The 123,861-nt window shown below is 44.0% G+C and overlaps 5 protein-coding genes across 8 annotated transcripts; 4 read left to right on the top strand and 1 right to left on the bottom strand.

Moving 5' to 3' along the window:
- Positions 1-21,580: 21,580 nt before the first annotated feature.
- LOC133438607 (NACHT, LRR and PYD domains-containing protein 3-like) lies at positions 21,581-54,349 on the top strand. Its single transcript, XM_061717396.1, has 13 exons — positions 21,581-21,675; positions 27,355-27,487; positions 27,570-27,707; positions 27,834-27,950; positions 29,500-29,578; positions 30,823-31,033; positions 31,427-33,206; positions 33,428-33,601; positions 34,196-34,369; positions 46,057-46,230; positions 46,425-46,598; positions 50,208-50,254; positions 52,206-54,349. The coding sequence occupies exons 2-13, from the start codon at positions 27,399-27,401 to the stop codon at positions 52,730-52,732; spliced, it is 3,684 nt and encodes a 1,227-aa protein (XP_061573380.1). The 5' UTR covers positions 21,581-21,675; positions 27,355-27,398; the 3' UTR covers positions 52,733-54,349.
- A 7,626-nt stretch (positions 54,350-61,975) lies between these two features.
- Positions 61,976-68,935, top strand: LOC133441133 (tetraspanin-13-like). Its single transcript, XM_061718526.1, has 6 exons — positions 61,976-62,104; positions 66,976-67,143; positions 67,226-67,306; positions 67,996-68,109; positions 68,219-68,332; positions 68,419-68,935. The coding sequence occupies exons 1-6, from the start codon at positions 62,042-62,044 to the stop codon at positions 68,491-68,493; spliced, it is 615 nt and encodes a 204-aa protein (XP_061574510.1). The 5' UTR covers positions 61,976-62,041; the 3' UTR covers positions 68,494-68,935.
- A 1,508-nt stretch (positions 68,936-70,443) lies between these two features.
- Positions 70,444-99,351, bottom strand: bag6 (BCL2 associated athanogene 6). Of its 4 annotated transcripts, none has more exons than XM_061717389.1 (25): positions 99,224-99,351; positions 95,392-95,480; positions 95,201-95,318; positions 93,755-93,969; positions 90,623-90,694; positions 90,422-90,544; positions 90,115-90,353; positions 88,575-88,707; positions 86,880-87,080; positions 86,132-86,354; positions 85,357-85,407; positions 83,094-83,446; positions 81,122-81,194; positions 80,696-81,039; positions 79,520-79,799; positions 79,259-79,428; positions 78,406-78,459; positions 78,199-78,307; positions 77,140-77,264; positions 76,117-76,251; positions 75,845-75,901; positions 75,528-75,752; positions 74,265-74,372; positions 74,028-74,174; positions 70,444-71,835 (listed from the first exon to the last, which is right to left on the bottom strand). In XM_061717389.1, the coding sequence occupies exons 2-25, from the start codon at positions 95,470-95,472 to the stop codon at positions 71,743-71,745; spliced, it is 3,729 nt and encodes a 1,242-aa protein (XP_061573373.1). In that variant the 5' UTR covers positions 95,473-95,480; positions 99,224-99,351; the 3' UTR covers positions 70,444-71,742. The 4 variants fall into 4 exon arrangements, with proteins under 4 accessions (XP_061573373.1, XP_061573374.1, XP_061573375.1 ...); XM_061717390.1 differs by having other exon boundaries at positions 80,696-81,036; XM_061717391.1 differs by having other exon boundaries at positions 90,623-90,682.
- Positions 99,352-99,918: 567 nt separating this feature from the next.
- Positions 99,919-102,598, top strand: glrx3 (glutaredoxin 3). The gene is made up of 2 exons (XM_061718525.1): positions 99,919-100,115; positions 101,372-102,598. Exons 1-2 carry the CDS (start codon positions 99,952-99,954, stop codon positions 102,189-102,191), a joined length of 984 nt encoding a protein of 327 aa, XP_061574509.1. The 5' UTR covers positions 99,919-99,951; the 3' UTR covers positions 102,192-102,598.
- Positions 102,599-105,016: 2,418 nt separating this feature from the next.
- Positions 105,017-114,686, top strand: apom (apolipoprotein M). Its single transcript, XM_061718524.1, has 6 exons — positions 105,017-105,412; positions 107,105-107,244; positions 110,791-110,861; positions 113,231-113,365; positions 114,454-114,552; positions 114,642-114,686. Exons 1-6 carry the CDS (start codon positions 105,206-105,208, stop codon positions 114,653-114,655), a joined length of 666 nt encoding a protein of 221 aa, XP_061574508.1. The 5' UTR covers positions 105,017-105,205; the 3' UTR covers positions 114,656-114,686.
- The last annotated feature ends 9,175 nt before the right edge of the window (positions 114,687-123,861 follow it).

The raw sequence follows: 123,861 nt of genomic DNA, 5'->3' as shown, positions 1-123,861 counted from the left end.
TAGAAGAACTGGACAAACCCTCCATGATGTCACTCTTAGGTTTTCTGAAGAGGGATTTTAAAGCCTCGTCTTCCTCATACTGCGCCGCTCCACGTTGTAAACGTGAGGAACAAACAGGTCTGGAAGCTGCTGCAACACCAACGAGATCAGGATCACTGGCCTTTGTGAACTGAGAGCTACTTCAAGGATCCTGAACAACTAGAAAGGCTACTTGCTCGATTTAACTTTTTGAAATTGATATTTGATATTCACTCATTAAAAGTGCTGGCTCAACATTTTCTCACAATAATTATCAAATTTATTTATCATGCTAGGAAACATATTTCAGCATGAAACATTTTTTATTCTTTTTTTATCCCAATGTTTTTCCTTTTTCCATTTTATCACCCAGTGCTCCTACCTAAATCAGTCTTGGGCATTGCCATCCTCTACCAACCCTGGGAGGCCCTGCACTGAGCTCAGGTCTCCTCCTTAACCTGAGGAGTGAGCAGGCCGCTTCTTTTCACCAGACAGGGTGGGGCTTCTCTGGCCGGACGTAGCGTGTGGAAGGATCACGTAATTCCGGCCAGATCCTCCCCACCCCATCTGGCGCCCCGGTTGGCCAAAGGGCTCACATTAGCTACCCAAGGGAACACGGGGAGAACATGCAAAGTTATGGGGGAACTCAACACGCATTCAGCGCCCACAGCGTCCCCGGCGGGAATCGAACCCAGGACCTTCTTGCTGTGAGACGGCTGCACTACCACCGTGCCCCATGCATTTGTTATTTTTAATCCATTTAATTTGTTCCAATTTTCAAATGATCACTTCTGTAACATTTTAGTTGCAAATCATGAACATCTTCAAATAAAGTCCCATTTATAGGAAACTCAACCACCAGGCTTCGGCCTGGGCGATAAATCGGAAATTTACACATACCCACATTCACTGGGATGACCAATGTCAATTTTCTCATGTCAGTATATTCTGTGTTTCAACCCAGTCTCACATAAAAACGTACCCTGCCTACGTTGGTCCAAAGTGCAAAAACGTAGAGGGGTTACAATAATAGCCCTTGAATTGTATAACTGTTACATTTTTCTCACTATTCGTTTTGCGTCCAAGTCACGTGACTTTCAAGATTCTGGCCGTGACACCAAAAACATGGCAGACATGTCTAATTTTTTAGTGAAACAAATCAATATTTTTAGTTAGTTTCTGCATAAAAATGCATTTTGATTGCATTTCTAGCGAGAAATATATATTTTACTTTCATAATATTCACTCAGTGAATGTACATAATCATTCGCTTGCTCGTTGTTGCAAAGTTGTTTCAGATATCGCCAGAATAATGTGAAACTGCAACGTTTGAATAGATATATTCAATTGATATATGTTTTTTAAAACGTTTTTATACGTTAGGGTTAACCAAACCAATGTGACTACAAATATGGCGCTGATTAGCAAAAAGCTGTATAGCATGACTATAGGGAAATGTAGTTCTTAGCAAATATTTTTTTTTCCACAGAAATGGAGGTTGTTAATACTAAAATTAGAGTGCACATAGTAGTTTATAATTGTTAAATGTGTGTGTTAGATTTGCAGCTTCTCCATCCATAGCAGGCATGTCGCCGCCTGCCTCGTCAGCCATAAGAAGAACCACAGGAAGGAAACGGTCTCAAAATGTTCTGTTTATTTAAACTTCTTCATAACACTAGGAAAAAACATCAGTAACCATGGCATGTCGTGAAAAAGGGAAAGTGAAGATAAAAGACCCCGCCGCTCCTCTACATCCTTCCCGTAAAGCAAAGTGAATTAACGTAAAGTGTTGCAACATATAAAAAGAATCACGAGAGTAATAACATCCCCAGGAGGCTGGCCGTATTGCTTACAATATAATCTCATACAAAAACAAACCATGTAATATGGGAGCAAATCAGAAATGCATGAGATCATACAATTTAAAATGACATCCACTGCCAATCCAGGAAGCAGGAAAACACGGAGGCACACGTCAAGCACTGGAAATCTGCAACAAAAACCACAAACAAAACACAAAACCAACGAAACCAATACGGAGCCGACCAAAACACAAGCAGCAATCAACCCAAATCACAGTCTGAGCTAAGCTAACGCTAACTAACCCCAAAAACTACAGAGTGAGCATGCAGGTGAACAAGCCAGTATGTATGTCTATGTGTGTGTGTGTGTGTGCGTGTATGTATATGATCATGCGTGTGTGTGTGTGTGTGTGTGTGTGTGAGTATGCGTGCGTGTGTGTGTACATGTCTTTGTGGCTATGTGTGTGTGTGTGTGTATGTGTGTGTGTGTATGTATATGTTTGTGTGGCTGTGTATGTGTGTCTATGTGTATGTATACGTGTGTGACTGAGTGGCTATATATGTGTGAGTGTGTGTGTGTGTATGAGCGTGTATATGTATGTGTGGCTAAATGTAACTGTGTGTGTGTATGTATATGTGTGGCTATGTGTGTGTGTGTGTGTATGTGTGCATGCATGAATGTATGAATATGTATACGTGTACGTGAGTGTGTATATGTCTATGTGGCTATGTGTATATAGGTGGGTATGTGTGTGTGTGTGTGTGTGTGTGTGTGTGTGTATATGTGTGTGTGTGTGTGTGTGTGTGTGTGTGTGTGTGTGTGTGTGTGTGTGTGTGTGTGTGTGTGTGTGTGTGTGTGTGTGTGTGTGTGTGTGTGTGTGTGTATGTGTGTGTAATAAACCAAACAAAGCTCCACCTGAAGTGTATCTATAGTGGGGGAGGGGGGGGGAGCAACCCCGCCACCCGCGAGACCAGGGGCCGACCAGGAAGAACCCGGAACACAGGCCACCAGCAACCCCACAGAGGGGAAAGGTCGGAAGGAGGCAACCCACCGCCAGCGAATGAGTGCATGTGATTAATGTCATAAAAACAGGGAGGGGGAGGACAAGGTATCAATTTGACACCGACCCCCCCCTCCCGAACTAAATGTCCTTGTCAAATGTATTTAATAAGTGTTGAATGTGCAGTGTCTACAGTGCTGTTGAAACCGTGAGGCGGGGAGTGCCGGGCCACGCGGGACAATGCCTCCCACGACCCGGACCCCCCGCCCCTTCTCCTATGTGCGTATGCATCATGTAAGGGGGGGAAGGAGGGGGAGCAGAGGCCGAAGCCAGGAGGCAGGACCAGCAGAGCCGGCCCTGAAAAGACGCACACGCTCCCCCACCGGCCATCCAGTTGACGGGGGCCGGCCCTCCGAGCCGGGCCAGGGCCCCACCGTACCTCCACGGGCGCCCCCGGCGCCGCCGGAGCCCCCAGACGGAGGGGGAACCGGTCCAACATCCCCCCATTCATACTGACAACATAAGACATAGACACCTGGGAATGGTGCCACCCCGCCGCCGCGCCTGCCCGCGCAGGGGAGGCCCGATTCCCGGACCCGGCAACACCCCCCCCCCGGGGCCACCCCAGCGGACACCCCAAAGGTCACGGGGTCCCCACAGACGCAGGGGCATGCGGCCCCCGCCCAGCAACGGAGCACCAAGGCAGCAATGCCCCCCCAGCGCAGACAGCCACCCCCCACCCAGGCAGGGCCGGGCCCTCCGAGCGGGACCCCCACGGTCCAGCCCTCCCCGGGAGACCCGGAGATGCCCTAGCCACAGCCCCCCGCCCGAGCCCCCCCAGCCACCCCCCCCACTGCCATGAGGTAACCCCCCCATAGGCCCCCAGGGCCCCCACCGGCTAGGGACAGGGCCCCACGGCCCCAAGGGGCCACCAGCGGCCCGCGCCCCAGACCCCCCAAGCCGAACCCCAACCCCAAGGGCTACGAGATCACCACCCCCCGCCCCCACTAGGTAATGAAGCCTATAATTGGGGACCAGAGAGAATGCAATTCAGCCGAATGTTGTTCAGTGGAGGCAGACATTATCTCACTACTAATATGGTCTGATAAAAGATTCCTAAAGTGGTTAATACATAAATTGGACTTTTGTTTCCAATTCACTAGAATGGTTTTCTTTGCGATACATAAGGCAGTGAGAACCTGGTGTGTCCAGTTAGATTCCATTTGAATATCTCCCAAGTGACCTAATATACATATCGTGGGGTACACTGGGATTCTGTAGTTGATCCATGTGGATAAATCCTCACAAATCGCCGTCCAGAACCTCCGTACCGGTGTACAAAACCATAGTGCATGCAGGTGGACCACCTGCTGGACACGGGGAAGCGGCTGGTCATTTCCGGGCCGCTTCCCCCGCCGCGCTACGGGGACGTCACCACCAGTCGCCTCCGCCAGCTGCACCGGTGGCTGAAGGGATACTGCTTGGACCAAGGTATCCCATATGTGGACAATTTTATGGCTTTTTTAAACAGACCCCACCTTTTTAAACATGACGGCCTCCACCCAAACCAGGTGGGGTCACGGCTTTTATCAGTAAACATTGACTTGACAGTCCAGCACCACCTCATGACTCACCGCTAACACACAGACACATAGGAGCACATCTCACTCACCCCCACCCACCTCATACACCAACACCACACACACCTGTACAGCACCACCACCACCCCTGTCACCAGAATCCCTGGACACCCACACTATAAAAACCATCATTTCATACAGAAAAACAAAGCACAGGAATGTTTTTAGATCCAGCTATGTTGTTAATGTTCCATTAAAGCACCATGATGAGCGCGCCTTCGGCACAGACATCAAGATTGCTGTGCTGAACATGCGCTCTCTTTTAAACAAATCTTTTATTATAAATGACTTGATTTTAGACAGGAAACTGGACTGTATTCTCCTTACAGAGACATGGCTTGGCACAGATGCACCTGTTGTTCTCACTGAGGCCTCCCCACCAGATTTTAACTTTCTATTTTCCACCAGGGGGGACAAGAGAGGGGGCGGAACTGCATCAATAATAAAAATCACTATGTCATCCAATGCAGTTCCTTTTAACAGCTACACATCATTTGAATATCATGCTTTTGTTTTTAGCAACCCCCCAATTCTTTGCATAACAGTCTACAGACCCCCCCAGTATTCCACCTGTTTTATCAGCCAATTCTCTGAACTTTTATCAATTATTCACACCTCCTACAACAGGATCTTAATAACTGGTGATTTTAATCTGCACTTAGACGACATCTCAGACCCAGTATCCAGAGAATTTTTAAACCTTTTAAACTGTCTAGATTTTAAGCAACCCCATGGAGAACTGAGGAAATAAAGAAACTAAAAAGAAACTGCAGGAGTGCCGAAAGAAGATGGAGGAAATCAAAATTAACAGTTCATCATAACATTTTTTGCCAACACCTTAAGTATTACAATAACAGTATTAAAAAAGCAAGAACCGCCCATTTCAAAAACCTAATTTTAAACAACAAAAACAATTCCAAATTCCTATTTTCTACAATAGATTTTCTAACAAATGGAAACCTGAACAGATCCCATAAAACAGCAACAGACCATTACTGTGAGGATTTTGCAGACCACTTCAGGGGTAAAATTGATGACATTAGATCCAGTCTTTTATCTCAACAGATTTTAACTCTTAGCACACCTGGGGCCTGTACTACGAAGCGGGATTTGGGGTTAGCGAGGTAACTTCAGGTTTAACCCTGGGTTTTCAGGACTACGACCGTGGTTCACTTCTTACCGGGGTACATCGCCATGGTAACTTATGCTGAACAGCTAACCTGCTCCGGAGCAGGTTATGTTCGAGATACAGATCGCCGGGTATAAAAGCACCGCCCACTGACCAATCAGCTCTCTTGGAAAATGGCATGCCCTTTCGAAGAGAATCCAGTGGAGCTCGGTGCGCGGATCGTGAGAGGATCCCTCCGAAGAGAACGCGTATTCAGGGACCGCCAAAACCCCTTTGCTTTCCCTGATGAGTACCTGTATGAACGATCCAGAAAAAAAGGAAAAAAAGAGGTGGAGGAGAAAATAAAAAATAAATCAATCAATGAATAAATAAAACAAATCATCACCCAAAATCCGATGTACAATCAATCCAAAACTAATACCAATTAAATAAATAAATCAAGAAGAAATCAAAAAGAAGATGCATTTGTAAGGGGATAGCAAAAAAGGGATTTTCAATTTCGTCCCTCGAACATTCTGAGAAGTCACTTTAAAATACTAAATACCCCCCTCCTGAAAAAATAAAAAATAAAATAAAATAAATAAATAAACCCAATTCTTTGGTACAGCATCAGCACAAGTTATCGGTCAACAACAATAGTTATAGAACCAATATATACAGGACTGTCTCAGAAAATTAGAATATTGTGATTTTCTGTAATGCAAACACAAAAACAAAAAAATGTCATACATTCTGGATTCATTACAAATCAACTGAAATATTGCAAGCCTTTTATTATTTTAATATTGCTGATCATGGTTTACAGTTTAAGATTAAGATTCCCAGAATATTCAAATATATGTTTATATCCCTATGAATTTACGCATTTATACAGTCAGCGATCTTTTGCCAGCTGTCTTTCCTGCATTTTGCAGCTGCAACTGTGTTGCTTTTTGCCTGTATTATATGCCTATACTCATCATATTTCCGTAAAATTATTGTTTGCTCTTCGCTACTGAAATAAGCGGCTCTGACAGCGGACTTCTCCATGCTTGCAATTGGTCATGCGCTGAAAACACTGCCCATTTTATGTGCACGCGCTCATATCCAGATTGGGGAAACCTGGGTTGATATACCGAGTTGATAACCACCGTCGTGTGACCGCTTAGCGTGATTGCAATTGTCCGGGTTAGTGAATCTGGATAAGGAAAAGATATCCTGGGTATGTTGAACTTGCTTCGTAGTACAGGGCCCTGGATCAGTGCTTTTATCTGAGGAAACACTGGAGAGTTTTGCCTTGGTTGATGCGGGGACACTTTGTAGAGTTTTCTCCAAGGTAAAGCCCACAACCTGCCTTTTAGACCCCATTCCCACACCGTTTTTTAAAACACTCTGAATTCTTTGAGGAACAGCTTTTGTATTTGGTCAACTGTTCTCTTCAGACGGGTGTCTTCCCTGCCGCCTTTAAAACGGCGGTGGTGAAGCCCCTTCTGAAGAAGAGTGGGTTGGACCCCAATGTTTTAAATAACTACCGGCCTGTATCCAACTTACCGTTTTTAAGTAAAATTTTAGAAAAACTTGCTTTTAATCAAGTGAATGAATTTTTAAACTCAACACACATTTTAGAGGCTCATCAGTCCAGTTTTAGGATGAACCACAGTACAGAGACAGCACTTTTAAAGATTTTAAATGACATCAGGTGCAATTTAGATAACCAAAAACTCATCTGGATCTAACCGCCGCCTTCGATACAGTAGACCATCACATTTTATTAAACAGACTGAAGCACTTGGTCGGCCTCTCTGGTACTGTTCTTAAATGGTTCACGTCCTACCTCACTGATCGTAGTTTCTTCGTAAGTATGGATACATGTTCCTCAGGAATCTATAAGATAAGGTGTGGGGTTCCCCAAGGGTCAATTTTAGGTCCAACTCTTTTTAATCTGTACATGCTGCCCGTTGGGGACGTCATCAGGAGACACGGCATCAGCTTCCATAGTTACGCTGACGATACGCAACTGTACATTGCCGTGTCTCCTGATGACACTGGGCCAATTGATGCCCTTTTTAACTGTATTTTAGACATCAAGTCATGGATGGCAGCAAACTTCCTACAGCTCAACCAGGGCAAAACAGAGGTTTTACTCATCTGTCCCAAAGGCCAGAGAGAGAAACTTTTACCAAAGTTACAGGATTTTAAACCCTCAAAATCAGTTAAAAATCTGGGCGTGATTTTTGACTCTGAGCTTTTATTCCTCATATTAAAAACATAACAAAGATCGGTTTTTACCATCTTAAGAACATAGCCAGAGTCCGTCCGTTTCTCTCTCAGGCTAGTACGGAGGTGCTAATGCATGCTTTTATCTCATGTCGTTTAGATTATTGTAATGCCCTGGGGCCTCATCTATAAAGCTTGCTTGCGCAGAAAAAGCGCCTGAAAGTTGCGGAAGCCACCTTCTACGCAAATCCTCGGATCTAAAAAGAAAAAACTAACCGAAAAATCTGCTTATCTTTACGGCAACTAGGACCCTCCCGTAAGAATTTACTTAAGACACGGGGAACTGGCGACGCAGGCTGTGAGGTGGTGAAATGAAGCCAGATTCATATCATACTCTTAATAATGTCATCACATATCACAACAGGCTTAAAATAATAAAATAATAAAATATAATAAAATAGCGCTGATCGTGTCCTCTGTGTGTGAAGCTGTCAGTCAGGACTCTGGTGCTGCTGGAGCTGCAGCCTCTTCTTCACCCGCTTTAGGACAGAACAAATGAGGGGCTGCGTTTAGGGAGCCCCACGGAGCCCCTAAAGGGACTCAGATTTTTTTTCATATATATGAGTTTTGCGCGCGTGAAACCTTTAGGTGCTGCTTGTATATGGTGCCTAAATTAGGGCCCGCGTTAAAACGACGCAGAGCCTACGGCGTAGGGTACGCGGCGACGCGCACCTACGCCGTAGGCTCTGCGTTGGTGACGCGGAACCATAAATCAGCCCTGAGCAGCTCTGAGGGGAGACGGGAGAGGAGGAGGGGGAGCGGGGGGTGAAGCGGGGCTGCGGGGCCGTTTTCGTATCGCTTTCATACAGTGTCTTGATAATTTGCAATTTAAGGCTGAGCCTACCGTTAGTTTTTAAACTTTAAAAAGTAAGGGGAAAAAAAACATGATTTTGAAAAGACGGGGGGACGTGTGTCCCCGTTTAGCGCAGCAACGGCGTGCTGCCACTCACTCGCTTTATTTTATTGTATACTATTTATATACTTATTCTAACTTTTACTGTGACCACCAAATAATGTGGTTTTCCTGTCCTCCACATCATCTAAACAACATCTCTGTCTCCGTGAAAGTCAGTGTCACGGTGGCTGCTACTTCATTCATTCTGACGCACAAACAGGCTGCAGGAAGCCACTGCGCATGCTCAGTAGGCTCATCCATATGCATTTATGGGCGTGTACAGGGCGGGGATTCAGCTACGCAGCCTTCCAGCTGGACTGTGATTCATAAAGGAACGTTGCGTGCAAATCTGCGTGCACATGGTTTTATTGATCCGGATTTTTTTTTGCGCCCGGCATTTTCGGCTTTTGAGCGTACGTGCACTTTTAGTATGACTCCTACGCAGTCCATTTTAAATGAGGCCCCTGCTCTCTGGTCTTCCTAAAAAGAGTATTAAGAACCTACAATTATTACAGAATTCAGCCGCACGCGTGCTGACGAGTACCAGAGGGCGGGAGCACAATACACCTGTTTTAAAATCGCTGCATTGGCTCCCCGTGCGCTTCAGGATCGATTTTAAGGTTCTTTTACTGGTTTTTAAGTGTCTTAACGGTCTTGGGCCTTCTTATTTGTCTGCACTACTTTTACCCTATCGACCCTCACGGACCCTGAGGTCCTCCGGTGCTGGCCTTTTAACCATACCAAAAGTTAGAACCAGGACACACGGGGAGGCGGCATTCAGTTTTTATGGTCCCCGATTGTGGAACAGCCTCCCGGAGAACCTCAGGGCTGCAGAGACTGTTGATGTTTTTAAAAAGAGGCTCAAGACCCATCTCTTTAATCAGGCTTTTAACTGACTCATTTAACTCTTTTAAATTTCTTATGCTCACCCTTATTTTTATTGTATCTTACTGCTCTGTTTTATATTTAGTTTATCCTTTTTTATCATATTTTATTTTTGTTTAATCTCATGTTTTATCTAAATATTTTAGTCGTTATTTATGGTCTATTTTATACATTCTACTGTCTTATTCTTTTAGTTTTTAATGTCTTGCTTTCTAGACATACTTTTAGGATTTTATGTTATGTTATACTCTTTTAAACTCCTTTAGTGTATTTTATCCTGCTTTCTTGTAGCTTTTAGCTCCAGTGTTTCCTCATGGGGAGCTTCCATGCTGGGAGTGACTCTGGCCTGCAGGGGGTCGTCCTGGGGGTGGTTCTGGCCTGGATGGTTGTGGAGCTCTGCACCACGGCTTCACCGCTGTGGTGTGGACTCCTCTATCCGTCCGGGCCAGGATGGTGTCTGTGGCCCCCCCCCCCCCCTTGTAGCTGCGGGCTATGAGACCTCCTGGCGTGGACGGCTCCCTGTTACCGTTTCCTCACCTGGATCCTCTGTGCTCAGCCATGTCTGCACCATGTGTCTGTGTGTGTGTCTGTGTGTACAACCTAAGTCAATTGTAGTGTGCTTGTGTCTGCGGGGAGGGGGGCGGGGGGGGGGGGGGGGGGAGGGGGGGGGGGGCATTAATAAGTTTTATGTTTATTTGTTTTATGTTAAGCACTTTGTGTTGCATTATTTGTATGAGAAGTGCTATATAAATAAAGTTTGATTTGATTTGATTTGATATAATTATCAACTGTATTCTCTATTATCCATGCCATTTAACAGTTGTGTTAAATACATGCTTTCCTGGGTAGTGGTTGCTAGAGCAATATACCCAGCTTCACAAGTTGAAAGAGCCACTGTAGGTTGTTTCTTTGACTTCCAGGAAATTGCTGGGCCTTCTTTTGTCAGGTTGAAACAGTATCCTGTAGTGCAACGTCTATCCTCCACAGAAGATGCCCCACTCAGTCCCTGTAGGCTATCAGGTTTAAATCCTCATAATTTTTCCGGAAACACAGTTTGTAATCATTTGTACCTTTTAGGTATCTCAAAACATGTTTGGCAGCCACTAAGTTCTCTGCTTTCGGCTTTGCCAGTGTTTGTGACAGTTTGCTAACTATCCAACTGATGTCTGATCTGGTACAAGTCATGGCATAGATCAGGCTGCCTACAATCTCACGATACTCTTTAGGATTTACCAACTCATTTTTGTCACTCTCATTTGTCTCCAATTTTAGCTCGCATAGTGTATATCTGGGTTTACACTCCGACATTCCAAACCTTTCAAGCATTTTTAGGATATACCTTTTCCGGCTCATTTTGATTTCGTCACCCTCTCGAAATCGTTCAAATTGTATGCACAAGAAGTATGTTATTTTCCCCAGATCTTTCATATTGAATCTGGATTTCATAGTGTCTTTGAATCTGTTGAGTAAATCATTATTGCTGGCTGCAATTATAAGATCATCTACCCAGATGATGACAAGGATCACATCATTCTCTATCTGTTTTCTGTATACACAGTGGTCAGATAGATTTCTCACAAAGCTGTCTTGTTCTAAGTGATCATTTAGAAGTTTGTACCAGTTTCTCCCAGATTGTTTCAGGCCATACAGGGATTTCTTTAACTTGTACACCAACTTCTCTCCGGTCTCTGATATCATTTCAAAACCCTCTGGTTGCTCCAAGAAAATTTCCTCATCTATAGGAGCGTGTAAATATGCTGTGGGGTATATTGGTGGGGGGTGGGGGGGTGACATCCACTGCCAATCCAGGAAGCAGGAACACACAGAGGCACACGTCAAGCACTGGAAATCTGCAACAAAAACCACAAACAGAACACAAAACCAACGAAACCAATACGGAGCCGACCATACATGTCTTTGTGGCTATGTGTGTGTGTGTGTGTGTATGTGTGTGTGTGTATGTGTATGTTTGTGTGGCTGTGTATGTGTGTGTATGTGCAACAACGGAAAATTTAAATGACCCTAAAACATTTTGGAAGGTGATTAAATCCATTTCAGCAGATGAGAATCATAGTGACCTCCCATCCAGCATTGTTTACAATGACATCACTATATCTGATAGGGCTTCCATGCTTGACTGCTTTAATAAGCATTTTATTGCCTCTGGCTCTCTGTTCTCTCATTCTTCTCCCCAAATTGACTCACCAGCCGCAGATTCAGTGCCTTCTGCTATAGGTGCTGGTCACATACCTGCTGGTCATTCTTTTTGTTTTACATTGTTCACAGTGGAAGAAGTCCATAGAGCTCTCCTTTCTTTGGATATTACGAAATCCGCAGGCCCAGATGGGTTAGAACCTCGTTTTTTAAAGTTAGCTGCTGATTTCATTGCTAAACCTATCCAATGTATTTTCAACCTTACCATCACTAACAATTGCATTCCTGCGATTTGGAAGGTTGCTCATGTTCTTCCTCTTTTAAAAGGAGGGGATCCTACTTGTTTGAATAACTACCGGCCAATTTCTAAGTTGTGCATTCTGTCAAAGGTCCTTGAAAGGTTGATAAATGATCAGTTGAAGGACTTTCTCCAAAAAAACAATATTCTCTCCCCATATCAATCTGGTTTCAGGAAGCAACACAGTACCATCACAGCCTCCTTAAAAGTCACAAACGACCTAATAGAGTCACTAGACAACAACAAATTCTGCACAGCCCTCTTTGTTGACCTCTCCAAGGCCTTTGACACTGTGGATCATTCCATCCTGAAACAAAGATTGTTGAATATTGGTCTGTCAAAACAAGCAGTTGGTTGGTTTGGTAACTATCTGTCAGACAGATTGCAATGCATACATTTTAATGGTAGTTCTTCTACAATGTTAAATGTCTCTTCTGGTGTGCCCCAGGGCTCTGTTTTGGGTCCAATTTTGTTTACTGTTTATGGGGATGTACTTGGCAGAAATGTCCCTGATGCTAATTTCCATTTCTATGCTGACGATACTGTCATTTACTGTTTTGGTTCCACCCTTGCTGAGGCTCTTGGCTACCTACAGACTGCTTTTAACTCTGTGGAACGTCAGCTTGTAGAACTGAAACTTGTTTTAAATGTTTCCAAAACCAAATGCATGATCTTTTCAAATGGCAGGAAGATACCTGAGCCCCCTCCCAGTGTATTCTCCCTACAAGGAAATGTGATTGATTTTGTGCCTTGCTACAAGTATCTGGGTGTTTTAATTGATGATCGGATTTCTTTTAAATCTCATATAGAGAACCTGATCAAGAAATTAAAGCTTAAGCTGGGTTTCTTTTATCGCCACAGAACATCCTTTACATTTGCTGCCAGGAAGAAGTTGGTTGGTGCCACCTTTCTTCCCCTACTGGATTATGGCGACCTTCTTTATATGCATGCCCCTGCCAAATGTCTGCAATCTCTGGACTCTGTGTATCACGGTGCCCTGAGGTTTGTCATAGGTTGTAAAGCCCTTACTCACCATTGTACCTTATATCGCAGAGTTGAGTGGCCCTCATTGACTGCACATCGTCTCTCACACTGGCACATTCTTGTATATAAAGCCATTTTAGGTGTACTTCCCCAATATTTGTGTGGTTATATTTCAAGAACCCAGAGCGCTTACTCCCTACGTTCCAACGATTGTTATCTGTTGAGTGTCCCCAGGGTTCGCACTGAACTTGGCAAGCACTCGTTTATGTACTTTGCACCTTTTGCCTGGAATTCATTGCAGAGCACCCTGAAGTTGAGGGATCTTGTTTCTTTGGGATCATTCAAGAATGTTATGAGTGACATAGAGTCGGCCTCATACCGTTCTTGTTCTTGTTCATGAAAGCCCCATTATCTAGCTCTACTGATTTGATCAGATTATATTCGGTTTATTTTATTGTTGTTCGACTTGGTGTTTTAGGTAATTCTGTACTGTCTGTTTTAACTGTTGAAACTCAATGTTTTAAAGCTGCTGTCTTGGCCAGGCTTCCCTTGCAAAAGAGACCATTGTGTCTCAATGGGACCGACCTGGTAAAATAAAGGCTAAATAAATAAATAAATAAAAATGTGTATGTATACGTGTGTGACTGAGTGGCTATATATGTGTGAGTGTGTGTGTGTGTGTGTGTGTGTGTATGTGTACATGAATGAATGTATGAATATGTATACGTGTACGTGAATGTGTATATGTCTATGTGGCTATGTGTATGTATGTGGATATGTGTGTGTGTGTGTGTGTGTGTGTGTGTGTGTGTGTGTGTGTGTGTGTGTGTGTGTGTGTGTGTGTGTGTGTGTGTGTGTGTGTGTGTGTGTGTGTGTGTGTATGTGTGTATGTGTGTGTAATAAACCAAACAAAGCTCCACCTGAAGTGTATCTATAGTGGGGGAGGGGGGGAGCAACCCCGCCACCCGTGAGACCAAAGGCCGACAAGGAAGCCAGGCCACCAGCAACCCCACAGAGGGGATGGGATCCAGTTTCTTATGATCATGCTTGTATGCATAACACTCAGATCCAAACAACCACATGTTGGCAAGATCTGGCTTTCTTCCTGTCAACATGAAGTATGGGGTATTTTTAATCCTGTCATTGTAACACCATAGGCACAGATTCAGAATGGCTCAAAAAAAAGGTCACGTGACACTGGGGGACTCTGTAAGGCGGGGGTCAGAGACCCTGCAGAATTTCATGGTATTTTGTCTCCCCTGTGCTGGCAGGGTGAGGGGAGACCACTTTATATATGTTAAAACAAGAAAAAACGTGTTTTTCATAATAGGTCCCCTTTAATATTGTCTGGAAGATACTGTTGACTGACCTTGAATACGAATGTTTCTTCCTCTTCGGGGTCCTGTTGTCTTTCTGCAGTAGACAGAAACACCCACTACCCCTACTTTTCAGCAATCAATCAAAGCTGCCCGTCGAGTCAACGATGGCTGCCTGCGAAACGTCCATGTTCCCAATGTCTTTTTATTTCTTACAGGCACGCTCTCGACTTAGCATGCCAATGCGGCTTGTACATCTTCGGTCACAGTGACGACACTTGAATGCTCCTAGGATCCCGTCAGCAGTGGCCTCCCTTTGCGCATGACGACGTGCACGTTTAAGTGCGTTGTTTTGCTGCTTCAGATCGTCCCACTTTTTAAGGTCAGCATTTGTGGTGTTTTTCCAGCTGGAACTGTAGAATTAAAAAAAATCCTGTTATAAGACCTTTGTCCAATTTTTCTAAGTTTCTAAACCTTTGGTCCAAGATTTAAGAAAAAAAAAAAACACAAGTCGAAGTTTTGGCTGATATTCGTCCAAAAATACTGTGAAGGTCTTTATTGCAAAAAGTACAATTCACAACAGTTCACAGGAGAGCCGCACGGTCCCGGGTCCAAGGAAGCTCTAAAATCTCTCTCTCTCTCTTTCTTTCCTTATATACCTAGTCTGAGATAAGGTAAGACATTATCTGTACTTTCTAGGCACCGATTTCATACATTTGCCAGAAATCTCTTTGAAGTCATGATCTTCCTTTATCATTTTAATGAGCTCTGCCCCCCGGGGGCCCCTTCAGACAGCTTCCATATTCTTCCCAGTTTGCCTCTCACCCTTCGCCACGGCCTCTCAAGGCCGGGTGCCCCTCCCCTCTCCTGTCCTCTACTGACAACATCAACCCCAGTCCAAATGCGCTACTTAGTTTACGTGATGAACAGTTGACTACCCTCTGGGTTTTCCCGCTCTTGTACATTTTGCCCGTGATGGCCTTGAAGTCATGTACATGCACTTTTGCTCCTCCTCTGGCCCCCCCTCTTCAATGCCATCCCGCTCTCCAGGTGCCAAGGGCTCCCCCTCCCTCACCCGTGCGTGTAAGGCCGGTGTTTTTCCACTTTCCCAGCACAGTCACATCATTATGAACCATCATTTCTTCATGTTTGACTTTAGTCTAAATGATTATAAAATATTCAAATGATTATATAAAAATAACCTCAACAGAACGATCCAAAGCCTCGAGTTGCCATGTGTCTGGTGAGATGTCACATTGCTTAAGAGTGCTCTTTAGCGTATCTTTCCATCGTAGGAGTGGGCGACCGACAGATCTTTTTCCTTTAGCAAGCTCTCCAAAGAGTACTTGTTTCGGGAGTCGGTTTTCAGGCATACGAGCAATGTGCCCTGCCCACCTTAGTTATATCTTGGAGAGAATGATCTCAATATCCATGGTATTGGCTCGAGACAGAACTTCATCGTTAGTCACTCTCTTATGGTATGAGATGCGAAGGATTGCTCGTAGATGGCGTTGTTGGAGGCAGCGGAGACGTGTGATATGACGACGGTATAGTGTCCATGTTTCGGAATCATAAAGAAGGGCTGACAACACAACAGCATTATATACAGAAATTTTTGTGTCGACTTTGACGTCATGCGATGACCACAGGCTTTTCTATAGCCTGCCGAATGATGCACTCGCACAATGAATACGGTTTTCAAGCTCCTTGTCTATGGTGCAGTCACTTGATACAATAATTCCAAGGTATTTGAAGTTTTCTACCGTTGCGAGAGGAGTGTTGTTGATAATGATTGGTAATGTCGATGGTGAGTTGGAGAGATGCATGACCTCTGTTTTTGCTGTGTTGATGATAACACCGAAAGATCTTGTGGCAGCCGAGAAGCAGTCCATCATACGTTGGAGAGATTCTTCTGAATTGGCAACGAAAGCGCAGTCATCAGCGTATTGGAACTCTCTCATGAGTATCTGCAGGCATTTGGTGCTGGATTGGAGGCGACGAAGGTTGTACAGTGAGCCATCCATCCTGAAGCGGAGGTAAATGCCATCCTCAGGTGTTTCTAAAAAGGCATTTGTGAAGAGAGCTGCTGCAAAAAGTGAGAAACGTGTGGGAGCAAGTATGCATCCCTGTTTTACACCATTATTATACTGTATGTCTCGAGTTAAGACACCATCCACCGTGATCTTAACACACATGTTGGTAAGTAGAAGCTTTAAAATGTTGACAAATTTCTGGGGACATCCCATCTTTCCGACGATTACCCACAGTGCTTCACTACCACTAAATTCTGCGCATTCCCGTGAGGGTAGTGCTGTCCCAATTCCTCTTTTCACCTAGAGGGAGTGGGGAAAACAAGGCCTAGTGGATATGAATCTGTGTCTACAGAGCGAGGGTTTTCAGATGCTGACTTCGCGACCAAGGGCCAGAAAATATTTCCCAGAATGCTTTACGTCATCATTTGCAGACTGAATAAAAAAAAAATCATGGCGGACATTTCTTATTTTTTAGTATAAAAGAGAATAGAATATTTTGAGTTAGTTTCTGCATAAAAATGCGTTTTGATTATATTTCTAGCGAGAAATATATATTTACTTTCATAATATTCACTCAGCGGATGTACATAATCACTCGTTTGCCCGTTGTTCACGAAGATCTCGCCAGAATAAAGGCTGATTTATGGTTCCATGTTACACCAACGCAGAGCCTACGACGTAGGTTACGCGGCGACGCGCACCATACGCCGTCCCCTACGCCGTCCCCTACGCCGTACCCTACGCCGTACCCTACGCCGTACCCTACGCCGTAGGCTCTGCGTCGACTTAACGCAGAACCATAAATCAGCTCCTGAGCCGGCAGGCTGGTTTCATCCCGAAAAACGTCGGAGCAAATTTCTTAACAGGCGTGATTTGGATAAACTGAGCCCAAGTTGGGGATCTTAACGGTTACATTTACGCCTGAAAAAATATTAAAACTTAATAAAGTGGCATATTAACAGCGCTACAGCGGAAATTAAAACAGCTTCTAGCCTGCTTCCTCTTGGCTTCCTGATATGGTGTGACGTTTGTGCAAACGTAACTACGCAGTCGCTTACGTACCCGAACGTAAACCACGCAGTAAACCACTTAGCAAGTGGTGTCCCAATCCCTAGGGAAGATTACAAGGGCCCTAAAGTTTGTGGCTTCATTTTTAGGGCTAGTGGTAGTGAGTGAGGGCTAGTGCGGTTTCGTGAGGCTGATTGTGCAGCTTTGCCCGCCCCCTAGTGACAGCGGGGGTCCTGTGCATCTGTTCAGTCTCCCACCAAATGTCGCTGTGGAGCACCATGCACGTTTACTCCGGCTCTGACAGGACAGCCACAGTCAGCCTCTGATGCCTGCAGCTTCCCCATCACCAAGTGAGGAGCAGCGTCCAGACTAAAGCACAGTTTTTAATCCGTGAGTGGTCAGATTCATTAATAAATGCAGCCCACAACAGTTAAAGCCCCCCTGAGCCCAACAAAGGACGCCTCTAGTGGGAGAAAGGAGAGGTTATTAACTATTCTGCTTCTTCTGTCGTTGATCATTGCAGGTCACTGTAACATATCACACATATCTCCTGGAGACATCAGTAAGAGACCTGACTGCATTTTTAAGAGGTCTCTGTGCGTTCTCCAGACCACTTCAAGCTCTTGTAGAGAAAATCCTTTTCGGGACCTCCACATGATTCTAAGTTTTTCCTACCCCACATAGACTAAGTTTTTCCTTCATCCGCGGACTTGAAGAAAACACTGGAGTCAAAGTTTCAGCTGGTGTTCCGTCCAAATACTGTGCAGGTCTTTATTGCAAGAATTACAATCAGTACCACACACAGGAGAGCCGGCATGGTCCCGGTACCAACTCTAAAACTTTGCATCAAATCATCCGTCTTATATACTTTTGAAGGATCTGGGGGCCACACCCCTGTATCCAACAATATCCCTATAACCTTCTCCTCATGTCAGTTCCACAAGTGGTACATACATAAATCATTCAACTTCTTACCTCACTATCCACCCTCCCCAGCGTCTTTTTTACCACTACAGGTGTCGTCTCCCAAGTCTCGTGTCATTGCCTAAAATCTGGAGATCGTTTTGGCCCTCATAGGGAGGATTCCCCGAGAGATACTCGTTTTCTACTAATCTTGGTGTAAATTGTTCAAACAAGGGCAGTCTCTAGACACCTGGTGTGATGTATGACGCCCCTTGTACCCAAGAAAAGGGAGATAATTTTGCACATACACAGAGTGGGGCCTATTTGCAAGAGGCCCAAGCATGTGTTTCCTTCCAATCTGAGCAAATACAAGCAGATACTTCATAACACACACATTCCTTTTCATGGAGTTGCAGTGATTCTTCCCGGACACCAACGTTTTTAAAGACAACAACCATGATTATACAAAACTGTAACTCTCTTTCTACTACAAGATGGGGAGGAAAGACACACACACACCCCCACACACAGAGAGAGACAGAGACGGCAAGAGACACAGAGAGAGAGAGGGACACAGACCCCTCTCCTTCTCAGCCACATGCCGGAGTGATATAGACACACACACTGTAATTTTTTCTTCCTCCTTTAGCTTAAAGTTCATATAGCAATCATTTTGAAGTAGAAGGTTCCCAGTGTTAGATTTCAACCAAATGATTATACATACATAAAAACAATTCCTCTACACTCTCTTCCTGCTCGGTACTGCAAGAAGTTTCCTTCTCACTTGCAACTCTTGTAAAGCATGTTTACAACATTTCACAGATGAGGTTCATGCAGCGATGACGATAATCACAAAACTGCCCGTATCAATCTCATCCTCATCTACTCAATGGAACAAAAACAAGATGTGGTTTTGTCTGGAATCGGACCAGGGATGCTTTATGTGTGAGACAAACGTGATAACCACTGTGCTACAGAAACTGCAGAAAGTCCTTGATTATAAACAGGGCTGCGCATAAGTGGGCCGCCAGAGCGCATGCGCCGTCAAAATCCACAGTGCGCTGTCAATCTTGTGCTGCGAAGCGCTTTTGCGTACCAACAGCTGGGGCTCATATTATTGGTTGTGGCCAGACCAGAATACTAATATTAAAACATCTATTGGGAGAGCTTTTCCCCAGAACTGCCACTCAATGTTGGTACTGGCCAATCACAGCGCGTCCTTACTCCCCCTCCATGCTCGTTGCGGCGGTGAGTTGGGCAGGAAGAGATGGAAGGATCTATCATCACAAGCAGCTTTACTGAACAAACCCCGACACGTCTCGTCAAAATGTCCAAGAAGCAAGCGCCATTAAGTAATTATTTTGGCGTTCCACCACCACCAACTACAAAAAGACGCCAAACTGAACCACTACCCGAATCGAACAGAAAACGTGTGTTCGCCGAGAAGTGGCTGCATGATGTTACGCGGCGACGTGTACCGTATGTTCGCGTTCCCGCGTATACTACCCCGTAAGCTCTGCGTTGGTGCAACGCGGAACCATAAATCAGCCAGTGTCCATCACTGCGTGCAGCCGTTTCGTGCACCAGCAAGACGCTGCTTTCTGATTATGAGCTCAAAGTTTATGAAAACCCCAAATAAAAAATAAATTAGAGAATATTTTATGAAATCAATAAACAATTCCATCATCAAAATTAGAACAAACAACAATATATTAGTTTCACCTTTTAAGTTGAATTATTGAAATAGATTTTACACCATATTCTCGTTGAATTATTGAAATAAATTAACTTTTATACCATATTCTAGTTGAATTATTGAAATAAATTAACTTTTACACCATATTCTAGTTGAATTATTGAAATAAATTAACTTTTACACCATATTCTAGTTGAATTATTGAAATAAATTAACTTTTACACCATATTCTAGTTGAATTATTGAAATAAATTAACTTTGTAAAGGACCATATTGAGCCATTCATCTTTATAAGTGAATAAATATCGTTTTGCCTATAACTTATTCTTGCATCCCTCTTTTATCGATCCGGCGAGACGGGTCACCGCGTTTTTGGAGCCCCAAGTCACATATCCAGGGGCACCTCTGAGCACCAGACCAAAATAATTATGTGCAGCCCTGATTATAAACCACTTAGAAACCACTGAGAACTCATCAGAGGTCTGTTGAGGAATGTTTGTTCTGACAGGGATGCTGCAGAACCTTCTCTTTGTAGTGATCCATGGATACAGATCCAAACACAGTGATGATCAGCTGATGATAAGTTTTCTTCATCAATCAAACTGTGAGGTGTTTTTATTTCCTGGACTAAAGCTGTTGTCTCCAGCATTAAAGTCAGTTTGGTTCCTGGAAGAAGTAGTTCTTTGGTACTTGTGTAACTACTGAAAATGGCGTATCTTCGTCCAGAAGTCTTCCTAACTGAACTTCCAATAGTATCAATGTTGACACAGAAACTCCCCAGAGGTTCATGCAGACGGGGGTCAGAAACAACAGGCTGATTAACTGAAACATTTTTACTGAGAAACGTAAAAGAAGTTTCTTCTCCCAGGTCATAAGACTTCTTAATCAAGACACACCCAGCACTCTGCACTCTGAACAATGTCAATAATCACACCTCATATCACATTTATTACTTGTTTGCACTGGATACAGCATGTTTAAATCTCCTTATATTTGCACATTGAACCTTTGTCTCTGCAGAACAACCGCAACACGTTTACAGTAACAAGATTTTCAAGTTTCTGAAGTTTTGATAGTCATCACTGGTGGCCATCCTACCACAGGTAAGCTTTCTGGTGGGATCTGTGGGATCTAACCCTAACCCCTGATTCTTTACTGGAGTCAACGACTCAGAGATATTCAAGAACGACAAGTAAGGGATGTCTTCATGATGGAAGCAGGTGTCACGCCCTCGATGAATAACTCCACTGGTGGCATTTCTGATGACATCACACACACTTTGTCTCAACAGCTGACCGCTGGATGGACATTGTCGGTAGAAACACACAGGAGCCCTGTAAATCTTGGGACTTATCCTGTGGTGAACCAAACAATGTTGACCCAAAATAAATTAATACACCTAAAACATCTCAGTTCATTATTCAATAATTTAGTTGGAATTTATTAATAACCTTCAATATAAATTGTCACCTTCATTTTTTAAATTCAGACAGATTATTTATTAGACTCTTCCTCCCCCTCCCCCCATTCCTCCTCCTCCTCCTCCTCCACAGGTGCAGCTCTGACTCATTCCAGGATCAGTTCAGCTGCGTCTCAGTGGGTTTTGTTCAGACTGCAGAATCTTCATCTTCAACTCTTTGGACTGTTTGAAGAAACTGTAAGTTCGAAATTGGCTTAAGGAACTTTCTTGTTTGTTTCTGCTGCATCATGGTTGGAGAAGGTATTCACTGCAAACTTTGATCATTCTTGTGTCTGAAGACAAATCTACATTATTGTTAGTTGACAATATTTTTATTGGATTTATTTTTTATCTGTTTTAGCTGTTTTGCAAAATGTGATTTATGATTAAAAAGATTAATACCTTTTGTAAGATTCGTTTGGTTTTATATTTTTTTCTAACCAGTGACTAGTCACAAAGCCGAATACTGCATTTCTATTGGCTGCTGTATGGAGAATAAATATACAGTAACTCAGTGAAAGTTTACAAGTCACTGGACCTTTGAACAACACAGCCTTTTGACTATCATACTTTATTTACAAAAGTTAAGGATTTAGTTCTGTATTTTGTATGCTTTTTCAGTTTTTGGAGTAAACATACAAAATAAGAACTTTGCTTTAAGACCTTTCCTTTCCATCATCGGTGTGCTGTGTGCAAAAAACTTTATGGTCCAAAGCTCGTGAGGCAGCCAGCTGCTGCACTCACAGTTCAGAAACACAGTGATGAACCACTGATAATTAGTTTTCTTTATCAATCAAACTGTGAGGTGTTTTTATTTCCTGGACTGAAGCTGTTGTCTCCAGCAATAAAGTCAGTTTGGTTCCTGGAAGAAGTAATAATAATAATAATAATAGATTTTATTTATATAGCGCTTTTCTGGGCACTCAAAGACGCTTTACATTTAAAACAAAACACATAATACAAATTACAATTACACAGGACAGTACAAAAGGACACAACATGAGACAGGACATTAATCACACATTAAAAGCAGTTCTGTAAAGGTGAGTTTTGAGATGGGATTTGAATGCTGGGAGGTCTGTACAGTCACGGATGTTTTTGGGGAGGGAGTTCCAGAGGGTGGGAGCAGCGATGGAGAAGGCCCTGTCGCCCCAGGTCCGGTGCTTGGTTCTGACTGGAAGGGACAGGAGGTTGGCGTCAGAGGAGCGGAGGCTGCGGGAGGGAGCGTAGCGGTGGAGCAGGTCGGTGAGGTAGCAGGGGGCCTGGTTGTGGAGGGCTTTGTGGGTGAGGAGAAGGAGTTTGAAGTGGATCCGTTGAGGGATGGGGAGCCAGTGGAGCTTCTGGAGGACTGGGGTGATGTGGTCTCTGGAGCGGGTGTGGGTGAGCAGGCGGGCGGCAGAGTTTTGAATATATTGGAGTTTATTGAGGACCTTGGAAGTTGAACCGTAGAGGATGCTATTGCAGTAGTCGAGTCTTGAGGTGATGAAGGCGTGGATCAAGGTTTCAGCGGTAGAGAAGGAGAGTGATGGACGGAGACGGGCAATATTTTTCAGGTGGAAGAAAGCAGTCCTTGTGATGTGGTTGACATGGTGTTGGAAGGAGAGGTTATTGTCCAGGATAACTCCAAGGTTGCGGATGTGAGTGGAGGGAGACAGAATGGAGTTGTCCATGGTGAGGGTGAAGTTGTGAGCGGTTTTGGTGAGGGATTTTGGGCCGATGATGAGCATGTCCGATTTGTTGTAGTTGAGTTGGAGGAAGTTCGAGTGCATCCATGACTTGATTTCGGCGAGGCAGTTGGTCAGGGTAGAGTGGGTAGCAGAGGTGAGGGATTTGGTGGAGATGTACAGTTGGACGTCGTCGGCGTAGCAGTGGAAGTGGAGGCGGTGGCGGCGGATGATGTTGCCAAGGGGGAGCATGTAGAGGATGAAGAGTAGAGGACCAAGCACCGAACCCTGGGGGACGCCTTGTGACAGAGGGGCAGTGGAGGAGGAGCAGTTGTTGATGCTGATGAATTGATGTCTGTTGGTGAGATAGGATTTTAACCAGGAGAGGGCGGATCCGGTGATGTAGAGAGATGATTCCAGGCGGGAGAGGAGGATGGTGTGGCTGATGGTGTCGAAGGCTGCTGTGAGGTCCAGGAGAAGGAGAATGCTGAGGTTGCCGGAGTCGGAGGAGAGAAGGAGGTCATTGGTGACTTTGATGAGGGCTGTTTCTGTGCTGTGACGTGAGCGGAAACCAGATTGAAATGTTTCAAACAGATCATTGGAGGTGAGGTGGGTCTTGAGCTGAGTGGCGACGGCGCGTTCCAGAATTTTTGACAGGAAAGGGAGGTTGGAAATGGGCCGGAAGTTGTTCATGGTGTCAGGGTTGAGTCCAGGTTTTTTGAGGATGGGGGTGACAGCTGCCAGTTTGAGGGTGTCCGGGACTGATCCAGAGCTGAAGGAGGAGTTGATGATGTTGATGATGAGTGGGGAAATGGCTGGGAGACAGTTTTTTATAAATGTGGATGGGATGGGGTCCAGAGCACAGGAAGATGTTTTCATGCCCATCATGACAGTGGAAAGAGACGCTGAAGACATGGGAGAGAAGTGAGACAGGGGCTGAGTGGTGGAGGGGGGGGAAACAGGTGGGGAGGTGGAGGAGGTGGTCAGGTTACTGTAGATGGTCTGGATTTTGGATTGAAAAAATGAGAGGAAGTCGTTGCACTTAGAGACTGTGAAGGAGTTGGAGATGTTGTCACTGGGTTTGAGAAGTTTGTTGATTGTGGAGAAGAGAGCCTTTGGGTTGGAGGAGTCGGAATGGATGATGTTGGAGAAGTAGGTGGAGCGAGCTGAGTTGAGGGCATCCTTGTATTGGTGGAGATGATCAGTGTAGGCGAGTTGGTGAACAGTTAATCCAGATTTCTTGCAGAGTCGCTCGAGTTGACGTTTGCGGGATTTCAGTTTGCGGAGTTCAGGGGTGTACCAGGGTGCTGAGCGTGCGAAAGAGACTGTTTTGGTTTTGATGGGAGCCAGTTGATCAAGACAGGAGGAGAGTGTATGATTGTAGTAATCCACGAGGTCCGAGGGGTTGTCGGGTGACGGGGGAGGGGAGGCGGACATCTGAGTGGCGAGAGAGGCTGAGAGGGCAGAGGGGGAGATGGATCTGATGTTGCGGAAGGATATTTTGCGTGCTTCTTTGGGAGTGGGGATGGGGATGTTGATGTCCATGATGATTGCCAGGTGATCAGACACGTGGAGGTTGAGGCTGGAGAGCTGATTTATTGTGAGGCCAGTGGAGCAGACGAGATCGAGGGTGTGGCCGCGGGCGTGAGTGGGGAAGTCGACGTGTTGAGTGAAGTTGAGGCAGTGTAGCAGGTCCAGGAATTCAGCAGCAGGTTTACAGTTAGGATCGTTGATGTGGAAGTTGAAATCACCCAGGAGGAGAACAGAGGGAGAGATGGAGCAGAGCTGGGTCAGAAAATCCGAGAGATCCGAGAGAAAGGAGGGGGGGTTTGGTTTGGGGGGGCGATAAATGACGGCGGTGACAAGAGGAGTGGGGCCAGGTAGTTTGAAGGCAGTGTGTTCGAATGAAGGAATGACAGGAATGGGGATGGAGGTTGCTTTAATGTCCTTTCTGTATATTGCTGCAACACCGCCCCCCCGCCCCTCAGCACGAGCTTGTTCCATGTAGGTGAAGTTGGGGGGAGTGGCCGGATTTAGTGAGAAATAGTCCAGGGGTTTGTGCCAGGTTTCTGTTAGACAGAGGAAATCCAGATTATTGTCCGTTATAAATTCATTCAGCAGCAGGCTTTTGTTGTTGAGTGAGCGGGTGTTGAACAGAGCCAGTTTCAGGTGGTGTTGCTTGGTGATTGGCTGAGAGGACTGAGGAAGTGGACGGAGATTGGACAGATTCTGTTTGTTGTGATGACGTAACGAAGTTGCAGGACGGCAGGAGGACCACAAGGAAGGAATGGAGTTTGGCGACGTGAAGTTGTAGGAAAACATGCGTCCTGAGCGGCTGTGTGGAGGATGGTTTTGCCAGAGTGGACCAGGTGTCGGGCGCGGGTGGTGGGCCGCGGCGGAGTGGAGCGGCGGCATGGTCCCGGTCGAGAGCGGTAGCTGGAAGCTAACGAGAGCTAGCGTCGAGGAGCCGAGGGTCCGGGTGTAGAGGAGCGACGAGAACCCCAGGAATATCCACAGGATTAGCCACAGCATGCTACATCCAGCAGGTAAGCTTGTTGAGGTGGAGATGGTGGTGGCTGAGGACGGAAAACAGCGGTGACCAGTAACGAGTAATGGCAGAGTAGCGAGCAGCTAGCTAGTTGCTTTAGCCGGTGGTTCAGAGCAAAACTTACTCGCGAGGGCTCCAAGAGGAGCCCGCAGCGGAGAGAAGACAGTTGCGGTGTACACGGGAGAAGTAAAAGTTGTATCAAAACTTACCGGCAGAGGCCCAAATACTGGGCCTGCTGCGTTGGAAATGCTTCGGTAAGTTTGACGTGAGCGGGTGCCAGGGATACACAGACCACGGTTCTGCTGCGGTGTCAGGAGGACCAGGTAGTTCTTTGGTACTTTTGTAACTACTGAAGATGGCATATCTTCGTCCAGAAGTCTTCCTGACTGAACTTCCAATTGTATCAATGTTGACACAGAAGCTCCCCAGAGGTTCATGCAGACGGGGGTCAGAAACAACAGGCTGATTAACTGAAACATTTTTACTGAGAGACGTAAAATAAGTTTATTTTCCCAGGTCATAAGACTTCTTAATCAAGACACGCCCAGCACTCTGGGCTCTGAACTCTGTGTCAGGGAGTGGTTGTTTGCACCTGATACAGCATGTTTATATATCCTTATATTGGCACATTGCCAAGGCAACGCAAGGCAAGTTTATTTATATAGCACAATTCAACACAAGGTAATTCAAAGTGCTTTACATCAACATTAAAAGCGGCAAGACATAATTAGACAGTAAATAACAAATAAAATAAAATAAAATTGTGAGAAAAGAAGGTAAATAATAAAAAGCACAAGTTGTTGAAAACCGAGGGCAGTAGAGTTAGTACCGCAGGTACACATCTCATTCGCCCTTTTGCGAAAGCATTTAATTTAAGAGTACGCTTAAATACCAAATAAATGAAATAAAATGATAAGAAAAGAGGTAAAATAATAAAAAGCACAAGTTGTTAAAAATAAGGGCAGTAGAGTACAGCAGGTAAGTTTAATTTAAGAGTACGCTTGAGTAAACAGTAATGTTTTTAGCCCTGATTTAAAGGAGCTGACAGTTGGAGCAGACCTCAGGTTTACAGGAAATTTGTTCCACCGGTGAGGAGCAGAATAACTGAACGCTGCCTCACCTTGCTTGGTTCTGGTTCTTGGGACAAACAACAAACCAGATCCAGATGAACCTCAGGGGTCTGGGAGCTTCATAGGGAACTAACAGATCAAACATGTATTTTGGTCCAAGACCATTCAGTGCTTTGTAGACCAGAAGTAAGATTTTAAACTCTATCCTTTGACTAACTGGAAGCCAGTGTAGTGATTTCATGACCGGTGTAATGTGGTCCAGTTTCCTGGTGTTTGTAAGGACTCTGGCGGCAGCGTTCTGGATCAGCTGCAGCTGCCTGATTGATTTCTTGTTAAGGCCTGTAAAGATGCCATTGCAATAATCCAACCTACTGAAAATGAATGCATTAATACGTTTTTCCATGTCTTGTTTAGACAGAATCCCCTTCATTGTAGCAATGTTTTTCAGGTGATAATAGGCAGATTTAGTGATAAACTTTAGATGGCTGTTGAAGTGCCAAGTGACCTCTACTGCGCAGTAGAAGCGGAGAGGAATAAACCAGAGTAGGATCAGCTGATCTGTGTGCAGCACCAGTGATGTGTGTTTCCTTTGCAGATGAAGGTGTGTGTGTGAGCTGATGTGGACGTGAATTCAGCAGAATGGATCAGTATGAGGACGGAGAGGAGGGAGTCCCTCCCTCTAAAACCTCTCTGTGTGGGGAACATGAGAGTCGGGGCAAAGCTCAGAGGTGAGATGAGCATCTCTAACTGTCCGTGACTCTTCTGCATGTCAGAGATCAAGACTCACATCACCAAACAAAATTATTACAGGAATCAACCTGGACCCAATCCCGGACCTGGACCTGGACCTGAATCCGGACCTGGACCCAGCTGTGTTTCCTTTCAGAGCGACCGGTCAAATAGCAGGTTAATTAACTTTAAAAGAGGCCGACGTTCCGCTGTAAAGAGGTGAGTGTATCCAAACGCTGCCAATGATTTATGTTTAATACTTTTATAAATAGACTAAATATTTATAGAAAATTTCTTTTTCATACAAATAGAATATGAAAATGTTTAACTTTTGTCTTCTATCAGGGTCCATCAGGAAAGAGACTCTCTTGAACATGAACCCAGCTGTGTATCCTTGAAGAGCGACCGGTCAAAGCGAAGGTTTATTGACACTAAAGGAGACCAACAGTCTTCTTCAGAGAGGTGAGATGTATTTAAATGCACTAAATGTATTTAAATCCAGGAAATCTTCAAAAAATGTTTGCGGAAAGGGACGGAAAGTATAACCTCAGAGGGAAGGGGAAATTTAAACAACCAAGTGCTCGTACCACGCTAAAAACAATGTGTATTTCAGTCTATGGAGTAAAAATGTGGAATAGTTTACCAGACGAAATAAAAGATAGTAAAAGTGTTGTCCAGTTGAAAAAAAAGTTTAAATGGTGCACTTTTGAAAAGTATAAAATGTTATTTATGTTATTTATATTATGTTGTTTATTACTTTATTTTTTTCTTGTTCAGTTAATAGTAGTTTGGATTATTTGGGTACATAATCCTTGTGTTTATGGCTACATGTGCATGCATGGGTATGTATGTGGGTGTGTATTCGGGTATATCTGTAGGGTGTGTATGTATGTATGCATGTATGTATGTATGCATGCAAGAAGGTATGCATGTGCAGATATATTTATATAATTATGTTTACAATCATAGTAGTGTATTCTTGTGTAATTTTGGTAAAGTTTTGGATATATAGCCTATGTTAATATACTTTGTAATTTTGGTAAAGTTCTGGATATATATGTTAATATACATTGTTGTAGTACTATAAAGTACTGTATTACTAGAATATGTTTTGTTTGTTTGTCAAATTTTGAATAGTAAACAAGGGTTTGGCGCCTAAAAGCTATGCTTCTGCCAAACCCTTTTCGTTCAGCCATAGTTTAATTTATTTTTTCTGTTTTGTTTATGTTTGTTCTTTTTTTATGATGTTGCTGCTGAACGAAATAAACAATCATTCATTCATTCATTCATTCATTCAAATCTGTCCTCATGTTAGGAAATCTACACATGTCTCTTCCTGAGTAAATCCATGTAGTCCTGGACCTCTGTGGTCCTCCATCACCTGATGGTGATATGAGCTTCCTTCTCATAGATCAGGGGTCACCAACCCTGGTCCTCGAGGGCCGGTGTCCTGCATGTTTTAGATGTTTCCCTGCTTTAACACACCTGATTCTAATTAATCATCGTCATCAGCTTGTCATCCAGGGCTGCACAGTTCTGCTAATGACACAGTCACTTGTATCATGGTGCAATGAAGCAGGGAAACATCTAAAACCTGCAGGGACACCGGCCCTCGAGGACCAGGGTTGGTGACCCCTGTCATAGATCTTCATCTCCTGTCATGAGCTTTTTCCTCTGGTTGACACATCTGGAGGTCTTACCTTCCAGAGGACTGATCCTGATGATGATCCAGAGTTCATCAGCTGGTTCATGTTTCCATCAGTTGCCCGTCTTCTTGATCTCGTAACTTTTCTTGGAGCAGAACTGGATCTTGTGAATATGTGAATGAGCAGAGTTCTCACTGAGGTCATGTGTACGTTCTCGGTGAATCAGCCGGACTAGTAAACATTCACCACCACCAGTCCTCTGATGGACTGTCCTCATCCAAACAGGACTTCATGGACCTTCAGATTGTGTTTTTCTCTATGAGGACAGACATGATGTGAGCTAATTATTCCTGCTTCCTCCACAGAGTGGACCAGCAGAGCTCAGAGCCTCCCAGCGGTCCGTCTGTCCAGCAGCATCAGACACAGCTGGACTCCATATTTCTGGTCTGTACATGAACAACAACTGCTTCTCCACCTGTTTTGTTGATGTTTGTCTCTATGCAGGGGCCTGTACTACGAAGCGGGATTTGGGGTTAGCGAGGTAACTTCAGGTTTAACCCTGGGTTTTCAGGACTACGACGGTGGTTCACTTCTTACCGGGGTACATCGCCATGGTAACTTATGCTGAACAGCTAACCTGCTCCGGAGCAGGTTATGTTCGAGATACAGATCGCCGGGTATAAAAGCACCGCCCACTGACCAATCAGCTCTCTTGGAAAATGGCATGCCCTTTCGAAGAGAATCCAGTGGAGCTCGGTGCGCGGATCGTGAGAGGATCCCTCCGATCTTCTTCTTCTGTTTGTTGCAAGTAATGTCAATGCTATTTCATTGTGCTTTTGTATACTGATATCATCCTAAAACAGAGAGTGATAGAAACACTAAAGCCTTGTACTTGTTGTACTTCTAAGATATGAAAGTGAGCCTACTTACCGCTTTGAATTATGTTTTTATATTTATTTTTTATTTGCTCCCATGTGCGTTTCACTCCGCTGGGGTTGCAGCTGAAGGAATGAGGCTACAATTGTCATACACGCCATACGAATACATCTAAGCAACACATGCATTTAACAGAATAGACAACTGTAATTATAGTCAGATCTACTTATGCCCTAATGATGGGGCAGTGATGTTTATATCCCTATGAACTTACGCATTTATACAGTCAGCGATCTTTTGCCAGCTGTCTTTCCTGCATTTTGCAGCTGCAACTGTGTTGCTTTTTGCCTGTATTATATGCCTATACTCATCATATTTCCGTAAAATTATTGTTTGCTCTTCGCTACTGAAATAAGCGGCTCTGACAGCGGACTTCTCCATGCTTGCGATTGGTCATGCGCTGAAAACACCGCCCCTTTTATGTGCACGCGCTCATATCCAGATTGGAGAAACCTGGGTTGATATACCGAGTTGATAACCACCGTTGTGTGACCGCTTAGCGTGATTGCAATTGTCCGGGTTAGTGAATCTGGATAAGGAAAAGATATCCTGGGTATGTTGAACTTGCTTCGTAGTACAGGCCCCTGGTCTCTGGAGACCAGTGGACTGTCAGTCTGTCCAACATGGGTCTAATGTTTGTCTCTATGCTGGTCTCTGGAGACCAGTGGACTGTCAGTCTGTCCAACATGGGTCTGACGTTTGTCTCAGTGGTTTCAGTCTAATTATGTCCTTCAAGTGGTCTTCTGTTCCAGCTGCTGGAGGACAACATTGTCATGTTTGTGAAGAACGAGCTGAAGAAGATCCAGAGGGGTCTGAGTCCAGATTACCCAGAATCCCTAGAGCATCTGTTGCTTGGTGAGAATGAAGAGCAGAAGAGGAGCAACAGAGAGGCGTTTGTGAAGATCACAGTGAACTTCCTCAGGAGAATGAAGCAGGAGGAGCTGGCTGAGCGTCTGCAGAGCAGTAAGAGGATTTCTCTGAACATTTAAGCTGCTGGATAAATGACCCAGAATGTCTCAGGAAATGAACAACATTCACAGATCAGCCACAACATTCAACCCCACGTGGTACCACCAAAATTACAAAACAACCCACAAAGCCACGACCCATAAGGACTGTACTGCTAACATCCTGGTACTAGAAACTCCAGGACCCCAAATGTTCTTGTTACGTCCTGAATGTTCAGAGGTGTTTTGGTGGTAAAAGTGATTCTAGTCAATATTGGAGAGCTCATCGTAACATTAAAGTTGATCAGTGTTGGTTCACATCCTGATTCTTTAGGAGAATTAAGTTGAATTTTATGAAACGGTAATTGGTTTCTTTTTTTCCACTTTTGTTATGGTTCTTTTGCTGCAGTTTGTAACAAGCGACTGAAGTCGAAGCTGAAGAAGAAGTCCCAGTGTTTGTTTGAGGGGATTGTTAAAGCAGGAAACCCCACCCTTCTGAAGCAGATCTACACAGAGCTCTACATCACAGAGGGAGGGACTGGAGACGTCAACCATGAACATGAAGTCAGACAGATTGAAGCAGCATCCAGGAAACCACACAGAAAAGAAACAACCATCAGACAGGAAGACATCTTTAAACTCCCACCTGGAAGAGGTGAACCAGTCAGAACAGTGATGACGAAGGGAGTGGCTGGCATCGGGAAAACAGTCCTAACACAGAAGTTCACTCTGGACTGGGCTGAAGGCAGAACCAACCAGGACATCCAGTTACTTTTTCCATTCACCTTCAGAGAGCTGAATGTGCAGAGAGAGGAGAAGTTCAGCTTGGTGGAACTTGTTCATCACTTCTTCACTGAAACCAGAGCAATCTGCAGCTTTGAAGAGTTCCAGGTCGTGTTCATCTTTGATGGTCTGGATGAGAGTCGACTTCCTCTGGACTTCCACAACAATGAGGTCGTGACTGATCTTACAGAATCCACCACAGTGGATGTGCTGCTGACAAACCTCATCAGGGGGAACCTGCTTCCTTCTGCTCGTCTCTGGATCACCACACGACCCGCAGCAGCCAATCAGATCCCTCCTGACTGTGTCTCCATGGTGACAGAGATCAGAGGGTTCACTAACCCACAGAAGGAAGAATACTTCAGGAAGAGATTCAGAGATGAGAAGCAGACCAGCAGGATCATCTCCCACATCAAGACATCACGAAGCCTCCACATCATGTGCCACATCCCAGTCTTCTGCTGGATCACTGCTACGGTCCTGGAGAAAGTCCTGGAGAAAGTTCTGGAAACCAGAGAGGGAGGGGAGCTGCCCAAGACCCTGACTGAGATGTACATCCACTTCTTGGTGGTCCAGGCCAAAGTGAAGAGGGTCAAGTATGACGGAGGAGCTGAGACGGATCCACACTGGAGTCCAGAGAACAGGAAGATGATCAAGTCTCTGGGAAAACTGTCTTTTGAGCAGCTGCAGAAAGGAAACCTGATATTCTATGAACCAGACCTGAGAGAGTGTGGCATTGATGTCAGAGAGGCTTCAGTGTACTCAGGAGTGTTCACACAGATCTTTAGAGAGGAGAGGAGCCTGTACCAGGACAAGGTCTTCTGCTTCATCCATCTGAGTGTTCAGGAGTTTCTGGCGGCTCTTCATGTCCATCGGACCTTCATCAAGTTTGGAGTCAACCTGCTGGTGGAACAGAGAAACACCCCCTGGTGGTTTAAAACAAGAGAAGAGACTGACCTCCATCAGAGTGCTGTGGACAAGGCCTTACAGAGTCCAAACGGACACCTGGACTTGTTCCTCCGCTTCCTCCTGGGTCTTTCACTGGAGACCAATCAGACTCTCCTACGAGGTCTGTTGGAACCAAGACAAAGACGTTCACAGAACAATCAGGAAACAGTTGAATACATCAAGAAGAAGATCAGTGAGGATCTGTCTGCAGAGAAAAGCATCAACCTGTTCCACTGTCTGAATGAACTGAACGATGGTTCTCTGGTGGATCAAGTCCAACAGTACCTGAGGTCAGGACGTCTCTCCACAGATAAACTGTCTCCTGCTCAGTGGTCGGCTCTGGTCTTCATCTTACTGTCGTCAGAAGATCTGGAGGTGTTTGACCTGAAGAAATACTCAGCTTCAGAGAAGGTTCTACGGACGCTGCTGCCGGTGGTCAAAGCCTCCAAGAAAGTTGTGTAAGGACGAACACGGACACATCTGTTTTAATTACAATCACATGTTGTGTTCATGGAGGAAACCAGTTAAATTCACTGTTCAACTAAGCGATCACTATGATCAATACTTATTGATTATTAGTTGAAATAATCAGCATCAATATTATATTGTTTATTTCTTTGTTAAATGGCATAATCCACTTTTAAATAACCTTATCATTTCTCTTTAATCTCCTCTGCAGGTTGAGTGGTTGTAACCTCTCAGAGGACATCTGTGCAGATCTGTCCTCAGTTCTCAGCTCTCCGTCCTCCAGTCTGACAGAACTGGACCTGAGTAACAACCCCCTGCAGGATTCAGGACTGAAGGAGCTGTGTCCTGGACTGGAGAGTCCACACTGTCACCTGGAGTCTCTCAGGTCAGAATGAACCAAGTGTTCAACTGTTGACCTTTAGAACTGTTTGTTTGGTTGTTGTTATATTAGATCTCCGTTAGCAGATTATCTGGGGTCTCATCAGAATCATCAGCTGAATTACAACATTATCATTAATTAAAATACATAAACATAATGCTCACATCAGATAACAGACGCTAGGACACCTGCTCAAAGTACAAAAATAACAACATTATAATCAGCACAATGGCATTATGAGTTTACATTCCCTCTTTTTAAACCCAGGAATTACATTTTCTCATCACACTCTCAAACAAGATATTAAGAAAAAACTAATCAATAGCTCACTTCTCAACGGTGCATTTTATTCTTCCTGGGTAAACAGAAATTACTTGAGCTTCTTCTTAAAGCATACCATATTATTATCTCCAATCCAAACGTCTGGTAATTAATTCCTCGCCGCCGTCGCTCTGGGACTCATTGTCTTCTGTTTTAAGTTACTTCTACATGGAGGCAACAGAAAACCACCTGCCGAGTTTGAGTTGTCTTGTTCATGAAGTGTTAAACAAATAAACTTTCCTAGATAACATCAAGATCTCTCTTTAATGTCCTCTCCAGGTTGAGTTGTTGTAACCTCTCAGAGGACATCTGTGCAGATCTGTCCTCAGTTCTCAGCTCTCAGTCCTCCAGTCTGACAGAACTGGACCTGAGTAACAACCCCCTGCAGGATTCAGGACTGAAGGAGCTGTGTCCTGGACTGGAGAGTCCACACTGTCACCTGGAGTCTCTCAGGTCAGAATCCACCAAGTGTTCAACTGTTGACCTTTAGAACAGTTTGTTTGGTTGTTTTCTTTGATCCCCGTTAGCTGCTGACCTTTCACAGCAGTTTCTCTGGGGTCTCATCAGAATCATCAGCTGAATTACAACATTATCATTAGTTAAAATACATAAAACAATATGCTCACAACTCAGAGTCAACAGAGATTTGACACCTACTCAAAGTAAAAAAAAAACAAACATTATAATCAGCACAATGGCATTATGACTCTACATTTCCTCTTTTGAAAGTCAGGATTTATATTTTCTCATCACACTCTCAAACAAGATATTAAGAAAAATCAAATCCATAGCTCAATTTAAAAAGAATAAAAAAATATTTTCCATCTTTCAACAATGCAACAACTTTCTGGACAATGGGAGGTAGAACAAATAATCATGTGCTGTTCACATTTTAGTTGGTATGGGTATGCGGGCTCGGTGTGAAAAAAAGGGCATCCCTAGGGCATCCCTAATAAAATGCATTGATCACATTAAAAAGTGGATGTGCCACGATTTCATTCAGTTAATTGAAGAGAAAAACAGAAATAATTGTGTTTGGAACCAAGAAAATAAGATTAAACGTCAGCACTCAGCTTCAAGTAGTGAAGCTAAAAACAAATAGCCAACCCAGAAATCAAGGAGTGGTTGTGGACTCATACCTGAACAGCCACATTAAGAAAGTAGAAAAGTCAGCCTGTTTCCTTTAAAGAACATGTGGAGGAGAGTGGACCATACAACTCCAGTTCTTAGAGCTTTACACTGGTTTGCTGTCTGTCCCAAAACAGATGTTAAAATCCTGCTGCTGGTTTATGAATCTCTGAATGATTTCGGATCAAAATACATCTCTGATCTCCTGGTCCATGATGAACCAACCAGAACCCTCAGGTCGTCAGGGAGACGCCTACCTTCTATACCCAGAGTTAAAACAAAACACGATGTCAGCGTTCAGCTTTTGCTCCTCACCTGTGGAACAAACTCCCAGAATGCATCAGGGATGCTGAAACTCTCAATTGCCTTAAAGGGGACCTATTATGGCATTTAATGTATATTTTAAACAGGCCTTGAATGTCTTAAAAACAATCTAAAGCTTGTTTTTTCTACATAAAACAGAAATTCAGCCTGTGGGCCATGTCTCTAGTTTTACCGCTCCTAACCTTCTTTTTCTATGAGTGATCCTGAGGGGAGGGGAGGCTATGATAATGAGGCTCTGTGCTGATTGGCTGCTTGAATGACGTGTAGCAGGGGAGGGAACAAAACCTCGCTCCGGCCAGAGCAGCCGGCTGCGTACACAAAGCGTGTCCCATGCCAGGGAGTTTCTGCGACAAAATAAATTCCATAGCTTTATTTTTTTTTTGTTTAACGGTTTCAGTGTGGACAGAGAGCGTCCGATGTCACGCAGATCGACGCGATAGTCGGACGCTCGCATTCAGTTACACGGTGGAAACAGATCTTAAAGCCTGATTTATGGTTCTGCGTTAAATCGACGCGTACCCTACGCCGTAGGCTCTGCGTTGGTGTAACGCGGAACCATAAATCAGCCTTTAGTCACTCACCTCGTCTTTACACTAATTCACACAGGAAGATTTCTAATCAGGTACACCACAGTTCTTTATTCCAATTCCTCAAGACAAATGAATCATGTTAACTGTAAAGAAATCACAACACTGAATTTTCACAAATGACAACTTTATTGTTAAAAAATAAAACATACATTGTATATAAATAACATGTATGCACTATTGCTGGCTCAAGGAAGGACCATGCATTTCTTCTGAAGGTGTCGTTGAACAGCTTCAGGTGCTTGGAAGATCTGAAACCATAAACAGAAAAAAATGTATTACGGTAACCGTCGGGGCTCCTCACCGGTCCGGGGCTCCGGGGCTCCGGAGCTAAGCTTAGCCCATGCATACTCATAGACAAATATAAATAACATAAAAAAATAACGTCACTTACCGCTGACTCGTGTGCAGTTGCCGGGTCCGTACTGTGGGCACTGATGAGGGAAAATGTCGATGCAAAACCTCATTTTAGCTGAATTACAACATTATCATTAATGAAAATATATAAAACATACATGCCCACAACTCAGAGACAACAGACACTAGGACACCTCCTAAAAGTAAAAAACAACATTATAATCAGCACAATGGCATTTTGACTCAACATTGACTCTTTTGAAAGTCAGGATTTACATTTTCTCATCACACTCTCAAACACAATATTAAGAAAAATCAAATCAATAGCTAAATTTAAAAAGAATAAAAAAATATTTTCCATTTTTCAACAACACAACAACTTTCTGGAGAGTGTGAGATGGAACAAATAATCATGTGCTGTTCACATTTTAACACCCCCCACGCTCCACCCCCATTTAGCAAAACTACACACACAAACACAAAAGAAATAGAGGAAAAGGAAACAGTGTCAACACAATAAACAGATTAAAGCCCCAGATATACTTGCTGTTGGTGCTTGCGTTCGTGTCCGTTTGCGTCCGTTGGCGTGCACCACCAACTGCAACGTCACTCCATGGTACGTGAGGAGAGCGCATCGTACCGGCGGTAACCGATGGGGGACAGTAAGCAGAGCAGCAGTTGGAAAAGTGATTAAATATTTAGTAGTAGAGGTAGTAGCAGCAGTAGTAGCAGTGGCGGATTTGAACAACAAACAAGTTGACATGTCAATATTGGATGAAGAGGAGATTATAACATTGCTTTGGTTGCGATCTGGGCAAAGGAAACAGCGGCAGCGACCTCCGCATCGTTACTTGTGGCAGTTATCTGACTGGGACCAGCACCACACGCGGCCACAGCGAGAAGTGCAGGTCGCGTTCAGTGTCTTTTTGAGAACGTGCACGTCTACGTGTCAAATGAAAGCAGGATATGCGTGCCGGCCATGAGGCGTACACGTTCTGACCTGCAAGTATATCTGGGGCTTAATAGCTCAAGTCTTAACAGTCCATTTTATTCTCCTGAGTAAACAAAAATAACTTGAACTTCTTCTTAAAGCTTATCATATTATCTAAAGCCCAAACATCTGGTAATTTACTCCACACCACCATCGCTCTGTGATTCATTGTCTTCTGTTTTAAGTTACTTCGACATGGAGGCAACGGAAAACCACCTGCTGATGTCCGCCTCGACCAATTATTGTGTGTGTGAACAAAATGATAATCTTCTGTAGAGTGTTTCTGGTGTTTAAGTCATAACTACTTTATTGATTAACGTCATCGATGAATATTGCATCCTACATTCTCCACTTAACCAGGATGGATGGGGTTTCATTATATTTATCCACTCGTCTGATAAAAGCACTGAATGACTCAGCTATCTGCTTTGTTCTTTGACCTGCAGTCTGGCCAGGTTATGTTTGGTTGTACTGGACCAAATCATGGAGCAATAATCTACATTTGACAAGACCGATGCATGTATCACCTGTTTAATCAAATCATTAGGCAAAAACAATATTTGGTCAACTTGTCTATTCCAGGACATTTCACTCTCTACAACATCCCCCAATACCTTCACTTCTGTTACTTGCTCTATCACTAGTTCACCCATAGTTAACCATAGCACAGGGTTTTCTCTTAATAAATGTTTTGAACCTAAAACAGTCCACTTTCTCTTCACCTTATTCAGAACTCATTTGTTTCTTATCGTCCATTTTTATGTTAATTTTAATTCCACCCTTTAAATCTCAGTTAATCCAGCAGGCTCATTTGCCGATGTAAAACTGTCTAGTCATCAGCATACATTGCAATGGTGGCATAATTTAGAATAAACAGTAAATTATTGATGAATATTGAAAATAAAAGTGGTCCCAAAGAACTCCCTTGGAGAACTCCACGGCTCTCAGCTTGGAATCGCTACCATTAAAGTAAACAGTGCTTTTCCTATCAGAGAAAAAACTCTTACCACATGCTATAGCAGTTGATTCAAAACCATAGCAGCTTAACTTATTCAATAACACATTATGGTCAAGAACATCAAATACTGCCCTCATATCCAACAGTTTAGTACCAACATTTTTTTGTCATCCATTTCAAGCAATCAATCATCAGTCATTTGAACAAGTGTCGTAGCTGTGGAGTGGCCTTTCTTGTTGATATCCTGAATTTAACTCATTTTTCCAAAACCTGTACAACGTTCTGACACGAAAAGTTTTGATGTGTTCCAGTCAGGTTTCCGGCCACATCACAGCACTGAGACAGCTCTAGTAAAGGTCTTAATGATATCCACTCCAATAATGGCAACATTTCAGTCTTAATCTTACTGGATCTCAGTGCTGCATTCAACACAATCAACAAGAACATCTTGATAGACCGGTTGATGGTCATTACACTGGTTTCCTGTCTGTCCCATAATAGATGTTAAAATCCTGCTGCTGGTTTATAAATCTCTGAATGATTTCGTTCAGCTTTTGCTCCTCACCTGTGAAACAAACTCCGAGAATGCATCAGGTATGCTGAAACTCTCTATAGCCTTAAGTCAAGTTGAAAACCTTTTTATTGACTTATGTCTATCTGTCTTAAATTACTGCTCTTAATTTCTTACGTTTTTAATTCATTTTTTAAAATGTTTTTATTTTAAGCACTTTGAGTTGTCTTGTACATGAAATGTTATATACATCCATCCATCCAGGGGGGAGACCGAGGCGTTCCCAGGCCAGCCGAGAGACATAGTCTCTCCAGCGTGTCATGGGTCCTCCCCGGGGTCTCCTCCCGGAGGGACATGCCTGGAACACCTCCCTAGGGAGGCGTCCAGGATGCATCCGGTACAAATGCCCTGTCACGTCTGGTGTGTGATTGGGACCCAAACGCAGGAGAGCAGGAGGGAGGAGTTGCAAAAACCAAGGATTTATTCCAGAAAACCAAAAACAAAGCGTTGCTTGGCAGGATCAAAAGAAACGGGGATCAAAAAACTTGGGCAGGAAAAACGTGGCAGGAAACATGGAGGACAAAACAGTACGGACCGACAGGGAACAAGGGATTGACAAGACCAGATATACACAGGAGATAACGAGACACGACGAGACACAGGTGCAGACAATCAGGGCAGATGGGACACAGACGGGGCAAAACAGAAACTGAAAGGCTGGGGGGAATGTTAAACCCTGACAGAACCCCCCCTCAAGGGACAGATCCCAGATGTCCCCTCATGGACATATCACCCAGGGCGGGTGGAGGGGGCCTGGTCTGAGGCGCTGGCTGCGGGGGTACCCGGGTCTGGGGCGCTGGCTGCGGGGGTACCCGGGTCCGAGGCGCTGGCTGCGGGGGTACCCGGGTCCGAGGCGCTGGCTGCGGGGGTACCCGGGTCCGGGGCGCTGGCTGCGGGGGTACCCGGGTCCGTGGCGCTGGCTGCAGGGGAACCCGGGTCCGTGGCGCTGGCTGCGGGGGGTCCGGGACCATCACCGGAGCAGGGGCTGATGCGTCCGGGACCACCAACGACGACGCGCCCAAGACCACCGCCGGAACAGCGGCTAGCTAGGGCTGGCGTCGACGCCGTCGCTCCAGAGCCTGGATGCTCCGGGGCCCACCCCGAGCCAGGCGTGTTCCCCAGAAGGGGGACTCCTCTTCCTCGAACCACCTCATATTTTTCTCCTCCACCTCCTGGCGGAGAAACTTCCAGAGGGAAATCCACTCTCCCGCTGGGTCCATTTTTGGTCGGCCCGTTCTGTCACGTCTGGTGTGTGATGTGGACCCAAATGCAGGAGAGCAGGAGGCAGGAGTTGCAAAAACCCAGGATTTATTCCAGAAAACCAAAAACAAAGTGCTGCTTGGCAGGATCAAAAGAAACTAAACAGGGATCAAAAAACTTGGGCACGAAAAAAACGTGGCAGGAAACATGAAGGATAAAACAGTACGGACCGACAGGGAACAAGGGCATGACAAGACCAGATATACACAGGGGATAACGAGACACGACGAGACACAGGTCCAGACAATCAGGGCAGATGGGACACAGGCGGGGCAAAACAGAAACTGAAAGGCTGGGGGGAATGTCAAACCCTGACATGCCCAAGCCACCTCAGCTGACTCCTCTCAATGTGAAGGAACAGCGGCTCGACTCCGAGCTCCTCCCGGGTGACCGAACTCCTCACCCTATCTCTAAGGGAGCGTCCAGCCACCCTGCGGAGGAAACTCATCTCGGCCGCTTGTATCCGCGATCTTGTCCTTTCGGTCACTACCCAAAGTTCATGACCATAGGTGAGGGTAGGGGCGTAGATTGACCGGTAAATCGAGAGCTTCGCCTTTCGACTCAGCTCCCTCTTCACCACGACGGTCCGGTACATCGACCGCATAACTGCGGACGCTGCACCGATCCGTCTGTCAATCTCACGCTCCATTGTTCCCTCACTCGTGAACAAGATCCCGAGATACTTGAACTCCTCCACCTGAGGCAGGACTTCTCCACCCACCCGGAGAAGGCATGCCACCCTTTCCCGGTGGAGAACCATGGCCTCGGTCTTGGAGGTGCTGATTCTCATCCCTGCCGCGTCGCACTCAGCCTCAAACCGCCCCAGCACGTGCTGAAGGTCCCGGTCCAATGAAGCCAACAGGACAACGTCATCCGCAAAAAGCAGAGACGAAATCCTGTGGTTCCCAAACCGGATCCCCTCCGGCCCCTTGCTGCGCCTAGAAATCCTGTCCATAAAAATTATGAACAGGACCGGTGACAAAGGGCAGCCCTGCCGGAGTCCAACATGCACCGGGAACAAGTCTGATCTACTGCCGGCAATGCGAACCAGACTCCTGCTCCGATCATACAGAGACCGGACAGCCCTTAATAGAGGGTCCCGGACTCCATACTCACTGAGCGCCCCCCACAGAATGGCACGAGGGACACGGTCAAATGCCTTCTCCAGATCCACAAAACACATGTATACTGGTTGGGCAAATTCCCATGAACCCTCGAGCACCCTGCGGAGGGTATAGAGCTGGTCCAGTGTTCCGCGCCCGGGATGAAAACCGCATTGTTCCTCCTGAATCCGCGGTTCAACTAACGGCCGTATTCTCCTCCAGTACCCTGGCGTAGACTTTCCCGGGGAGGCTGAGAAGTGTGATCACCCTATAGTTGGAGCACACTCTCCTGTCCCCCTTTTTAAATAGAGGGAGCACCAAACCGGTTTGCCACTCCAGCGGTACTGTCCCCTTCCTCCATGCAATGTCGCAGAGGCGTGTCAACCAAGACAGCCCTACGACATCCAGAGACTTGAGGTACTCCGAGCGAATGTCATCCACCCCCGGTGCCCTGCCACTGAGGAGCTTATGAACCACCCGGCTTGGGTGATGGATGAGCACGCCCCAGAGTCCCCACTCTCTGCTTCCTCAGTGGAAGGCATGTCAGTCGGGTTGAGGAGATCCTCGAAGTATTCCTTCCACCGTCCGACGATGTCCCCAGTCGAGGTCAACAGCTCCCCACCCACACAATAAACAGTGCCGGCAGAGTACTGCTTCCCCCTTCTGAGGTGCCAAACGGTCCGCCAGAATTTCCTCGAGGCCGACCGAAAGTCTTCCTCCATGGCCTCACCGAACTCCTCCCAGACCAGGGTTTTTGCCTCCAGGACTGCCCGAGCCGCAGCTCGCTTGGCCTGCAGTACCCATCTACTGCGTCAGGAGTCCCACAGGCTAACATAGCCCGGTAGGACTCCTTCTTCAGTCTGACGGCATCCTGTACTTCCGGTGTCCACCACCGGGTTCTACGATTGCCGCCACGACAGGCACCAGAGACCTTGCGACCACAACTTCGAGCCGCCGCGTCGAAAATGGAGGCAGAGAACATGGTCCACTCGGACTTGATGTCCCCCGCCTCCCCGGGATCTGAGAGAAGTTCTCTCGGAAGTGAGAGTTGAAGATGTCCCTGACAGAGGGCTCAGCCAGACGTTCCCAACAGACCCTCACAATCCGTTTGGGTCTGCCCGGTCTGTCCAGCCTCTTCCTCTGTCAGCGCATCCAACTCACCACCAGGTGGTGATCAGTTGACAGCGCAGCCCCTCTCTTCACCCGAGTGTCCAAGACATGCGGCCGAAGGTCAGATGAAACGACAACAAAGTCGATCATTGACCTCCGGCCTAAGGTGTCCTGGTGCCACGTGCACTGATGGACACCCTTAGGTTTGAACATGGTGTTCGATATGAAAAAAACCGTGCCTAGCACAGAAGTCCAACAACAAAACACCGCTCGGGTTCTGATTGGGGAGGCTGTTCCTCCCAATCACGCCTCTCCAGGTATCACTGTCATTGCCCACGTGAGTGTTGAAGTTCCCCAGTAGAACAATGGAATCCCCAGTTGGAGCACTATCCAGTACTCCTCCCAGGGACTCCAAGAAGGCCGGGTACTCCGCACTGCTGTTTGGCCCGTAGGCACAAACAACAGTGCCTTTCCCCGACCCGAAGACGCAGGGAAACTATGGGGGTATTATTGTTCCAATATTATTTGTGTGTGTGTATCTCAATCTGTGTGTGTGTAATCAAACATTTGTGTGTGCGTAAAAAGATTTGTGTGTCTGTATTCACATTTGTGTGTGCGTAAAAAGATTTGTGTGTCTGTATTCACATTTATGTGTGTAAAAAGATTTGTGTGTCTGTATTCACATTTATGTGTGCGTAAAAAAAATGCGTACTGAGATCTGTAAATGTCTGTCTACAGTTACAACTCAGGCGGGAGCTCTCGATTGGCTGTCTTTGTACACGTGGATTTTGACACACTTCTGCCGTGGCAAATCTGTAAATGCGATCTGTGTGTAAAACGATTTGTCCGTCAAATCACGTTTCCTTTGCCCTGAGTTCGGACTCACAGGCTCACGCCAGGCTACAGTAGCAATACAGCCTTCACACCACTAGTTGGCGCGTAGCACTCAGTCAGTACGTTTACATGCAAAACACTAATATGGGAAAATACTAATAAGGGAGTACGGCGGGAAAGAGGGGTAAAATACGGTAGTTTCCCAGCCAAAACGGGAGACTTGACAGGTATGGGCACAGCACCAGAGTTTAAAAAAACTGCTGTCAGAGAACCTCAAAAAGAGTGTTTTCTTTAAACATTGATGAAGTCACCAGCCAGAGCAGGACAAAATGATGTAAGTACTTGTTCACTTTTTTGATAATGATACGGCCAAAGTAACAACTCAACATCTGGCAAGCAGAAAAGTTAATCTTGCCGATGTTTTAGCACTTATGCTGGAACTAGAAGATGTCCTGCAGTCTTATGAGCTTGAGTGGAAACAAGTCACAAGTTTACATGACCATTAGTGTTTTGAGTGTACATTTATTATGAAGAGATACAAAAAAAAATACAAGATGATATACAAATCTTAAACAAAATATCTTTAAATGTGCAAATCGTAAAAAAGGTTTAGAAATTATGGGAGGTACCAAAAAAAGCTGAACTAAAACAAAATATCTTTAAATGTGCAAATCGTAAAAAAAGCTTTACAAATTATGGAGCTGAACTAAAACAATATCTAAACATTTACCAATTTTAGGTTTACAAAATGTCTAGAGGTTGCGGTATGTGGATGACCCTGGGTGGGCATCTGGTTGTGGGGTGGAGTTCATGGGATGTGGGATGTGGGTGCTCCGAACATGTTATTTGTGCCCTCCATAAGTGTGGTCAGCACCCGCTCCTGTCGCTCATCACTCTCTCGAAGCTGATCTTGCCAAAAATCCCTCATCTCACCCATCATCGCCTCTATGCCCCTGCCGCCTCCGACGAGGTCTCTGGGCACTTGTCTCAGAAGACAGAATTGGTGTAAAACCTATTACCAGTCCTTATGTGGGTATATGTCTAAACATAAAGAAGCATTGGTTGTTGCAGCCAGCATATTTTGCAGAACTTACCTGGTAACTCAGAGTTCCTCTGCAGCGGGGAACTGCTCCTTGAGGTCTCAGCAGATCTTTCAACCAGACAAGTCTCAGCGAAGCCATGCTGTGTTGAATCATTATGGCCCCCCATCTCTGTTGCTGCTTCTGCAGAGGGTTACAAAAATGAAAAATTATTTATATCTTATTCATTTTATGTCAGACATAAGGATTTATTTTGTCTAGTTGTCAGAATAATCACATTATTGGTTCCATATTATGTTCTTTGCAAATATAATCATGACTACTTTCATTAAACTGTGTTTTAGGTACTTTGTTTTATAAACAGTCACACCGGGTTCATTTTGACCCTGGAAAACAGCTGTGATTGGTTTTAAATCAGAATTCTGATTAAACCTGATCAGTGTGTTATAATATAAATGCATTTTCGTTAAACTCAGACAATAACCCCCCCAATAAGTACTGTAAATCGTTATTCATATTCGTTCGGAGCATGCAAGCCCATATGGTGTGTGCCCAGGCAACAAGTTTTAGCAACTAAGATAGCAACTCACCTTGGTCAAATGCCTCGAAACCGACATCCACCCCGTGTTGTCCGGCTTGGGACAAAGGTCGACTCCCTAGCAGGTTATCCAAAATCTCCAATTATGGACAACTGACCGTATCATGTGCACTTCTAGAGTTGTTCTGTTTGGCGCCAATGTACGCCTTCCGTATATTCTTCGGCTTTATTTTTATCTGCTCCGGTGTCCCGGGGTCCGTTTCACAAAGCAGGTTTAGTGAAAACTCTGAGTCTGTTAACCCTGAAATGAGGGAAACTCTGAGTTTTCCGTTTCACAAAGGGAGGTAACTCAAACCAGAGAGAGAGGGGTAACTCTAGCCTGTTTCACAAAGGGAGGTAACTTAAGCTCTCGGTCAGTTACCGTAGTAACAGACTCTCTGAACCTAACCGGCAGAAGTGTGTCAAAATCCACGTGTACTGAGTTGTAACTGTAGACAGACATTTACAGATCTCAGTACGCATTTTTTTACGCACACATAAATGTGAATACAGACACGCAAATCTTTTTACACACACATAAATGTGAAAACAGACACACAAATCTTTTTACGCACACACAAATGTGAATACAGACACACAAATATTTTTACGCACACACAAATAATATTGGAACAATAATACCCCCATAGGAAGCGACCCTCTCGTTCACCGGGGTGAAATCCAACACATGGCGACTGAGCTGGGGGGCTATAAACAAGCCCACACCAGCTCGCCGCCTCTCACCCTGGGCAACTCCAGAGTAATGGAGGGTCCACCCCCTTTCAAGGAGCTGGGTTCCAGAGCCCAAGCTATGTGTGGAGGTGAGCCCGACTATCTCTAGTCGGTATCTCTCAACCTCACGCACAAGCACCGGCTCCTATCATGGACCTTCCTGCGGGTGGTGGGCCTACGGGAAGGCGGGCCCATGTCGCCATTTCGGGCGGAGCCCGGCCGGGTTCCACGGGCAAAGACCCGGCCACCAGGTGCTCGCCTTCGAGCCCCAACCCCAGGCCTGGCTCCAGGGAGGGGCCCCGGTGACGCCGATCTGGGTGACGTTACGGTCCTTGCTGTCTTCCTCTTCATGATAGGCTTGTGAACCGCTCTTAGTCTGGCCCGTCACCTAGGACCTGTTTGCCATGGGAGACCCTACCAGGGGCGTAATGCCCCCGACAACATAGCTCCTAGGATCACTAGGGCAACACAAACCCCTCCACCACAGTAAGGTGGCGGTTCAAGGAGGGGATGTTATATACAAGTTTTCCTAAATAACTTCATCATTTCTCTTTTATCTCCTCTCCAGGTTAAGTGTCTGTAACCTCTCAGAGGACATCTGTGCAGATCTGTCCTCAGTTCTCAGCTCTCAGTCCTCCAGTCTGACAGAACTGGACCTGAGTAACAACCACCTGCAGGATTCAGGACTGAAGAAGCTGTGTCCTGGACTGGAGAATCCACACTGTCACCTGGAGTCTCTCAGGTCAGAATCCACCAAGTGTTCAACTGTTGACCGTTAGAACTGTGGTTGATATTGAAGATTGTTGATGTGTTTCTGCTGATCCTCTGACTTTTCCTTCAGCGCCATCATCAGGTGGACACGAGGACAGAGTCAGCTGTAGTCTCAGAGCAGTTCTCTCAGAGTCTCTGCATGTGTGTTGTGTTATGTGTCTGCAGGCTTTCAGGCTGTCTGATCTCAGAGGAAGGCTGTGCTTCTCTGGTCTCAGCTCTGAGCTCCAACCCCTCCCATCTGAGAGAGCTGGACCTGAGCTACAACCATCCAGGAGAGTCAGCAGTGAAGCTTTTGTCTGCTGGACTGAAGGATCCCTGCTGGAGACTGGACACTCTCAGGTATGAAGACAGAAGGACATCAGTGGGCTGGACTCTTCATTGTGATGTTGTGGACATCATCTTTGTGGCTCTCTGGATTTGCACATATGTCCTCTGAGAGGAAATCTTGTCAAAGCTTTTAAGGAGCTAGAATGGGAACATTGGTATTTTGAGGGTGATATAAATTCAAGTGCTGACTCCATCTCTAATAAAATCAAGGAGGTTATGTCCTTCTCCAGAAAAGGGAGCTGCAGGACAAATAAATCCAACTGCCTTCCTTGGTTCACTCAAGTATGTCACGCATTGCAAAAAGTTAGAGACCGGATGTTAAAAAAAACATTAAAAAAAACGGTCTAACTGTTGATTGTCAAAACTTCACTTCTGCACGGAATAAAGTAACATCAGCCCTACGGAAAGTTAAAGCATTTTTTTTTAACATAATCGAGAATGCTAAAGGAAATTCAAAAATTTGGTCGGCAGACAAAACATAATACTAAAGGAATGGAGCTAAATATAAACAACCAGTTAGTGAGAGATCCTGTCACCCTGGCTGAAGAATTTAACTTGTTTTTTTATTAAGTTTATTCAAGAAATATCAGGTCTGTTCACTGCTCCTGATTGTGTTTTTTACCCTGTCAATCATGAACAGCAAGTTTTTAACATAACTGGGGTCTATGAAATAGAAGTTTTGAAAATTATTAGCGCTCCAGTGCCAAGGATGAGTATGGCCTTGACACAGATTTCTTAATATGCCACAAGGAGTCTCTTGTCTGTCCCATCACTCAGCTAATAAATATGTCTATCAAATATTCTGTTGTCCCATGTAACTGGAAGGTGAGTGTAGTAAACCCAATTTTCAAATCCGGAAGTACATCTGAGCTTAATAACTATAGACCAATCAGTGTTCTTCCAGTAATTTCCAAAGTTATTGAAAAATGGGTAGCGAAACAGTTAATAAATCACCTTAATAGTGGACCTACAGCATTGCATCCTATGCAGTTCGGTTTCTGGGCTCATCATCATCTGGACCTCAAGAGGGCCTTTGACACCGTTGACCACCTTACAAAACTGTCCAAATTCAATGTCTCTGCTCAGGCGATCCGATCCTATCTCACAGATCGAAAACAGTGTGTTGTGATTAACGGCGCCAAATCCACTTACCTAAACTGTCCAGTAGGGGTCCCCCAAGGATCAGTCCTTGTTCCCCTTTTATTTTCTGTGTATATTAATGAATTTTTGATTGCTGTAAAAATGTCCATACCCAGCTTTACGCGGCTTACGCGGATGGGCCCAACATCACAGAGGCTGCCCAGATTCTTACCTCGGTAATAATGAATGTTCAGGACTGGCTGGAAAACTCAGGCCTTTTCCCTAAATGTTAAAAAAAGTGTCTGCATGTTTTTCGCCAAACAGCCACCTAAAACTGTCTGTTCTGGCATGAGAGGAGAGGAGCTTGCTCTGGTAAATGAGTTCAGGTATCTTGGAGTCGTCCTTGACTCAACTCTCTCATTTAAGAAACACATCAAAAAGGTGACAAAGTCGGTCAAATATAATCTAGCTAATTTTAGACGAATAAGGAATTCACTATCCACTACTGCAGCTCTCATGTTTTTACACTGTATGATTTTCTCACAGGGCAGCACGGTGGCTTAGTGGTTAGCACTGTTGCCTCACAGCAAGAAGGTCCCCGGTCCCCGGTTCGACTCCCAGGCCTTTCTGTGTGGAGTTTCTCCCCGTGCATGTTCTCCCCGTGCTTGCGTGGGTTCTCTCCGGGTACTCCGGCTTCCTCCCACAGTCCAAAAAAATGCATATTAGGTTAATTAGTGATTCTAAATTGCCCGTAGGTGTGAGTGTGAGTGTGCATGTGTGGCCCTGCGATGTGGCCCTGCGATGGACTGGTGACCTGTCCAGGCTGTAACCCCTGCCTCTCCACTGAAATGAGCTGGGATAGGCTCCAGCAGACCCCCGTAACCCTTCAAAGGATAAAGCGGGTATAGACAATGGATGGATGGATTTTCTCACATATTTATTACTGTTTTACAAGCTGGGCGCTGGCATGTTCTACAGCACTTAAACCGATAGAGTCACACACTTAAAGACATTGGATAAAAAAATATACTCCTATCACATCTCTCTTATCCTTAAAAAGTATGATTTTTTTAAGTTTCTATAGTTATAGAGTTTTCAAATTTGCTTGTTTTATCCAAAACAAGCAAATTGGTCTAGCTCCGCCACCTCTGAGGGAATTCATTAAAAAAAGGACTGTCAAAGGCATGAACACCAGGGCCTGCGACAGAGGAGATGTTGAGATTCCCTGCAGACGCACTGCGTTCGGCAGGAATGTTCTGTCCATCTTGGGGGGGGCTATTGGAATAGTCTTCCTACCACTATCAGAGACAGCCCTACTTTACCCTCTTTTAAAGCAAAACTTAAAATCTGGCTGAAGGAAAACCAGAGGTGTGAACATTAATTGGGCTATTAGAATAAATTCGATATTGAAACTGTAATTGATAACTGTATTTCTAATGTAAGGGGTTTTTTTTGGGGGGGGAGGGGTGTTGCTGGTGATAAACAAGTCCTGTCGTGACCCGTTACTGTATCATTTCATACATTTAGTATGTATGCAAATGTACAATGGTCCATACATAATAACAAATATGTACGCTATAATGCCAACTTGTGCAATGACATTAGCACACACATGTCAGTGTGTGCCAGGAAAGTGCAATAGGGCAATGTGCAATATGCATCAGCAATTTACAAACTAGCACTTAAGCACCTAGCACTTTAACTTTATGGTCACTTAATTACTGGTTTATCAATGGTAACATGTTTTATTGCTTAATGATTTTTATCTAGCTCAGTCGTGTTTTTTAATGTTGTGTTTTGTTGATATGGATGTCATATCTCGTCTCGTATGTCTGCTGGTGTCCGATTCTGTGTCTGGCATTAATTTGCCGCGGGGACGAATGGTGGAAATTAGCCTCTGGCTACAACCATGCATATTTACACATGTGTTTATTAATATGTACAGTCCCTGTTCAACATATAAAGTAAATTGAAATGAATTGAATTGGATGCTAGTCCTCTTAGAGGAAGGTGTACATTACAAAAGAGATGTGACCCTTTAATCTGCATTTACATGTTTTTTACACCCCTCTTTCCATCCTGTTCCTTACAGCTGTTGGCCTTTTGTTACAAACCATAGGCTATAATGTCAGAATTTTTTCTATGACACTTTGAGCAGAGATCTTTGAGCAGATGGAGCTGCTGCAGCTCATCTGGTGCTGCAGCAGAGCTGATAGATGCAGTTCACAACTCTGAGCCGTTCTTGACCCAGTAAACAGCAGTGTGGTTTTGAGGCCCATCACAGCACAATAAGAGCTGCACGTTCACTCATCCATGACATGGTCTCCTCCTGCTCCTGATTCAGCAAAGATGAAATCAGATTAAAAGAATGTGTTCAAACTGTGCTGGAACGTGACGACCACAGGACAGGACTTCAGGGATTCTGCATTCAAGTGAATCTGTCCAAGTGTTGGACTGTTCCTTCATCAGTGTGTGAGAGCCATGTAATGTCCATGTTTGTTGAAAGAGACTGTGCTGGTCTGACCCCCCTCCTCCTTTCAGGTTGGAGCATACTGGACAACGATGGATGACACCAGTTCTGTGGAAGTGTAAGTGTGTTTTTATTTCATTCACATTCAACCATCTTCACACTGTCACATCACACATTCGTGACTCCATCAATGATCAATGACAGACAGGGGCGGAGCAGGGGTCCCAGCCCAGGGGGGGCGAAGCATTCTAGATGGGTGGGTAGCACATTGAACGATCCAAAATGCAAAAACTTTAATTTTTAAACTTTTTCAAATCCGAACTATTTCCGAACCATCAGCCGGTTCTTCATCGCTGCAAACCTTTCAAACACTTTGCTCTTATCAACGGCGAATTTCCTCTCGATTGAGAGCAAGGTGAGGTTTTATAGTCTGCCCTCATCCATGCTGCCTCATCCTTAAAAAGTCTCAAATTCAATTTTTGCTAAATTAAGGCATTTAAATGTCTTAATTTTTCTTAAATCTCAATCCAAGGATCTTCATTTTATTCATTACAGAGTTTATTTCATCGTTTTGAGGAGAATCTCCTGCGGATGTTCTAAATCTGTGTTGCCAGGTTGGGCAGGTTTCAGCCCAATTGGGCTGAAAAATATATATTTGGGCTGCTTTTCCTGGTTTTTACTAAATATTTAGGAGAACTTATTAACAAAAAAGTTTCCATTATGGCAGAGAAAAGTATAAACTTACACAATAAACTCACTGATAATATATTTGCTTTAATCTACTCAATTTTATTGTAGTTTTTTTTTGGAGCCTGAACCTTTTTTGGGCTATTTAGTAATGTGAAGATGAAATGTATTACGCAGTTAATAATTTATGGTTTTAACAGAGATTGTAAGATTCGGGCTGGTTTTTCATTATTTCGGTGGGTTTTATGTATTTGGGCTGGAACCTGTCAGATCTGGCAACCTCGACCTCAGCACAGGATTTCTTATGGCGCTTTTCCACTAGTACCTACTCAGCCTGACTCGCCTCGGGACGGCTCGTCATGCCTCGTCCCGGCTCCACCCGCTTTGGCCTCATTTGTTTTTCCACAGCCAGGTGAGAAGTGGGCGGGTTGGGGTGAATCTGCTGTGACGTACTCGATTGCACAACCCCTTTGTTCGTGTCGGCGCAGATGAGAAAATCAGCTGGAGCCGCGAGCGGCTGAGAGTAAAACAGAGCGCCTATGGATCTGATCGTTCCTTATCACCCGTCTGCTTCCCTTTTTTAATTCTCTCGTCAGCCACCAGGTTTATGAACATCTGCACCTCAGAGTTGGATCACCAAACAGACGTTTTCGCTCTATAATAAAATCGCCGCGAGCCGCCAGTCGTTCTCGCGCTTCCTGATTCAAACCGTCATCGGTGGCGTGGAGGGTGGTGATGTCAGATAAAGTGCTGGCTCAGCACGCTTAGAACCTCGGCAGAAAAGATACAGAAAAAGTATCTGCTTGGCACGGCTCCACCCGCCTCGGCCCGTAGTGGAAAAGCGCAAGACGGGGGCGTGGCGAGTAGAAGCGCGCTGAGTAGGTACTAGTGGAAAAGGGCCATTAATGACTCGTCTTTTTGGTCACAATCACTTTGCTCTCTTCAATGGCGAAGCCCCTCTCGATTGAGAGCAAGGTGAGGTTTGATAGTCTGGCCTCATCAATGCAGCCCGGAGAGAGTTTTTAATCAACTTCAGCTGCTGAAACTCAGCATGACTTTCCTGCTTTAAGGCTCTGATGCGACAACTGGCTAAAAGTAAAGACAACATGCGCGCGCACGAACCCGTGCAGGCAGACACACACGGGGAGAAGGGACTATTTCTTTTATTTTAGTTTTTTTTAAAACTTTATCCTTATGAACGCAAGTGTTATACAGTCCAACTTTCCTTATTTTATTCAGCACACTTTTTTTTTTTCCTCTTCGGCGTGGGCCCCCACACAGCAGTGAGCCCGGTGCGGCCACCCCCTCTGCCCCCCCGCCTGCTTCGCTAGTGATGACAGATCAATAATAACTGCAGCTGGGTTGTTTGTTCTCTCCTTCAGATTCGTGTCAACTCACCATCGACACAAACACAGTCAACAACAACATCAAACTGTCTGACAACAACAGGAAGATGACACGTGTGGAAGAAGATCAGTCATATCCCGATCATCCAGACAGGTTTGATTTCTGGTGTCAGCTGCTGTGTAGAGAAGTTCTGACGGGTCGCTGTTACTGGGAGGTCCAGTGGAGAGGAGATTTTTCTGTATCAGTGAGTTACAGAAGAATCAGAAGGAAAGGAGACTCTAAAGACTGTAGGTTTGGATGGAACGATCAGTCCTGGAGTCTGTCCTGTTCTGATGGTGGTCGGTACTCTGTCTCGCACAATAACACAGTAACATATTCCTCCTCCTCTTCCTCAGTCTCTGAGAGAGTAGCAGTGTATGTGGATGTTCCTGCTGGAAATCTGTCCTTCTACAGCGTCTCCTCTGACAGACTGATCCACCTCCACACCTTCAACACCACATTCACTGAACCTCTCTATCCTGGGTTCAGGTTCTGGTCTGGTTCTTTAGTGTCTCTGTGCTGAGTTCAGTCTCAACAGTCTCCTCCTGTCAGAGAAATTGTCTCTGTTGGACAGATAGATGTATCATTCTTAAAATATCACAAGGACTCATTCGTAACACCCTTAACTACCATCATAAATAAATCCATAATCAAAGGGTCCTTCCCTAACCCATGGAAGTTCTCTATCATCACACCAGTCTTTAAATCATGAAATCCTGCAACAATTAGTAATTATAGACCGATAAGTATACTTCCTGCAGTATCCAAGGTCATAGAAAAACTTGTAGCGGAGCAAATTATTGGACATCTTAACAACAGTCCATACACCCTTAACAGGATGCAATTTGGCTTTAGAAAACACCACTCTACTGAGACGGCTGTCTGTTTCTTCCTGGAAAACATAAAATCAAAGCTGGATACAGGTGGTGTTATTGGTACTGTTTTTATTGATCTTAGAAAAGCTTTTGACACCATTAATCACCAGATACTGTTAACTAAACTGTCTTACTTTAACCTCTCCCTAAATACATTGAACTGGATTAAATCCTACATCTCATCAAGAACACGGTGTGTTAGGACAAAGAACATGAAGTCAACGTCACGAAACAACAACCTTGGGGTACCACAAGGGTCGGTCCTAGGTCTGCTGCCTTTTAGTTTATTTATAAATGATCTGCCAAGCTGCTGTCCTTCTAATATCACCTGTCAAATGTATGCTGATGATACTGTTCTGTATGCTGCAAGAGAACTGACAGATGCTATGTCAAATGGCTTGAGAAATTGCAAATGCACTTAAATGTATCTAAGACTGTATGCATGTACTTCTCAAAAAGGGCAAACACTGATATTAATTCCAACATATATGTGCAAGGTAAAAAGAAATGGGGTGGTGCAAAACATTAAATACCTATGAATCACTCTTGACCTTCAACTCCTTTTCGAACACCAGATAAAAAAGACTGTGAACAGAATCAAGTTTAACTTGTCCAACTTCAGGTTTATTAGGAACAACCTAACTCCTGAGCAGTGGCAGCTTGTCAATAGGGGGCGCTAGGGCGCCCATTAAAATTACAGGGGGAAAAAAAAATGTATATATAGACAGTGTAGCTGTCTTAATAAGCCAGACATGGGAATTTGTTCTATTTTTATTTTATTGGGTTTCTAAAAATAATCTAATATGTACCATGTGTGTTTCTTTTGAGCAACATTGTATCTGTGTGTCTGTATGTCCTTCAGTACTTCAGTACTGCTGTAGGGACAGGCAGAGCCAGGCCTCCTCCTAATTGGTGCAGGGTAAATTGAGTGCACCTGATGAGCCTAGCTCATTCTGAACTGAGCTTCAGTGGTGATAGCAGCTCTTTCTGTGTTGAGCAAGAGTTGCCGTAAAATAAATAAAACAACTTAACTATCCTAAAAACGTGGTAGAAGGCTTACACGGTACGTTGTTGTCTTTGTTTGTATACATTTATTTAATTTCATCGTTTGTTTAAAAATGTAAAAATTTCCTTCAACGTGTTAAAAATATATTTGTTTATGTTTGCAGTTTTTCACGTTGTCTGTTGGAAAATAAAACACCTTCAGATGTCAGTGGAGCGTTGTCTATATCTACCATTTTAAGAAGCTTTAGGAGCAGTTACAGACAGTACACATAAATTATGTAATAAAAAGTAATTATCACATCTGTGCACTCATAAAATGTGTCTGACTTAATTTACTGACTTAATTTAATTTAATTTACCATACTGGGTTTATTCAGAGTTGTTTTTTGTGCGGACCGAAATACATAGGTCTCAATGGCGAGGGGTGCCGGCCAAATGAGTGTGTATTGCATGTTCTTAAACTTTTCTTCCATGTGACTTCATGCTGGTCTCTAATTGGTTACTCAAAGACTCTCCTCAGCTCTCTGCGCCCGTGGCCAGTCAGTGTGTTTTCTGTCATTCTTCATCCAATCTGATTGATTCATGAGCTGTCAATCAAAGTTATTACTTATATGTCAATGATATGAAGTCAGCCTGTGACTGTGATCTATTTCTGTTTGCTGACGATGCAGCTCTTCTGACGTCTCATCAGGATAAATCAGAAGTAGAAAAAACACTTAGCTGTGAGCTCAGTAAGATCAGTACCTGGTTGGTTGACAATCGTTTATCCCTCCACCTAGGTAAAACCGAGTCCATCCTATTTGGGTCAAGCATTAGATTAGCGAGGGTTGATGGACTCAAGGTGGTGGTGGGCGATACGGAGGTGACGGATAAGAAGGAGGTTACCTACCTGGGCTGTATCCTGGACAATAAGTTGACAGGAGAGAGTATGGCCAAGAGGGTTATATCAAAAGTAAACCAGAGAGTCAGATTCCTTGCCAGGACATCATCTTTCTTAGATAGGACAGCCCTAGAGATCTTGGCAGGGGCCTTGGTTCAGTGCCTCTTTGATTATGCTTGCATATCGTGGTTCTAATCTCTAGCACTTCAAAACATCTGAAGCATAGCCTACAGACAGCACAAAATAAATTAGTCAGGGTAGTCCTCCAACTACACCCCAGAACTCACCTCACTCAGTTTCATTTTGAAAGCCTCAAGTGGCTGAGAGTGGAGGAAAGAGTGCTACAAATTAAACTCTCTATGGTACACAGAATATTACACAAGCCGGTGCCAAAATATCTAATTAACTATTTTACCAGGGTCAATAGTATTCATGGACATGCTACCAGGGGAAGCTCCACCAATGTGGTGCCGGCCAAGTTCAGGACAAACGGGGGTCAAAGTTCATTTTTGTACACCGGTGCCTTGGCCTGGAATAGCCTACCTGAAGATCTGAAATCCACTAGCTCCTCTGCTTCCTTTAAAACTTTTGTGAGGAGCTGGATTATCAGGGGTAGAAGATGGGTGTAGGTTAATTGAAAAATATTCTGGTGCATAGTGTTTTAAAATTGGATTCGGATCTGCTTTGTATTGTAATGTATGTTAAATGTGTGTATTCCTGCCTTATATCTCTCTCCCTGGCGTGGTAGGCCGACCCACGCAGTCCACATTTTCTCCCACATGTCCTGACGTACACCACACTTTCATTCAGCAGACCATTGTTTACGCACACACATATCTTAAAGGACTGCAATGGAAATAAGCTCCTGCTTTATTGTGTTTTTATCCTTTTGATGATGGTGTGGCCTATGTATTTATACATTTTCCATTGTCAATAAAGATGTCAAATCAAATCAAATCAAAATCAAAAAAAGTCACACCCCTGACAGTGTAGACGCGCGACTGCATCTGTCACTCGCATACAAACGTCCGAAGTGCCATACTAAAAAGTATATACTAAAAAGTATACTTAAGTTCGGCACACTTTTAAGTAAATATCAGTATTGTGCATTAATTCGGACTTAAGAGCGCACACGTCCCTTCCTGCAGTTGGGAGGAAGTGACGTGTCACAGCAGCAGTAGCAGCGCACCGCTCCGCTATTTCCCGTTTTTTCTGGCGAAAACAAGATGATGATATATAATATTATTATATACGAATATTATAATATTATTATATAATAATATTATTATAGTTAATATTATACTTATGACATATACGTATCACTTAGCAATCAAACGCCGCTGCATTGCATTGTGGGTTGTTTCTGCTTAGCTAGTGTCCATAAATCCACACTAAAAAAATTCTCTGGAATGAGTATGGTGAGTTCTTAGCAAATTTTTATTTTTTTTTCACAGAAATGGAGGTTGTTAATACTAAAATAAGAGTGTAGTAGTTTATAATTGTTAAATGTGTGAAAATGTATTTAAAAAATGTTCACACATTTAACAATTATATAGTATTTAAAATAAATATCCATCCATCCATCGTCCGCCGTTTATCCGTTCCCGGGTCGCGGGGGCAGCAGCCTCAGCAAAGATGCCCAGATTTAAAATATATTTACACAATTGTGTGTATCATGCCCTTAAACTATAAATAAATAAATAAATAAATAGTAAATAAAATAACATTTGAACCATTTTTCAGACAATAAAAGCTGTTACTGCTGCTCTGTAGACACGTCATCATCTACTCAAGATCTGTTTGAGGGGGCGGAGGAAAGAAGATGGCGGACTGAGCGGTTGCACCTTTAGCAGGCTCGTCTTAAAAACATTTTGTTGTCCTTAAATCGTAAACTTTTAAGTGCAATGACTTTTCTTTTAGTGAGATAAGCCACTTAAGAATAGAATAGAATAGAAAGCCTTTATTATCAATGTACATGTACAGTGGAATTAGGCAGCAGCTCCGTCAAAGTGCACACATGCAAAGGCTATGTAAGCAAGGAAGCATAAATGTATATATATGTACACACACTATAAACAAGAGTGAATGGGAGGATAAAAAAATGTACATCGATGGGTGGGGGGATATTGCACTTAAATGAATGGAAGAATAATATTGCCCTTGAAGGGATGGGAGTATTGCACATAGATAGTAGAATATTGGGACATTGTGGATAGAAGGTAGAAAAATATTGCACAGAAAATATGACGTAGCTTATAGGTTGAGAAAGTTCACAGCTTTGGGGAAGAAGCTGTCCCTGAATCTTTTCGCCTGAAATCCAGGATGAGCTCCTTGGTTTTGGTGGTGTTCAGTGCCAGGTTGTTCAGTGCGCACCACTCACCAAGTTTAAGGACCTCATCTCTGTAGGCCGCCTCGTTTCCCCCTGTGATCAGCCCCACCGCCGTTGTGTCATCGGCAAACTTGACAATGACGTTCTCTGGGTGGGCGGGGCTGCAGTCCGATGTGTAGAGCGAGTACAGAAGTGGGCTCAGCACACAGCCCTGAGGAGAGCCAGTGCTGAGAGTGTGGGAGGAGGAGAGGTGAGGACCGAGCTTCACGCGCTGGGGTCGGTTGACCAAAAAGTCCTTAATCCAGGAGCAGGTGGATGGTGGGAGCCCCAGGGTGCATAGCTTGGGGATTAGAATGTCCGGTTTTATGGTATTGAAGGCTGAGCTGAAGTCGACGAAGAGCATCCTGACGTAGCTCCCCTGTTTCTCCAGGTGACTCAGCGCGGAGTGGAGTGCGGTGTTTATGGCGTCTTCTGTAGATCTGTTTGCCCGGTATGCAAACTGGTGTGAGTCCATGGTGGGGGGGAGACAGGCTTTGATGTGCTTTAAGACCAGTTTCTCAAAGCACTTGGTGATGACTGGGGTGAGTGCTACAGGGCAGAAGTCATTGAGGGTTGTAGTGGGTGATTTTTTGGGGATCGGGATGATTGTAGCTTATTTCAGGCAGGGTGGAATAACAGCTTGGGCCAGAGACAGGTTGAAAATGTCCGTGAAGACCTCAGAGAGCTGGTTGGCACAAGCCCTGAGCACCTTCCCAGGTACTCCATCTGGACCTGCAGCTTTCCTGGGGTTCACTGCACGGAGCACCCGTCTCACGTCCTGCACCTCAAGAGTGAGTGGGTGCTTGCTGGTGGCTGGTGGGGGCTGTAGTGGTGGTTGTGGTGATGATGTGGTTGAGGGCTGTTTTTGGGACTCGAAGCGGGCAAAGAAGCTGTTCAGCTCCTCTGCCAAGGCCGCATCTGAGTCCCCGGGTGACACAGCACAGCCTTTGTAGTTGGTGATGGTCTGTATGCCCTGCCATACCTGCCGGGGGTTGTTGAGGTGGTCCTCTAACCAGAGCCGGATTAACGCAAAGGCAGACTAGGCACGTGCCTAGGGCCCGACAGGGGGGGGCCCAGACAGAGGGACAAATTTTTTTTTTTTTTTTTTTTTTTGTCTGCACACATATTAATGGTTGATAACATGCCGGTAAAAACCTAAGGCATATATATATGTGCATTATTACTATATTTAGTATACATACATATATATATATATATATATATACGCATACATACGCACAGGGCCGCCGCAAGGGATGTGCGAACCGTGCGACCGCACGGGGCCTCGCGCCCCAAGGGGCCTGGCACTATGGGCCGTTTTTTTCCCCCCCAATTTTTTTTTTTTTTTTCCTTATAAATATCAACAGTCACGTTCCATTACAGACCTAAATGTGTACTAGTCTGTGCATATCAATAAATATATGTGCAATGATGACGCGTGTCTGTTGTTCAATACAACTGATCAGACCAAGCGCGGACACAAGCTAGTCTGATCCAGACGGGTGGAGTTGGAACAAACTGTCACACAATGTCGAGAGAACGAGACAGATTCAGGAAATTTCCATCAGGGGATGAAAAAAGAAAAAAACTAAAGAAAATGGAAGAGTTTAATGCCTCTCTGAAAGGCACGTTTGATAAATTTGTTACAAAAATCACCGATCCGACCGGGTCTCAAGCAGCCATGGGGCCCCGCGTCGAGGTAAGCCCAGATGATGATGAGGCAGGGGAAGGTATCCAGTATTTTGCTAATTGGAGAGTTAAAATTGCGCATATAGACACCCGATCCGACCCGAAAAACCCAAACATTTCACACGCGCTCGCTGCGCTCACGCGCGAGGGCCCCCCTGGCTATTTCACACAGGGCCTCGCAAATCTCTCAAACGGCTCTGCATACGCATACACATACATACATATACACATACAGACATACACATACATACTACAGCACACTTTGTCTTACTGCAAATTGTATTGGTCTTTGTAGATTTGACTTCTTATTTAACTATTCAATTTAATCAACACATTTAATTAAGATTTTCTGCAAAATGCTCACAATCGATAAGATAAGGATAATTAAATAGCATTTAATAGAGCATTGTAATAACGTATAAATAATAAAAATCTAAAAATAGTCTGATAGACTGTTTAATATACAACACATGACTTATTTTGGAATACAAAGAACCAACTTGACTATGACTTTGCTATGTAAAATGTGAATTAAGTTTTATTAGTAACTTTGGTAAGTTTAAGATTTCATAAATAACATCGATGGAGGGGGGCCCAAAAATCACAGTCTGCCTAGTGTAGTCCATTTATTTAATCCGGCTCTGCCTCTAACTTTGTCTTGTAGTCCGCTTTGGCAGCCTTGATGCCTCTCGTCAGGTCAGCGCGAGCAGCGTTTTACAGGGCTCTGTCACCTGACCTGAAGACTGAGTTACGGGCTCGGAGGAGCCTGCGGACCTGGCACGTCATCCAAGGCTTCTGATTTGGGAATACACGGATGGTCTTTTTAACCGTGACTTTCCCAACGCAGTAGTAGTAGATAGACTAATTGAGTAGTCTATCTACTTTGGGTCTGTTTTTGGGCTCTTTTAGAAGTCTATTTAAAGATTTGTAAAGTGTGCACCTGCAAATATGACTGTCCACGGCTACAGCCTGCAAGTCCTGTGGGATGAGGTATGTGACGAAAGCGATATTGAAGAGACGGTAAGGGATTCAAGCCCTAAAAGCAATAAAATCAAACTGAGCCACACTCCGATTAAGGGTCCAAATCCAAAAAAACAACGTGGTAATGGTAAGAAAAATGATGAGCCAAGTGACAGCGCTGCCATCCTCCACGCCATCCAAGCTTTAACGTGCAAGATGGATGGTCAAACCAAGCTCCTAAAGAACATTGAAAAGAAGATTGAGATGAACGCAGCGGCTATAGATGAGAATAAGCAGAATATTGCCATGCTGCAGAAGCAAGTTGACGATCTACAGAAGGTAAATAAAACCCTCAGAAATGCATGTGATGAGCATGCTCGCTATAAAAGAAGGTGGAACCTGAGACTTTTTCAGTCACCGGGCTGACTGAAAAAGAGGGAGAAAATACGAGGGAAACCGTCATAGAGATCCTGATGAGGGTGGTGTCGCTGTCAGTGGATGGACTTCGGGACTCTGTCAACACCGTTCATCGCCTGGGAAAAAGAAATGATCCGGCAACATCAAACAACACTCCTATTGGCTATTCATTTTAACAAATTCCAAGCAGTAAACGGAATGCAGATTAAACTAAAAGGAAATAACAATGCAATTATAATGCAATCATAGATATTCTATAATAAACAAATACTAAATATATCCGAAAATAATAACTAAATATGAGCATAAATTATTGAACAGAAAATGGCACCAACAGGTAATGATGCCATATTGATTTAGTTTTTATTTGTTTTATGTATTAAAATAAATAAATTGGTATGGTCATATGGCATTTTGAATAGAAAAATGGTTTACAATAAGGCTATGATGGGTAAATAAATGTAGTCAGACTATCATGGGAATCAAATTGGTTCAAGAATGAGTCCCAGCCTTGTGGCACAAAGTCCACAGTAATTTCACACTAATTCCACAGACCAGAAGCTGTTTCATAGTCCAGAAGATGCTCAATGGCAGGGAATCAAGTATTCAGGGATAGTTGATGGACACTCCAGCCATAGATATAAAACACTGGAGTCACAGCATTTTGGCATGGCAAGTCATCTTGATGCATGTTTCCTGTTTTTTTCAGTCAACATGTTTTACCGCCACCTGCTGGATAATGTGCTCCTGTTTCAGAAAAATCCTAGAACCGCCAGTGCTTTAATTACACCCTTGACTCGTCTCTTTGGTCTGGCTTTTATGTAGCATCAAATGTTTTAGTTTTATTCTGTTTAACATTTTTTAGAGGTATTTGTTTTATTTATTTCTTTCTTTCTTGTAATGTTTTTATTATTATTATATTTTATTGTTGTGGACTGATTACTTTTTAGCCTTAATTCTTGAACTTTTATCATTATTTCATTTTAATTAACTATATTGTATGTCAGTGTGCATTGGTCTCCCAGTTTTTAGTTTTGTTTTTATTATGCTTATTTTTCAGTCACAATGTTAAGCACTTTGTATTTCATGTACCTGGATGAAAGGTGCTATACAGGACTGTCTCAGAAAATTAGAATATTGTGATAAAGTTCTTTATTTTCTGTAATGCAAAAATGTCATACATTCTGGATTCATTACAAATCAACTGAAATATTGCAAGCATTTTATTATTTTAATATTGCTGATTATGGCTTACAGTTTAAGATTAAGATTCCCAGAATATTCTATTTTTTTTAGATAGGATATTTGAGTTTTTTTAAGCTTTAAACCATGATCAGCAATATTAAAATAATAAAAGGCTTGCAATATTTCAGTTGATTTGTAATGAATCCAGAATGTATGACATTTTTGTTTTTGTAATTGCATTACAGAAAATCACAATATTCTAATTTTCTGAGACAGTCCTGTACAAATAAAATTTGATTGATTGACGGCATCGCGAGCATGACGTCACCGGCGGAGTTGCGCGGACCAATCAGCGCGCAGGACGGGCTCCGGGGGCGTGGCCGCTCACCTGCGGCTCCAGGTGCGTTTCCAGGTGCAGGTCCGTGTCCAGGAGGAACCCGGAGCTCCGCAGAGATGGTTTGTGGGGGATTCGTGTGCACCAGGAATGCGCTGGCGGCGCTCAACGTCGTCTACGTGGTGAGAGAGAAGCTTTTCCTGTTTGTTTGGTTGGTTTTGACCCCTCGGGGACGTTAAACACACCTGGAGCCTGAATTATGGTTCAGCGTTAAATCGACGCAGAGCCTACGCCGTAGGGTTACGCCGTAGGTTCTGCGTCGGTGTAACGCAGAACCATAAATCAGCCTTGAGTCTGTTAATGAGTCACCGCGGGAGGTGAACAGGTGTCCTGGTGGACGCGGTTAATGATTGCTCCGAAACGCGCAGTTTTCCACCACAACTTCCTCAGACATAACCCTCAATAATGGTCCAATTCTACACTGCCATAATCCAAAATATTCTGTGTTTATCGATCACCATATGGTACGGCAATACAAACATACTATCACTCCCTCCAGGAAATACACGACACCGCGGTTCTTCATTTACAGACGGCTTTATTCTTCCGCTCTCCTTGTACCACCACCGTCAAACTATTTAAATACATAATGGACAAAATAAACAACAATAGACAAACAGAATAATAAACACAGCTGTGGAAGGCTACGAAAATCCTGCTAATTAATTATGCAAATCAATTATGCACGAAGCATATATATATATATATATATATATATATATATATATATATATACCGGTAGGCTACATACATACAGGACTGTCTCAGAAAATTAGAATATTGTGATAAAGTTCTTTTATTTTCTGTAAAGCAATTAAAAAAAACAAAAATGTCATACATTCTGGATTCATTACAAATCAACTGAAATATTGCAAGCCTTTTATTATTTCAATATTGCTGATTATGGCTTACAGTTTAAGATGAAGATTCTCAGAATATTCTAATTTTTTGAGATAGGATATTTGAGTTTTCTTAAACTGTAAGCCATGATCAGCAATATTAAAATAATAAAAGGCTTGCAATATTTCAGTTGATTTGTAATGAATCCAGAATGTATGACATTTTTGCATTACAGAAAATAAAGGACTTTATCACAATATTCTAATTTTCTGAGACTGTCCTGTGTGTGTGTGTGTGTGTGTGTGTGTGTGTGTGTATGTATATATACATATACATATATATATATATATATATATATATATATATATATATATATATACATATTTATTCTTCATATAATAATAGTTCACGGATCCACCAACATGTTCGAAACGGAGTAGGAATGAAGTAACCACTTATCGAGTCCTACCCCTGAATCTTCCATACATTCTTACATATAACATTCTTACATAACAAGACGAGTTAGAAATATATATAAATAATATTTTATTTATATATATATATATATATATATATATAATAAAACATAAATAAAATATACCTCGCTGGCTGCACATAACCAGAGGGAAATGAGTCCGCTTCAGGAAACCAAAAATCTTCCAAAAATGTCAGCTCTACCCTTTTAACTTCTCCACTTTTCCACGTTACTTACGCAGCATGACAAGCGCTGCTTTCAGTAACCTAAAGTGTCCCTGCGCAACACAGAGCAGGAAGAAAGATTCCTACACATAAATACAAAAAACAATACAATACTGCTGGAAATAAATCACCTAAATATCACTGAAATAATAAAACAAATAAAATAATGATACGACTTTTTCTTTCCCTCGGCCGTACGACTACTATGCTTAATTCCTTGTCATATTTCGGTGGTCCTGTCTGATATGTGCTGTTGTGTGCCTTGTCCAGTTTTGTCTGCAGTGTTATGTCTCTGTCTTTTTCCTCTGGAAAATGTTCTGTCTTTCGTATTGCTGTGGTGTATTGTTGCAGCTACCACCTGCACCGTGAAACTAATTCCACCGGTATTGTCGATTTCTGCTGCTTCGTCGAAAAAAATGCTACCGCCACATAAACCGATAGCGTCTGTCTTATCGATTTCTGCTACCCTATCAAAAAATGCGACCTAATGGTTTTCTATCTTTTGTAGAGCTACAATTTTACTGTGATTTACTCCCTAGCCGACTTCCTTTCCCCAGTGGTCCTTATCGCTTCCCAGGCCGCCATTGACTGGGAAGAATCTGTTTCCATGCGTTAACAGTTATCCCTGTATACATGGTAATTAATCATTTGGGATATCTCCATCAAACCAGCGACGCACGGAGAACGTCATTTCCGCTTCTTCCTGTATCCAAATCCAAAACAACAATATCAGCAGCACGGCGGATAATGAACAGCCCAGTAGAAGTCGTTTTGTTTCTTGGCCCTGTAGTTCGCCTTTTTCAGCGTCTTCCAGCGGTGCTTGATCTGGTCTGGCGTTCGTACAAATCCTGCTTCGCGCAACTTTTGGCTCACCTTTTTGTAAATCTGGCTATCCCGGTACTTTCTACCGTCTACAAATGCCAAAATGTTCATATCTTTCATTACATTCATGAAGTGATTAGTTTCCTCCTGGTCTTGTGTTTCACCATGTTTATAAGAACTTCCTGGACTCAAAAGAACAAGATTCCTTGCGAAAAGAACATGCGCAGAAAACAACTTCCTGTTCCTTTTGATGGGGATATCCCGTTAGGCGTTTACATGACCAAATATTCAGTTTAGAAAAGGAGTAACCCAGAGGTCATATTCAGGTTTTTAAAAACCGGAATATGAGCAAATTCCTGTTATTCAAAGGGGTTATTGGTGTTTGCATGGCCGTGCAAATTGGGTTATTGCTAATATTCCGATTAGAAAAGGGTTATTGACTGCATTTAAACGTAGTCTTTGTAAATAAGAATGTGTTCTTAATGACCTACCTGGTTAAATAAAGGCGAATGACGAATGAATGTCAAACAAAGCGATAGAATTGGTTTTTTTCCTCTTTATTGTATAATGTTCACAAAGTGTAATGCAATTAGTGTGATGGGTAGTGTATTTTGAAGGATCAAGTACTCAACATCCCATATTATCCATTTTAAATCAATATTTCAGGGGTAGCATAATTTGATAGTCCAGTAACATCCTATTAAATAATGCTCCCTTTGAGGATGTCACGGTTAACAGCAGCGTGGACTGAAGGGATGCAAGAAATTATGGGAGTGAAAATCAAACTTTGAAAATCGACTGTGCGCAGAACCACAAAGTAGCAGATGTGGACGGGGAGCATGGATTGACAGAACACCGGACCTCCTGTCGTGTATATTTTTCCCATCCGTGTCCTCGTCATCAGACGCGTGTTTCGTGGGATTTCCCTTCTCTCTCGTGGACTTTGGCTCCAATAAATGTCACGGGGACGGTTCGGTTTTATGCTGCTTCATCACCTCAGCGGGCAGAAGGTGGAGGGATGATGGGATGGAAGCTGTCGACTCAGAATAAACCTCCAGGGCGCGTCATCCTCCCCGGGTGAAGGAAGCTTTTTATTATTATTATTATTATTATTATTACTGAGGTCGTCAAGTCAGTTGCTTTTAGTCGTCCCGAAATCCAGGCTCAAAACTAGAGGTGACCGAGCTTTTGCGGTGGCTGCCCCTAAGCTGTGGAATAGTTTGCCACTAAATGTTAGATCTGCCCAGACCCTAGTGGTTTTTAAATCTTCTTTGAAAACTTATTTATTTTCTTTGGCTTTTAGTGTGTGACAAATTACTTCCCTACATCTGTGTGAAGTGATTGTGCACTTTATGTGTCTGTTCTTTGTCGTCTATTCTCTATTATCTATTTTTTATTACTATTTTATTGTTTCTACACTGTGTACTGTGTTTTTCTTTTGGTATTGTTTTATTTTGTTGTATGCTGTACAGCACTTTGGTCGACCTCGGTCGTTTTTAAATGTGCTTTATAAATAACATTGACATTGACATTATTATTATTATTATTATTATTGGTTACTGCAATAATGTGATAGTTTTTGTTTTGGAAAAATGAACCGTTTCTCTTTTAATTTATATTAATAAGTCCAAAATCTGTATTGAATTAAACTAAAGTGCAGTGATAAATAATAATATACCGGTATTTATGTTTTTGATGTTTGATGACATCATCGCACACGTGATCGTTGGGTCTCCCCTTTTCCACCAAACCGGTTCCAGGCTGGTTCCGGGCCAGTGCGAAACAAAGCTAAGTTGCAGTTCACTGGTTAACCACTAGGGGCTGGCCCCAAAAGTTTGTTCACCTCCTTGTTAAATGGCCCAGAAATAAACATCGTAGAGCTCTGCTCTAAAAGTGCTGCTGTCATCGTGAGGAGAACACAGCTGGTCCCTTCTACACCTCTACAACTCTCAAATGCCCCTTTTCCAGCAAACTGGTTCTGGGCCAGTGCTGAGTTTGGAACTAGGCTTTCTGTTTCCACTGACAAAGAACTGGCTCCAGTTTCAAGGTAGCAGCAACTCTTTGCTGGACTAGAGGAAAGAACCGCTTACGTAAGCAGAGGGGGCGGAGTTATTAAGATCAATGTCAATAGCAAGACTGGGAGACGGAGACATTTTCAAATAAGAATGAATCTGGATGCAGCAAAGCATCATGGGTCTGAGGAGGAGACAACCTGTCTTTTAGAGATGTGTCCACGGAGGAGCTACGTGGACCAAGTCCTATTGGAGCAGATACCTTGTTGTTGTTGCAACTTTCACGCAAACGCAGCGACGTAACTGACGTTTGGAGTGACGTAATGTGACGTGATTTGGCTCCCCTTAGCACCCGAGCTGTGGAAAAACAAACCGGTTGTCAGCTGGTTCTTAAGTTGAACGAGTTGTGGACCAGAACCAGTTCTGGAACCCGTTTGGTGGAAAGGGGGTAGTAAGTGTTCGCAGAGACCAGTTCCAGGTGTGTTTCTCCCCTGGAAACGCTACAGCTGCTCCAGATGTTCCTCCGACACCCCCCAGCGGCGGCTCGTTGCTGGTCAGATGGATCTAACTCTAGCCCTCGTTGCGTTGATGAGTCTTCCTCCTCCTCCTCCTCTCCCCAGATGGTGAGTCTGCTCCTGATCGGGGTGGCGGCCTGGGGGAAGTGGTTCGGCCTGGTGTCCAGCATCGGCGTGGTGGCGGGGGTCATCGGGGTGGGGGCCTTCCTCCTGCTGGTGGCCTTCGTGGGGCTGTGCGGCGCCCTGAAGCACAACCAGGTGCTGCTGTTCTTCGTATCCTTCCGCATGCAGGACGTTGTTGTTGTTGTTGTGGTGGTAGTTGTTGTTGTTGTTGTTGTTCCTCAGCCTCCTCCAGTACATGATGATCCTCTTCATCGTGTTCGTGCTGCAGTTTTCCATCTCCTGCGCCTGTCTGGCCATCAACACAGACCAACAGGTGGGTGGTCTGTCCTGGTCTACGCCGGTTTACCTGGTTTGTCCTGGTCTACCCTGGTCTAATCTGGTCTACCCTCGTCTCTATCCTGGTGTACCTTGGCCTTTCCTGGTCTACTTGGGTAAACCTGGTCTATACTGGTCGGTATCATGGTCTTTCCTAGTCTTTCCTAGTCTACCCTGGTCTTTCCTGGTTTAATCTGGTCTCTATTCTGGTCTACATGGCCTACCCTGGTCTCTGTCCTGGTCTAATGTCGTCTACCCTGGTTTAATATGGTCTTTCCTGGTTTAATCTGGTCTCTATCCTGGTCCTTCCTGGTCTCAACCCTGTCTATTCTGGTTTCTATCCTGGTTTTTCCTGCAGGGAACATGACTTTTGCATATTAGAGAGTCCTTATTTTGGTTTGAAACATTGGAGCGTTTGCCAGTTTTGCTGGTCCACCAGCCAGGTCTGGTTTTGAGGTCATATTTAGTAAAACCACTCTGATCCTGGAGCTGTGACCCTTTAAACCACCCTATGTAGTAACGCCAAATGGAGGCACCTGGCTCCGCTGGAGGTGTGGTCTTCAGGTGGAGTCGTGGGTGCTGTTAGACTCGCCCCCTCTTGGAGGAACTTCGTAATCACAATTTTAGGAAGTTTGAATAAAACTGAAAAAGCGGGTTGGTCTGACAGTGTTTCCCTGCGATGTGCAGAACCAGCTGCTGGCGGCGGGCTGGAACCGGTCCGAGGCGACGCAGCAGGACGTGGAGAAGACGCTGAACTGCTGCGGCTTCTCCTACGTGGACTACAACGCCTCCTGTTCCGCCGTGAGTACCGCGACTTCCTGTTTCCCACGCCGCCGCTGGCGCCACCTGGCGGGGACTGTCAGTGTGACCTTGTCGTGACCTTGTCGTGACCTTGTCGTGACCTTTGCAGCGCTGCTTCGCCACCCCGCCGTCCTGCTCCACCTGTTCCGTCATCCTGCAGCGCTACACCGGCGAGGTGCTGCAGTTCGTGGGCGGCATCGGCCTCTTCTTCAGCTTCAGCGAGGTGGGTTAGCGCCGCCGTTAGCGCCGTCGTTAGCCCCCCAGGTCTGGGGGACTCTGACGCCGGCTCGTTTCTGTCGTCTGTTTCAGATCCTCGGAGTCTGGCTCACGCACAAGTACCGGAACCTGAAGGACCCCCGCTCGAACCCCGGAGCCTTCCTGTAAACACCGGCGTTTCCCACAATGCTGCCGGGCGACGCCTCCGCCTCCCGGTCCCGTCGCCGCCCACGTCTTCTTCCGTCCTGATTAAACCGTCCTGAACCTGCTCTGCCTCGTTGTCTGTTTACGCTGCCCGGAGCCCGCGGACCTCCTCTCCTCCCGCTTGTGTGGTTGCTAGGCAACGCGTCCAGCATGGGGATGAGGAGGCCGACGATGGAGGTTTTTCTTACTTTTGAGTCGGAGGATCGACTAAAAACTTAGTTTAGCATCTGGACGGACTCGAGACACCAGATCTAGCAAAGCCGGTCCAGAACAGAACCGAGCCGCCTCCACGTTTCACAGTAGAACCTTCTAGTCTAGAGGTGATGGGACCGGTCCAGAATCTGTCCAGAGGACATTCTCCCAGATTTTTGGTTTGTGGTTTGTTGATATATAAGCCGCTTTTCCACTAGTACCTATTCAGCTCGGCTCAACTCAGTCTGGTTTCTTTTCCATAACAATTCAGCACCTGGAGCAGAAGTAGGAGGTTGGAGCGAAGCTGCTGTGACGTATTTGATTTGTGTATCTAAACGAAGAAGACAACACTAAAGATGTAGAACCTGGAGGAGATGATAAATGTGCTGCTGGGTCTGTGGCTTGTGTTCGATACCAAGTTAAAAAATGAGAGTGAGAGAGAGAGATAAGCTTCAAGCAGCGCCGCTTTTTAATTTTTGTTAGTTCGGCTCGGTGCTGCTGAAAAGTCCGTTGGTAGCTGAGCAGCTATGAAGTGACAGAGCTCCTGACAGATCTGGTCGTTCCTTATCGCTCGTCTAGATCCCCTTTTAATTCTCTCCTCAGCACCAGGTTTATGAACATCTGCACCTCAGAGTTGGATCATGAAACAGACTTCTGCTGCCTTTGCTGGTCGAATAAAATGAACAAGAAGCTCCGTCAGAGTCTCTTTCGCTGATGTCACATCCTGACTCAGACGTCTGACTCCAACCCCCCGACCAATCGGTGGCCTGTCGTGTGATGACATCACAGCCCAACTCAGCCGCTTAGAACCTCGGCAGAGAAAAAGTATCTACTTGGCACATTAGACCCCTAGTGGGAAAGAACCAAAACGAGTGGAGGAGAGCTGAGTAGGTGCTGGTGGACAAGCGCCATTAGACAAATTGCAGCCTGGTTTTATTCATAATTTTCTCATAGTCCTCCATCAGTGGTGTGATCCGCCTCTGATTGACCTGGACCATGGACTTCACCTTGAATCTCTCTGCAAGTTGTTCTAGACTCTCTAGATTTCTGTTCGTTATCCGTCGCTTGAGTCGCTTGTTTCTTATCTTCTGATAATCCGACTAGTTTTAATCCCAGACTGTTCCTTTTAAGATGCTGACTCCGCACCCTGACAACAGTGCCTGTCCTGAAAACCATGTTCCTGTATTTTAAATGACCTTCTGGTACGTAGCTTTAGATAAAAAGTGACGGCGATCAGCCGTCAATTGTATCACCACGGGAACCGGGTTTAATCTGATGGTACTTTAGCGAGATCCTGAGCTGACGGAGGTGAGGATGTTTGCTCAGCTCCTTGAGCAAACAGAACCCGCCGGCTGGTGGAGCCGACTGCCCCCCCCCCCGGTTCTGGGTGTTTAAAGTCAAACCTGCCTGCTGATGCATCCGAGGTCACATGACCTCACATTCCTCCCCGGCAGCAGGATGCCGACCAGGAACCGCAGCCAGGCGGTCGGACCGGTTCACAGTCTGAGAGAAACCACGAGCTGCTCGGCCAGATAAAACCCAGAACCTTCAAATGTTGCTGATAAACACGACAAATTAAGAATTCTTCTTCCGTCTCAGGTGGTTTCAGAGTTTAAATGTTTATGCAGCAACAGCTGCTTCTCTAAGATCATTGCTGATCTTGTTCCCTCTTGGCTTTGTGTTACAAATATCAAACTGCCAAAACGTCTGCGTTAATTTTTCTTTATTTAAACTTTATTCTACCAGGAAGTCTGAGGATGTTTTTTTTTTTACATAAGACCCAGAGGGGTGTATAAACTTTATCGTTCATTTTAAATCAGTCATTTTTAACAGGTAATGAGATAAAATGTGTCTGTCATCAGAATCAGGAATAAGTTTATTACCAAGTCGTTTAACACACACAAGGAATTTGTTGTGGTGATTGGTGCAATACAGAACAAATGTCATCGGTTTCTAAACGAGACATCTCAGTAACTCAAGAAGAGCGCAGCTGCGTTTGAATCTTTTATTAAGCGTACTGTACATTCATGTCAATCAGCTCCACATGAAAGTCTCGCGTGTAAAAGGAGAACAGAAGAAGAAGACGTCGGCGACTCGGGCGCCGGAGGGACGAAGCACAAACACATTCAGACACGAGAGAAAAGTCCAATCTGGTCCGGTACCGCCGCCGCAGGCGGACCACGGTCAACACACAGCAATAAATAAGAACTGGGGTGGGGGTGGGGGGGCGTGTGATCGGAGACGCCGCGGCGCCGAAATCTAAGCTGTTAGAGCAGAAACAACGATGATGATCCGTTATTAGAGACAAAGGAAGAGGTGAACTTTCACAAACTACAGGAAGTTAAACAACCGCGGCCTCAGACTCTCCAGAGCCCAGACGGAGGTTCTGATCCGCTCAGGGGGGGGGAGATTAAAGCAGCAGACGACTTTCTCATGATAAAACACTCGCTCAGACGGGTCTCCATCGCTCGGGTCGCTGAGCCGAGACCAAACCGGATCAGAACCTCCTGATTCCTGTTCCGTCCCCCGACCCGGGGCTCAACGGTTGGTATCGTCCTGCTGGACGTCGGAGTTGGATTTGAGTTGAAGCTACGGCCGAGCTGCAGCTGCCTCCAGTAAACTCCACATCTGGATCGTTTCTCCTCGGGTGGTGCAGTTCCCTGCTCCGCCAGCAGGCGGTGCTGCTGCAGCTGCTGGACGGACCCGGGTCCGTCCTCCGTGGGGATCAGTAGTAGCGCTGGGACGGGTCGGGGGGATGTTCACAGTTTAAACACGTCTGAGTCCTGCGGTGACCTCAGAAGTCCTGCAGCGTCCTGGGCGACGCCAGCTCAGAAAACCAGGCCGGCTCTTGTTGGCGCGTCGGTGCTGGAGCCGCCTGGCAAACAAGACCCGGGCTGGTTCTCCGCCGGCGCAGCAGGAGGCAGGTCGGAGGTGAAGCTGCAGCGGCTCGCTGGCGTCAAAAGAAGATCCGAAATGTTGCAGATGGAGGAGGAAACGGCGTTGATGCTTGTGAGGACGTGATTACGAGTCTGAGAAGGCTCTGTGTGCGCTGGGGAACTGCTGGGAGCTGAAGTCCGGGTCCTCCTGGACTCGCTTCTTCATGTCTGTTTTCACCTGGAAAACAGGAAATCAGGATGAGTCCGGCCGGGGGTCATGTGACCTCTAGTTATTTTTAAAACCATTAATCAGGGGTTATTTTATCTATTACTTAACTGTTGTTCGATCCTTAATATAGGTTATGAAACACAGTTTTGCACAGCAGAATAAAAAATATAGAATAAAATTATACAAAATAAAAAGACATGTTTGCTCTGACAATTGAACAAAAATCTCTCCTCTACAGAATTACAAAAGATTTTTTTTAAAAACAGTGAATATTTATCCAAATGTGTTAAAAAAAAAAAAATAACATGTGGATAAAACAGCACTGTTTCACACTAAATTACACATTTTTATTACATAAAAAAGTCTAAACACGAAGGAACCTTCCTAGAGCAGGTGGAACTAACAAAAACAAAACAAAAAAAAAAGTGGCACTTTAGCTTCTGCTAACCGGTAAACGGAGTTATGACCAGAAAACATCAAATGTAGGAGCTGATGCAGACCATAATCTGATCATGTGACCTTTGTTTTTTACAAATATTATTGTCCCGCCCATGAGAGACGAGGAGGCGGGGCTTTAGATGCTCCAACATGCTGGTCTGGCATCAACTCCAAAAGGCGTTTGGGACTAAATGTAAAGTATTCTCATACTTTTGATGACTTGGGGCTGTTTTTTAGGCCTTTTTGCAGAACTTTGTTGGGCTCGGAGGTCCGTCTATTTTGGACCCGGACCCGTCCTTACCTGCTACCTGATTATCAGGCCGTCAGATTTACTTCCACCATCAGCTGCTGAATCTCAGTAAAACCTGTTGGACTTCTCGGTTGTTGCGGAAGCTCGTCTACAACCTGAACCGGTCTGAACCGGTCGCCTCCAGAGTTTACATCCGTGTTGGGTTCAGGAACAAGGATTGAGGTTCATAAACCAGCACAACCAGGCGCATCGTTTGTTTCTCTGGGATATAAAGAACCAAGTCCGGTTCCTCTGGATGAGGATGGAAGCAGTTCTGCACCGTAGTTCAAATTAAAAACGGATTAGCACAAATTATTTTTCATTTTCAGATTAAAACATGCATTGTTTTACCCATAAATATTAATAATATCGATATGAGTTAACTTATAACTTAACCAAACTGCATTTTCATTTTCTTCTTCACCGCTGCTCATTCTGTGACTTGAAAAATGATAAGGAAAAGGATTAAAGGTTTCAGTTTGAAACAATTCTCTTGCAAAAAGTGTTCAAATTGAATATTTGAAATGCCAAATTTTAAAATGAAAATGTTTTAGCAAAAATGCTTTTTCATTTTCAAAATAATAAAGCTACATATTTGACTCGAAATAAATAAAAAAATAAAATAAAATCTGACTTGAAATAAAATTAATAATAAATAATATTTATGGAGACTGCAATGTAGACGGTCCCTAAGTCAGACGATGGGCTTGTAGCTTGTTTATGTTTCGGTGGTTGGACAGAGGCAACATTCATGCGTTTACGTCTCTTTATTTATTCAGTTATTGAGTTACTGACCCCAGAGGTGGGAATCTGCTAATATCTGTCCACCTCTACCTGCACAACTCAGGTGATGGAGAACAGTCAACTGAGAAGGGCAATCACTGACATCTCCCTGCGTCACTTGGGATTTAATAAGGTTCTACTTTTTGAGGGGGCGCATGAAAATGAAGAAGCAATGTCCTTTTCTTTATTACTCTAATAAAGTCCCAGAATGAGCAGAGATGAAGAAGAAAATTAAAATTATTATTAGAGTCAAATATGCAGTTTTATTTTGAAAATGAAAAAGCATTTCTGCTGAAACATTTTCAAATTTGGCATTTCAATTAATTTTTTAACACTTTTTTGCAAGAGAATTATTTAAAAATTAAATCTTTAATGTCCTTTATCATCTTAAGTCACATAATGAGCAGTGGTGAGAAAGAGAATGAAAATGATTATTAATTAAAGTCAAATATGCAGCTTTATTTTGAAAATGAAAATCTTTTGGCTAATCCTTTTTAATTATGGTGCAGAACTGCTTCCACAGATGAGACGTAGATCTCTAGGAGGCAGTACCAACAGACCCAGCAGAACCTGCCTGGGGGGGTTGGACCCAGAACCGAGACGTAACTGAACCACGAGGTCGTTTTAAACAGCTTCCCTTTCACGCCCCCCTGACTCATCCCCGTAAACCCGTCCAGCTCTGATTGGTCACCTGCTCGGCGTACGCCTCCTTCACCTCCTGGGTGTCCAGGTCGCCCTGCAGCTGCTCGGCCGAGGTGATGGGCTTCACGCCCGCCGTCCGGGCCGCCTGACTCACCGCGTCGGAGAGGGACAGGAGGCTGGCGCTGCCCTGGCCCGTCTGCACACACACACACACACACACACACACCGTTACCAGGGAAACACTCCACCGCTGCTCGTACCAGCAGGATCGGACCGGCCCCGTTACCTTCCGGCGCTTGGCCGGCATGCCGTGCAGGTAGGCGTCGGACAGCGGCGGCTGAGCCTTCATCTTCCTCTGGGTCATCATGTCACAGCGGATGATGGGGACCCACTCCTGCAGAGAGGAGACGGACCGGTCAGGACAAATGTTCACTTCAGTTCAGATTTATTTAGAGCGGTACAACATTTTTACAACATAAGTGACCTGCGTGCAGCAGAACATTAAACCAATACCTTTGACAGTAGACGTGCAGGTTCAATATTCAAATTAAACCATTAACACTCCAAAGGGAGTGGGAAGAGGAAAACGTATTTAATCCCACCCCTGTTTCTCATCAATAACTTTTTAAGGCTTCCTCCTCCTTAACATTTAAACCAGAACAACACACACATTTCAAGACCGAAGTGTATTTAATATAGTGTTACAACCCACTCCCTTTATACTTTATATATAAACCATATGTTTATATAACAATTCAAATCTGTGGATATTTTGGCATTGCTGGTATTGGATATGTAATACTTGGATAATACTACATTATATTTCAGTAATACTTCAGTAATACTTGAGTAACTACATAATACTTGGGTAATACTACAGTAATACTAGGTAATACTAAAGTAATACTAGGTAGTACTAGCTAAAACTAGGCAATACTAAGTAATACTACAGTAATACTAAGGTAATACTAGGTGATACTAAGTAATACTATGGTAATACTACGTAACACTTGGGTAATAGTAGGTAATACTGTGTAATAGTACCTAATACTACAGTAATACTACCTAATACTACGGAAATACTTGGGTATTACTAGGTAATACTACGTAACACTTGGGTAATACTATGTAATACTATGGTAATACTACATAATTGTGTAATACTAAAGTAATACTAGGTAATACTAGGTAGTACTACCTAAAACTAGGTAATGCTAAGTAATACTAGGTAATATTATAGTAATACTACAGTAATACTAAGTAATACTATGGTAATACTACGTAACACTTGGGTAATACTATGTAATACTACCTAATACTATGGTAATACTACATAATGGTGTAATACTAAAGTAATACTAGGTAGTACTACCTAAAACTAGGTAATGCTATGTAATACTATGGTAATACTACGTAACACTTGGGTAATACTACCTAATACTACTGTAATACTACCTAATACTACAGTAATACTACGTAATACTACAGTAATACTACAGTAATACTACAGTAAGGTCTGCTGACAGACTCTGGAAGTGGTGCTTGTTACCGGGGGAACAGACGCCGTCCAGGCCTCCGACTCCCCGGCAGACTCCTCACTTCCTCCCTCGGCTCCGGCCGCCGCCATGTCTCCTCCCACCGGCGCGGCTCCGCCCGCGGCCGCCAGGTCTCCCGGCAACGGCCTGGTCTCCCGCGACGACACGGCCGCGTCCTGGGACACGGACATGGCCTCCTCGGCGGTGGTGGCTGCGGCCGGCGAGAGCGTGTCCCCGATCTGAGGGCGGAGGGCAGAACGGTGAGCTGAGGCCCCGGCGACGCCACGGCAACACCACGGCAACGCCGACGCCGGCACCTGAACTCTCTTACCGGGGCGGCGGCTGCTCGCTCCGTCTCTGCTGCTCCGGCTGCTGAAGACTGATCCCCCTGCGAGAGACGCCATCTAATATTTATCAGCCGTTTCAGTAACGGGACACCAGCCGTGAGGCCGGGGGGCGGGGCTTAGGCAGGGGTTAACTGGAGGGGGCGGGGCTTAGACAGGGGTTAACTGGAGGGGGCGGGGCTTAGACAGGGGTTAACTGGAGGGGGCGGGGCTTAGACAGGGGTTAACTGGAGGGGGCGGGGTTGCAGCTGGGGTTTACCTGCGTGTGAACGATGTAGGTCTGGATCTGGTCCTGGGAGATGGGGATGTGCTCCAGGATCACCTGCAGCCTCATGGTCATCATGCTGGTCATCCAGTTCACCAGGCTGGGGCTGATGTCGCTGGACATCCTCCGCTGCAAGCAAGCACACGCTGCCGGTTACCGGGACGATGATCGTCACAACCACACCTTAGAGTCAACGGCGACCGCGGCCTTTTCAGACGTTTGATTCTGAAGATCAACTTAAAATCTACAATGACAGGAACATTTTTGATCTATGACACTTTAAAAAGAGGGGCCACATGCGAGGATATGAACCCCCAAAAATACAGAAAGATTTAAAGGTTCGACCCTTTTAACCCTCTATGACAGGGATGAGGATGTGGGGGATGGTGTTTAACAGCTGGAGTTGTAAAGCAGAGTAGCTTTAGGGACAAAGGTGGCTCTCCTCCTCTCAGTCCTGCAGGCGGTGCAGCGGAGGCGCCGCCTGGAGGGGAGCCACTGAAATGCGGGGTGAAGTATGTGAGAGGGGTCATTGATGATTTCAATGAGTTCGTCCCAGAAACTCAGTTATCAGCAATCTTTTTATTTATTTATCTTCTCAAATAATATAAATTCCAGACAGAACAGTGGAAATGTTCATGTTTTTCTTCTCTCTAATGTGTAAAACAAACTGAATCCAAACCAGGAAGAACAAAACAATACAAAATAACAGTGGAAATGTTAAACCCCTACTTTATGTTCAGTTTTCTTTTTCCACTGCAGCAGAACTGAACTGCTTCACTAAAACTTAGGACCAATAAACCATTGTTGGATGGTGAGATTTTTCAAAATCTCCATGTAAAAAAAAATGTCCATGTATGCCGAGGTAAACTGCCCCCCCAAACATTTTAGCACCAGCTTCCACTGGGTCGGAGCTGTAAAAAGTTTGTCATTCCTGTCATATAAAACATAATTACAGGAAGCTGTGAGCTGGTGGATGCAGAGACAGAACGGTGAACACGAGCAGGAAGAGGAACTCACTATTCGGTGGTTGATGACGGCGGTCAGAGCTCTCTGGTCTCCTCTCAGACAGTGCAGATTCAGAGCCAGACACTCGAACAAGGCCCGGTTACACATCCTCAACAACGTGGGGCCGAACGTCTCGTCTGGAGGAGAAAAATCACGTCTCAGTAACAGGAAGCCTTTAATCCCACACATGTTCATCCTTCATCCTCCCTGTACTAGTGTTGTTCCCGTCAGCATGTTTCAATTTTAGTCTAGTCTTTGGGTCGAGCTATAATTTTAGTTTTTATTAGTTTTAGTCACGTTCCTTTTAGTCGTGTCAAGTTTCAGTCGACTAAAAGTCTGAGCATTTTAGTCAAATTGTATTTAGCCAAACCTATTCTACAATTCAAACAAGTTATGTTATCATTATATTATTGTTTCCTTCTAGACTCAAGAATACATTCATTCCATATACAGAAGACTCTAATTTGAGTTTACAACATTTATTTTCCCACATTTCTCCCCATCTTTTTCTTTTTCGACGACACATTGGGTTTTCTTTTCCGCATCTGTGTAGGTATAAGTGTATAAGTGTATCCAAAGATGGTTTCTTCTTCTTCTCCAGCCCCAGAGCAAATCCCTGCATTTCTCTCTGTAACTTTGTTTTTAATTGACGTGAACCTAGAGCTCTGCGTTAACGGCATCAGCCTCTAACTCTGCAGCTGCATCTTCTGGATCTGATTCCCTGCTGCAGCGACTGGGATTGAGGACTAACGTCACCCAGCAGCAGAACTAAACCAGAGGAAACTACTGAAAACATGGACATTAAGGATCTTTGGTAGAACATTTCGTCTCGTTTTTGGTCAACGAGTTTTTATTTTGTAACCTACGTTTTAGTCTGGTTTTTATTCGTCAACGATATTGGATTATATATTTAATTATCGTTATCGTAACATGACCAGCATTTTCGTTGCGTCTCGTTGACGATGATATTTAGTCATAATCTTCGTTGACAGAAGCAACTTTACCCTGAACGTGATTGAAGCCCGATGCCCATCGGGGCTAGAAAACAACATGGAGGTAAAAGCGGTTCACCGTTGCAGCGCAGAATGTGCGTGGCGATGTGCGTGAGCTGGTATCTGAAGAAGGACATGTTGGTCTGGGTGATGTCCACGCCGTCCAGCACCGACACCGACGACTCTCTCTGTGGGAGAGGGGAGAAGGATGTTTAGAAATCTGGGCCTCGGCCCGTCTGGCGGGTTTGGGCCCGACTGGACTTGAGCAGCAGAGACGGCAGCTTACGAAGCTCTCGCTGATGTATTCCTCCAGCTCGTTGACCAGGGTGTCGGCAGCAGCCTGAGGGGAACAGAACCAGCAACCCGTTACCTACAACCACCTTCAGCAGTCATGTTGATGAACACTTTCACAACTAGGGATGTCCTGATCCCATCACGTTGTTTCAGACGCTCCATCCCGATCAGGGATCCGATCTATATTTTATTATCATCATTTTGAAAAATACTAAACAACTGGTGCATCAACAAGCAACAATAAAAGTTAAAAGTTAGGTCACAACGGTGACTGAAAACCGAAGGGAGCGTCGGTGTCGTCAAATATTTTACTCTTTAAGCCAGAAAAGGACAGTAAGAGTCTAAAAAGTACATTACTGCTGTACTTTATAACACCGTTGCTCTTTTATTTGATTATTTGTTTACATGCCTGCTTGGTATTTTAAGTTGAGCAGCTGTTATTTAATTCAAATTTATGTTAAATTAAACATCAATTTGTTAATTGTTAAAGTTAGCAATTAGTTAATAGTTGCACTATTACTTGATTGTTCGAGCTAAATCCAAGAGGATTCTGGACGGCTCTGTTTAAAATGATAAAATAAGTTGAATTAAATAAAAATATGAGACAACCTGGATCTGTTTGTTTTGAATTTGCTAATTTTTCGAACGTTACGAAAGTATCAGATCTTTGTCAATTTCCCCGAGGGAACCTCCCAAAGGGATTAATAAATTCATCTGAATCTGAGATCGGGACTCTGTATTGGCAGATACTCAAAATGTAATGACTCAGAATTGGATCGTGGACCCGATGGGGACTAATCTCTGCTCTAAATCATCCGCAGCGTTTGGTTTGTGGCAGCACTGACGTTGATGTTGTCGTCGGTGGGCTCCCTGCCGCTGAGGTAGTTCTCGTTGAAGAACCGGGTCAGCAGCGGCTGGATGCGGCTCAGCGGCTGGTGCTGGCCGTGGAGCAGCACCACCAGGTCCGACATGGTGAAGGTCTGGCACACCAGCATCAGCAGCTCCCCGAAGAAGCCTGGGAACCACAGGAGTTAGTTTTGGCAGGTTTTCTGAGGCGTGCGCTGCAGGCCGCCCCCTCCCGGTGCATTGTGGGCCGTGTGCGGTACCTGTGGGCTCCTCGGGGCTGATGAAGATGTTGGTGGCCTGCGACAGCCTCTGCATGAACTGGGCGATGCTCTCCGTGTCGTTCTGGGCCTGACCCAGGGAGCCCATCATGGTGCTGAGGACGCCTCGGACGATGCCCGTGAACAGCTCCGGGTTCAGGGACTCGGCCCCCGCCGGCGCCGCGGGGTTGGGGGTGGAGTTGGGGGCGGGGTTGGTCCCTGCAGGCGGAGCTGGGCTGTTCCCGGCTGGAGCTTGAGGCGCAGAGAAGATGGGCTGGGAGGCCTGGAGATGAAAACAAGAACAGGTTAATGTAAAACACCCACTTTTGTAAAACCGTCATTTGCATTTAGACAAGACCCAGCAGGACATATTTCCCACGGTCCTTACAGCAGGACAACTGGCACATTTACATCCCATCATTGATTCTCTTCTACTTGAGCATGTTTTCTTGAAAGATAGATTTCATTTCCAAGAGTCAAAATCCAGCTAGTTCTTCCTGCTGTTCCTTTCGAGGCCTTTTGTTGACATTCCTGCTTGATAATGATGCACCCGATTTAAGAAGTTCATCTTAAATAAATTATTAATTTATTTGAAGAAATGTGGTATTAACTTCAAGGTAAAACAAAGCAGAGTTTATCAACGTTCACAACGTTTGCATCTGGACCCTTCATGCAGCATTATTATTGTTATTATTATTATTATTGTTAGTCTGTAGTGCCCACCAGGGGGCAGTGACGAGTCAACCACTGACATCAACAACACGGTGACCTTTTACCTAATTCTGATTCCCAGGAAACGAAATCAGACCTCTGAACAACATCTGATGTGAAAACAGACAAAACTGTGTAGCTGAACGTCTCCGAGGCAAACTTTTATGTATTTCAGATAAAAGTCAGTTTTACGACAAACATCTGACCCAAATATCAAAATATGATCGACTTTTTTACATATTTGTACTTGCACTGTGAAAAAATTTCTTGGACCCCTTTATTTAACAGATTTTACTAATTTAATATTATAATTTTTTTTTAAAAGTCCAATTAAAAAAAACGTTGAATCGGGTGTTCAGTAAGAAAAGGCATGAAAATGTCTCCAGCTGAGTGTATTTATCGTTTCTGAATGATCCTAAGCTTCTGGTTGTCACGGTAACCCAGGTGAGACGGAGCCAACACACCGACCTGCTGCATGAACTCGGTGACTCCCTGGATGAAGGCCGGGACGCCGGACGTGGTGACGGTGATGGAGGGCGCCCCCCCGTGGGCCCCGGGCCCGGCGGCCCCCCCGAGCAGCGAGCTCAGCAGCTGGCCGAACTCTGAACTCATCTCCGGGGGCGGGGCCTCGCCGGCGCCGCTCTCAGGCGGGTTCTGGGCCGACGCGGCGTTTGCAGGGGGAGGTGGAGTTGGACCCGAGGCGGAGAAGGAAAAGGAGGAATTGCTCTGAGAGGAGGAGGAGAAGGACGAAGAGGTGGAGGTGGAGGTGGACGAGGACGTGGACGGGGAGGACGACGTCACCGTTTGGCCTGCTGATGAGAGAGGACAGAGGGTTACTGGTACCGAGTCAATGGTTCCCGGGTCTGAGCCTGAGCGCGGCGCCGGCGGCCTTACCCATCTGCCCCGGCAGCAGCAGCTGTCCCACCAGGCCGCTGATCATCTGGTTGAGAGCGGCGGGGTTGAACGCCTGCGGCAACAGCACGTAGTTAGTGTTAGAATGGCAAAAAAGAGCAGTCAGGATAATAAATCATGCTGCTATCTCCATCACACCAATCCTCTATTCCTTAAATTACAGATTTGGAAATGTATGGACTTGGTGAACATTAGAACAGCAATAATAATGTTCAAAAGCAAGAAATAATGCACTGCCTGAAAACATTCAAAAATGTTTCAAGATAAAGAAGGAAAATACTTAGGTATTAGGGCCAAACTAAGACAAAAAAAATTGGAAATTACGAGAATAAAGTCATAATATGAGAATAAAGTCGTAATATTGCGAGAATAAAGTCATTTATGAGAACTCTAACAGGAAGATCACATCCGTCTTTAGTGGAAGAAGAGCTGTCTGGTATAGTATAGTGGTATAGTATAGTAGTATAGTATAGTATAATAGTGGTCGACTGCAAGGCTAGCAGTGGTTACATCTGTAACATTCACAGAGGTTTTGTTGTTTCTCAGGTAACAATGAGGATGATCATCAGATCAAAGATTTTCTACTTAGAATAGACGCAGTCGTTTGCACAATCGTTTTAAAGTCCTTATACTGATAATAATTTGATGCTGATGTACCAAAAGATTAAGTATTTCCTTATTTGTGAAACCAATACCAAAATATAACTTCACAAGACGCTCAATATTCCTCATTTTAACACAGGGAGAAGACTGCTCTTCCTGTTAAGAGTTCTCATAAATTACGACTTGATTCTCGCAACTTTACGACTTGATTCTCGCAACTTTACGACTTCATTCTCATAATATTACAACTTTATTCTCATATTACAACTTTATTCTCACAACATTATAACTTTATTTTCGTAATTTTACGACTTTATTCTTATAATATTATGACTTTATTCTTGTAATTTCCAATTTTTTTTTTGTCTTAGTTTGGCCCTAATACTCGTCGTAAAATACCATCTAAGACTAAATAAACTATATTTTAAACAATCTTGTGTACGTACTACTCTTAAAAGCATGTGCATATCAGTCTGTGGGGTAACTTTATGGAATAGTCTTGATGAAGAACTCTATACAGTTTAAAAACACATACAAGAAAACTATTCTTGACAAATATAAAAATAAGGACCTCTAAAGAACTCAATTTACCTTCTGTATGTATTTATTTTATTATTATTCTGTTCCTTATGTGATACATCATATACGATACAAATGTAACTCCCTGCATTCATGGCCGGTCATGAATCAAAGAAGTGACTGGGACATTACATTTTTGAGTTTAGGATATTGTAGGAGGCTAGTTTAATTATGCCTTGATCTTTGTTTATTCATTGTTTGTGTTGTATTTATTTGTTATTATTTCTTTTCTTATTTTTTTAATTTTTATATTTTCTTTGACATATGATATTGTGAGGAAGGGACTAAATAAGCGTTCTGCTTCCTCCTGTTCCCTCTCAAACACATTATTTTGCGATTGTTCTTTACTTCTGGATGTGACCGTTAAATTGTTTTGCTTTTTTTGACATTGGCCACGGTTACATGATGTTTTTTTAATTCTGAATTATTCCGAAATTAAATAATTCAGAATTAAACTATTTTCCTTCGGGTTTACATGGAAATAGTAATTCCGAATTGAGTTTACATGGAAAACACATCTGATTGGCTCTATCCGATTTGCGGAATTATTCTATTCGGATTTAAAATAGGAATAAACCAGCCCCTTACTTCGGATTTAACTTAAATTCTGAATTAAAGAGGAATTAAACTTCCCATGTAAACGCACTGAGTTTGACACTTTTAATTTGATGGTGATTTGTTGTTGTTCGAGATAAAGCCAACAATAAAAAAAAAAAAATCCCGACTAAGCTTTAAACCGCTAGCGGACGGGTCACCGGACGGGTCAGCGCACCTGCCCCGGCTGCTGGCCCGGCAGGGCCGCCCTCACGTTGATGGTCGTCCCCCGGGTCCCGAACGCCGGGGGCGGCATGTTGGCGGCGAACGGCGGTCGGGTGAACACCACCCGGGCCTGCGGCTGAGGGCTGGTGTGGGAGGGCGGAGGGGGGGCCGTGGGGGTGGTGGTGGGGGTGTTGGGACCCGTGGTGGTGGTGGAGGAGTTGGGGGTGGAGCTGTAGCCGGGGGGGGTGGGCTGGGGCGGGACCGGCTGCCCCGTTGCCACGGCAGTGGCGGCGCTGGTGGCCACAGCCGCTGCGTACTGGCTGATCTGCTGCATGACGTTCCGCATGAAGTCGGGGGGGAGGGCACCTGTGGGGGGGGACCAGGATCAACACAGAAAACCAGGGTTAGGAGTTTCAGTACGAGGCCTCAGCAACATATAAACCAAGAGATTGTTCAAGAACAAACTCATGGCAATACCAAGTACCCCCCACCCGCCGTTGTTCCAGTGGATCTGAGGGGGGGGGTGTAGCCAGCTGCTGCTAATCGACAGAAATCCAGAAACACCAGATCTAAACCCGCCTCATCAAGCATCTTAAATGTTTAAGTGAGAAAACCTCTTCAGTCTAAAGGCTCCTCTACTTCACACACAGGACGAGGTGGTTTCATCGGACACTGATGCCCCTTTTCCACCAAACCGGTTCCAGGGTTGGTTCTGGTTCTGGGTCAGTGCTGAGTTTGGAACCGGTTTGTTTTTCCACAGCTCGGGTGCTAAGGGGAGCCACGTCAGTTACGTCGCTGTGTTTGTGTGAAAGTTGCAGCAACAACAAGGTATTTGCTCTAATAGGACTTGGTCCACGTAGCTCCTCCGTGGACACATCTCTAAAAGACAGGTCGTCTCCTCCTCAGACCCATGATGCTTTGCTGCATCCAGATTAAAGGCTAAATTATGGTTCTGTGTTAAACCTACGCCGTAGGGTACGCGGCTACGCGGGAGGCTCTCCGTAGCCTGAGATGCACCTCCCAAAAAATGTACCTACGCGTCGAGGAGACGCAGACAGAGAGGGCTGTGATTGGTTTGCTTGGTAACAACGCATTTCCGGTTCCGGTTTGTGAAGCAGTAATGAACTTTCAGCGCTCTTTTCTTCGTGTGTGTGTGTGTGATTTATTTTTTTTGGGGTCGTTTTGTTTTTTTGCACAATAGTTGTCCTTATCTCTTTGATTCACTGTGACGGGAAAAGCCGGAAGCTAAACAAAGTATCAACTAGCGCTCTGGGTATTGCACCGCGGCGAAATGGAGTGACGGAGACGTCCGAAGGGTTCACGACGGCATCCCGGCAACGGCGTATGCTCTGCGTTGGTTTAACGTAGAGCCATAATTCAGGCTTAATTCTTATTTGAAAATGTCTCCGTCTCCCAGTCTTACTATTGCTGTTGGTCTTAATAACTCCACCCCCTCCGCTTACATAAGCGGTTCTTTCCTCTAGTCCAGCAAAGAGTTGGTTCTACCTTGGAACCGGTTCTTCTGGCCCGGAGCCAGTTCTTTGTCAGTGAAAACAGAAAGTCCGGTTCCAAACTCAGCACTGGCCCAGAACCAGAACCAGAACCAGCCCTGGAACTGGTTTGGTGGAAAAGGGGGTATGAGAAACACTCCAAAAACAGTGCGTACAGGCTGTACGTAGGTGACCTGAGGCGGCAGGATGCAGGATTCTGTCATCAGCGTGTGGCGAGGTAAACAAACAAAACATGGAAATAAACCGCTGTGGTCCCCGATCAAGATTCATGACGAGCCGCCGGCTTTGATTGTTATGAATCAACAGGTGAAGCAGCAGATGAGTGAAAGTGGTCCAACAGAAGCACGGTGGTGGAGCGGTGGTGGTTTGGGGTTGTTGCAGCGCCTCGGCACCGTTGCAGTCATCGCAATGACCAGGAAATGAAAACAGCGCAGAGGAGCAGGACAACGAGGCAAACTACCACAACAAATCTGCTACAGAAAAATAGAAGAATCGGTTTTGGAGGTCCAGACCTCAACGGAGCAGCAAACGTCCAAAAACCTCCAGGAAGTAAAGCGAGCAAAGAAGAACGGACGGAGACAGATAAAAAGGCCACGGGGTACTTGGTATTGCCCCAACGATGCTCTACTGTTCTCTATTTCAAACCAATAATGTTATACGTGATATTAGCCTGATAAGACCCAGTATGATCAGATTTTAACATTTATTACTCGACCCTCGGGTCTTGGAGGAAGTGTGTTAGGCTGTTAGCGTGTTGGCCTTTACCTGGCTGTCCGGGCATCTGCTGACCTGCTGCTGCAGCGTTTCCACCTGGTCCTGCACACACACACACACACACACAAACACACACCAGTAAAATACACTCCACCTGTAGCTTTCTGTCCCATAAAAGTGCATCATCAGAGCATGACTCGGCAGAGACGGGAGGAAATGGGGTTAAGACTCAGGGCTGCAGCGAGCGGAGTACCGTATTGGCCTGAATATAAGACGGTGTTTTTTGCATTGAAATAAGACTGAAAAAGTGGGGGTCGTCTTCGATTCGGGGTCTAGACGTTATACCCATTCACAACGCTAGATGGTGCCAGATATCTTTAAAGCGAATGCCGAACTTAACTCCCCAGGCCAAAGCGAACCCCTGTCACGAAGAAGAAAAACAAAAAAAATAGCGGAAAGAAAGAAAAGAGAAGAAAATGAGAGCAGAGACAACAGAAAATGGAGAAACGTAGCAACAATCTGGAGAAAAGTGGGTGGAAGATCGGCAGGTTAACCGGCAGCTGAGGAGAAGGTATGATGCAAACTTCAACATGATGAATTGAATGAGGCAAAATAACATGCTTTTTCTCTCGAATATATTGTTATAATCATTTTTTTCAGATGTACTGTAATTAAATTCTGTACACAAATTGAATTTGGTGTTCAAAAAGTCTTTTTTCAAACTTGAGTCTAGAAAAAGAGGGGGTCGTCTTATATTCGGGCCGATACGATGACTCGGGGATCTGCAGCCCAGCAACACGACGCACAGCCAGCGGGGACAACACACCGTCCGTGTTCATCTGCATCATGACCACCGGGACTGCCTGGTGGCTGATCCTGATGACCCGGGGGCCGGCCTGTCCCTGTCCGGCCTGCTGATTGGCCGGGGAACTCTGTGAGGGGGAGGTCTGTCCCTGACCTGGCTGCTCCGGCTGGCCGGCCTGCTGGGGGGGCGGCGCCTGTCCCTCAGTGCTGTTGGCCGCCACAGTCACCGTGGCGCCCAGGTTCATCTGCGGGGTGAAGGTGCAGGTTAGGCCACGTTTACACAGAGCCGGGTATTTACGAAAATGGATATTTCCCCCTCTACTTTTTGAAAAATACCCTAATTTACACGAACCCGCATAAATACGCTGTTAAGGGGCTATGAGCAGCCAAAGGTACAGGGGGCAGTAACTGCGTTTACATGCAGTCAATAACCCTTTTAAAACCGGCAGTGTTGGGACTAACGTGTAACGCATTACTTTTTAAATTCAATAACGCAATTACTGCTACCAAACGGTGCGGTGCATAATGTGACTTTCTGAAGCCTAAATGTCCGTTTCCCTCCGTTTACAAGCAAACATGAAGACGGAGTTTTTGCAAATCTCAACTTTGGCCGGAGTTTTCAGAAATTATTGTTTTTGGTGACTTTTTGAGCTTCGTTTTCGCGTTTTCGCATGAAAACACCACCGTTTTTTTCTACGTGTAAACGGGGCCTTAGAGGCCGTCGGCCCGCGGCGGGCGGGGTAGACGCTGCTGCTGGCGGCGGCTCGTACTTGCACTGGGATGTGGTGGTGCATGGCTCCGGGGAGGGAGACTTGGCTGGCGTAGTGGGAGAACGGCCGCACCACGTGCAGGTGGCGCGGCACCGGGCTCATGAGGTTCAGCCGCAGGTCGCTGAGGGCCACCAGAGCGTTGCCCAGGAGACGGAGACCCTCGCACATCTGGACCAGAGTCCGCTGGTCGTCTTCTCTTTCCTGCGGGAGAAAAAAGGACACCAGTTCAGAACAACGTCATCTTCATCATGTGACGTACGGCTGTAGCTTTCGAATATTCTAACAAACATTCCATTGATTAATCGGATAAAACTTGCTTTTGCTTAATTAAAGCCCAATTATAAATATACAATAGAAAACAAGACAGATTACTTGATTAAAAACAATTTGTTTCCTTTATGAGAATAATTGACATTTACATATCATTCAAACTAGTAAACTGTAAAATTTTCCAATAAAAATAAATAAAATTATTTCAATCTTAACATTTCCTGAAACATTAAAAAAAAAAAAAAAAAAAATATTAAAAATATAATAAATATTCTTAAACACTGATCTTAAATTGCACAACTTCACATTGAGAACCAACACGTTTCAACAGAGATGCTTGGCTGTGGACCGGGACTCAAGTCTGACACCATGTGGACCGGGGCCTTTTTTATTATTTTGGTATATATTTTTTATTTATTTTTAATTCGAAATATACCAGTTATTTAGTTATTCCCGGTTGGGAGGAGGAGCGGGGCAATGATTGACAGGAAAGGGGGAAAAGGACGCGTTTTTCACTGCGCAAAAAACACCGTCATAACAAAGCCAGGCATGGAGTACTGGAGTGAAGTTTTTCTTGTTACACCTTTTTAGACACATTTGAGGGATGTTGGCCAAGACTTTTAATAGTGTTAAAAGCATGTTAAAAATGATGTCACAATACCTTTAAAATCACATAGGAAAAGTGTAATCACAAAAGGAAGCTTTCTATGGTTGATGGTGGCACTTTAGCTTCTGCTAATCGGCAAAAAAACAACAAAAAAAAAAAAACATTTTTTATGCCGGTAAACGGAGGTATGACCAGAAAACGTCAAATGTAGGAGCTGATGAAGACCATAATTTGATCACGTGACGTTGGTTTTTATTTTGCTTCTTATATTTTGCAGTTATTATTGTCCCATCCACGAGAGACAAGGCGGTGCCTTGACACGTCGACGCCTTGACACGTCGACGCATGGCTACAGGTCTACAGATCAGCACAGAAAACTTCTTTTCTTAGTAAGTGGGCTTAGTGACCAGTTTCCTGGAAGCAGCCACATCCATAATGCCAGAAATGTTCAACTCAAAACACTTTTTAAACTGCTCGTTGAAAGCAGCTGCATTCACTCCTCCTGGTTGTCTGAGCCACTCCACCAGCAGGGGGCGCCCTTTACATTCACAGTAAGACTGATTTCTACTTGGGCGACCGCTGAAGATGGTTGCAGACCATCTACGAACCAGAACCACGTCAGATTCTCACTGACGACACTAAAACTCCTGCTGACTAAATATGTTCAAAGCTCCTGCATTTCCTGGTTTCTGAAGCTTTAAAATATCCGTTTACTCTTGACAAACGGGCTCCTCCCCGTCGCCCTGCTACGCTGACACAAGCATCCACCCCACAGACACTTTCACCCCCCAGTCGTGAGTCGTGGGTGCGAGTCCTACTGTGTTATTGTTGTACTCTGCGGTGGCGGCCGTCTCCAGGATGGTGTGAGCTCTCTGGATGAACGGCTGCAGCCTCTCCTCCGTCCTCCGCAGCTCCGACAGCATCTCCGCCAGCTCGGCCGGACTGGGGTGACTGCAGGGGGAGAGAAAGGAAAAGCTGGTGACAATCAAGCAGAGAGGACACAAGCATCCATTTACACGTTTGGAGAAACTTCTTTCAGACTACGGCGACGTCACCCGGATAATTCTGCAGCATAAATGCAGCTTCTCTTCTGTTGAATAGTGTTGTTTCTGTCAGCCTGTCTTTGTAGTCTTTGGGTCCAGCTATCATTTTAGTTTTTATTAGTTTTAGTCACGTTCATTCTCCTTTTAGCCATGTCAAGTTTCAGTCGACTAAAAGTCATTTTAGTCTTATTTTAGTCAGAATTGTCCATTTTAGTCTTGTTTTAGTCAAAGATTGTACGGTATTTAGCCAAACGCATTTTACAATTCAAACAAGGTTATCTTATTATATTATTGTTACCTTATAGACTCAAGAATACATTCATTCCGGATACAGAACACTCTAATTTGAGTTTACAAGATATTTATTTTTCCGCAATTCTCCCCATCTTTTTCTTTTACCACGACACATTTGGTTTTCATTTCCACGTCTATGTAGGAAAGTGTATCCAAAGATGGTTCTTCTTCTTCTCCCAGCCCCAGAGCAGATACCCACGTTTCTCTATGGAATTTTGTTTTTAATTAACGTGAACCTAGAGCTCTGCGTTAACGGCATCCGCCTCTAACTCTGCAGCTGCATCTTCTGGATCTGATTCCCCGCTGCAGCGACTGGGATTGAGGACGTGACGTCACCCAGCAGCAGAACTAAACCAGAGGAAACATGGACATTAAGGATCTTTGGTAGAACATTTCGTCTCGTTTTGGTCAACGAAAATTAAGACGCATTTTAGCAGAGTTTTTATTTTGTAATCTACATTTTAGTCTGTTTTTTATTCCTCTACGATATTGCGTTATATATTTAATTATCGTTATCGTGACCAGCATTTTCGTTGCGTCTCGTCTCGTTTTCCTCAGGGTGATGAAGGTTCGTTGACAACGATATTTAGTCATAATTTTTTATTGACGAAAGCAACTTTACTGTTGACATGGCAACCTTTGTATGGAAGTAGATTTGTTTCTTAATTATTCAATCAAAAAATATATTTTTAATTAAAAAAAATGTCACTTCAATCAAAAAAATTATTACAATCAAAGAAAAAAATATTTGAGACTCAAAAAAAAGCATTTGAACACTTTTTGTGGATCGAAAAGATTTTTTTCGACTTGAAGTGGTTTTTTTTATTTTGATTGAAGGGAAAAAAGTTTTGAAGTCTCTTTTTTTTTAATTGAATCATTTTGACACAAACATCCCGCATTGGGCAAATGCTTCCCCATTGGTCAGACAACAGAGTCAGACATGTCTGAGTGACGTACATAACTTGGATTTCAAACTAAATTTTCAACAAAAAATAGTTCAGGAAGTTCAGGAATGACTCACTTGGGTCCGGGTTGTGGAGTGGGTCCCTCAGACGGGGCAGAGGAGGAGGGTGGAGGCGGGGGTGTCGTCGGCGGTGGCGAGGTGTCCATTGGCTGTGCAGAGGGAGACGGGGTGGAGGTGGTGGAGGAGGACGAGGGAGGCGGCGGAGCAGCGGCGGCAGCAGCAGCAGAACCCGTGTCCGGCTGGGGGGTCTGGGAGGTCTGGGAGGTCTGGGAGGTCTGGGGGTCGGCGGACCGGCCCTGAAAGCAGACACCGGGTCAGCGGGGGAACCACGGCAGCCAGAGCCGCAGGAACAGCGAGCAGGTACCTCCATTCCCTGGATGACGTCCCCCAGGTCTCGGAGCAGATTCTCGGCGAGGACCAGCCGCAGCCGGGGCTCGCTCTGGACCGGCTGGTCCATGTCGATGTGCACGTTCACCGAGCCGTTGCTCTGCAACAGCAGCCAGGACAAGCATTAGACGCGTTACCGCGGGAGGACGCGGGCGGCAGCCAGAGGCGGGAACCTTACCCCCGTGCTGGTCGTGACCCGGGCGTTCCTGGCGTTCTCCCCCATCCCCGACACCATCTGCTGGACGGACATCTAGATGAGACGACAACCACAATAACGCCGGCTTCCCAGGGAGTTTACCACGCTCTCGTAGGGGTGTAACAATATATCGTGTCACCAAATTTGGCGAGACAAAAATGTCATGATAAGTGCTGTGGAGGTGACAAACTGTAGCGCGATATTGGGTTATTAATATTAATATATTGTGTTTACTAGTAACGTAAAAAGAAAAAAGTCAAGTCACACGTGAGAGAAACTATTCAGTTTGTGGCAAAATATTTTAACTTGTATGAAACTGAAGATGCATTATGCAAACCTGTCATTTACTTTTAGTTCATTTTGTGGAAAATGGTTGGCCTGGCTTTCTCTTTAAAACTTAAAACAGTTATAAAGCATTACAAACTGTAACAATAGGGCAAACGCATAGCATTGTTTTGTATTTTGTGTCTTTCAAATAAAAGACTGTTTTTTCCAGTCATTTGTTCCTCATTCAAGGTTGTTAAAAAAATACTGCTATAATATCGTATAGTTATCGTGACCTCAATATCGTGTATCGTACCGTATTGTGAGATTAGTGTATCGTTACACCCCTACGCTCTCGTCACATGCGCAGAAACCAGCGGACACCCGGGGATTTCTGACAAAACAGCCCCCCAACGCCGTACCGCAGCGTGTGATGGTTATCTGTTCCATTGTATCACAGAGGAGGATCTGCGTGACCCACTTTGAGAAAGAGGGGCCAGAGATTCCAGCGAGCTGCACCACATTTCTGTGTTTGTGGTTCCCAGATGTCGAGCCCATCGCATCGGAAACCCCCCCCACTGCCCACACGCTGAAGTGCCATCAGGCCGGGGGGCTCGGAGCCGCTTATCAGTGACTTTCCAACACAGACTCTGACATTAACGCCCACCTTCACCACAACGACGAGTTGTGTGAAGGTAACATTTAACACATTTACTCTCCAGCTCTGTTCATAACTAAAATCAGAACTAAGGGCTGGGGATCGATTCAAATGCCAGGAATCGATTAGATTCTTACGATTCAGAATAGATTATCAGGATTCGATTCGTTCCGATTTTGATTTGGGTTAGTGTTATTAAAAATGCTTTTTTGAGCTGTTGCCTGAATTATATGACTGTAAAATAACTAGTGAAATAATATTTTCACAATAATAATTGTGAAATAACTAAATGGATATTGAAAGGCCTATTTGAGTTATTCATTTCTTAAAGTGCAAAAAAAGAAAGAAATTGCAACAGCTCATGCAGTAAACAAATCATTTTAGCTTGTCTGATTTATTCCGTCCCCAGACACACGTTTTGCCATGATGCACCAGGTATGATATGACAAACCGTGTCCGATAACAGAATAAACCGAACAAGCTATGGTAAATATAGATAATATGAACTGCATTGAACTAATATAACATTTTGAAATTTAAGCTGAAATATCCAAAGCACTGAACACTGGTTGTGCACAGTTGGGGGTGTGTAAGAGTGTGTACGAGTGTAACGTAGCTGGCGATTCAATGATCTGAAGTTTTGTCAGCACACGGTTGACGGGACATGGAAGGATACGAGCGATGATCACTTACAGAGTGAAAAGATAAACGTTACAACACAAATAGGCTGACGATCATGTACTTTAACGGTGACGTCTGTAAAGGTGGAATCGTAATTCTGTATTACAGTACGATGCACTCTGCTCCAGTGGTGCGCTAGCGATGTTCGTTTCTTAGCGCAGCTGGTTCTCTGTGCGAATGGACGCAAATGCTATAGCAGCATAAACACAGGCTAAAAACAGCAAGTATTTTCCAGCCTTACCAGTCCTGGGCAGCTGCTCTGCCCCGTAGTGACCCCTTTTTCTCATTTCTGCATTTTCTCATTTAGTTCAGGAGTTTTAAATCCAGCCCTTTGTCAACGCTACCGCTGCTCTTACAAAGTTTGATAGTTCCACACCACGCGCATGTGTGAATTAAATGACGGCGAAAATGTAATGATGAAAAAAAAAAAAAAACTTTAGACAGACTTTTAGGAATTAATGAGAATCGATTTAGAATCAGAAAACCCTTTTTTTTTTTTCAACACAGGCCTAATTAAAACGATTGGTTGAAACAAAGGTGTCAAAACAACTTTTTTTCCCCCACACAGGCGTTGAATCACCGCCTGAGACCAAATGACTGATGCGATGACTAATGACTGACCCCGTACACAAAAATCCCTTTAATAAATTTGAAATAACATGTGGTCAATTATCAGTTATTTCGTTAGCATAAAGACACTGTGGTTTGTGTCAGTGTGAAGTACGGACGATATATCTGACAACAACATGGTTATCAAAGATCTCCATGAAACCTGATCTAATCTGAGTAAAACACTCAAAATGTGCAAACAGGAACCCTCCATTCATGCACACGCACACAAAAGCCATGTGACACAAATACAGGAAACACAGTGACAGGTGTCTGTGAGAAGTATTTGGTAGAGCTGTAATCAACCAAAGAAACTCTAGGTTGTTATTAAATTAAATCTTGGTCGGATATTAAAGGGTTTTTGATGTAATGTTTTACACTGAAATTAATTTCAAACTACAGTCTGTCAAAATTAATAGGAGAAATTTTATTGATATAAAACTTTTGTTTTGTCATGTTTTAATAATGAACCATAGATAGACAGATAGACAGATAGATCATGTTTAATGTGGAGCTGTGATCCAAACTGTTGTTGACAAAGTTTACATTTAACTTTTTTTCCGTCGTCTATTTTTATAAAATTCTGCCGATGCCTCTGACATGTTAAGAGTTCAACAATCCCCGGATCTCGTCCTTCTACTTTATCTATCAGTCAATGGTCATTGGGTGGGGCGAATTCAACATAGCAACAACAAGGGGTCCAAAGATAGACTGTTACCTGTGAAAGAGGTCTGAAACCCCCCCTTCAGAACGTGGTACTTTCCTCCCGATTAGATAAAATCAAAGAATCGACCAATCAGATTTTAGTGGAGCCGGGTTGCATGGACTAGTAAATCACCAGTCAGCTTGGAGATTCCAGCCCCAGTATCGGGCAGCACTTCGTACGGTAAAAGCGGGGGTACCTGTATCTGCTGGGGGTCCATGATGTTGACGGGGAGGTTGAACGTTCCCAGCATCACGTAGCTGTTGGCGTTGCGATCGTGGGGCGGTGCTTGTGACGTTCCCTGGGAGGACGAGGACGGCCCGCTGTCGGCTGACGTGCCCCCTGAACCCGAGCCGGGCTGGGAGGGTGGGGGGGGTGCCCGCTCCACCAGGTGGATCACCTTCCCTCCCACATCTGCAACAACAGAGATGCTCAATTTAATCCCACAAACACACACCAGCGATGTTGGTTGGATGTCTGAAGCCCCGCCCCCCCTGTCTTTTGTGGGCGGGACAATAATAATTGTAGAATATAAGAAGCAAAATTATTGTAAAAACAAACGTCACATGATCAAATTATGGTCTGAATCAGATCCTACATTTGATGTTTTCTGGTCATAAATCGGTTTGCCGGCATAAAAAATGTTTGTTTTTTTTACCGTTTAGCAGAAGCTACAGTGCCACCGGATATTGGTTCCTACGAAAACAACTTGTTTTTTTTTAGTTGCATCTGCCATAGAAAGGTTCCTTCCGTGATTAGACTTTATGTAATAAAAATATGTAATTTAGTGTGAAACAGTGATGTTTCATCCATATATGTTATTTTTAAACACATTTTGATAACATGCCAACATGCCAGTTTTAAAGATTTGTTGGACTGTAAGAGTAAACAGGCTGGCCTTTTTATTTTTATTATATTTATTTATTATTTTATTATATATTTAAATTTTTCTGTTGTTTAATAAGCGATTTTTGCTTTTTGAAGAAATTATGAAAAGTATGACGACGGCCTTTATTTAAGGAGGGTGACGATATATAAGCAAACACAAAAGATGAGTTAAGCATAGAACTGGCAACAACAAACAAAAAAAGCGAATAAATCTTGGTGGTCGTGGCAAATATTCAAACGAGTTCAATATCTGAAAAATCTTAGTTATCAGGTATAAATACTAATAAATCGGCTGCATTCGAGGCGTATTTCCCTCTTCTCCGATTTTCATCAGCCATTTATCCCCCCCCCTTTCCAACTCTTATTGCAGATGTAAAAATCACTGATTTTTATTTTGCTTCTTAGAGTTTGACAATTCTGATTCTTTGAAAGTCAGGAAAAGCATCATCTGGTTCCTTCAAAGGGAACGTCATTGCTTCTCCCTCCTGCTGGGTTGACAAGTACATGCATGCCTCAAAGTATTAGTTGCATTCTATAAAAAACCTACCAAGGGCATGTGCACAGCAAAGTCTCAGAAAGTATTCTAACAACAGATCCTTGTCTGTGCGATTCGAAAACAGTTCCTATTTACTTGGCAGCTCGTAAAAACAGCGGTTAAAATATTAAACATGAGAAATTTTCAATATCAGAATTGAGATATAAAAAACAACCCGGGCTGACCTTGAGTTCGGATAAACCCCCCCCCTTTCTGACTTACTGTAATCTGCCAGCGTCCTCTCGTCCTGCAGCACTCGGCCCTGGTAGATGAGCCTCTGTTTGTCCACGGGAATGCCCACCGAGGGGGCTATGTGCTCCTTGAACTCTTTCACTGTCAGCTGCAGAAGGATGAAACGGGTGTGAGTCCCAGCGAGGAAGCGGGATTCGAGTGTGCAGCAGGAACTACTGTACCTGAGCTCGGACGGTGTAGGTTCTGCTCTGGGAGTCCAGGGTCTTCACCGTCACGTCTATGTCGGGAGTTTGTTCGTCCATGTTTGTTCCTACATCACAGCACAAGTTCAAGTTAGTATTTACCACAAAACTGGCAGTTTCAGAGCTTAGAGACCAAATTCAGAACAACTTATAAAAATTGATTTAGGCCCAGTCCCAATACACCCACTACCCCTACTTATCAGCCTTTTCAACTGTTAGATTTCATCTATTAAACCAACATTTATCTTCCTAAATGATTTATTTCAGCCAGCGGTAATTCTCCACAGAGCTGCAGGTTTCTCCCTGTGACGACGGCGTGGGTTGACGACGGCGTGGGTTGACCCGGCGATCACGTCTGTACTCCGGCCGTGAGCTGCTGCTGCTCCCCGGGCCGGCGGCTCTTCTCATCCCCGAAAACATGGGATCAAATGTGTATTGGGATTGGCCCTAAATTTAAAACAGCGCCCCTGTAATAAAGCAATCCTTATTTGTGTTGATTCTGTTCACTACTTCCATGGACAGAATCTCCAGTTTGGTGGCCTCAGAACTTTTTGCAGATGATGTGGTTCTGTTGCCTTCATCAGGCCAAGACGGAGCTCAAGTAATTCAAGAGCGTGAGATCAATACCCGCGTGAGACACCCCCCCCCCGCCAAGGCCCGGGGAGCCAGTGAAATGTTATCTAATATTTCAAATGCACAGTAACATCAATGTCAGCTCAGACTTTTTGGTACAACTCTGATAACTCTGGGCCATCGCTGCTCAATACATCTGTTGATCGGCTGTCTTTTCCTTTACTGTCAGGTATTTTGAACAAAACGCCAGAAAATAAGTCAAAGCAAAACATTTCAAAGGCACTAAATTGATGGATTATAAAATAATCAAAGACGACTACAACTATGCTGGATAATCAACACCAGTCGTTGGGCTGAAGGATCTGGGAGAAAGCTCTGGATTGCCCCCACTAGGGATCAATAAAGGATTCATTTTAATGACAAATCTTGCCATTACAGCTATTCTGATACAATGTATTTGTTATAAACTCCTGGTTTTTAGTCTTCAGGTGGAGATGCAGAGAAACGCGATGATGGACAGTTGATCAGAGCTCGGGATCTAGTATCAGCATTATCTTCACAATATAGTTTTATTTTAGGATGAAAGAAATCCCACCATGAAAACTGAAACAAGCTCATTATGCAAAGGCTGATGTTTCCAGAGGTCGCACAGATGTTGATAAAAGCATTCGAGCAACCTTTTAAGCATTGGGTGAAAAAGCACATGTTTAGCAAGTCACAGGGAAAGATGTATTCATGTACGACTCCAGCATCAAACTCTGGAGTTTGGTTTTCAGACAAGAGACAAACTAATATGTCTAATTGGTTAAAGTTACGGTTATCCATCAACTATATATTTGTTTATCCTGGGTAACATATTTCAATGACATTAAAAGTTAATCATTTATTTTTGGCTATCTGGTTGAATGCAATCATTTTTATTGATCTATTACAGCAAAATGGCAAAGTTGAAACCCGGATGTGGCTGCAATTTACAAACCGGATTCGGTTGAAGTTGGGAAATTGTGTAAAATGTAAATAAAAACAAAATACAATGATTTGACAATCCTTTTCAACCCATATTCAATTGAATACACTACAAATACAACATATTTAATGCTCAAACTCATAAACTTTATTTTATTTTTCAAATAATAATTAACTTAGAATTTCATGGCTGCAACACGTCCAGTAGAAGTTGGGAAAGGTGGCAGAAAATACTGAGAAAGCTGAGAAAAGCCCATCAAACATCTATTTGGAACATCACACATGCCTCAGATCAGCTGAAACACTCACGGTGCGTCCGAAATGCCATACTAAACAGTATATACTAAAACAGTGTTTCCCAACCTCGGTCCTTAAGGCCCACTGTCCTGCATGTTTTAGATGTTCCCTTCATCATCACACCTGATTCTAATTGGTCCTAATTAGCTTGTCATCAAGGCCTGCACAATTCTGTTTTTGACACAGCCACTTGTATCACGGTGTGCTGAAGCAGGGTAAACCATGCAGGACAGTGAGCCTTGAGGACCGAGGTTGGGAAACACTACTAAAAGTATACTTAAATTCGGCACACTTTTGAGTAAATATCACAGCAGCAGCACACCGCTCTTTCCCGTTTATCCTGGCCGAAACACGATGACATAATATAATTATTATTATATACGAATATTATAATATTAATATACTTTATATTATACTTTTAGACATATACGTATCACTTAGCAACCAAACACCGCTGCATTGCATTGTGGGAAGTTTCTGCTTAGCTAGTGTCCATTAATACACACTAATAAATTTATCCGGAATGAGTATGGATAGTGCATACTATTGAGAACGTACTAATGTTTCGGACGCACCAAAAAAATCTCTTATACTCATTAGGGTGGAATTATGCAATTTCGGACGCAGTCTCAGTTTATTTGAATCCAGGTTGAAGACTCACCTGTTCTCACCTGCATTTGAATAAAGCTCCAACTTTTAAAGTTGTTTAAAAACTTAAATCATATTTTAACCACAATTTTTTTTTAAATCAGATTGTTATCTATTCTTTATTTGTTTACAATTTAAAAACCATGCTTTTTATTTATTTTTTAATGTCTTTTTGTAAAAATCTATTCTTATTTGAAGACTCACCTGTTCTAAGCTTTAAAAGCTCCAAATCTGCACTGGTACGTTTAAACTTAATCATATAATCAATTATTATTATTATATGCATTTTTACATATAATAAACAACTTCCCATTAATCCAGCAGGACTGGAAAAAGCGTTGGACAATTATTAACCCAATAATGTTTAAATATTAATATTCACGAGGTTAATATTTGCTGGACAAAGGCAGTTGTTATTGTACCAGCTGTAACAACTCCAATGACTTATTTTCTTACTTAAATCGATGTGTGAGCAACTTTTTGACTATTTTAATGTGTTTAAAGAAGTTAGTCGACACTTAGTTTATTTGAATCCAGGTTGAAGACTCACCTGTTCTGCATTTGAATAAAGCTCAAAATCTGCACTGGTACTTTTAAAGTTGTTTAAAAACGTAATCATACTTTAACCACAGATTTTTATCTATTGTGTATTTGTTAAAAATAAGGCTTTTTATTTATTTTTGAATGTCTTTGTAAAAATCGATTCTTATTTGAAGACTCACCTGTTCTAAGCTTTAAAAGCTCCTAATCTGCACTGGTACTTTTAAACTTAATCATATAATAATTTAGTATGTTTATTATTATTATTACTACTACATATATTATTATTAAACTTAATCATGTATTATTAATAATTAATTATTATTATACATTTTTACAGGTTATTATTATAAACAACTTCCCATTAATCCAGCAGGATTGGAAAAAGCTTTGGCCAATTATTAACCCAATAATATTTACATATTAATTACAATATTTTAATGATATTTTAATATTAATAAGCACTTATTTTCTTATTTAAATCGAGGTGTGAGGAACTTTTGTACTATTTTAATGTGTAATTGTTTAAGGAAGTTAGTCGACTTAAATCCTGCTTCACGCAGCGCAGCTTAACCCGCACTCTCTTTCTTTTTTTAACTTTAACCCCCTTGCATCGTAACGCAGACAGAAAACCGACTTTTAACCGGTTTGTTTTGATAATTTTAAGCGAAACGTTTGGGAACAAAGCTAACGGCTCAGGTAGCCCGAAGCTAACCGTCCAGATACGACCTCAAACCGACCCCGGAGCAGATCCACCTGCACGGAAACCGTGTCACCTGTCGCTCACCTGATAAATCACACTATCCCGCTGTTTCCAGTCCACGTGGCGCGCGTTTTAATCCTCAAAAACCGAACCTGGGTTTGGTACCTGAAGCTACAAGCGGCCAGGCTACACGGAAGTGACGTGGGAGCCGCTGCACCGGAAGTGACTTTTTTTTCTTTATTGAAAATTTGGAATTTACAAACAAACAAGGCACGTCGAAGCTGCCATGTAGCAGAACATTAGGAAAGGCCCCAAGAAAACTTCAGTGGGCAAAGTTTGTCTAGTTACATCCACAAGGAGTAACAATCGTATTATACGTTCCCTGTTTCAAAATGATATAACCACCACCCCTTATGTTATTGCTTACTGGTCTGGTTTTGGTGATCATGGCTTACAGTTTAAGAAAACTCAAATATCCTATCACAAAAATTTTGAATATTCTGGGAATCTTAATCTTAAACTTTAAACCATAATCAGCAATATTAAAATAATAAAAGGCTTGCAATATTTCAGTTGATTTGTAATGAATCCAGAATGTATGACATTTTCGTTTTTTTAATTGCATTACAGAAAATAAAGAACTTTATCCCAATATTCCAATTTTCTGAGACAGTCCTGACCTGTACATTACATTCAAAAGAATCTTGAATAATCTATGAATAATAAGGAGGCGCTGCACCGGAAGTGACGGCAGACTCGCCATGTTTGTTTCCCCTTCACTTCCGGTGCAACACAGTGAAGGGGAAACGAACATGGCGAGTCTCGTGGAAGTAACAACTCGGCAGCAGTTCGAGGATTTCCTCGCCGCCGCCGGGAAGAGCCTGGCCGTCGTGCACTTCCAGGCGGCGTGGGCGCCGCAGTGCGCGCAGATGAACGAGGTGATGGCGGAACTGGCCAAGGAGCACAAGAGCTGCAGGTCAGAAAAAAGACCAAAATATAATACAAGACACTTCACAGCCCGGACACTCACTGTTTGAACTGCTGCCATCTGGGGAACGATACAGACTCAAACACAGCTTTTACCCAACAGCAATAACCACTCTTAACAAAAACAGGAGCTAATGTGCAGTAACAAAAAAAATGATTGTATGTTGATGAAAGTTCTTGTAATGTCCGTATGTTGATGTACAGGACTGTCTCAGAAAATTAGAATATTGTGATAAAGTCCTTTATTTTCTGTAATGAAAAAATGTCATACATTCTGGATTCATTACAAATCAACTGAAATATTGCAAGCCTTTTATTATTTTAATATTGCTGATCATGGTTTACAGTTTAAGAAAACTCAAATATCATATCTAAAAAAATTACAATATTCTAGGAATCTTAATTTTAAACAGTAAGCCATAATCAGCCATATTAAAATAATAAAAGGCTTGCAATATTTCAGTTGATTATTAATGAATCCAGAATTTTAGTTTTTTTTAAATTGCATTACAGAAAATAAAGAACTTTATCACAATATTCTAATTTTCTGAGACAGTCCTGTATGTGTGGAGGGGTGAATGTGTCTAGCTATATATTTATAATTTTGTTTTTATTTCATTTTATTTTATTGATTTATTTTTCAGTTATTTTATTTTTATATGATGCGCTAACTGGAGAGCACTTTTAATTTCGTTGTACATCAGAATCAGCTTTATTGGCCAAGTTTGAACGTTGCCCAACAAGGAATTTGACTCCGGTTATTTCGCTCACTGTACCCAGATTTAAAAATAGCAAACAGTAAATAAACAAATGTAGCACTTATTAACATTAACATAAGCATGTAGAATAGAATAGAAGACTTTATTGATCTCCCAGATCAAATTCAATCGTGCCGCACCCAAACACACACACGATCAACGGTTTATACAAAAAATTAAACTAGAAATAACCAATAAATAGCCACATAATAAAAAAGAGCAATGTAAAATGTAGAAAAATGAGTAATGTACAAGAGAAAAAATAGTAAACACAAAAAAACGGATAATATTTACATGTGCAAAAATATGTGAGGTATTTAGCGGATGTGATAGTGTTATTATGATTACTGTTATTGCACAGTGATTGGTTTCTCTGAGACTCTATTAATTGTGAGAGTTCATCAGAGCAACAGCTTGGGGGAACAAACTGTCCCTGTGTCTGGTGTCATAGTGATAATGACAATAAAGATCTATCTATCTTATCTAGGTTCGCCAAGCTGGAGGCGGAGGCGGTTCCCGATGTGTCCGAGCGGTACCGCATCTCCTCCGTGCCCACCTTCCTGCTCTTCTCCGCGGGGGAGGAGGTGGACAGGCTGGACGGGGCGCACGCCCCGGAGCTCACCAAGAAGGTGCAGCGCCTGGCGACGTCCTGCGGTTCCGACGGGCCGGCGCCGGCGGACGGGTCCGACCTGGACCGGCGGCTGCGGAAGTTGATCGCGGCGGCGCCCTGCATGCTGTTCATGAAGGGGGCCCCGCAGGAGCCCCGCTGCGGCTTCAGCCGCCAGGTGGTGGCGCTGCTGCGGGACCACGGGGTCCAGTTCAGCAGCTTCGACATCCTGTCAGACGAGGAGGTCCGGCAGGGGCTCAAGACCTTCTCCAACTGGCCCACGTACCCGCAGCTGTACGTGAACGGGGAGCTGGTGGGCGGGCTGGACATCATGAAGGAGCTGGCCGAGTCAGGCGAGCTGCAGAACATCTGCCCCCGGTCCGAGGCCGTGACCTTGGAGCAGCGGCTGAAGGTCACCATCAACCGGAGCCCCGTGATGCTGTTCATGAAGGGCAACAAGGAGGCGGCGCGCTGCGGCTTCAGCCGGCAGATCCTGGAGATCCTGAACGGCTCCGGCGTGGATTACGACACCTTCGACATCCTGTCAGACGAGGAGGTGCGGCAGGGGCTCAAGACCTTCTCCAACTGGCCCACGTACCCGCAGCTGTACGTGAAGGGCGAGCTCATCGGCGGCCTGGACATTGTGAAGGAGCTGAAGGAGAGCGGCGAGCTGGTGTCGGTGCTGAAGGGGGAGTCGTAGGCGGACCCGCGGTGCCGCCGGGCCCGGGAGCAGGAAGCCACATCGCCCGGGACTCTAACCGGCCTCAGGAAGTGGACAGTTGAAATGTTAAAACTAGAGTTCATGTCAGCACTTCTGATAACCTCAAAGTTTTGCCCCGGTGATTAAGAGTGAAAGTGAAATCTTGATCGATGGTATCTCAAAGTTCATCTTCAGTGTCTGGATTAAATCTCCCGCCCTGTTCCCATACTCACCTCACAGCACCTCAGCTTTATTTAACAGAGTTGTATCGTTCCCGGCTGCTCACGTTTCATGCCGTCCTGTAAAACACCTGGAAGACTCTGGAAAACTTCCTCTGCTTCAGTAATCAGAGCCAACTGTGGTGCACTCCTTCAACACAGTCACAATTAAAATATTAATGAAACAAATCAACCTTGCTTGTACTCGTGTGTTGATGATAATCTGTCTGACTATGAGAGGAATGTGATTAAGCAGAAGCAGACTAATTGCACTTTTCCGGAAATGACTATATAACAATAAACTAGACCACACTAGTAAAATAAATAGAATTCAGTTATAAGATAAACTAAAAAGGAAGGTCTTGAGCTTCTTTTAGATTACAAATCACAAGTCAATGTATATTCGAAGTTATTTAACCCAGCATGAATGCCACGAAAGGCGCCTAACAAATACAATATGTCATTATTATTATTATTATTATATAGCAATAAAAAATTCCACAATCAGGACGTCTGTGTGAATTTGCAAAAACCAGATCAGGTCGCCTGGGGGGGGGGGGGGGGGGGGTTTGCATGACATGCCACAGTTTTTATAGTTGCTAGTTCAGCAAAAATAAAAAACACAGTCGTATTCTGTGGCTAATTAATAACCTAATTAATAACTTATGCTGTCACTCATAGAAATCTGCAGACCTGCATCTTTTGCCAGTTTGTCCTTTTCTTTTTTTCCTGATGGCTTCTTTGATTTTTTACTAGTTTGCTCCACGATGAAGATGAAGACTCGACATCTACTTTTTTAATACCGTCCATTCACCTGTCAATCATAAGTATTTGGGTCTATTTTAATTTTAGGGATGAAATACAATTTATTTGGGAGCATTTGGCCTGGGATCAGTGAGCCACCAGAAAAAAAAAAAAACATGTTTCAAAATTTCCCGGAGTCCAAAAACAGCCAGGAGCAACAGTTTCATGAAGAATCTTTAAAAAAATAACCTGTTGGTATTTTTGAGGGCCAGTTTGTTCTCAGAGGGGCTTTAATGTATTTCTTTGTTACTCAATGGATCAGAAAATACCTTCAACACATGTTTCTGTCTTTTCTGGTGAAATAAGGTTATACATTTGTCAATAAATGTATTAGCAGATACAATCAACCTGGAAAGATGAGCCTGGGAAAAAACCAGGAGGAAGCACCAGCTGATTCAGAAATAAGAGAAGCTGCTTTACAGCAGGACAAAAACACAGTTACAGCCTGGTTGTGGTGTTTACTGTTCTAGTTCACAGCCGGTGCAACTCTGAGGGGGTTGAAGATGTTTGTGCCACATTGTCTGAATTTAGATACATCAGGAAATGCTACCATGACAGTTTTACTAGCAGTGTTTTTCTGATTTTGCTAATAATTTGTCCATAATGGTTTAAAAACGGGTTAAAAACACAAAAAGGCTCTAAAATATAAAACAAAGTCTTCACCGAGTAGGAGAAATAAGGAACGTTGATTTTTTAACACAATCTGTCTTAACTGCACTATTCTACCCGGCAAAAGTAACAGCTAGCGTATTAGGGTATTAGGGCCAAACTAAGATAAAAAAAAAAGGAAATTGCGAGAATAAAGTCATAATAATATGAGAATAAAGTCATAAAATTACGAGAATAAAGTCGTAATTTATGAAAACTCTAACAGGAAGAGCACATACAGTACGTCTTTTGTGGAAGAGGAGCTGTCTGGTATAGTATAGTATAGTATAGTATACTATAGTATAGTATAGTAGTGGTCGACTGCAAGGCTAGCGGTGGTCACATCTGCAACATTCAAAGAGGTTTTGTTGTTTCTCAGGAAACATTGAGGATGATCATAAAGATTTTCCTCTTCCACAAAAGACGCAATTTCTTCCAAGTCTGTGTGGTTCCTTCTTTGAAATAGATGCAGTCGTTTGCCCAATCGTTTTAAATTCCTTATACTGATAATAATTTGATGCTGATGTGCCAAAAGAAAGTATTTCCTTATTTGTGAAAATTATACGAAAATAAAACTTCACAAGATGCTCAATATTCCACATTTTAACACAGGGAGAAGACTTCTCTTCTTGTTAAAGTTCTCATAAATTACGACTTGATTCTCATAATATTACAAATTTACTCTCGTAATATTACAACTTTATTTTCATAATATAACGACTTTATTCTCACAACATTATGACTTTATTCTCGTAAATTTACGACATTATTCTCATAATATTATGATTTCATTCTCGTAATTTTCAAATTTGTATGGCCCTAATACTCCGTCGTACTTATATGATTTAATCTGATGTTATATGGAAAAAATTCACCAGCGTACAACCGTCATGGTTTAACATTTCAACATGAAGGTCAGTGAAAAAGACTCGTGTTTGCAGCCTAGTGGCCATTCAAGGAGCTGCACCCCCCCGGATGTTTCCCCCTGGTGCCCATCTAAAGAACAAATGTCCAAATACGGGGGTTCGTCCCTGATATTTCCTGGCTTCGTTGTTGACAGAGACAGAAACCCTCTGCGGCATCTCTGAAGGGGAAGTCGACGCTGAAGCTCGCGTCTATAATTAACTCGGCTTTGTTGAGGAGATTTTAATAAACCAGCATCTCCCACGTGAAGCTGAGTCACAACAGAAAGTAGGTTTTTCTCTTTTCAGACCCTTTTGGAGGATGTGTAAATCTGGCAGCAGCATGAAAGTGTGACTCACGTCACCATGACTGGCAGAACCAGGGCCCGTGTTTGGGGCCAGTGTTTACCTTCCTGAAGGATCAGAGGACTACAACCAGTTAATGATCTACCTCCACCCACAACCTGCTCCAGGGTCAGAGTCACTGACAGTCCCGGGTTCACGGTGTTTAGGTCCAGGACCGAGATCCGGAGCCATGTTCCACGAAGCCTGGTCTTATCTGCTGTATCTATACACTGTGGTGCACCAGGCCGTCGTTCCTTGTGCACGTCAGCAGGAGCTGCTGGTGAAAACCATCGACCACCAGCAGGTGAGGAGACATTAATGGCGCTTTTCCACCAGCACCTACTCAGCTCTACTAATCTCAACTCGGCCTGGTTTCTTTTCCACTACAATTCAGCACCTGGAGCAGAAGTAGGAGGTTGGAGCGAAGCTGCTTTGACGTATTTGATTGTGTATCTAAAAGAAGACGACAACAACACTAAAGATGTAGAACCTGGAGGAGATGATAGATGTGCTGCTGGGTCTGTGGCTTGTGTTCGATACCAAGTTAAAAAATGAGAGAGAGAGAGAGCGGCAACGCTTTTTAATTTTCTTTAGTTTGTCTCAGCGCTGCTGAAAAGTCCGTTGGGAGCCGCGAGCAGCTATGAAGTGACAGAGCTCATGGTAGATCTGGGGCCGGATTCACAAAACATTCTTAAGAAAAAAAATCTTCTTAAGTGTCATTTTTTTCTTAAGTTCAGTCTTAAGAAGAAAAAAGAGAAGAAGTCATATTCTCCAAAAAAGTATTTTCTCAACTTTCTTCTTAAGTTTCTTCTTAAGAAAAAACTTAAGAATAAATGGTATTCTTGAAATAAAAGTTCTCAAATTTGTTTTTGACTTTTTTCTTAACTTTAAGACAACCTTGACGTGTCTTAAAATGTCTTTTGTGAAAAGGTAAGACTCTAATATCACTTTTTTCAACACATTTGCACAAACAAAGACCCGCAATATTGTGGAGCGATGCATCGGTGTAGTGAAGTCTCGCTTCAGCTGCATCGGCTGAATATAATGAAATGAATAATAATAATAATAATAATAATAATAATAATAATAATAATAATAATAATAATAATAATAATATAATATAATATAATTCTGGGATACTTGTGTGAACGGTCTGCTGGAGCGGCTACTGAATCCTTCATTTAGTATGCAGTATACAGTTCATACTGATGCAACATGTAGCATGTAGTACTTACTATGCCATTTTGGATACAGCCATATTTTAAGAAGTTCTTAAGTAGGAAAAATAAGAAATTCGTAAGAAATGACAGTTCTTAAGACGGTTCTTAAGAAAATATTGAGGAATTGCACTTAAGAACTTTCTTATGAACTTCTTAATTTTAGATCTTAAGACATTTCTTAGGATCGTTCTTAAGAACATATTGGTGAATCCGGCCCCTGGTCGTTCCTTATCGCCCGTCTAGATCCCTTTTTAATTCTCTCCTCAGCCACCAGGTTTATGAACATCTGCACCTCAGAGTTGGATCATGAAACAGACTTTTGCTGCCGTTGCTGGTGGAATAAAATGAACAAGAAGCCGCTGTCAGAGTCGCTCTTTCGCTGATGTCACATCCTGACTCAGACGTCTGACTCCAACCCCCCGACCAATCGGTGGCCTGTAGTTTGATGACATCACAGCCCGACTCAGCCGCTTAGAACCTCGGCAGAATAGAAACAGAAAAGTATCTACTCGGCACGTTAGACCCCTAGTGGGAAAGAACCAAACCGAGGCAAGTCGAGTCGGGCTGAGTAGGTACTAGTGGAAAAGCGCCATAAGTGATTATCAGGGAAGACTTCGGGGTGAGACACGAGGCCGGGTTCATGGGCCGGTTTGCACTCCCTCGGTTCTTTCCATCAGTGGTCTTTCTGAGCTCTCATTGTTTACTGCTCTCTCTCTCTCTCTCTCTCTCTCTCTCTCTCTCTCTCTCTCTCTCTCTCTCTCTCTCTGTTTTTCTAGTATCTGGGGAAATGGTACTTCAAGGCAGCTGTCAGTCACCGGGAGGCCGACATCCAGATGTTCAAGGCCTTCGACAACATCGTATTCACCATAGAGGAGAAAAACAACGACACGCTGCTCCTGACTGGGAATATGCGCATGTGAGGAGAGAAACGCTGTCACACGTCTCACCAGGCCTCAAATCCAACAACAGTTTGATAGAATCAAAATATTCCCATCTACGACTCAAGTTTGCACAAAGCGATTTCAGATAATAGCCTGGTGATATATTTACGTGGTGATCTGAGGTCGTTAATGACATGAATTCATGTTAAAACGTTAGTAGCCCGTCTTTTAGCGCTTTGTCTTTCATGTAAAGTCCTCGGACCGTGGCCAATCCTATTTTTGGGTAAATACATGCACAGGTGAACGATATTTAACTTTTCTCACCAGCATTTAAAAAAAAAAGTTAGCCAAAGAGAGAAAAAAAAAACACATGGTAAATACTAAGTACCCCCCTATTGCCTTCTAGACTTGTAGTCTAGAGACCGCCTTAACCAAGACCAAGACCAGAGAGTATCAAGATCAAGACCAGGACCAGTTCAGACCAGTTCCTATCCTGCGTGATTGTAGAACATCAGCTCCATCCTGGTTCAGCTAGTTTCCATATGAGCTTGTATTCAACTGCAGCACAATAACACAGAGAAGTGGATGATGATGTTGAACTCATCTAAATGTTTTCATCCATCAGCTGAGATCAGATATGTGTGGCGACTGCACTACTGCTATTTCTACACTATTGGAGGATTGACTCCAGTGCTGTTAAGGATTGACACGACTAACTAGTCCCAAAGTCCTCTAGCAGAATAACCAGCCTCCAACACCCCCCTCCACCTCAGAAAAGTCATAAATAGTAAATGTTACTGATTTAAATTGGACTTAATTTCGCTGTCTTCATTTTGTGGAATGTCTCTTTATCTGGTAGAAATGTATTTGGTTTGTTTTTATTATGTTATTTTTAGAACTGTATTATTTTAAAGGGAACCCTGCATATTAAGACATGTAGGTCTTAAAAGATAAATGTTGGTATCAATTATAACAATGTGATATAAAAAACCTTGTTGATGTCTTCGTTTTTATAAAATTTGAAAATATAATTTAACATGTAGGTCGCCATTGTTTTTTACGTTCTGGGTAGTACGTCAGACGGTGGCACCTGCTAGCCCCCGTCCACTGTTCTGACACCCAGAAACAGATGAAAACACAGCTAAACAGGTGACGGCGCACCAGAAACACAGATGAAAACACAGCTGAACATTAAGGTGACGGCGCACCTACAAAAAAGTAAAATAAAATTAAAAAAAGTGCAGCCCCATACAGCATGAACTATAAAAACACCATAAAACTCAGATAGACTAACAGACCACACGTTTCAACTAGCAGATAACCGATGCTACAATAAAAACCCCAGCCAGATATGGTGTCATTAAATTAAATAAAGATGTTCTTGCCTATTTGAAGCGAAGTCTGCGCCTCCGGTTTCGTCAAAGTCCGGGGCCAGTCCCCTCCTCTGGTCTGTCATCAAACGGTGGACCCAGCACCCGAAGCCGGTTTTAGGGGGGGGGCAGGGGTGGGCTATGCTCACCGGCGTCTCCATCCCGGCCAGAGCGGAGAGCGCAGAGCGCAGAGCGGAGAGCGGAGAGCGGCGAGCGGGTGGCGGAGCGCTGCGGGCTGTAGAGCCCCGGCTACGCAGGCTACGGCGTAGCCTACGCAGGCTACGGCGTAGCCTACGCCGTCTACGCCGTAGGCTACGCCGTCTACGGCGTAGGCTACGCCGTCTACGCAGGAGCCTAATGCACTGGTAAGATGCGCACAACATTGATCATTTTTGCAGATCTCCCGTGCATCACAGAACTTTGATCCAGTTTGCCTGAACCGAGACGTCTTATGGGCTCCCTCGTCAGCCTCCACGGCCGGGAGAGAGCTGCTCAACTATGTTTTAGATACCTGTCCCAGTTAAACTAATGGGGCTTATCTTCCCAGAGCCACCGTCGTACGTCATCGCCCCCAGAATACATTGCGCAGGTAAAACATGGCGCCTCCCGCAGGTCAAAATATGTAATAAACATTGTAGATTTTTAAAGCAATTAGATTATTTTATGTGTTTCTAACAACATATTTTAGTATAAGAGAACAATTGTGGCTAATTAGGGACTACATGTCTTAATATGCAGGGTTCCCTTTAAAATGTTGGCAGACCCCAGGAAGAATAGCTGCAGTCATGCTGTAGCTAATGGGGATCCTAATTAAACAATTAAACAAGGCCATATAAACACAAAACTGTAATTAAATACAGACACGTGCAGATGCACCAAAACATTAAATCAGATGCAAAATACAAATAGTTTACAAAACTGTACATTAACAAGAGGAAGAACTGCTGATCACCAGATTCTGTCACCTTGGTGCAACGGACTCTCAGTTAAGACCAGGACCACAAGAAAGTGGTCTTGAAACCGGTCTCCAGAACTACAAGTCTACTGCCTTATAGGATTTAAGGCAGTATTTAAGGCGGTATTTAAGGCTGCAGCTGCAGCTAGGTGCTGCTTATCATTATACGTTGGCAGCAGACCTCTGAAAGTGCGGCCATCTTGGCGTTTATCATTAGATCATACTGTGAACCTGAGACGCAGTCGAGAGGAACTTTCCCTTTGATTAACCCAGTCAGCTGACTGTAAGGCCCCTCAGATCGGGAGCCTCGGCCCATTCACTGGTGCAAATAAACGGCTGCTTCCCTTCACAGTAAAGCATAATTACCCAGACACACACGTCACTTAACATTTACCCTGCTTCTGGTGTTCACTTTCCTCTTCCTCTACAAAGAACCAATGCACTAAAGAGGCTACAATGTATAGAGCAGTAACATATTGGAATCAGAGGCACAATTTCGAGAAAAAAGTCGAAAAGTTGAGAAAAGTCAAAATTTCGTGAATAAAGTTGAAATCTTGAGAAAAAAGGCAAAATTACCACTTTATTCACGAAATATTGATTTCTTTCTTGAAATTGCATTTCAACATTAATCTCGACTTTTCGACTTTTTTCTCGACATTTTTACTTTTTTCTCGAAGTGCACAATAAAAAAAAATCTCCCCCTCTCAAATATTTTTCTCTCCTGCATGGCCCTAATACTCTTCCGTAGAAGTCCGTTTTAGTTAGTTGGTTTATTCTGAAATTCTTGATTGGTTTATTCTGAAATTCTGAGTGTGTTAAATGGAATATTTTTCGTTGTTTGGTTCTGGCTGGTTTCAACAATTTAAGGGTTGAATTCCATTACATCTCAGATCATTTTTGTTTAGATTTAGTCATGTTTTTATTGTAAAGATTGTATTTTATTGTTTTATGTGTGCAATGTTGGACCCCAGGAAGAATAGTCTTCAGTGCAGTGAGGACTAATGGGGATCCGTAATAAATAAATAAATAAATCCTCCCGTGAGAAGTGTGGCAGCTGCCAGGCTGAAGGTGAAAGCACCGACTCGTGAAACCCGCCGTCGTAAACAGAAACCCGGCGAGGGGAAGTGGCCTTCAGAAAACGAAAAGAGTTTGTATCGACAAGTTTCAAAAGTGAAAACCCTTACATCACGCCTGTCCGGCAGATTCCCTTCATGAGAATTATGTTTGTGTCTTTCTGTCGTTGCCGATGTTTGCAGGGGAGACGACTGCATCACGCAGAAATGGACCTACCGCCTCCAGCCGGGGAGGGATGACATGGTCCTGGAAGGTAACTCCAGCGCCAACAGAGCCCCAAAATAAACAGGACAGGAAATGTGTGAATGGGACGATTGCTGCCGGTCAGGATAATTGATTTGGGCCGATCAGCTTCAGGGTTTCAGCTTTAAAAACTATGAAAAACTGCATCTGACAGAGTGAATAACAGACTTCTTCAGCTGGAGATGTACACTGTGGAAGAAGAACTGGACAAGCCCCCCGGGAGGTCGCCCCCGGGGTTTCTGAAGACTTGCTTTTGGCGCTTTTATACTAGCACCTACTCAGCCCGACTCGCCTCGCCTCGCCCCGGTTTTGTGCTTCTCCACTAGGGGTCGAGGCAGGTGGAGGCGTGCCGAGTAGATACTTTTTCTGTAACTATTCTGCCGAGGTTCTAAGCGGCTGAGTCGGCTGTATCTGATGTCATCACACTACAGGCCACCGATTGGTCGGGGGGCGGGGCCGTCAGACGTTTGAATCAGGAGGCGGAAATCAGCGAAAGAGCGACTTGCGGCTTCTTGTTCACTTTATTCCACCAGCAACAGCAGCAGAACTCTGAGGTGCAGATGTCCATAAACCTGGTGGCTGAAGAGAGAATTAAAAAGGGATCTAGACCAGTGTTTCCCAACCCTGGTCCTCGAGGCACCCCTATCCTGCATGTTTTAGATGTTTCCCTGCACCAACACACCTAATGGTCCTAATTAGCTTGTCACCAAGGTCTGCACAACTCTGTTGATGACACACGTACTTTTATCACGGTGTGCTGAAGCAGGGAAACATCTAAAACATGCAGGATAGGGGTGCCTCGAGGACCAGGGTTGGGAAACACTGATCTAGACGGGCGGTAAGGAACGACCAGATCTACCATGAGCTCTGTCACTTCATAGCTGCTAGCGGCTACCAACGGACTTTTCAGCAGCGCTAAGACAAACAAACAACAACAAAAAAGTGTCCCGCTTGAAGCTTCTTTCACTCTCATTTTTTAACTTGATATCGAACACAAGCCACAGACCCAGCAGCACATCTATCATCTCCTCCAGGTTCTACATCTTTAGTGTTGTCTTCGTTTAAATCACACAATCAAATAGGTCACAGCAGCTTAGCTCCAACCTCCTACTTCTGATCTGGGTGTCTGAAAAGAAACGAGGGCAAGGCGAGTCGAGACGCGTTGAGTAGGTACTAGTATAAAAGCACCATTTGAAGCCTGAACACCTTCCGAAGCATTCAAGTGTGTGTAAACACAATGCCAACAAGGAAAGAATCAGCAATGATCTCAGAGAAGCTGCCACTTCCAAACTAAAGTATTTTTCATTAGTGGGAAGAATTCGAGACCGTTGTTGACCTTCACAAGAGCGGACACTCACGGCAGTGGAGGGATGGTGATATGGGCGTCCGTGGAACTCCTGTACCAGAGTATTAAGGAGTCAGATCTGACGTCCAACAGCTAAAACGTGGCCGTCCAACAGGAAAATGATCCCAGAACCGACCAGAAAATCCACGACAGAATGGCTGAAAGAGGAAAAGCGCTGCGATTGATGACCTTGACCTGATTGCCACGCCGTGACGGGAACCTGCAGAGAGCTGTGGGGGAACAAATGCCTGAAAAAGCCAATGAAAAACAAGCGACAGTCTGAAAAGAAGGGGCCCTCCAAAACAATATCATACAACAATGTCAAAAGAAATTAGTGCTAAAAGTTGCTAAAGCAGTAAGAGTGTTCTTTATTCACGCCGCCTCTGTCCGGGCTGGTGTGGTGAGGACCCAGATGCAGGAGAGCAAGGCAGGAGTTCGCAAAAAAAAGGGTTTATTTTACAAACCAAAAAACAAAGCGCTGCTTAGCAGGCTCAAAAACACACGGAAACAGGGATCAAAAAGTGGAGCAAAAACAGGACACATGGAGGAAAGCACAGTACGGAACCACAAGGAGCAAGGGAATGACAAGACCAGATACACACAGGGGATAACGAGACAGAGGTGCAGACAATCAGGGCAGATGGGACACAGGCGGGGCAAAACAGAAACAAACAGGGGGAAATGTCAACCACTGACAGCCTCTGCAGATTGCTTCAGATTATATTGAATAGATAATAACACACTAGAATACTGCATGTTTTGTGTTGTATTTACCTCATTTTAAGACCAGATTACTTTTTTTACGACGTCCCAGACGATGAGGGCCTAACTTTCTTTATTGAACTATTGTTAAATCAAAAATGCTCTGTTTGATTGCTAGATCTGCTGTGTGCACATGTGGGCCCCTCCTATGTGGACCTTATATGTGGACCCCTCTTATGAGGGCCTCATATGTGCATGTTAGAAGTCTGGTCCCAGAAGGTCCCTATCACTGACATGTCTGTGCCCGGCTGGGGGTCCGGGTTCTGATCCAGGGAGGCCCCAGCGCAGGAACCTGCTGTGGAGCGGCGCCTGGGCCGACTGCTCCGACTGCATCGTCTTCCAGGAAGTGGAGCCGCCGCTGAGAGACACGGACGCCGAGGACTCCCTCAGCAGACAAATGCTGTATGGTGAGATAGTCCGGACCACCTGGACCGGTTCTGGTCAGAGCCCGGTTACTCTGAGGTCTCGCATGTGTCCTCCCTTTCACAAATGCTTTGATAAGGTAAACAAACACTGCAACGTCAGCTTAGGGGCAGTTGTGCCCTTTGGATGCTGTCTACTTTGTGTCACAATTACAATATTTACACAAAAACAGCTCTCGACCTTTAACCTCCTCAACCGCTGGTGAGTAAACTCCCGATTCCGTATTTACGGTTAGCGTAAGTCACGTGAAGGATGTTTGTTTAACAAGACAGGGGCCAGATTCACATTCTTAAGAACGATCTTAAGAAATGTCTTAAGATCTAAAATTAAGAAGTTCATAAGAAAGTTCTTAAGTGCAATTTCTCAATATTTTCTTAAGAACCGTCTTTTCTTACGTCATTGAACTGTCATTTCTTACGAATTTCTTATTTTTCCTACTTAAGAACTTCTTAAAATATGTCATTGCATTGCACGCGCCAACAAACAACATTTATACAGGTAGTTTGCGTCTTAACCGTCAGTCACTCACTAAACATGGAGAAGGAGAAAAAGAGATGCAGGAACTTTTCAAGGTTATGGTGGATGAGATTAATGTGCAAAAAAAAATACTATTGGGGAAAATTAATAATAATTAACTACCACGCTAACTAACATGCTAACTAACAGTTAACAGGCTCTTTGTGTAATTAATTACAAAGTATATACTCAAACTATGACCTACTAGTCTAAAATGTGTTGAAAAAGGTGATATTAAAGTCTTACCTTTTCACAGAAGAAATTTTAAGACAGGTCAAGGTTGTCTTAAAGTTAAGAAAAAAGTCAAGAACAAATTTGAGAACTTTTATTTAAAGAATACCATTTATTCTTAAGTTTTTTCTTAAGAAGAAACTTAAGAAGAAAGTTTAGAAAATACTTAGAACTTTTTTGGAGAATATGACTTCTTCTCTTTTTTCTTCTTAAGACTGAACTTAAGAAAAAAATGACACTTAAGAAGATTTTTTTTCTTAAGAATGTTTTGTGAATCGGGCCCCAGGAGTTGTAAATTGGTTCTCTCATCTCCTCTTCCCTCAAGCTCGTCGGAGCGACACCGACTCGGAGATGGTGACAACGTTTCTGAAGAGCTCGGCTTGTTACGGGTCGACGGCGAGCGTCACGCTACCTCAGGAGAAAGGTTGGTAGCCATGGCAACATCCAGCTTCCTGTGAGGGGAAGACAAGGCTCCTGAAAGTAACGGTGTTCCTGTTTCCTCTGTGTTGACAGCGTTCTGCCTCTAGCGGCGGACGGAGAGGCGGAGACTTAGGCGGACATGCTTGCGGATTGTTTGTGACATCACACTCTCCTGGTCCATACGGGATGCCGATGGAGCGACTGGATCTTTTCAGTGACATTAAGATAACTTCCCTTCTATCAGTGGAATGAAATAAAAGGAAACGATTGTCCTGAAAGCGTGCCATTTCATTCTGCTTTTACAGACTATGAATGTTCACAAGCAAAACCGAAACGTTTGCTGTCAAAGATATGAAGCTGCAGTAAGGAAAGAAAAGCCTGCTTCTTTACTCATTTCAGGTGTTACTTTCAGTCCCAGGAGCAGCGAAGACAAGAGAAAAACACCTCTCTAAAAAAAAAACCCTGGGAATTCCCATCATGCTGTTGGGCAGAAATATCTGTTCACCTACTTTGTGCAAATCAGCCCGGTTGTCAAGACGACATCTTCTCAGGGTTTGCTGGATGACGATTGAAAAGAGTAAAATATATTTCAGTCTGATTGTTTAAAACACTTCTAACCATCCATCCTTCTGGGGATAGAGATCCGTTCCCAAGTCAGCTAGGAGATATAGTCCCTCCAACTTCCTGTCCCCTTTTCCACCAAACCGGTTTCAGGGCTGGTTCTGGTTCTGGTTCTGGTTCTGGACCAGTGCTGAGTTTGGAACCGTTCTTTCTGTTTCCACTGACAAAGAACTGGCTCCGGGCCAGAAGAACCGGTTCCAAGGTAGAACCAACTCATTGCTGGACTAGAGGAAAGAACAGCTTCACGTAAGCGGAGGGGGTGGAGTTATAAAGACCAACGGCAACAGCAGGACTGGGAGACGGAGACATTTTCAAATAAGAATTAATCTGGATGCAGCAAAGCATCATGGGTCTGAGGAGGAGACAACCTGTCTCTTAGAGATGTGTCCACGGAGGAGCTACGTGGACCAAGTCCTATTAGAGCAAATACCTTGTTGCTGCAACTTTCAGCAGATTAAGGCAACAATTCCACTTTCAGTCAGTGCATGTAAACGTACTGAGTGACTGACTGGGTAGGATGGAAATGGAAATGAAATATACCATGAAGGGTTACTTACAAAATCTTAAAATAGGTACAGTTGGTTGAGGTTGAATTAGAGGCGAGAGTTTACAGATCACAGATGAAGGGGGAAAAGCCTCATCTTCCTGTCATCAGATTTGCAGATGACAACGTCCAGGATCGACACTGTTCACTGCAGGATAATATTCATTTACTTTTAATTTGTTCATTTGGAAAGGTATAACTTTAGATCAACTGTGCTACAGAACCCCACATCCAGATTTGTCTGATCTAATCTGTCTTTACACCCCCTCTCGCTCTCTCAAGTCCTCCTCCTCCCTCCAGCTCTCCGCCTACCACTCTTCTCGGGGGAGCAGAGTCAGTCAGTCGCTCGGCTCCCCAAGTCTGATCTCCCTCCCACCTGACATCCGCAATAGTGACTCTTTACCCAGTTCACATCCAGACTCACAACACGTCGGTTTCGAATTACATACAATTTATATTCTCTTCTTTGTTAGATTTTTTTATATTGTTCTTTGTCTGTTTTTATTTATTTTATTATGTTCTCATCTAGCTGCAGAGTGTCCTTGAATACCTTGAAGGGCATTGTTAAATAAAAAGTATTATTATTTACTTGGCAAATTAATTAGCTCCAAATAACAGATGAGAATTTAGGATCTTCAAGAAAATTTCTACGGAGCTGAAAGCTACAGAAGTCCCAGTTCTGGTCCCTGTGGGACTGATGCTCATCTGAGTTTGGGGGGCTTCCAGACAGGTCAACTGGAATAAACCGCATAGAGATTAACACAAAACAGATGAACCAGCTCTTGGGAATCCCCTGATTTTAGTATCTTCTTCATTTTTTTTTTTAAAGTTTTCAAAAAACTGAAGATGCCAACACCATGCCATATTTAGATATCTATATTTGTATATCTCAGAGATTGCATGAACCTGGAACCAGATGAACTGTTAAACTCAGCTGTTAAATGAAAGGGAAAAGATCAGCGCTCACCTTGGCTCCATGTCATTGACAGCAACAAATCAAGCCAGAAATCTTGGTGTAATTATTGACTCAGACCTGAACTTCAACAGCCATCTAAAGCTTATCACTAAATCTGCCTATTACCACCTGAAAAACATTGCTAGAATTAAGGGGATTCTGTCTAAACAAGACATGGAAAAACGTATTCGTGCATTCATTTTCAGTAGGTTGGATTATTGCAATGGCATCTTTACAGGCCTTAACAAGAAATCTACCAGGCAGCTGCAGCTGATCCAGAACGCTGCCGCCAGAGTCCTTACAAACACCAGGAAACTGGACCACATTACACCGGTCATGAAATCGCTACACTGGCTTCCAGTGAGTCAAAGGATAGAGTTTAAAATCTTACTGCTGGTCTACAAAGACCTGAATGGTCTTGGACCGAATTATATGGTTGATCTGTTAGTTCTTTATGAAGCTCCCAGACCCCTGAGGTTCATCTGGATCTGGTTTGTTGTGGTTCCCAAGAACCAGAACCAAGCAAGGTGAGGCAGTGTTCAGTTATTCTGCTCCTCACCGGTGGAACAAACTTCCTGTAGACCTGAGGTCTGCTCCAACTGTAGATCCTTTAAATCAGGCCTAAAAACATTACTGTTTACTGAAGCTAATCTTAAATTAAATACTTACCTGCTGTACTCTACTGCCCTTATTTTTAACAGCTTGTGCTTTTTATTATTTTACTTATTTTCTTATCATCTTATTCATAATTTTATTCAATCTTATTTGTTATTTACTGTCTAATTATGTCTTGCCGCTTTTAATGTTAATGTAAAGCACTTTGAATTACCTTGTGTTGAATTGTGCTATATAAATAAACTTGCCTTGCCTTAAACCTGAGGATCACCACGGTCACGAAGGGCAACACATTGGCACGTTCAGCCCGGTGAACCCGGTGTCAATGGTGTGTCGTACAGTTTTATTCATGTAGCGTTTATTACACCAGAAGTTGTCTCTAGGATCTTTCCAGAGACTAGAACATGACCCCTGAGCAATTATTACATAAACATAAACAATGGCAGGTAAAAACACCCCTAGTGGGAGAAAAACCTTAAGCCAAACAGTGGCAAGGAAAAACTCCCCTTTAGGAGGGAAGAAACCTGGACCAGGACCTGGATCATAAGGGGGAACCCTCCTGCTGAAGACCAGCTGGGCAGATCAGGAAAAGGAAAAACAGAGAATGAAGAACAGAGAAAGGAGAGACACAGACACAATCGCTAACTGGTGCACTAAGAGTAAAGAGATGTTCAATTCAATTTTCAATTCAATTCAGCTGTAGGATATTCAGCAAATTACTTCCTGGTAATAACACATTAGAGTAATCTAGCCTAGAAGATACAAAGGCCTGAATTAGTTTTTCCGCATCACTCTGCGAGAGGATTTTCCTAATCTTCATGATATTACAGAGATGAAAAAACCCTATTTTACAAACCTGATTAAAATGCTGTTTAAACCACAAATCCTGATCGAAAATAACACCAAGATTTCTCACAGTTATGCATCACTATTTAATCCCATCCTAATATGCTCGGAACCAAAAATAATAACTTCTCTTTTATCTGAATTTAGAAGCAAAACATTTGCAGACATCCAGTCCTTGATGTCCCTAAGACATGCCTGAAGTTTAGCTAACGGTTCTGTTTCATCCGGCTTCATAGACAAGTAGAGCTGCGTATCATCAGCATAGCAATGAAAGTGTAAACCAATGGCTGCATGTGTTAACTGAACAAGATTGGCCCTAGCACTGAACCCTGCGGAACACCATAAGAGACCTTTGACTGTTCTGAAGAAACCTCATGTACATGAACAAACTGGAACCTGTCAGATAGGTATGATTTAAACCAACATAGAGCTGTCCCTTTAATCCCAACAACATGCTCTAACCTGTGCAGTAAAATGCCATGATCTACAGTGTCAAAAGCAGCACTGAGGTCCAGTAGAACCAGTATGGACACTAATCCCTTATCTGAGGCCATAAGAAGGTCATTCGTGACTCGAACCAGTGCTGTCTCTGTGCTATGATGCATTCTGAACCCTGACTGAAAGACTTCAAACAGATCATTTCTATACAAATGGTCACATAACTGGCTGCAGCTACCTTTTCAAGATTTTTAGATACAAATAGAAAGTTGGAAATTGGTCTAGAATTAGCGAAGACGCGTGGGTCAAGAGAAGGTTTTTTTAAGGTTTAATTACTTGAAAACCTGTGGTATATATCCTAAGTTTAGGGATAAGTTGATCTGGTCCAGTATTGTTGTGCCAATAAGAGAAAAAACAGCCAATTCAATACAGTCAGTTCAGTAGCCAATGATCTACTAGACTCTGCCTCCAGCCTTCAGCAGCATGCCCTCCATCCGCCACAGATTCTCAAGTGAGAATCATTTTAGAAGTGAAAGTGGGAGAAAGAAAATTTAACTGAAACATGCCATTTGAAAAAGGGGAACAGATTGATGGAGCTGGACCACAGAACACGACAGGAAACTTCTTCACGGCTACAGATTTGGGGTTTTGGCTTTGGATGGTTCTGGATGTGGTGCTGTTTTACGTCATTTTGTAGAACGGCTGCCTGGTGAATGAACTACAGGGGCGTATGATGTATTTCAATTCTTTGACATGCGTCACGTCCATCCATCCATCCAGCCGCCTCCAGCTCTTACGGAGGAGTTCCTCAGCCGGACGGGAGGTGTAATCTCTCCAGTGTGTCCGGGGTCTGGCTGGGGGCCCTGGCACATTCTCACATGTCTGAAATACCTCCATAGGAAGGCGTCCAGGAGGCATCCCCTATGGCAGAGCCTCATTCCAGCCGCTTGCCTCTGAGATCCTGCTCTCTTGTACCCCTTTTCCACCAAACCAGTTCCAGGGCTGGTTCTGGTTCACAACTCGTTCAACTTGGGAACCAGCTGAGAACCAGTTTGTTTTTCCACAGCTCGGGTGCTAAGGGGAGCCACGTCATTACGTCGCTGCAAACGTCAGTTTGTTGCTGTGTTTGCATTGGCGCGAACGTTTTTTTTTGTGATCAAAATTTTTCTTTATTTATCTCGTACTCACAGTACAACAAATCACAACCACAGTATGCAACAGCAGTACCAGTACATAAACACAACTAAATGACGTAAGAAAATAAAAAATAAAAAATAAGCATTGGCGCGAAAGTTGAAGCAACAGCAGCACATTTGCTCTAATATGGACTTAGCACCTCTGTGGATACATCTCTAAAAGACAGTTGTCTCCTCCTCAGACCCATGATGCTTTGCTGCATCCAGATTCATTCTTATTTGAAAATGTTTCGGTCTCCCAGTCTTGCTATTGCTGTTGGTCTTAATAACTCCGCCCCCTCCGCTTACATACTGTAAGCTTTCCTCTAGTCCAGCAAAGAGTTGATGTTACCTTGGAACCGGTTCTTCTGGCCCAGAGCCAGTTCTTTGTCAGTGGAAACAGAAAGCCCAGTTCCAAACTCAGCACTGGTCCAGACCCAGAACCAGAACCAGCCCTGGAACTGGTTTGGTGGAAAAGGGGTATTGGTGTCATTTAGGTCGATCAAAACAGCGTACATGTTTATAAAGTGCACGTAACCCTCGCAGATGATCGTCAGTCAGTTGATTTGACTGTTATGTGTTCATCTCACACACATCAACAACGATGATTGTAAAGGATCCTTAGGTGGGTCACGTGTTTTTACTGCATATCTGCTTCGAGGCAAAAGAATACAAAAGTACAAGTAAGCAGAATAAAAGAGAAGTCGATTTACGGGACTGTAAAAGCAGAAGTGTGGGCGAAACAGAGCGGCAGCTGCGTCCCACGAAACAAAGCTGCCACTTTATGGCGCTGGACTCTGGTGGGAAGAGCATTTGAGTTGCAGGTCAGATGTGTGCAGATGTTTCAGAGGAGCTACCTGCAGGTTTACCTCTCTGCACAGGAAGCAGCGGTGCAGAGGTTCCTCCTCATGTCTCTGAGCGGGGACAGCACCCGGCAGCCCACATCAAACCCCTTTGCTTCTGGTCGGTGTGCGTATGCAAATGTGTTTTTTGTGTCTGTGTGACAGAAATAAACGGGAGAAAGTTTGTCGGTCCAGGAGAACAAAGCCCGGCTGTCTGGGGACGCCCCACCGAGCGTGAAACCAAAGTCTAAAACAGAAATGGAAATGGACGCTGCAACACCTTCAGCTCGGGCTGGCTCATGCAACTTTCATTTCTGCCTTCATGTCAAAGATTTCTCATCCTCATGTCTGAATTTACATTTGAATTATTTGAAATACCGGTCGTCCTGTGAAGCGGCCCATCCCTCCTCTGATTCCAGCAGCTTTTTAGCTTCAGTCTGATTCTTTTGATCAGTTTTGTGTGGCTGAAACATGAGTGTAAAAGAGTCCTGCGTGGGGCTGGATGTCGGGTTCAATTCAGAGATCAGATGATGAAAAATAAATGTACGGAAGAGTATTAGGGCCAGGTAGGAGAAAAATGAAAATAATATTTTAGAGGAGGAAGATTTTTTTTTCATTATGCACTTCGAGAAAAAAGTCAAAATGTCGAGAAAAAAGTCAAAATGTTGTGAATACAGTTGAAATGTTGAGAAAAAAGGCAAAATTTTGTGTGCTTTATTGTTGACTACTTGAATTATGTTAGGTTGGTAACAACAAGGTTCAGAATACAAGAATTGGTTTTACAATATTGATTTGAAACACATATCACACATATGCAGTTGTATAACTTCAGAAACGTACCCTAAACGTTCCACTCGAAGGATGTAAGTTAGTTAGTTAGTTACGGCTGCTGCTGCATAGCTGTCAGTCGCTCTCCTAACTGGATTTGATGGGCCAGAGGAGACATTTTGAATTATACACGAAATTGTATTTCAACTTTAATCTCGAAATTTCTACTTTATTCATGACATTTCAACTTTTTTCTTGAAATTGTATTTCAACATTAATCTTGACATTTCGACTTTTTTCTCAACATTTCGACTTTTTTCTCAAAGTGCACAATAAAAAAAAGTCTTCCTGTCTCAAATATTTTTCTCCTGCATGGCCCTAATACTCTTCCGTAGAAATGACCCCAAGATTCTTACAAAGTCTTTGGACGATTTCCAGTGTCCTTTTCCTGCTGTGGACACATCTCAAGGTGAGACTGGGACGAGTAGCTGGGACCCCGTTCGCTCGGCTCGCTGCTGGCGCCGTTACACCAGTTTGGTTCGGCTGACAAACCTACCGGCGTCCTGGAATGATCCGCCGGGGCTCTGAGCTGCCTCACGGTTGTCACGGATGTGAAATCGGCTCGTTCATTTCTGCTGCTCCATTTTAAAATGTATGTTTTTACATTCTAACCTGGGGGTCAGTGGAGCTAGACTCACTTTTGGAGACACACCCCAGTGGTCAGCAGAGGAACTGCAGCTTCAAGGTCCTTAGTTGTTTATTCTTGGCACTTTCGCACTAGGACTTACTTGCCCCGACTCGGCTCGGTGCGGCGCGGCACGGTTCCACACGTGTGTTTTCGCACTGCCAGGGGAGAAGTGGGCAGGTTGTGGTGAAGCTGCTGTGACGTACTCGATTGCGCAACCGCTTTGTTCATGTCGGCGCTGATCAGAAATCAGCTGGAGCCGGGAGCGGCTGAGAAAAAAACAGCCCGTCTACATCGCTTTTTTAATTTTTTCTCGACAGCCACCAGGTTTATGAACATCTGCACCTCAGAGTTGGATCACCAAACAGACGTTTTGCGCTTTATAATAAAATCGCCGCGGGTCGCTCTCGCTCTGACTCCCGCTTCCTGATTCAAACGTCTGACGGCCCCGCCCCCCGACCAATCAGAGGCGTGGAGGGTGGTGACGTCCCCGCCCCCCGACCAATCGGTGGCGAGGAGGTGGTGACGTCAGAAATAGTCCCTGCTCAGCCCGCTTTCAGAACCTCATTGAAATGGTTACAGAAAAAAGTACCGACTTGGAGCGGCTCTACACGTCTCAGCCCTAGTGCGAAAGCGCAAACCGGGTAGAACCGAGCTGAGGTGGTACCAGTGCAAAAGCGGCATATGATGCACATTTGCAGCAAAAAGGAAATCAACATCAATGGATTGTTTTAGGTGAAGAATGTTCCTTTAAGTGCATTCGTGGGGACAGTTCTGGTTGCACACTGCAGGTACCTGGATGGGGAACTCATGTCAGTCGGCGCTGAGGACTGGACAATGGATGCTCCATGTCCTCCTTGCTCCAGGGCAGCATACTCCTTTTCCACCAAACCGGTTCCAGGGCTGGTTCTGGTTCACAACTCGTTCAACTCGTGAACTAGCTGAGAACCAGTTTTGTTCGATATCAAATAAAAAAATGAGAGTGAGAGAAGCTTCAAGCGGCTTTTTAATTTTTTTTAGTTTGTCTCGGCGCTGCTGAAAAGTCCGTTGGTAGCAGCGAGCAGCTATGAAGTGACAGAGCTCCTGGTGGATCTGGTCGTTCCTTATCGCCCGTCTAGATCCCTTTTTAATTCTCTCCTCAGCCACCAGGTTTATGAACATCTGCACCTCAGAGTCGCTCTTTCGCTGATTTCCGCCTCCTGACTCAGACGTCTGACTCCAGCCCCCCGACCAATCGGTGGCCTGTAGTGTGATGACATCACAGCCCAGACTCAGCTGCTTAGAACCTCGGCAGAGTAGTTACAGAAAAGTATCTACTCGGCACATTAGACCCCTAGTGGAAAAGCACCAAACCGAGTGGAGCCGAGTCGGGCTGAGTAGTGGAAAAGCGCCATAAAACCAAAATTTGGGGTGCGTTCAAGTCCGTGTCACATCCCTCCTGCTCTCAAAGACGGTGAACAAAAGCTTTAAAAAGCCAAGAATGTGAGTTTTTACAGTAGAAACTCTGAAGATGGCGACTGTGTGTCCAAAGAGACATGACTAAGATCAAATGCTACATGTGAAGGAAAAGTCCCCACCGCTGTTTGTTTGTTTGGTAACCTATAAGCGTGGGAAATCACACGCCACTTTCAACCAGCGCGAGCGCCTCGTGGCGGGGGGGGCTGCACGCTCATATTGCTCTGGTCACCACACTGAAGGCTCCCCAACATTACAGGACCTGTCAATGTTCCTCCCGTCCTCCGTCCGTCCCGGTCCGACTTTATCAATCAGAAATATTGCTTTCATTAATCTGCTAAAGTAGTTTTAGTGTAAAACATCTGACTC

Source organism: Cololabis saira, chromosome 3, assembly GCF_033807715.1.
Source record: "Cololabis saira isolate AMF1-May2022 chromosome 3, fColSai1.1, whole genome shotgun sequence".
NCBI classification, from domain to species: Eukaryota; Metazoa; Chordata; class Actinopteri; order Beloniformes; family Belonidae; genus Cololabis; species Cololabis saira.
Note: the sequence above shows the minus strand (reverse complement) of the source record. Positions and strands in the feature narration are given on the sequence as shown.

Bases quoted from the DNA above. Each gene is read 5' to 3' on its own strand.
- LOC133438607 (XM_061717396.1), top strand. From the start codon at position 27,399: ATGGATCAGTATGAGGACGGAGAGGAGGGAGTCCCTCCCTCTAAAACC. The intron at 34,370-46,056 runs GTCAGAATCCAC...TCTCCTCTCCAG, and splicing joins TGTCACCTGGAGTCTCTCAG to GTTAAGTGTCTGTAACCTCT. The intron at 46,599-50,207 runs GTATGAAGACAG...TCCTCCTTTCAG, and splicing joins TGGAGACTGGACACTCTCAG to GTTGGAGCATACTGGACAAC.
- LOC133441133 (XM_061718526.1), top strand. From the start codon at position 62,042: ATGGTTTGTGGGGGATTCGTGTGCACCAGGAATGCGCTGGCGGCGCTC. The intron at 68,110-68,218 runs GTGAGTACCGCG...TGACCTTTGCAG, and splicing joins ACAACGCCTCCTGTTCCGCC to CGCTGCTTCGCCACCCCGCC. The intron at 68,333-68,418 runs GTGGGTTAGCGC...CGTCTGTTTCAG, and splicing joins TCTTCTTCAGCTTCAGCGAG to ATCCTCGGAGTCTGGCTCAC.
- bag6 (XM_061717389.1), bottom strand. From the start codon at position 95,472: ATGGACGAACAAACTCCCGACATAGACGTGACGGTGAAGACCCTGGAC. The intron at 90,695-93,754 runs GTACCCCCGCTT...CGTCTCATCTAG, and splicing joins TGGACCCCCAGCAGATACAG to ATGTCCGTCCAGCAGATGGT. The intron at 74,373-75,527 runs GTAACAAGCACC...TCCTCTCTGCAG, and splicing joins GGACGGCGTCTGTTCCCCCG to GAGTGGGTCCCCATCATCCG.
- glrx3 (XM_061718525.1), top strand. From the start codon at position 99,952: ATGGCGAGTCTCGTGGAAGTAACAACTCGGCAGCAGTTCGAGGATTTC. The intron at 100,116-101,371 runs GTCAGAAAAAAG...TATCTTATCTAG, and splicing joins AAGGAGCACAAGAGCTGCAG to GTTCGCCAAGCTGGAGGCGG.
- apom (XM_061718524.1), top strand. From the start codon at position 105,206: ATGATCTACCTCCACCCACAACCTGCTCCAGGGTCAGAGTCACTGACA. The intron at 107,245-110,790 runs GTGAGGAGAGAA...CGATGTTTGCAG, and splicing joins CTGACTGGGAATATGCGCAT to GGGAGACGACTGCATCACGC. The intron at 113,366-114,453 runs GTGAGATAGTCC...TCTTCCCTCAAG, and splicing joins CAGCAGACAAATGCTGTATG to CTCGTCGGAGCGACACCGAC.